This window comes from Aythya fuligula, chromosome 1 (assembly GCF_009819795.1).
Source record: "Aythya fuligula isolate bAytFul2 chromosome 1, bAytFul2.pri, whole genome shotgun sequence".
In the NCBI taxonomy this organism is placed as follows: Eukaryota; Metazoa; Chordata; class Aves; order Anseriformes; family Anatidae; genus Aythya; species Aythya fuligula.
This window is the reverse complement of record NC_045559.1, coordinates 136,935,795-137,078,837: the sequence shown is the minus strand read 5'-3', so window position 1 is coordinate 137,078,837 and position 143,043 is coordinate 136,935,795. Positions and strand designations below refer to the sequence as shown.

At 41.7% G+C, this 143,043-nt stretch overlaps 5 protein-coding genes across 9 annotated transcripts; 3 read left to right on the top strand and 2 right to left on the bottom strand.

Annotated features, from left to right (window-relative positions):
* The first annotated feature begins 17,225 nt into the window (after positions 1-17,225).
* NIPA1 (NIPA magnesium transporter 1) lies at positions 17,226-29,985 on the top strand. Its single transcript, XM_032208167.1, has 5 exons — positions 17,226-17,441; positions 19,347-19,394; positions 23,220-23,310; positions 24,675-24,835; positions 25,887-29,985. The coding sequence occupies exons 1-5, from the start codon at positions 17,279-17,281 to the stop codon at positions 26,396-26,398; spliced, it is 975 nt and encodes a 324-aa protein (XP_032064058.1). The 5' UTR covers positions 17,226-17,278; the 3' UTR covers positions 26,399-29,985.
* A 4,665-nt stretch (positions 29,986-34,650) lies between these two features.
* On the top strand, positions 34,651-45,577 carry NIPA2 (NIPA magnesium transporter 2). Of its 3 annotated transcripts, none has more exons than XM_032208047.1 (8): positions 34,651-34,839; positions 35,124-35,205; positions 40,375-40,435; positions 40,801-41,023; positions 42,255-42,311; positions 42,784-42,874; positions 43,496-43,656; positions 44,582-45,577. In XM_032208047.1, exons 4-8 carry the CDS (start codon positions 40,885-40,887, stop codon positions 45,217-45,219), a joined length of 1,086 nt encoding a protein of 361 aa, XP_032063938.1. In that variant the 5' UTR covers positions 34,651-34,839; positions 35,124-35,205; positions 40,375-40,435; positions 40,801-40,884; the 3' UTR covers positions 45,220-45,577. The 3 variants fall into 3 exon arrangements, with proteins under 3 accessions (XP_032063938.1, XP_032063937.1, XP_032063936.1); XM_032208046.1 differs by having other exon boundaries at positions 35,120-35,205; XM_032208045.1 differs by lacking the exon at positions 34,651-34,839 and having other exon boundaries at positions 35,044-35,205.
* Positions 45,578-47,262: 1,685 nt separating this feature from the next.
* Positions 47,263-110,229, bottom strand: CYFIP1 (cytoplasmic FMR1 interacting protein 1). Its single transcript, XM_032208044.1, has 31 exons — positions 110,083-110,229; positions 97,796-97,919; positions 97,527-97,616; positions 96,036-96,113; positions 95,050-95,151; positions 93,589-93,770; positions 92,189-92,285; positions 91,926-92,054; positions 90,655-90,759; positions 90,370-90,461; positions 88,968-89,085; positions 88,227-88,349; positions 86,651-86,776; positions 86,152-86,318; positions 85,453-85,600; positions 83,422-83,575; positions 82,060-82,216; positions 81,366-81,462; positions 80,949-81,025; positions 80,745-80,853; positions 80,083-80,202; positions 77,490-77,689; positions 70,871-70,958; positions 61,769-61,912; positions 60,149-60,239; positions 53,265-53,395; positions 52,531-52,603; positions 51,225-51,319; positions 49,760-49,998; positions 48,805-48,952; positions 47,263-48,334 (listed from the first exon to the last, which is right to left on the bottom strand). Exons 2-31 carry the CDS (start codon positions 97,910-97,912, stop codon positions 48,170-48,172), a joined length of 3,762 nt encoding a protein of 1,253 aa, XP_032063935.1. The 5' UTR covers positions 97,913-97,919; positions 110,083-110,229; the 3' UTR covers positions 47,263-48,169.
* LOC116502243 (fibronectin type III domain-containing protein 9-like) lies at positions 63,661-69,433 on the top strand. Of its 2 annotated transcripts, XR_004254551.1 has the most exons (3): positions 63,661-64,022; positions 65,571-66,574; positions 69,422-69,433. XR_004254551.1 is itself a non-coding variant. In XM_032208049.1 (2 exons), the coding sequence occupies exon 2, from the start codon at positions 65,690-65,692 to the stop codon at positions 66,362-66,364; it is 675 nt and encodes a 224-aa protein (XP_032063940.1). In that variant the 5' UTR covers positions 63,661-64,022; positions 65,571-65,689; the 3' UTR covers positions 66,365-67,022. The 2 variants fall into 2 exon arrangements, 1 of the variants encoding a protein (XP_032063940.1); XM_032208049.1 differs by lacking the exon at positions 69,422-69,433 and having other exon boundaries at positions 65,571-67,022.
* A 5,177-nt stretch (positions 110,230-115,406) lies between the features above and the next one.
* On the bottom strand, positions 115,407-137,034 carry TUBGCP5 (tubulin gamma complex associated protein 5). Of its 2 annotated transcripts, XM_032191003.1 has the most exons (24): positions 136,838-137,034; positions 135,678-135,731; positions 135,493-135,601; positions 134,388-134,484; positions 133,672-133,782; positions 133,037-133,116; positions 131,849-131,984; positions 130,729-130,846; positions 129,256-129,345; positions 128,601-128,694; positions 128,058-128,304; positions 127,667-127,869; positions 126,817-126,932; positions 125,610-125,878; positions 124,475-124,673; positions 122,892-123,080; positions 121,713-121,895; positions 121,344-121,428; positions 121,103-121,223; positions 119,949-120,127; positions 119,033-119,158; positions 118,357-118,445; positions 117,455-117,555; positions 115,407-116,428 (listed from the first exon to the last, which is right to left on the bottom strand). In XM_032191003.1, the coding sequence occupies exons 1-24, from the start codon at positions 137,032-137,034 to the stop codon at positions 116,382-116,384; spliced, it is 3,240 nt and encodes a 1,079-aa protein (XP_032046894.1). In that variant the 3' UTR covers positions 115,407-116,381. The 2 variants fall into 2 exon arrangements, with proteins under 2 accessions (XP_032046894.1, XP_032046902.1); XM_032191011.1 differs by lacking the exon at positions 133,672-133,782.
* Between the last annotated feature and the right edge of the window lie 6,009 nt (positions 137,035-143,043).

Here is a 143,043-nt window from a genome sequence, read left to right as displayed (position 1 = left end):
ATTTATTAGCATAATAAATAGGCAGGAAAGTGCCTTACCTACTGAATAGAGACAGGGCTAATAGATTCAGCTGCACTTGTCTTCCAGCATAGCTTAGACTTGTACTCTTAATCACAGCCAGTGAAGAATGGGTTTAATTTTTCCTTCATAATGTCAGAAGCTCTGCCCATTTCCCCTGCCCATCAGAATCCCTTACACACTCTCAGCACACCAACGCATCTATACTTCAGTCTGATTTATTTTTCAATATTTTCTTTCAGCCTCTTTAAACTACATGTCTGGACGGGTGCCAGTATCAGCTGTCCCTCTAAGGAAGCAAATTTAAGCTATATCCCATCTCGTCCTCCTGCTTTTATTTCTCCATCATGCTTTTCAGACATATGAATTTATTTGGGATTGTTTGGGGAGCTCTGCACTCTCTGATTTTAAATCTAGCTATTGTTCGTGTTTTCCTAGCCTCTTACCTGCAGCTATTCCTGCAGCAGCCTTCAGGAGTTAATCAAAAAGGAACAGCACTTTGAGATTGCAAAATTCGCACTGGATATTGTAATAATCTTTGTTAACCTCAGCCTAAAACCGTGTTTTGTAGTAGATTAAGTATTCTTAATAACACTCAAAATTATCTTGAACCTTTGATTGGGGAAATGGCTGTATTCACTTTTGGTATAACAGCCAGAAAGCTCCATCAAGATCATGCCTGCTGCTCTGACTGACTAGCACCATAACATCTCTACCCGTGGTGTACATTTGCCCCCAAACTCTCTGGAGCTGACTGACCAGCCTTTATTCCTGGAAGGGGAGGAAGGTGCCTGTTTCTCTGGCCTGTGACTGATAATTGGCTTTAGCCTCCTTCTTTTTGAAGGGGCAGAGCAGAGGCCAGCACTTGGCCTTTGTTCCCCACCAGCTGCCCCCCAGGTGCATTTCGTGCACACTTCATGCTCTGTGACTTTACAGCTGCTGCTTTAATGCGGCACATTGTCAGCAGCATCAGATGTCGTTCCAACTTCATCACACCAGAGAGATCAAGCCAAGAATTATAATTATTGATTTATAGGTAGGATACCACTGCGAGCAGGAAAACAAGTGCTGCAGTGCCTCTGCCAGCATTAGTCTCACTAAAATTGGGGGATGAGTTCATTTTTACCTCTGTGTTCTCAGAGACTACCAGCTCCTTTTCCAGTCCAGAAAAGAAGAGAAGCAAAAAGAATTCAACTTCTGTTTATACTTGGAATTTGAGGGGAAAAGGAATTATATGAACATTTTCCCTTTTTAGTTTATGCTTCAGGGCCAGCTAGGTCTCATCTTCATCTCTTCTACCTGGAATCCAGTCAGAAACTGGAGCTGGGATGGGGAGAGACTGTCTGTGAGGGGCAGGGAAAGAACTCCTGCCTGTGCTAACAGGGATTATCCTCGAGCTTTACTTTTCCCAGGGATCATGAGGAAGTCAGGGCTATTAGGGATGTACGTTTCTGACTACTCCCTGCCCACAAGAAGCAGCGAGGGCCGTAGCTGGCTGTCCTTCTGGCAGGGCGGCTGCACCACGCTGTGCTGTCAGGGGCTCACCTGCCCGTGCTGTTTTTAGCTCCTGCTATAATATAGGCTCTGCTGCTCAAACACATGTCCGATGGCCTCAGCCACATCCGCTGCTTTACTAAAAGCAAACCTCCCACAAATCTTGCTCCTCAACAGGCGAGTGCTCCAGAAAATAATTTGGCTTCTACAGTTACTGGCAGCCAAGAATCCTTGAGCAGCATAGGGATGATTAATTATCATCTAGCAACATCTGCCTGCCTTTAGCCTTCAGTCTCCTTCCTACTGCTGATGCTCCAGACTTCAAGGAAGGGCTCATAGGGAGCCTGGAGAGGGGGGATTCCCATCTGAGGCTTCCTTGCTTTAAAACTTTCTGTCAGGCTTAGGCGATAGCAGGCTGCATGTGTATTTGCACTTAGGTTAACACTATGAGGAAGTGTATGTATTTGCTTCTGTCTTCTGTCTGATGTATTAATATTTTGAACCTTAACTCTGTAACAATACAGGTCTTCTGTTAAGTTTTCTCTAAGGCAGAAAAAGCATGACAGTGATGTTGCATGTTGTTAAATTCTCATTACAGGAATCTGTTTTCAAAAATGTTTCCCCTAGACCTAACTGAGTCCCCATTGTATTGAGACCAGAATTGAAAGGCTTGAGCCAAAGTGCATCATTCCAAAGATACTAGAATGTGAAAAGTACTTACCTAGTCTGCATGTTAGCAATTGTATGAAAGATTGTGTAGTTGATTTTTTTTTCTTTTTTAGCACAGACTAGACCATGAGCATCTTGCACAGTCCGTTTGGAGGCTACACCTTTCTCCATGGCTCAGGGAACCGTGACTCAGCCAGCAGCAGCACCGGATTTTCCTCCTTCCTCCCTTTCTCCTGAAGTAAAAACATGCCAAAGGGCTTCCATGCAAACTTTGTGTGTTATAATAGAGCAAGGAAACCATAAATGAGGAAGCCTCAGATCTGCTGGGAGAGCCGTGTTCAAAAGGTTTGAAAATGTGGCCTTTGCACAGTGGTGTTGCAGACCCCCATTCCTCTGCAGTCTAGGAGCAATTCACAGTCACATTTTGTGTAAATCAAGCACAGAGGGACCCAGAGAAGACATCATGAAAACTCTTTCATGTAGCCTCTGAAATGTGGCTGTGGGCTTTCTTTCTGCAGAGACAGGTTCCCTGTTTCAACCAGAGTTTCTCCCCCCTTTGTACCCTCTTGCTGACTGCTCTCCTCCGTGCTTTGCCAGCAAGTACCTTGTGCTGGGCCTTCCTCAGGCACTGTGGTCCCTCTCCTTTCTGTAATGATAAGCATCACCAAAGCTCGGCAGCTGGGGAGAAGGCAAACAGGCAGCTCTTCTCCCTGCTGCCCACCGACATGCCTTTTTAGTAGTTCTACAAAGTTCAATATCCCCTCATGGCAAGTTAAAAATAATTCTGTCATGGGGATAAGACTTCAAACTCTTACTAGCATTCTCCACTTTTGTAGCCACATAGCACAGGATTAAAATATATCAAGACTTGTAAGACATCCAAAATCTGTCAGATACATTTCCCCTTCTTTGCCATAAAGGAGGAGTAGAAATCTACATGCTGTTGTAACCAGCCTGTCCAGGTACATTGAACAGACACACAACAGTACAGACCCAGATAGATGCTGGCATATGAAAGCCATTCTGAACGGTTTACAATGGGATTTGTTAGGATTTGGGGTCCGTTCTTAGCTCCTAAGGATTTCAAATCAGTTATCTTTCATAAAGAAATGTTCTTTATGAAGAACATAAACATCTTCTTCTAAAAGAACCGTTCCTCTCAGGTATGCACTTAGGAACCTATTTCTTGCATATCTCGCAAGAGCTGCCTGTGTCTTTGAGCTGCTGAACTTTCTGACATCTTGCCCATGAGTAATTGATAAATATTGATAAAGCTCCATTCAGTGTTGTGTAAGGAAGGGAAGGAGACCCCACAGATGAAGGGCTGCTACTAACTTGAAAGCTGGACATATTCACCTGATGATTTGCAGCTGATTGCTTACCTTAAGCATTAGATTTCCTTCACTAAGTGAAGAGAAAATCATTTAAGGCGTTAAACAAAGTCATCAAATATAGCACAGATGCTTTCCTCTTCATTAACCACCCTCCCTTCCCAAGCCATGGCCCACTGCCCAAAAGTTTAGCATAGTGCTGCTCTTCAGTGCAAGTCTGGGATTTGGCAGCCCATCCTCCCATTTCCCTGGTGAGAGAGCTCCACGTTGTGGGAGGAACGTGCACAATGAGCAACAAAACCAAGGCATGCCGAAAAGACAGAGCATTGCATCAAATTTTCTCTGCTGTTTCACCGATCATTTTCTAATGGCGGGGGTGTCCAACAAAGCTCTAACCTCTTGAAGGGCATAGACTTTTGGCAAAAACATTGTTTTACTCCACTTTTCCCAGGCATGTCAGCTCTTAGAGAAAGACATAGCACAGAAATGTGTGGAGAGTGATTCAGAGATCTCAGTTCAACCAGGTATTTAACCAGATACCCAGCTAAAATGAAGGCAAGGTTAGATATTTTGAAACAAAGGCACAGATCAGCATCAAAAACCAACTTAATCTGAAGCTAATAAATGTTTTCATCTCACTGAAGTGATGATTTATTTAGAAAGTGCTTGTACTAGGATTTTTTATGCTGTCATTTTCATATCTGTTTAGTTCCTCTGTCCATTTTAGACATTAAGATCTGAAGTGGCATATTCTAAGGGACATGTTTACCTCCCTTATTTTAAAGAAAAGGTAATAAAGGAGACGCTTTCTATTAGTTAACTGAAATACAGGATATGAGAACCAGGGTGCCATAACCTTTAAAAATGAAGTCGCTTAGCACCGTGGCATTTTGTTTGTGTGCAGTGATTGGGTGACATTTTCTTGTGCCAATTTTGTACCTGGCAAAAAAAAATAAAAAATAAAATAATTTTTTTTTTAAAAAAAAAAGCAACACTAATTTCTTCTACCCTGTTAGGGACAGTGGCCAGCCTATTCCCTGTGATAGCTGTTCTCCTGCGGCCAAATTCTGCCACCCCTGGATGGTGAGCACTTTTTAATCTCAGAATCGCCCCTTCTCATCACTCTGTGCTGACCTATGCATTTTCTCTCTGGCTTTGAGTCTCACTTCTTTTGCAGTTGCCAGTCTAGTGACCTTTTTCCTACTCACAATCCCCTTGTTCCCTTACAGTCGACAGGCCAGCCATCACCCTTTTCACTGAACTTTAATCTTCCATGCTTGTTCTCCATCAAAACCTAGCAAATGTTAAGCCTTTTCTATCTTCCTTCCCACCCTGACGCTGCAGCTTTGGCCCATCTCTTGTCATTTCACAGTGTGCTTACATGGTGAAAAACAGATGCTGAGGCAGCATCTTACAAACAAGATGAGCCTTCAGCAAAAGAAGAGGTTTGTACGAGGCAGGTTTGCATCTTAGGCTGCACAAAAGAGAAATTTTATTAAATGTTACATTTTCTCCCTAAATTCTCTAAGGCTGATACCTTTAAAACTATTCACAAACCAGACAGATGACTTTCACAGCTATTTAATCTAGTCTAGTACTCCCACCATCCATAGAAACATACAAGGAAAGGACTCTAAAGGTTATCTGTGCTCCTGCTCACAGAAGGTCTCATTAGACCAGGTCTTCTGTCTTCCCTGTATCCTCTGATCAGGTAGATGTAGAAACGAACAACTCCCCTTTAGACTTTTCTTAAGTCTTGAACAGACACAGTTCTCTCAGCCTTTCTTTGTGTGTCACATGCTCCAGTCCCAACCATTTTGGAGATGTACCACTTCTCACAACCTCTCACTCAGGGATCTTGGGGAAAATTACTGTACCACTGGAATTGCTGTTGCAGCATCAATTTTACCCCCTTCATTTGCTCTTGTCATGGTTTAACCCGGCCGGCAGCTAAACACCACACAGCCATTCGCTCACCCTCCCCCCTCCTTCTCTGGGATGGGGGAGAGAAACGGGAAAGTGAAGCCTGTGGGTTGAGATAAAGACAGTTTATTAAGACAGGAAAATAATAATAACAATAATAATAATAATAATAACAACAATAATGATGTCATTATAATAATAACAATATTATAGTACTACTAATAATAGTGTGTACAAACAAGTGATGCACAATGCAATTGCTCACCACCCGCTGACCGATGCCCAGCTTAACCCCGAGCAGTCCGGCCCCCTCCCCCGGCTAGCCACCCCTATATATTGTTTGGCATGACGTCAGATGGTATGGAATACCCCTTTGGCTAGTTTGGGTCACCTGTCCTGGGTCTGTCCCCTCCCAGCTCTTGCTGCACCCCCAGCCTGCCCGCTGGCAGGACAGAGCAAAAGGCTGAGATGTCCTTGGCTTGGTATAAGCACTGCTCTGCAACAATTAAAACATCAGGGTGTTATCAGCACTCTTCTCATCCCAAGCCAAAACACAGCATTGTACCAGCTACTAGGAAGAAAATTAACTCTGTCCTAACTGAAACCAGGACAGCTCTTTAACTTGGGGGTGGCAGGAGGAAGAGAGGTGGTGGTCTTGCACTTGGAGGAAGGCCATGAGCTCTTTCCCAAGTCTGGCGATGGACTGGGATCCCTGACCAATATTGATGCTGTCTGAAATTGAAAGAAATGCTGAAGAAAGAGTCAGACAGACCATGGGGCTGTAAGCAGTTTCCTGAGGGAAACAGAGCATCCCATCCAGGTGACTTTACACTACTAGGACAACCGTGTTCCCCTGCAAAGGGCACAGGCTGCTGTGAAATCCATGGTCCCAAACTGCCATGGCTGGTTGGGATTAGGAAGTGGCTGATGTCTTTGCAGAGGTTGTTTGGCATAAGCACGGGTATGACTTGAGTAGATATAGTCAGCTACATCTGACTGTACCATGGACCACCAATAGGTCCAGGCAATCAGGTGTTTTGTCTTCCAGTGGCCCCCATGTCCAGCTGCAGGTGCATCATGATGCTGGTGGAGGACCTGCACGCACAGTGGGTCCTATGGGATGTGGAGCTGCTCGCCACAGCATGACATTGTGCCAAGAATGGTCATTTGCAGTGGCCCGGAGAACTTCTTCAGTAAGTTCAACCTCTGCTTGAGAATGAGGTGTCTTGGTGAAAAGAGTGCAGGGCTGCATGCACAAGACATGCCTCCAAATCTGTGTTGTTCTTCCACGGCAAGCTGTCTGCCCTGAAATTCTGTTTCCTCAGACACATACGAAAGTGAAGGGGAAACATGAAATGGTGGAGGTTCAGTGGGCAAGGCAAGGAGCCATTACAGGAGCCACAATCCAGGAAAAACCTTTTATGAATTATCAATGATGTTGGCAAATCCTGAGAGACATTCCACCCTACACTCACAATGGTTTCAATATCTGTTGGGGTACCTACAAACACCACAGGACCTCCACGCCATGCTTCCACCCTGTGGAAGGAGCATCTCTTGAATTTGGCATAGTTGTTGTTGTGCAAGTGATTCAAAACCTCTCAGGAATCGTCTATGTGTGTCTTGAATTGAGGAGAATTAAAAAATACTCTCTATATATTCTACAATGCAATTATAAAATAATTCAGGATGTCTTTTACAAAACGTTGGAAGGTGGCTGGAGCATTACAGAGATCAAATGGCATCACAAGATGCTTTCTGTGGCTGGATGTAGTGCAGAGAGTGCTTTTCCTACTTGTTCCCCTGCCAGATTTGGAGCAAACCATATGCCTCTCTCAGTTCCAGTTTTGTGAACCAGCAAGTCTCCTGTGGACATTCAGAGCTTCAGGGGGAGAAACAGAGGGGACCAGTTCTGCACAGTGATGCCAATATAGACGCCTGTAATTTACACTGGGACTAAGATCCCATCCTTCTTGAGAAGAAAAGCATAGGGGTCCCAGAAAGGCAGGCAGAGAGAAATCTGGGAACCACCCCATACTGTGTCCTGTGGTGGGGTGGCAGCCCCAGGTGCTGGCTCTTGCCCTCAGACTCCAAGTGTCCCCTTCCTGAGGAGGAGCAGAAGGATCCCAGTTGGATCCCAGAAGGAAGCCAGTCAATGATAAGGTTGTGGTCCCATAACCAGGACAGCCTGAGGATGACTGGAAAGAGCACATGAGTGATGGGAAGGCGTCCAGGTGCACAGTTACTCTAAAAAGATGTCTCATTTTTGATACCCTGCCCACCTTGGGTGCTCTTCCTTTCTCCATCAATGACTGCCACTAGACAGGCTGGGGCTCTGTAGGGGGCTGGGCATTCTGGACAAACTCAGAGAGCACAAAACTACAGAAGCCCTCAGGTTCAGCAGAGCCATGGTTTGGGTACTGCACCCACCTAAGAGAGTGATGGTAAGGCATATTGGGACTCTCTACTTCGGTAGGTAATGATAGGACAAGGGAGAATGGTCCTAAAAGAGGGAACATTTAGATTAGACATTAAGAAGAAATTCTTCACTGTATGGGTAGTGAGGCCCTGGCACAGGTTGCCCAGAGAAGCTGTGGCTGCCCCATCCCTGGTGGTGTTCAAGGCCAGGCTGGATGGGGCTTTGGGCGACCTGGTCTGGTGGGAGGTGTCCCTGCCCATGGCAGGGGGTAGAACTGGGTAGTCTTTAAGGTCCCTTCCAACCCAAACCTTTCTGTGATTCTATGATTCTGTGAAAGAAAGAGGGAATAGTATAGATAATCTTGCATCCCTTTAGATGATGTGAACCCTGAGCTGTGCAACATTAAACAGGTCTCTGGACCATGAGCAGCATACCATGCAGGACCCATCCATAGAAAAGGTTACACCATTTTGTTCATATGAGCTATTAGTGAATTTTCTTATAAGAAAACAACCCTATTTGTCATTTTTACTAACAAACAGAAAGGATGCTCACATGAGAACCTGTTGCTGCACTTCTAGATCAAGGCAAGGCCACGCAGGTGTCACAATTGCCAGTACCAGGTGGGGGCTGCTGCAGGTGCCTCTGCTACATGGAGCTGGCTGAGGTTACCCTGCAGCCAGGCAGCACAGCACATTTTGTTTTATTTTTTGTAACTTTTATAGTAATCTTTTCTCGGTTCTACCTGATGCTCATGCTTCTGTTGTAGACCACACTTGTCCTTCGATGATGATGATCACAGTGCAAGGTGCAGTAATGAGAGACATGGTTTAGTGGGTGACATTGGCAGTAGGGTAGTGGTTGGACCAGATGATCTTGAAGGTCTTTTCCAACCTTAATGATTCTATGATTCTATGATTTTGGTTTGAATGGGTGCAGGGGGAGTGCTGACTGGAGAGCAACAGGGGACGTGGCATGCAGAGGGCAAAGGAGCTCCTGACAGCCAGGATGAGAATGGAAGAAGTCTGTGACTGCTGCAAGCCACAGAGCCAAAACAGTGCTCCTCAGCTAGGACACCAGAGGCAACAGGAGAAGAAGGCTTTTCCCAACAGCTCTCAAAATCCATGGGTTGCCTCAGCCACAATTCTTGGTGCTGCCTGTCTCCTAACCCAGAAGGAACCTTACAAGCACATCACAGAATCACAGAACTGTAGGAGTTGGAAGGGACCTCGCAAGATCATCAGGTCCAACCCCCTGCCAAAGCAGGTTCTCTAGAGCAGGCTGCCCAGGTAGGCGTCCAGACAGGCCTCAAATATCTCCAGAGATGGAGACTCCACAACCTCCTTGAGCAGCCTGTTCCAGTGCTCCGTCACCCTCACCATGAAGAAGTTCTTTCGCATGTTGGTGCGGAAATTCCTGTGCTCCATTTTGTGGCCATTGCCCCTTGTCCTATCCCCACAAACCACTGAAAAGAGGTTGGCCATATCCCTCAGTCTCCCACACTTAAGATACTTGTAAACATTAGTAGGATCCCATCTTCATCTCCTGGCTCCATTCCCAGGCCATCTTTTTCCCTCCCTCCCCTCCCCATCCCTCAGCAGCTCCCCAGGGACCAGCCACCTCCCTGCGCTAGCAGATGCGTTGCCCAGGTCCATAATGCAGCAATCATCATCTGTTGGAGAGCAGCTGTACTGAAATGCCACGTCCTTTCCGAAGGTCATAAGCTGTAGCCCACAGCCCAGGGCCCAGTTAATTAATTAAGATATGTGGCTTTACTGAAGAAATTTGGTTTTGAGCAGTGAGAGAGCCAGGCAAGATAAAAAAGCAAACACACACAAAAGTGAAATTGTTGACTCATATTAGTTATCAAATCAAGGCCGCGGGGGAAAACCACTAATGTGAGAGTTATAAAACTGTGGGGGAAAAAAAAATAAAAAATAAAAATAAAAAAGACGATTAGAAGGCAGGAACTCAGCAAGACAGAGGATTAGCCTGCTCCAAGCAGCAGCAAGGCCCAGTGTTTCCGAACGTGCCTGGCCACCTGTGTGGCAACACATCACCCTGCACCCAGTTGCTAGTGAACCACTGGAAAAGGAGGATCACAGCCCAGACACTCAAGTGGCATTTAGGTGTTCCCCTTCTCGCTCCACACAGTGATGTTAGTCGATCCGCACACTTAATCTTAATATGCTGAGAATTAATACTGAGAAAGGCCCAGTATGGAAACCTCAGAGACTAAATGTAACGTGTATTTCACAGTTCAGACGTGCAAGAAACACTTGCTTGCATTTGCTTTAAGCACTAATGCAGATGGCAGGCTATGTTCTTACTTGACAGCAGAAATAAAATTCATCCTCTTCATCTCAGAATCACAGCACAGTGGCCATTACCTCGAGCTACTGCATGGCTGTGGCCTGCCTACTTTCCAGCAGAAAGCAGGCCGTGGCTTTGATTCTGCTACTCATTACTTAGATCATTTGATAAGAGTTTATGTTTTTACAACACAAGTGCCCAGGTTCTACAGAGAAGAGCACTTTCACACCCCACTATACAGTCAGCAACCACTTGGCTACACTCTCACTGCAAAGACAGAAGGAATTAGGTTAGGGTTAATGAGCTAATTTTTGTTTGACCCGCATCAGGACAGCTTGTATACACAGTGCTCCTCAGCTGTTCCTATAGGAGGAAGAAATGCCATGGGTGTAGGAACCTGCAGAAAGCAAGCTCTGGGTCCAGTGCACTATTAGTGAAGCGTATTTCTGGTTCCTGAGCTGAGATTTCTGACTTTATACTACATCTGATGCATTTTATCCCACCTGTGCATGTGATCAATGCCCATCTCAAAATCCAGCTGGGTTTTTCTTTTTTGGATCCAAGCTTGCTTTTTTCTTTTTGAGGAAGGGAACTCTGACCATGGAGGTTGAAATCCTTCTCTGCTCTAACTCTGTGTTAGGCATTACACACCTCCTGTTCTCTGTGAGCTCAGAGTGGGGCAGAAGAAGTTAAAAAGGAGACAAATAAACAAACAGACAACCCAATGATTTATTTAAGGGCCAAAGGAGGGAAGCCTCCCAAATATTAATTTTTGGGGTTGGCAAAACTGAAGTCAGCCAAACAGAGTCCAAAAGAAACATTAAGGCAGGGAATGATTCTGTTTCAGATACTTGCTCACTCACGGAGAGGAAGAGGCTGAAGATGTTCTTGCTATTCTATTGCTAGACATGCTGAAGTAGCAATTATCATATCTGCCTTGCACGGTGCTATTATGCAGTCAGCATCATTTGAAAGAAAGACATCCTGAGACAAAAGATTTAAAAATACTCTTTTGTTTGCAGGTTCCTTTTTTAAAGTGTTGTTTTGTTCTGCTTCTTTTTTTAAGTCACATTTATTTGACAAAGGAACCTCATCGTTTCATTGAGTTTAAGATTAGATCATTAGACCAGAGACACTATTATTTGTTACAGTCAGCCATGACTGAGCCACAAGATCTCATTTCAGTCGTGGTTATCACTAAAATCATCATTAAAATGGTCTTTATCATTAAAACTAGAGATAGCATGATGTACATCAAAAACTGCAGTCTGCCTGCAGTCTGTACACAGGAAGACTTGCCCTGCAGGTTGACGTAATCTACAATATTTGTTGGCTATCATGTGTAGCCAGTAAATCTTTTTAGGTACTTTCAAGTCAGTGACAGCCAAACACAGGGATTCCTGTTCTCAGACCTCATTCTGACAGTGTAGTGACTCTAAAACATTGTGTGTGCAGGTCAATTGTTGTACATCTTCACATATCCACTACAAGCATAACACTGGGCCAGCTAGTAGTAGAATCACAAAAGAGACTGACCCCTTTGAATTAAGTATTTGAAGGCAGGCAACATCGAAGAAATCTGTAAGACAGGTGTATGTAAAATACAGAAGTGGAATAGCTGAAGTAAGAAGAAACTCAGTGAGTCTAATAATTGTCCTGCATCCCTGCTACCTCATCTGCTAACAACATGAAACAAGACTTCCAATTTAACATAAGTTAGCTAGCACTCCTTTCTGCTGCTTTGTGTGCATTCAGACCAAATTCATCCCAAGCATGTTAGTCATTACTAAAACTCACTTTATGTTAGGAACCATGACATACAAAAGGGGATTAATCTCAATCTATCATATAATAGGCACTTTGACTACTAAGAAAAATGACTTTTCAGTGTAGACATAAACAGGATTTATAGAAGACGAATGAATTTCCCTAGAAGGTAACAATGACTTTCTGACATTGCCTAAAATCTTAAAAGTTACACTTAGTATAAATATAGCCTTGTCTTATTAAAAGGTGCAAATCAGCAGGTGTGATGATTGTGTGATAGCACTGAACATCTGACAAATACAGTGAGACTAACTTCATGCCAACTGGTTTCCTTCCAACTTAGATAAGTAGAAACCACAACCACCTTCCATTACAACTCTCAAACCAGCTCTGTTTTAAATATTAAACAAAGTTTTAAATATCAAAGTAGCTGGCACTGCAGCTGCTCCAGTTTGGGGCAGAGTAATTTCATGGAAAGCCTTCTTGCACCGTGATGGTTTTGGTAGATTCTCCACGGAAACAGCTCCCATCAGCTATTTACCTTTTCTTCTGCTAAGACCCTGCTCAAGTCCATCAGCTGGGCACCCCAGCTTCTGGGTACTGTTCTCCCAGAGGAGATAAGGGTCTGGGGGACCTTCTCTGGTGACAATGGTGAGTGAACTCAGAGATGCAGCTTTGCTGCTTAGAAGGCAGGTATTTAGTAGATAAAATGTCTTACTAGAATGGTGGCATAAACACCTAGGTAAACACCTGGAATTAAATCCCAGGGTCCCAGATAGGTACTGCAAGCTCAGTGGCTTACAGTTTGCAAAGGCATGGTTGGTTGAAAGTCAAGCTTCAAGTGGAAAGTAGTTTAGGATACAAGCCTTACTCTCTCATTGAAATTGGTTCCCCATTGTTTAGCTGGGTAACCAAAAATTCCAGTTCTGACACGTTGCAGTGCATATGTGGCCATGCAACAACATGGCCTTGAAATCCCGTTCAAAAACGTCTACATAAAAATAAACTTAACAGTGAAATTCAGGCTTTGGAGTGCAGGATTACAAGGGAGGATGAACTCTACCTTACAAAGACTGATCTCCAAGCAGGCGGTTGACTGTTACATTCCCTGAGGTGTCTGCTAGAAAAGATGATTCTCTGAGCAGCAATGTAGTAGAAAATCCAGATGCATACTGTTGGAACTACTCACCAAATCTTATGACAGAGTTTACTTGGTTAGTGAGAGGAATGCCTCTGAGGTTCTTCACTTGTGAGAGAATTTGAATTGCCCAACTCTCCAAGGTATACCCTGAAACTTGGTCTCCACTTGCTCAATTCTGCAGCTGACCAGTTTAAAAGGAAGAGATCATCACTATAGGGAATTCAGCGATTATAACATGCTAGTTTGGTATGCAGCTGATGAAGTGGTGGTATAGGTCACCACATCAAAGCTGACAACAACATATATAAGTCTGAAGCACAGTCCAGAACTCCCAACTGTTAACTCCAATGATCAGCCAAGGTATGGGAAAGTCAGGCAGCTTCTTTGCACCCAAGACTGTGATAGAGCCTGCTTTTCTAATAATTGTGATTATCATACCTTCATTGGAAGACTTGTTCTAAAGGTTCATGCCAAAATGCTAACACATACCAGACTTTCACCATCATTCTAATACACGAAGAGCCGTATATACATATACTATATGCATTACGTTAGTGGAAAGTCAGCATCAGAGACCATGCCCCAGTCAGACTTTGCAACTAATGTAGGTGGACTATACCATCTGCTGCAAGATTAACTGGAAAATGTGTGCTTTTTTCCTGTGTTCCCCAGTCACAGGGGATCTAGAATTGATTTCTGTACAGCATGTGGGAGCAGACATGGTGTTAATTAAATTGGGTTCTCTGCAGCCTGTTAATGAACATACATCAGAACTAGCTGCCGAGCTTCTGCTGGCTGCACAACAGACAGATTTCCTCTGAAGAGACCTGTTTCCCTGCAGGAGAGCTGAAAGTGCCCGATCTATCTGCGGTACGCCTGCCGTGCTTCCTCTGTCAATAACCTGCCATCAGTCTTGCACCATCTCTCTGGGAAGGCAGCTGCCATTTAGCTGAGAATTTATTTTCCATAGGCAAAAGAGAAAGCAAAAAATTCTGTTACTCATTCAGTCCAGACTTTGTTGCACACTGATAGCAGCGCCGCAGCATGAACTTTGGACAAAGGATCAAAGGAAATATCCCGTCCTCGCTTTTCCACCTAATTTCAGACCGCAGCAGGTTGTGCTTATTTGCAGCCTGTTGTTCTGCCCTGGAAGACAGCCAGTGCTGACAGCAAGGGCTGCCTTCCTCATGGTAACCCACGGGACAGAGGGACCGTGGATGCTTGTAAGATCTCCCATATTGCAGACAGGGTATAAGGCAGCGTATCATTGCAGTTTCAGTCAGTGTCAGCCATCAGGGGTAAACTTGATTTTCTTCATTTCCAGCTCCAGGAGTCTTGTGACCACAGCCTTGTGACTTCAGGAGCCTCCTGACCACGGCCTACAGCGCAGTAGAGCTCAGAGCTACAGTTTCATTTCACAAAGACCACTATGGATGTAAAAGTCCAAACCTGGGCCCAAAGACTGCATGCTGTCTTCTCTGGAACAGTTCAGTGAAGTCCTTATTCACGGAGCAGAGAGGAGAGCAAAAGAGCTGACAGGACCCATGCCCACCGCAAGCCAAGAGCTGGATGACCACCAAGATTCAAGTCACCTCCTTTCCAAAGCAGGCCAACTCATACCAGCAATGGCCCCCCTGTACCAAATCCACTTCCAGACTCCAGCCAATCCTCACGACTCCTTAGAAAGGGCTTTTAGGTTATCTTCAGGCCGAGGTTCAGTGGACCATTGCATAACAGTCCTCAAATAACTTTGCTCACTGTGGTCTTTCGTTCTCAAGAGCCAGAAAACAGTCTTCTTCCACTGTCTTCTTGCTGTTTTCTCTGCAGTCTCAGTTCTTACTGCTCCAGTTGCTGGCAAAGTTGATCTTTTCAGTGCTTCTGCCAAGCAGAATTACTGCTGTTGCCTCAGGGTCTGATACAGCTGTTGGTAGACATCCACCCTGCTCTCCCAGCTACTTTATCAGAGGACTCAGATCACCTTCTGGGCATAGCTACTGTGTTCTCATTCTGCATCAGATACAGGATGATCTGATTTTCCTCTAGCCTGGATAAAACACTCCAATAACTGCTTTAATTTCAAAATGAAATTTATTTTATGTCCATAAAACAATCGTAACAGAGGAATCCAAACCATTACATAGGAAACAACACATTCCTTCAGATCAGGCAGATCTGAAGCACTTTTCTTTCCCCTTCAGATCAGGGAAAAACCCATCCTAACCAGAAAAGTTCCACCCTGACATCCTCCCTCTACCCAGAAAAACAATTGACCAAACAAAAAATGCAAAGGAAGCAAAACAAGAAGTGGTGGAGGTTCCACCAATTTTTCTCACCCTTTCCCAAGAGCCCTACCTCAATCATTCGGCCCTTCGTCTGGGTAGGAGCCCTGCATAAGACAACTAAATCCAGCTCATACCTATTGACAGCTCCTGAACACCTGCACTGGTGTTGTGTTGCTACTTCTACAAAACAACCTGTACAGTTATTACACCGGTTCTCACATATTGTTTGAATTAAGCAAAAAGTGGCCAAAAAGTGTGGAACTAGAAGTAATATAAGACTGGGGTTGGATAGAAGTGATGGAGGGGAGCCGAGTTTGTTAGAGGAAACGCCACATAAGTTCTGATGTTCCTACTGTGCAATTTGTGTGTTCGTGAGACTTCATAGCGCAGTGACATCAGCAGTGCTGCAGCACCACCACATACAGGCCAAACTAACCCAAAGCACATTGTTCTGCAATACTACAAACAGGATCAGACAGCTTTGTCAGAATGAATGATGCTATCACAACAAAACTCAGTCTCAGAAGAATGGATGTACCTTAGGATTTCATATGTTGGGCATATGTGATAGTTTAAGGAAGGTCATCTAGTTTCCATTAATTATAAGAGCTGCTATTTTTGAGGTACCTTCCTGTTTGGGGTCAATATGTTTGTAAACTACATAATGCAGATTTTTTGCATCAATTGATCTTAGAAGCCATTAGTGAAGTCAGGTGCTCAGGTTTTCAATATATGCACAAAGTTAATGTTTATCAACACTGTGTTTCTTATTTTAGTCGCTGACTAGTCCTTAAGAACACTACAACTACTAGCTGGCAAGGGTAATAGTAACCGAAGGAACAAGGCACGCTAACTGTATTTGGAATTACCCATCCAAACATGTACTTTAGAGAGACATTTCTATGTTTTACAATTTGGAGATTAAAATAACATGGCTAGAGAGTAATAAACTGCTTTCTTAAGATCTCTAATATCTGTTTTGTATTGTTTGTCTCTGTTTGACCACAACGCAGAGAGATTTTGAGTATAACAACTGCTCAGGTTTGAGCTTTGTTCAAAAACGCGCTTGGTAATTGGTTGTGAGGACTGTTAAATATATCTCATCTTTCCACTGTGCAAACATCAAGCATTTCCTGTAGTAAATTTCATTGTACATGCTAGCAGGCTGCAGGCAGATCAGGAACTGGTATTTATAACCAGCCTCTGTTTGTCCTCACCTCTGTCCTTGTTCTGTGCTTTGCAGGATTCAAAGGGCTGCTGTGCATAACTGCACTTCCACCCCGTATGTTCTCGTTTTGCGGATCCTGAGAGTCTCACAAGGGCAAATCCTCCCTTCCATGGTATTAAATATTTATACGGTGACCTGCTGAAGCAACGCAGGTGAAACTATAGGCGGCACAGCAGTAAGTGCTACATCTTTTTACCGCTAAACATACACGAAAGCATACTCCAGCCTTCCTGAGGCAGCTGCTCCAAGCAGAGCAGGCGAACGGAGAGGGACATGTTCGGGAGTTTCTCTGAACTTGTGTTTTGGGGGCGCACTAAAATGCATCAGTACTGAAAGCACTGATTGATAGCGTGACGGGAAAACGAGCTTTTATTTGCAGCTAGGATCTCTGTGGGGCAGATATCGCAGATACTGCCAGCTGAGGCGCCATCTCCTCAGGCAGACACTGCCACAGGGACCCCTCAGGGACCCCTCAGGGACCCGGCCGTGACGTCACACCGGGGGGGAGCTGCCATGACGTCATCGTGCTGCCGTCACAGCCCCGCTTTTCCCCATTCCCCTCCCCAAATTTCGGGGCGGGTCCCCCCCGCAGCCCGCCCCCCGCCGGGCGGTGCCGGTGCCGGTGCCGGGAGGGCCGGGCGGGCGGAGCGGCGGCGCCAGCAGCAGCAGCAGCAGCAGCCGGCGGCGGGGGCGATGCGGATGGCGGCCGAGGGGGCAGCGCAGAGCCCCGGGCCCGGTCCGGGGCCCGGCCCCGCCGCCGTGTCGCTGGGCCTGAGCGTGGCCGTGGTGTCCAGCCTGGTGAACGGCTCCACCTTCGTCCTGCAGAAGAAGGGCATCGTGCGGGCCCGCGGGAGAGGTAGGGCCGCGCTGCCGACGGCAACACCGCCACCCCCCCCCTTTCTCCCCACCCCACCGCCGGGCGGCCCCAAAATTTCCTCCGTAGGGGTAGATTTCCCTCTCGGGGGTGGCTTGTGCCGCTGCCTTGCCGCTGCCCCCAGCGCAGGCTGCAGTGGAGCGGCGCAAACTTGCAGCTGGCGGCTGGCAGCATGAGCTGGCAGCTTCCCGTGGCGTTTTGCACCCTGCGAGCGTACAGCTCGGGGTCCCGCACAGCTGCTTGGCAAGCGTGCTGCCCCTTCGAGGCGGCTGTAAGGCGGTTTTGTGGTCCGCAGAGGGGCTGTGTGTGCATGGTAAATGCCAATCTTGCTGTAAGGGAGACGATGGGAAAATGAGGGAGACAGGAGTGACTCTCCAGCCTAAAGGAACTTTCCATTTTGCTCCATAGTTGGGGCTCATCGCTTCGGTCATGCATCCCTGTGCGTGGTGCTGGTGTCTAAAACACCTGCTCTGAAGGTTTCACTCACTTTTATCTGTCTACCTTGCCAAGTGTTTCCCATTGCTGTGCTCGGCGTGGCAGGTACCCTGCGTCCCTCTCCTTTTGGTGTTCCCAAGCTGTGCAGCACTGCCTTGAGCCCAGCGGCCAGAACCAGGAGCCCAAGATGGTCGGTGTCAGATGATGGCTTTTTTTTTCCATTGCCTTCAGTGGGTGTTGTATAATTAACAAGGAGGCACTTCAGGGCTTTCCTCGGTTCTCTCCCCAGTCAATAACATGGTGTCAATGCAATTAGTAATCCTCACTCTAGTTAGAAACAGCAGTGGGTGGCAAATGTTTTGCAAAGTTATCTTCCTTGAGTCAATATTTTCTGTAATTTGTGCTCCCAACAGTGTTTTTATTTTATATGCAATAACAAAAGTCTAAAAAATGATTACACCCACTCTAAAGCTGGCCATTTTCATTAGTCATTTTCCATCTCACTTCAATTATATAGTGTGATTTCCAAGCATTTAATATTTCATAAGTCTCCAGAGTTGCAGATTACTGTATCTTTCTTTCATTTGGGATTTCAGAGTGCCCGCTGTAGGTACAATGTTGCCTATTGCTCCAGCAGGCCTTACGAGAGCATCTTCCAAAGTAAATTCAGATTTAAATCCAAATTCTGGATTGCTAGAAAGAGAAGCAGAATGTGAGAGAACAACATGATGCCAAGGTCATGTTCAGTGGGGCTAGTCTTTGGTTTAGTAGTGATTAGCCTTGATGCTCTGCAGAAGTAGAGCTGATAAAACGTGGTGTACAGGCTCCCTGGTGTGCTCCAGGTCAAGAGTCTATCGTCTGGCAATGAAAACAGCCATCCTTGAGCTGGGGAGGCACTAGGGGACAATCCAGAGTTTTTATTCTGCTCCTGGAAATGTGGCATTATGTCAGTAATTCAGAGGCTTCAGTCATAGTGTCTTCCAAACGTTCACATGCAGGAGGATCCATCCATGCTCCCGTACTGCCAAAACTGCGTGCCAGAACAGCTTCTGTGATACAACTTCATTCAGGCTGCTTGAGTGAAGTAATTTATCCAAATCACGTCTTGTTTCCATAGGTTTCCCATTCTCCTCATAGTGGTTCCAGTGCGTATGTTAAGCGGCACCTTCAGAGCTTTTCTCATGTGCTGACATTTTGGACGCTCTTCAAAGTAAAGCAGCATTACTATCACATAGGTGCTTCTAACACGTTGCCTTAAGGTCTAACTTGAACGCCTAGGCCAAATCTGGGCACCTCTGTCCTCCCTTGTTTTCTGCCCACTCAGCTGCCTTGAGAAAAGGGGTTAAGGTGAAGGTCCTAAATAGCTGAGAGTATGGAAATTATTCTGCTTTGTTGCTCCAATATTGCAGTTTCATATTTTTCTAATATATCTTTCTATACTTCCTCTCCCAGGTACTTCATACTTGACAGATATAGTATGGTGGTCTGGCACTATTGCAAGTAAGTATCTTAAATGGCTCCTTTTTTTGTGGTTAGGTAGCAAAATGAGACATCAGAAAATCTGGTTCTAATCTTGGATCTGGCACTCGCTGGTAATGAAATTCCTTTCCCTTGGGAATATCTCGCCCTTACTAAACTGTCTCTCTGGTTGTTATGTCTGATGGTGTTAGAAAAGGCAAAGAGCTGGGATAAAACCCAGTTAGACTTCTTTCCAGATATTCTGTAACATTTGATGCTTGTAGCCCTTGGCACCCACACACTGCTCTGACTGGATTCTTGCATGTTTTGTGTCCCTGGGTTGTACTGCTATGCCCGGTTTTTAAATAAAAGTCAAAGCTGAATAAGAAATTGTAGTTCTGCACAAAAGAGCTCATTGAGCATGTTATTTTTTAGATCAGAAAGCAGTTAGCCAGCCTCAATTAAAAAAAAAAATTAATTTATTTAAAAATAAACTTTTTGATTTCCAGTTGACAGTTCCAGTTTGGGTGTTGTGTTAAATCTGCAAGATTATTATGAAGCCATATACAGTGCTGATCATGAGATCTGTACAGTTTTCATCCGAGTATCTTTGTAAGCTATCCTCACACTGTGTTCAGTCTCCGATTTGAATCCAGCACGTGGAGTAACTAGCTCTTTACTTTTGTAGCTCAGCCCTAGTTTTACCACAGGAGTTTAAAATCAAACCCCACTTACAGACACTAGTCCAGCCCTTTGTGGATTATATGGAAACATTTTGATGCTGTTTCTGAAACGTATGTGAATCTAGTTTTTCCCTTGTTTTGATGCAGCAAGGTATTTTTTGTTGTTTTCATGCTGTACAAAAGGAATGGACATTGATAGATCCCTCAAAGAACAAAGCTTACAGCCAATGTAGAAGCCAACAGAGCTTCAGAGGCAAGTCCTCAGCTAATTTAAGATGAGCTTAAGCGGTTCTTTGTGGGCTTCTGACTTTGCTGTGATCACTGCTGCCTAAGCAGCAAAAGAATTTATGCTTTGGTCACTATTGTTTATTCTTGGTGCGGCTTCTGACTTGAGTCTCAGAACAGAGTTAAAACGAGCGTTTTTATTATTGGAGCTTATTTGGGTGAATCAGAAGAAAAGATTTCCTGCTCAAAAGCTGCCTGAAGGCAAAATAGCTGCAGGGAAAGGTTTCCTTTGGCTTATGTCTATCAGCTAGGTGCAGGTATTTCAGAACACAGCCACAATTATTTCACAGAGGAACCGAAGTAAGGATTCCTTAAGGACATTACAGGTTCAGTATAGCAGCACTGCCACAAACTGCAACAGCAAGGGCCAGGTAGGCAGCTATGGGATCCGGGGACAGGTGGTGTTTTGGGGGTTAGCAATATCCACAGTAAATCTGGGTGCAATTATAGTAGCTGATAGTGTTTTCTCAAGTATGGAATTTGGGGTTAGGATGACGAACAAAACCAGCATAAACTCTACCAACTTGTTCTCACAATATTTGTTCAGACAATGAACAAGCATTTCTGAGTTGGCATGCTGACTTGAAATAACACTGCCTAGCTATTTTGTGGCAATAGGATCTACTGCAAGACTTCAAATGAAAACCTACAGATTCTGCTAAGGGACTTTGGGGACTTTTTTTTTTTCTTTTTTTTTTCACTGTACTCAGAGTGATTACAGATATTCCAATTAGCATTAAACTCATTAGCTAAATAATTAGTTTCAGTGCAGGTTTTGATAGCTGCATAAATCTGACATTTGTGACTTTTTACAGTGGATGCATGTATCTTAGCATGTTATTGCAGAATAGGAATGCACTTGGGAAAGAAATCTCCCGTTTGTCTCCTCTTACTGTGCTTTAGTTCATGTTGTGGAGCAGTGTTGGAGCTTTTGAGCTGAGCTCCTTTACGAAGAAACGAGGCTGGAAGGTGCTTTCTAGGGACGTGGCTGATGCACATCAGCTGCAAACAGACTCGGTCTGTGGGAGCAGGCTAAAATAAGTCAGCACTAAAACCCCTGAGATGCATGGAGCAGATATCTGTTGCTGCTCAGATCTGCTCTTACTGGTCTCCTTGCTGATGTAGACATGTCTGTGCACCAGGCTGTGTGTTGCAATAACTTCTGGGATAACCAGCAACCCTGGTGTGCCATCCAGAGCTGAAGTCACGTCTTGATTTACAACACTGGTGTATCTGGAGACGGATTTCTATCCACTGAGGACTGAGTAGGTTGGCAGCAAAGGTCCTCCACAACAGGCAGATGGTAGCCATTACTCAGATTCTTTTTATAATTGGTCTTTGTTAATCCTGGCCTGTCACTCGCAGTGGTGAGAGACTGTTACTATTATTCCACAGCACTACTGAAAACTCTTGGTGAGTTCAGTTGGCTCACAATACGTGCAGTGTGACCAAAGCTTCAGAGTCCTAATTCATGCGTTGGTGTTGGTGCCATCTATTAGGGTTCTGTCCTCTGAAAGATAAGGCACCTGGCCTGCAAAAAAAAAGAAACAAACGGGTTATTGCCAGAATAACTTGAAAATGCAGAATCAGCAGAAACACTGAGCCAGGTGTGCCCTGCCCTCTGTGCAGGGTGTTCCTCAGGGCTGTTGGATGCCTTGAAGGTATCCGCGTGTGCCTGCTGAAGAACAGGACTGAAGCTGATAGCTGAGTTCCTCCACTCCCAGGGGTAGAAAACATTCAGAATACCACCACTGACTCCTGTGCTCTAACTCATTAACTTCTTTGGCTTGTTCTGGCATACAGAGAAAGCCTCGGTGCCTTGAATTAGTTTAATTTTGCCATGCTCTGCAGTTCCGTGAGTTTGTTTGTCTCCTTCGTGTTCCATATAGGTTACACAGGTCTTCAGCTTCGCTGAGCTAATGCAGTAAATTAATTAATGTTTGCACAGCGCTGTGCAGGTGTGAAGAGCAGGGTGATAACAATATTTGATAGTCAAGGGCAATGCCAGCCTGAGCAGAAAGACAGTTTGGCTTCTTGATACGTTTTTAAGTGCTAATAATGGCTCTTAACTTCAGCTTGAACTGCGAGCTGTGCGTAACTTGTGTTCAGTCTCAGGGCTCTCACCCGTTACCAGGCTGTCACTAGGCCAGCATCATGTTGGCCTGTTATAAACTTGCCAGCCCTTGCAAAACCATCAAGCTGTTTTTCTTTTTCTTTGCTGAAAGCTTGAACACATGAAGTGTTTATCACAGCTGTGGTGTGCAGTAGCGTGGTAAATTTAGGAGTTGGCTTTCATGGGGCAGAGGGGAGAGAATAAGACCGTGAGGCTTTTACTGTGATTTGGCACAGATCTGTTCTTCTTACAGTGGTCGGGAATTTCTTCTTGTGTTATATAGGGCTTTGAAAAGTTGATGCAGTCTACTGTGTGTCTGTCAAGGAGCTTTTATGCATGTGCTTCTCATTATTAGATTAGCTTCCTGTCCTTCCCTTCTTGGTGGAGGGCAACACTGCTGTTAGGGACTATAAGCAAGTGCATTTGTGTTATGTGTACGCATGTTCTGAAGTTGAAATTGGGGCTTAGATATGCTTTTAGCACTCCCCATATAAAAAATATTTGAGTGTAATCTGTGTGTTTCTGATTGATAGTCTTATTTGCAACTCCTCTTGGTGGAATAAGAGTAAGATTTACTGTATCCTCTTGGATCACCATCTATGGCAAATATAAATCCCATATTAATGTATAAAAATTCCACCCATTTTGTGCAAAATTAACAGAGCTGAGCAGATCTATAACATCTGTTTTCCAGTTAGATCAGTCTTTCTCAAGCAGTATTGGGTAAATTCTCATTCCTCCTTTTTACAAAGGGATTTAAAGGCTTATTTCTGTTTCTCTTGACAGTGGCTCTGGGTCAAATAGGGAATTTCTTGGCCTACACTGCAGTCCCAACCGTGTTAGTGACTCCCTTGGGAGCACTTGGCGTTCCATTTGGGTAAGAGTTTGCTTTTTTTGTTTTTCTTTGAATGCTGTTACTACTGAGCAAAGCATCAAACAGACTCCATGATCACTGGATCCACTATGAAGATAACAGGCTTATGAGCTTTAATGATGTGTTATAATGCCACCGATCGGAGCTTTGCCCAGTAAAAGGGGTGGTGGTGGTGGGAGAACAGTGAAGAGAGGGTTACTGAGTATCTTCTGTTTATCACTATGATCTGGGACAGATAAATGACATTTTTTCCTTCACTTTGATTATTCTGGACTCTTCTGTTTATTCTCTTATTTACAGTTCCCTCACTATGTAGATCTTTCTCATTGTTTCACATTCCTGCCCTACTATCCACAACCCATGTGTTTATTGATGCTGACGTTAATTTAAGTGGGTTTGGCCTAGTTTCCTGTAGTTCCCTTCATATGTATGCCCACAGCTTCTTCGGTGTGATGCTCATTTGAGGGAAGAGGGCAGAAAAAGGCATCAAGTGCTCTTGAATGGATTTTAATATACAGTAAAATATTTTTTGAATAGCTAAGCACTAGCAGTGAAACTACCACAATGGAAAAAGTACAATTATTTAAAAACAATGCTGTGCATTGCCTGAGGTTGGTTTGTTGTTTTTTTTTTTTTTCCTGTTCTCCGCTGTTGTTTGCTGAATTATCTATCTGACTGTTTTGGTCATCTACCTTAGAGTAGAAATTGCTTTGTGTAGGCTTCATGTCTGTCTTTAGTTTTATACTCTGTGAGGTACAATGGTGCTCTGCTCACCACCTGTTTAGCCTAGGCCACATAATTTTGTATATTTTGTTCAGCTACACATTTGAGCTGAGCCTTGGGATCTTTGTAACCAGAGCTGACTTTTATCTCATGATTGCATAACATATAAAAAAATGTGGGTTACTGGTATCTCAACAAACCATCAGCAGGTAGGTATCTGCCTTAGAGCTGCCAGATGCCTGTTTGTTCCTTCCTTTCTTTGTTTTTTATTTCTTCACTGTTTTTTTTTTTTGTTTGTTTGTTTGTTTTTGTGTTTTTTTTTGGGGGGGTGTTTTTTTTGTTGTTGTTGTTTTTGGAGGAGTTTGGCTATGGTTTGGGGGGTTTTCTCTTTCTGGGGGCATTTTGTTTCTTTGCGTTTCTTTGTTTGTTTGTTTTTCCTGAGATGAAACATCAACGAATGAGTAAGGCAGAGACTGGGTGAATCTTTCATAAGATAAATCAGAAGCGCATTTTGAGGGCTATTTGAAGATTCGCTAACATCTGGCAAAAATTTCTTTAAGAAGGAAATTGATGTTTAAAGTATGTGTTAGAGCATTATTAACGGGATTTATTCACACTTTTAATACTCTTCCTTTTTGTGAAAGGTCCATTTTAGCTTCTTACTTGCTGAAAGAAAAACTGAACATTCTTGGCAAGCTGGGATGTTTGCTGAGCTGCGCTGGATCTGTTGTTCTCATCATCCATTCCCCAAAGTCTGAGAGTGTAACAACTCAGGCTGAGCTTGAAGAGAAGCTAACAAATCCAGGTACTTTGTTCTTTTCTTAAGTCAGAATGATTTTGTGAGACTGAGAGCACACGTGAGGAGGGGACGTGCCATATCCATGAGACAGGAAAATTGAATTCTGAAGAAAATGTAACATAATAGAGGCAAACCAGTACAGTATTTTGTGCAGGAAAACGATGACTTGCTGAACTTAGAATTTCTCAGATTTATTGATACGTATGTGCCAAAAGGAAAACACAAATGTTTTTGAAAATGTTCTCTTTCACAATAAGATTAGAGCCTTTTGAACTTGTAATATTCTAAAATCTTGAAAAAGTGTATCTTGCTTCTTAGAGATCAAAGGTATAATTCTAGGATTTCAATTTAAGTTGCTTTGTACAAAACAAAAAATACTCATTTGCTTTAGGTGAGAGAAACTGAAACCTAACAACATCAGCTATCTAAAGTTAAGGATGAGAGGGGGAAAAAAAGTAAAGCAAAAAAAAAATTGCAAACAAAGAGAACAAAACAAATACCCTGGTCTAGATTTACAGCTTGTCTGACTGAAACGAACTGGAAATATATTTCTTTAAGACTTTAAAGCATGCAATATTTTTCACTAGTCCAACTTGTTTACAAACACTATAATATAAATGATATGGCCTCCCGGTTCTTCTAACTGCCCCTTCATCCCACTCAGCTAAATGGGATCTAACTTTATGCCTAAGCTCCTTGCTGGGTCCACCAGGTTATGAATAAGGTGTTGTCATAGCTGTCTGTCATACAGGACTTTAAGGAGGATAATCCTGATGGAAGAGAGCATTAAAAAAAAAAAAAAAAAGCCACCTTCAGTTCAAATGTGCGGCTGTGTATTTTACTACTTGATTTGCTTTACACAAAGCATGTGAGAAGTCACCAGTTACAGGTGCCCACGCCGTCACTAAGAGCACAGCAATATGGGTGTGTATTCAACAGTAAATCTGAATTGTGGTGTACGCCTTAGGTTCATTGGTAACATGATTTGCCTGCTAAAATGTCAAGAATGCCAAGAGTTCTTACCGTGCTGTTATCTTGTTTTCTTTTTGTTTTCCAGTTTTCGTGGGTTATCTCTGCATAGTACTGCTAATGCTTCTCCTGCTTATCTTCTGGATAGCTCCAGCTCATGGACCTACTAATATCATGGTTTACATCAGCATTTGCTCTCTCTTGGGCAGTTTCACTGTTCCCAGCACAAAAGGCATTGGGCTGGCTGCTCAAGATATCTTTCACAATAACCCATCGAGTCAAAGGGCTCTGTACCTCTGTCTGGTACTTCTGGCAGTATTAGGATGTAGCATTATCATTCAGTTCAGATACATCAATAAGGCACTGGAATGTTTTGACTCCTCTGTGTTTGGAGCCATCTACTACGTTGTGTTTACCACTCTAGTCCTGCTGGCTTCAGCTATCCTTTTCAGGGAATGGAGTAATGTAGGAGTGGTAGATTTCTTGGGAATGGCATGTGGATTCACCACAGTATCTATTGGAATTGTTCTTATACAAGTCTTCAAGGAGTTCAACTTCAATATCGGAGATTTAAATAAACCTAACATGAAGACAGATTAAAATATTTTTTTGAGGGGAAACTGGATGGCTCAGGGAATGACGCAGAGCCTTTCATTTCTAGGTCACTGATTCAAATGTGATTCAGGTTGGTAGTTGCCCTCTGACAATTTGGTGGCCTACGTGAAATGAATTGGAGGCCTCCATCCAGTTTCAAAGGAGCAGTTGTCCATGTACCCCAGTCAACACAATAAATGACCTTAATTGGGACCGTTGATTGAGTCAGCATAGGGACCGATGTATTTCCTTACTGTAAAGGGTGATCCATCAGAAAAGATTCATGGCTATCCTGACAGACCTGTGTGTGAATGCTTGTGTTATGGTGCCTGCTGTGGGTAGAGAACATCAGTTCCTAATGCACTCAATCTGATACCTTTCATGGGTGATGTATACCTTAAAAATAAGGGGGGAGGGGGAGGTGAGTAGAGCAATTTGTTAATACTGCAATGTGTTCACCGTCAAGGCTGTGAATTCTGAGACAAACGTTGGCTGAACTGTGGACTGCAGACTTGACCTTTTTAGTGACTGTCTTAGCAACTTGGTCTGCCATGTGGTGAAGACACTGGGGAGTCTTAAACTGAATTCTTTACACAGAGCAGTGGACCCTTAAAATCCTCCACTATTTCCTTATCAGCTGATGGTAGTGTCCAGGTATGCGTTTTTCTTTGTAACATGTGCATTAAGACATACTGCATTCACCTGAGAGTTTTTAATTGGGAGCAGACAGACAGACTGTGGAAACAATCACAGACTCATTGCCTATATGGTGGCTTATTTGTAAGCAGCTCAGAACTATCTCAGTGCCTTTGTAATCCAAAAATACTGCATAAATGTGAATGTATTTGTTTCAGATGGCCTACATTGGTTTAATAATTCAGTTTCACTGTCTATAATACTGTATTCAAATTCTAAGCATGTGAAGCATTCAGAAGGAGCCATGTATTTTTGGCAGAATTGAATTGAAACTCTTAAGATGCCTTGACAGCTTCTTAAAACAAAAACAAAAACAAAAAAAAACAACGTAGTCATAATGGGAAGAGGTAACCTACAAGAGGGCCATTCAAAGATGACCAACATACCTTGATTCTAGTTCAGTGACTAGATAGGAAACCATTTTATGAAGTAGTTAATAAGCAGCAAAAAAAAAACCAAAATAAACGTGTAGAAGACAAAAGAGAATGAGATTTCTCAGAGCTCAGAAGAAGAAAAGATGGCCTCATCCTCTTATAACGTGGGAAAAGGAGGTCGAAGGCTGAAAAAGCATAGGCATTCAGAGAGCTGGGTTTCAGAAAAACAACAGGAACATAGAATCAGAGCTGCTGACTTACAGACCTGTGTGAATAGTTCAGCAATAATATTTTGACAGGTAGTATAAAATAGGTTAAGCTGTGATTGGAAAGATTCTGAACTGTTTAGTTTAAACCTTTTAAAGAATATTGGTATTTCAAAAAATAGCTAACTTCCATGTTTTGTTTATATTTGTTAGTTAAAACAAAGTCAAAAAATTGTAAGGTGAGCCTGAAAAGTAACGAGTGTTACCATTTTAAGAGCAAAAATGGAAAGCGTACAGTTGAAGTCAACACCTCTATGTCAGGACAGGATGTCTCTTGAACAAGCAAACAAACACACAAAGTGATTATGAGACTGTTTGAGAAAGTTCATGACACCTTATCAAGAAATCACGAACCTAGCTTTGTGGCTGGCTGAGCGTAATGCAGATGTTGATTAATGGGGAGTGATAGCATCTACTTTCATGATGTGGTTTTTTGACCTGAATTAATGCTACTTTAAAACTCAGCCTCTGTTTTAATTTCAGAGAAATGTTAAAAGCCCTTCTGATGGCAGCAATAAACATGAGGACTTACTCTCAAAGACTTACTATTCTGAAGGGAATATTGTGAGGGAATAAGAGCCCCAGGACGTTATTTGGAAGCCAGTTTTACAACCCCAAACTGTGTGGGAGTGATTCTGAATTGACTCTGAGTCTGAACTAGCAGAAACATATGTTACTATAGACTGGCACAGAAGCCAGGTGTCTTGGTGGAGTAAAATAGCGCTAGTAGAGAAGGGGCCATCCCTGTGGATTTGCAGATACTATGTATGATTTCTAGACGGTTTCAGGATTGTAAATGAGGGGAATTGGGCTATGAAAGATAGTTAATACTAAACCCTGCCCTTTATTGGTTGGAAGATGGTATATTGGTTATCAGCAGACAGGTATGTTTTGTCATACTAGTTCCTTTTTTTTTATTGAAGCCTGAATTGTACATAAGTTATGAGACCTGTAGTGACCTACATTTTTAAAACCATGTTAGCTGTTTTCTGAAGCAGTCAAATTGTCTTTTCAAAATCCACATTCAGAGTTCATGAGTTGCATGTTGGTTTTATACCTAGCATTTGGTCTCTGAACAGTTCTGTGAAAATCTCTCTTTAGGTTAAAGTGAAAACATTTGTGTTCTCAGACCTCTGGCCATATTTGTGTGTTTTGTTTTAAAGTTTACTCCTATTTATTTAGAAAGTGCCTATCCTAGAATGTTAGGTGCATATGCAAATCATTAGGAAATATTATATCAAAAAAACTTGACTGCCCTGTCTAAACCTTGCCATTTTCTGCACCACACAAACAAGTTTACTTGATGAACACCCTCTATGCAGAGTAAGAATTAAGTAGCAGCCGTGTTCTGTGGTCCTCTGGCCATTCTTATAGCTGATAAAGGTCTGCATAGGTGTCTTCTCCCCAGCTGCTCCTCATCTGTGATGAGCTTTCTAGAAATGTCTAGTTAACCTTCTTTAAAACAGATGTCAAAAGCCAGCACATAAGGTGAAAGAGATTCTTGTGGCCTTGCACATCTTTATATCTGCAGCCTTTCACATCATGAATGCTAAATAACGGAAGCCTTTATTTTTTGCTACTTTGTTCAGTATCTAACAGCGTTCTTCTGAGTTCTGCTGTACCTGGATCTGGTTCAATTCTCACTGAGAAGTGCATTAGCATTTTATTTTGTCACTGTTGGTATGGTTCTTCTTCCTTCTATCCCACGCCCTCCTCATTTTAAGTGTCCTACCTCTTTTAGTCTTTTCCCGTTGCTTTTCTGACTCAAGAGGAGGCACTGCTGAAGCTGAATTTTAGCTGTTCCCTCTTTTCCACCCCTTTACGAGTGACTTTGAATAAGATATCTGAGTTCTGTCATCTCAGGGAGCAAATGTGCATAGTTGTCTCCTGAGCTTTGGTATCCCTCATGGGTCTGCCCTTCCCGTCTCCTTGCATTACGTGTGCTGATAGCTACAAGCCAGATGATTTGTGTGCTGATGCCGATGTAGAAGTGACGGAGGCTGCACATACCATAAAGCAGACTGATGACAGGGGTGGGGTGCATTTTGAATTCAATTCAAATCCATATGAAAGACGTTTCACTCCGTATGTCTGGCTTCTATCGTGCTTACCAAACAGTTATATGAAGACAGCTCTTTGACCATTATCCCTTCAGTGTATGGAGGATTTACACGTGTCGCTCCTGATCTTTATTAGGTGTCAAACACAAAAATCCCTCAAATGTTCAGTAGGAGAATAGAAACCTTTTTGATACAACCAAAAAAAAATTTGCTACCTTACGTACTTATGTAAAAAAAAAAAAAAAAAAAAAAAAAGAAAAAATCTTTAAACAAAGTTATCTGCTGTATTGACTTTCCAGGACACTGTATGTGTAAATAGAGCCTATTTATTAGTGAGCTGAAACTAACACGAGCGAGAACCTGTCATATAGAACCTGTCATATCACACAGTTTGACAAGTGAGGCTTCCTACTAATAACCTTGGTTTATATTTAACATAGGTATTTTTCTGAAGTAACTGGCACTGGAAAATGAAAACACTGGATTTTGTTTGTTGAAATACTAGAATCTGTGAGGTTTAGCTTTGCTTTTTATTTAAAAAAAGATAGAGGGTTTGTATTTGAAGAAGGATCTCGGGTTATTAAGTATGGGGTGCTTAAAATGGGGCTTTGCACATTATACCCATCTTACCTTAAATACAAAACATTAAGGACTCTACAGATCTTCCTCAGTTGTCTTGTGATGATGTAACAGCTGTGAAGTTTTACTGTTAAATCAAATATTATCAATAATTTATCTATTACCTGATATCTTTTCTTTACAGAGATTAATCTTTGTAATAATTCTTTGGTGCTGCTGAATATGGGCTTAAGTGATGCGGGGTTTTAGTGTAATATGTTAGGCAGCAATGAAGTCAAAAGTTATTACTAGTGCCCAAGTGTTTCAGACAGCAATGTTGAAATGATTACAAAGTTACAGATTAAGAAATCTTTTTTAAAAGCTGCAAATAAGTTTTCTGTGTTTATTTTTGTTGCTTTTATTTTCCCAGATGGTTGCTCTAGAGAGTAGAAAATGTTCCACAAAGGGGGTATTTTTTTTAAGTTAATTCTTTTTTAACTGTGGATTTTTTTATTTTTTTTTACCACTTTCTCTTTTCTTGGAATGTAAAAAATTGTTCTGATGGGATGTGGGGGCAAAGGTGGATGGCAGCAAATACACAGTGTCAGGTTGGGTTGCTTCGATGCTATTGCAATATAGTCACTACAGATTACATAAAAATGGTTTATTTTACTAGCTTCTGAACAATGTATATATATCTTTGTTAATGGCTTACAAGTCAAGCTTACTTCTTTGCTTTTTAAAAAATAGTTATAGGCATGTTGTATTTGCCTTGTGTAAATTATTAAAGGCTATTTATTAAGTTTTCTGAAAACTAATCTATTTATTAACCTGTAATGTTTTAAAATAAATGATTTATTTCTAGCTCAACACTTGTTTTGTGACTCCTGCTCTTTATTACACAGGGGGAAAAAAATATTTTCCTACGCATCTAGCTGCTGTGCAGCCTAATCCCAATTCATACACCCAAACTATTTTCCTTTACCTTTTTCTACAATACTGGTCTTGCTTTTACTGGTGGTAGAAGCATCTTTCCTGTGTACAGATCAATTACCACATGAAGGGCTCAGTCACCATATGGAGACATCTACCAAAAAAAACCTGCAGTCTTAAGGCCTTAATTACACTGAAGTTTGCTCATGAGATAAATAAAGGCTTCTCTGGCAGAAATGCTTGTTGGGACCTGAGTCATTTCAAACTGTGTTGGAATTACATGATCTTTATGGTCCCTTCCAACCCAAAGTGTTCTGAAATTCTGTGTCTTAAGGAAGCCTGGGTCACCAGTCTCATTTACTGTTAACAAGAGCTTTCTACAGAAGGAAAGGAAAATTGTGGAGCCCAACCATCTAACCCTTCATCCGAGATTCATAGCTCCTCAGGTACTGGCACGTAAGCACAATTTTCAGGCATGCAGTTTTTCTTCAAATGGCAGGATTTTGATTAAGAGCTCTTTCAGTCTTTGTGCTGTGTTTTAAGGGGTGCATTGTTGCTGGTCAAATTTCAATGTTAATTTAAAACAAGCAAAGTAGCTCCTTTCCAATATAAAACATTGTGCGCAGTAGAAAACATTGTCGTGGATTCTGTACAAAATATGTGTTGGAAATTTTATTTTTGAAGGCGTTGATGATGTTAATGTGCTGTATACCAAGATAGGAAGACCAGAAAACTAGAGAATCTTTCTTTTCTATATGCAGCATCTCTGGTTTTATTTTTTCTTTTCAGTTTTTTAAATAGACAAGGAGTATGTATTTTGGGATTTATTTTTTTTTGTCCCAATAAAATTCAGCTCTGTTGTTCTCTTATTGTATATCTCTGCAGTTAGAGCTTTCAAGGCATCATTCTGGTAAAAGCCACCTATACCACTGTTAACTACTGAAGTCTGTGACATAACCAGTCCTGAGCATACATATCTCACCCCCACAGCTCATGTGGGAAGTGCCTTTTTTTTCTTCTTTTTTAACCAAAAAGTGGGGAGAAAAAGTGCTGTTGATTTGTTTTTCTGAGCTTTCTTTTGAGATCTTATTTCTTAAGCAAAGTCCCTGAAGTTGCATCTGGCAGTGCAACTGTTGTATGAATACACTCGCAGGCACGGATCCTTTGTTCTGCTCAGCTGTCTTTGTTAAATGCAGCAGGGACACGGCCACGAGAGACCACGCTCCAGCTGCCTGATTTCCTAATCAATTCTCTGCCATGTACAGACATCACTGAATTTAGCACCCTGGTGGGATGCTTTAAAACCTCTGCCAGCTGGTGGTATTCTGCCAAGGGACTGTGTACCAGATAGCAGCTTTGGGTAGATAGCTTTTATCATGATCCTTTCACAGTATGTATGGAGTTGGAGATCATTGCACAAGAGTCAAGAAGTATGCAACACAAAGCAGAATAACTGCTAACCTGTTAATGTTTCCCAAGGGTGGCAGGTTTGCTCTTTGTCCCTCTTAAACCTTGAGGAATGTTTTTATAGGCAGTAGATGCTGAGCCCTGAAAAGTTGTGTCCATAGTCTTGCAGAATTACCTAGACTAACAGACCTCTCCTCTGAAATTCACTGAGCACCAAGCTGGATTGTGCTTAATTTACCATTGTTCTTCTTTTCAGAGTTCTTACCAGATCCTCTGAAAACATGCCTGGTACATCATGCTCTTGTAACTTATTCAGAGATGCTGTGATTATTTTCTGTTACCGAGTACAACCCCTGGCTGCGAAATAAGGATGTAATGGTTTGTGATGAACTGAGAGCGCTTAAACATGTTGTATTTTGTGTGAACAGGTAACAGTATGTTGATCTGAAAGCATGGGGAAGAGATTAATCAGCTGTTGACCTTTCTCAAAGACTTCACAGTTTGTCTCTTGTAAAACACAGAAAAGCCAGCCTCCTACTGTGTGTTACTTAGCTGACATCTGTGTATTGCTTAGCGTATGTGTATTATATATATGTACACATTCATAAAAACTGCTTGACGTGTGCAAAGTTATTGTAGTGATTACTAGGCTAGCTTCAAACTGGAGAATGTTGCCTTAGGGAATGAAGTAGGCCTGAAATTGATTAATTCACTTCAGTGGCTTGAAAACTGCAAGGATTTACTGTGACAGAGTGAGGGGCCATTTTGATTTAGCTGAGGAGTAAGAATACAACCAGCAGTGTGAAGAGGAATAGTTTTGTTATGGGTTTCCTGTGAGGGAAAGCCAAGATTGCTTCTCTGCCTTTGTTACTTCCTTTTCACAAAATGTAAGAAGCAGCTTGTGTGGTTTCTGATAAGGTAAACACAAATCCTGAGAAAGAAGAGATAAAAGTAGAAACTGTAGTCAGTAGGGGATGCGATAAAACAGGTTAGCCCTATTTGAAAAGGTGAAGTTGCATCTCCCACGTGGAGCTACCACATTTTGGAGTTGTCTGGAATAATGTTCAGTTTTGGAAAGTGTATTTGGATATTGTTGAAGGAGCTGAAGGGCCCTTTGTTACAACTGTTCCAGTCTTCACTACAGGCTGAGAAATGCTCACGTAGATACATGCGTCAGTTATATGGCATTAAAGTGTATTTGGTTGTAAACAGTGCGTTAGGAGTGTGCGACCTGAATTAAAAGGATTAATAAATTGTACTGTTTAACAAAGTCTGTACAATGTCGTTTTTTTATTACTGTGAATGGGTTGTAAGACTTTATTTGTTTATTTTATTTAAGGCGCGGGTAACACGTATGTTTAGGAGTGCTTGGGGTAAGAAACTGATGAACGACGCGTGGCCGTGCTGCAATTTCACAGAATTTCACAGAATTTCTAGGTTGGAAGAGACCTCAAGATCACCGAGTCCAACCTCTGACCTAACGCTAACAGTCCCCACTAAACCATTTCCCTAAGCTCTACATCTAAACGTCTTTTGAAGACTTCCAGGGATGGTGACTCCACCACTTCCCTGGGCAGCCTGTTCCAATGCCTAAATGCATCAGAGAAAATACAATTTTCAGATGAAGCTGACCCTAGTATAAGGCAAAACCGGGTTAAAGCACTCATTTCACTAGGAACTCCTACCCATCCCCGCGCCAGGCGGCAGCCGCCATTCCCCTGAGGGGACGGGCAGGGAGGGCGGGGCCGTTAACGGCCGCCGGCGGTGACGTCAGAGGGAGGGTCGCTCCCCGCCCGCCCTGAGGGGCGGGGGGGGTCACGTGACGAGTGGCGGGGGCCCAGAGCGAGGCGGCCGCGCCCCTTCCGGCGGGCGCTGCCGGGACCAGCGGGGAGGGGGCGGCCGGGGCCGGGGCCGGGGCCGGCGCCCGCCATCACCTCACGGCCCGACCCGACCCGTCCCGTCCCGCCCCGCCTCGCCGCCGGTTCCCCGCTCCCCTCCCCTCATGGCGGAGCAGCGCGCGGCCGCTGGCCCCTCCCTCCGCCCGCTCCGGCCTCCCCCTCCGCCTCCTCCTCCTCCTCCTCCTCCTTCTCGGCGTCCGCGAGCGGCGGCGGCCGCAGGGCCCCTCCCGGCGGGGGTGTGAGGGGCGGCGGCAGGTAACGGAGGGGGGGAGGGGTAACGGGGGGGAGCGGTGAGGCGAGGGGGCGGGGCCTCGCGGGGGTGCTGTGAGGGGGGCGGGGCTTGTGATCGGCCACGCCCACTCCCCATCAGGCCCCGCCCCCACGGGCAGGGGGCAGCGCCCAGGTGGGGCGCGGGGAGCGGGGCCGGGGCTGGGGCTGCCCGCGGCGCTGTGCTCTGGGGCCTGGACATATGTATACTTATTTATTTATTTATTTATTTTTATTTATATATGTTACACGTTTTCTTCCTGGAAAGGTAGCAGGTTCGCTGGTAGGAAGCTGTCGCGCAAGTTCCCGTCAGCCCGGGTTCTGCTCTCGTCAAAGCTCGTCGGTCTTCGCAAGGTAAAATCCTGGCAGGTGGAAAGGAGGTTGCGTGCTCCTTGGGCACGCCAAGGGAAAAGGGGTGCCTGAAGAACAGATCTGGCATGGACTTGCTGTTTCTTTCTCTATTTGAAACTGCCCGTCTCAAATGCTAGAGGTGGGACCTCAGTGAGCTTCTGCTGGTTACTTGTCCTACAGAGAATGGGAGCAGTGCAATGGGTACAGCCAGGGTGAGGCAAGTCATATCAGTGACTCCTAATTTTAAGTCTGTTTTGATGGGCTTCTGGGAAACGCAGTCAGTACAGAGAGTATTGGCAACAAAGCACCCTCTGTAGTTACATTCAGTGAATGAATGAACTGTTTTAGTGAACATACTTTTCAAATTTTAGGTTAAAATCTTCTAATTTATGATCATTCTTTTTATAGAAGGGAGTAAGTACAAATACAAAGAGTAAGATGTGCAGGAAGTTTAGGTGTGGAATCTTTTGTTGTTTTTTCCCAGTACCTTAAAATCGAATGCTCGCTGGTTTTCCTTTATTAATAGAAATCTGGTGTGAAGGAGTAAGTCGCCCTGCTGTTTAAAATCTTTAAAAACGTGTGACTTTGAACCTGTTAATGTCTTTTGCTTGGAGTACTTGCCCTGGTGCCTCTAACATTATGCTGTATATATACATGTGTATCACATTTAGTAAACACCAAATATTATGACACAACGTACTGCCTGGTCTATGTGATACATAAGCAACGTGCATCAGATTGAACGCTCATTTATCTTTGTTGACAAAGCTGGAAAACTTTACTGGGGTTAGACTTGCCATGCAAGTCCTAAATAACTGCTGGAGCATCTCTGGGTTCTGGATGTGTAGGTGCATCTTGGCCTTTTAAAGATGTACGTGGCTAACATTTCAACCAGCAGCTGTTTTGTCTTAATGGGATGTTATGCTTGTCCTTCCTGTGTTCTCTCGCCCTGTGTGTCAGGGAGATGTTCATGAGTGAACAGAACATCACTGCGAAAAGACTTGAATTAAAGAGTTAGCTGTATTTTGTGGACTTAAGTAATGTTGCTAAGAATACCTGTTTTCGTACTTCTTTCCACCGTAGGAGTTCTGTATATGAACATCCTATCAAAAACTTAATATACCAAAGCCAGTAATTAAAATTTCATATCACTTTTTTGTAATAAAGGTGCTTTAGCACCTAACTTACTGAACTGAAAGGACTAGGATAGTATTTCAGCTCAAATTCAGCATGTTGCTTTCAAAGGAATATCTTAGATTGCAAGTTAATTTCTTTGATTAGCGAAATGAAAAGCAAAGGGATGGAATAACTGAGGCGTCCGATCAGACATATGTAGGGAAGATAACATTTAAAAATCATACTACTCTGTTATTCAAGTTTTTTAAACAGCGATTCTGCCTTTTTAAAGCATAGGTGAGACAACGTCCGCTCTTGTGTGTCATGAGTGAAAATGAGATGAGCGTGAAACTGTGGACATAATTTTTTTAGCTGAATTCTTAAAATGCCAGTTAATACTCTTTTGAACTTACATTTTAGGAACCTAAATTTTGAAATATTTAAAAAGCAAATGCGTCTGGATTTTGGGACAAAATTGGTACGTGTAACGAGCCTTTGGAAGGCTCATTGTTGAACATTTATGTCGTTAGGGAGTGTTTCTGTTTCCTGTGGATTTATGTCTCTGGAAAGGAAGGAGGAAACACGTAATAGTCAATGTGTATTTGTTAAGAGCTTTTTGTGATTGAACCAACTTCTCTTCCGTGGAAAGACTCACAGATGTAGGTGCATTATTTCAATACTAGAAACACAAAACTTCTCATGCAGCTCTTACAGATCAGTGAAATTGAAAATAAAATACCGCAGAACAGTTCAGAAGGCTCAGGGTGGCTGGAGCTGGCGTAACCATTGCCGATGTCTTGTCAAAACAGACCTTTGTTTTAAAATGCTTCCGTGTGAGTCATACCTGAATCTTGTGCTGGTTGGTGGTAGTGATCTGCCCAAACGACAGAGTAATTAATGGCACGGGGCAGGGAAGGGCTGGCGGTGACACGAGCCCATGCACTGTTAAAATTACTCAGCTTTTAGAGAGTAAACCCAGAGTTCTTGCAATTAGGTATTTTGTCTTACGTTTAGATTGTTTCCTCAACTCCTGAGGGCTGGTGGCCAAGTAGGCAAAGTTTCTGAAATCCACCCTGTTCACTTTTGCTGACAGTAATTACTGCTTTCATACAATGTACAGCTATTAGAGGTGATAATTAATTGTCTTTGGCTGATAATTCCCCCATAGCTTGAGCGTATCTGCTTTTAAATGGAAAATACTATTTCATCTCGCAGTGTTACTGTTAGTGTTTCTGAACATTTAGAGAATTGATTTGTTACAGTAAATATTTAACATCTTCTGAGCACTGTGTGCGTGTGTGTGCTACTTTGGGGAGCAAAGGACTTTTGAGCGAAGAGGAATTAAAATATTTGTGTGTTTTAGACCAGGGACTCTGTGTCTTGTCAGCAGCTTTATTTGCCATTTACAATACTCCCCAGTTACATCAGAAATTAAGCAAATGGACTTTGTGGTTAATCTGGAGCTACTTACGTCCCACCAGTTTTTCGGAAAGCCTTTTCTCCTTGCCCACTAACCCTCAAACTCGGTAGGCTCCTCGTGCTGTTTGTCATTGTACTGTTGTGCTCTGAGAGGTAGGGCTCTTGATGTTAGATGATCCACAGGCAGATGCTCCTTTCTTTCACTTTATTTCATTCTGTTCGTATTTCCAAAGATAATAGAGAGCTTTGCTAGATGATGTTCATGAACATCAGGTCCTCTTAGGTCCCCTTAGGTCCCCTTAGGTCCTCTTCTTCTCCTGAGACTCAGGGTTAGGATTCAGCTACAGGCTGCCTGAAACGAGAGCTCTCCTGCGCCTGCTGTCGCTTTGACTGTGCCCTGCTACACACGAACCCATCTCTTCAGAGGCAAGCCGGGCTCACCACGGCTGTAGACATCCCCATAAGCTGCAAAGGGAAGCATGGCTGTCCTGTCCGACCAGGGATCAGGCTGGCCACGTCTGTGAGGACAGCTCAGCCTAGAAAGAAAAGCTAGCACTAACCTATGTAAAGAAGTAGTCAAGATCAGAATCATTTAGGAGGCTAACAGAGCAGTTGATGGGGAATCAAAGATGCTTTTAATGTATTTAGAACTTGAGGATTCATGGTTTTGGCACATAGCATCCTTAGGGCATTTTTAAGTCTAAATTCAGAAAACTACCACGAGTTTTTCTCAATTGTCAGCAATCATATTTTTCTACTCCAAAGAAAAACAGCATGTGCCTCTTCCTGGGCTCTGAGACACAGTGGGTGGCAGGATGGGACTGACTAATGCTCTTCACCTCTGTCAGAAAAGTTTTTGTGTAGGTTACGCTGCAAGCTGGAAGAAGAATTAAAAAAAAAAAAAGGTGGTTTTGCCAGTTTGAGTCCAGTTTTAATAACAAGCTCCCCTAGTAAAAGTGCTCTCGTTACTGACACAGCTGGAGCAGTGTCTGTTGGAAACACTGGCAGAGAGGAAAGCTCTGCAGGAGAGGTGCCTGCCCACAAGCTGGTGCTGCACCAGCACCACGCAGCGCATCAGCTGCTGCTGAAGAGCTTGGTGACCGGCTGCGTGACTTGGGACCGCCAGAAGGGCCGGTAGGATGGTCACAAACATCTCCAGGTGCCTCTTCCTTGCATTAAAGGTGCCTTTGTTCTTCAGGGGACTGGAAGTCTGGCTTTGAATTAAAAACCAGAGAAGTACTTGATGCAGTTAGGAGGTGACTTCTTCCGCTCTGTCTCACGCTAGTCACTTGTCCCCTGTGGTTTTGTTTGGTGGCTGGCTTTGTATCATGCAAGAATCCACTTCAGTTGTTTTTTTTTTAAAGTCATTTTTAAGTCATTAGAAGCTGAAAACAGACCTTCACTGCTTTTTTTTTTTTTTTTTTTTTTTAAATAAGATACTACTTTACAAACTAAGATACTTACATAAGGATAATCAAAGAGGGCTTGAGAGTTTTGAACAGCAGATCTTACAGTGTTTTGAATTAGTGCCACGTTGAGCTCTTATGAAATGGGACTGCTTTCCTGCGCTTCTTTGCAGCCTAACGGGATGCAAATCAGAGGATCTGTGTTCAGGGTTAATGTGAACCTACCTGTGGCTCTCTGCTGGGCTTCCCTAGGGGTGCAGTGCATTAATCCAAGTTGGCAGCAGGAACATAGAGGGAAAGGCAGCATTGGAAGAAAGGTTTGTGAAGAAACAAGCACAGGAATGGGAGCTGTGAGCTTGAGTGGCAGGCTGGAATATGCCTTTATCGAGTGCTAGGCTTGCCCTGGTATGTCCTGGTGCTGCAGCGTGTTAACAGTGGCGGTGTGCTCCTCCCCTGGAGTTGCTTTCCTGCCTCCTGTTCTTTGCCCCCTTTGCCTTCGAAATCAAAAGCTTGGTGATACGGCTTGCATCACGCACCGTGCTTCTGAATAGCTGGAAAATGGTTGCTTAGGGAAATAAATGCTCTTCCGAGCACATCTGTGGTAGGTGCTCCCAGGAAATAAAACTCTTATCTCTGGGTGTTTTCTTCATTCAGACTAGTTCTCTGTACAGTCATAATTAGCTGTTATCTTAAAATCAAAGCCTAAAGATAATTTCCATTTGCCTCAGTAGTATAGAGAGGTTAATCACCTTGAAAGTACTTTGTTTGTTTGTTTTGTTTTCAGTTTTAAAATGATTTATAGAGATATTTGAAATCTTATATATTATATGGAGGCCAGGATATCCCCACTACATCTTATCTCTTGTTATGTACTGCACTGAAATAAAGCTTTATTTTTAGGTAGAGGTTGAGTAAAATCTTGATCTCTAGTCTGAAAGTTAGTGTCTCCTGCCAAGCTGTACTTGGAGGTCTTGCATGACTAAATTTTGAGCATGGGGAGCTGGGTGAATGCTTTTCAACAGTAAACTCATACTTGGTACCATAGGTGAGCTGGAAAAATATTTCATACGCGTGTGGGAAACTCTTTGTATAGTGCATCAACAAATGGCTGCCTTCTCTTCTTCCAGATTGCCTGTTTGTTAGAGGATCAGTGCGTGTGCGTTCATTCAAGTTTGTTCGTGTTAGACAAGTTACGGTCCAATTAAGCAGTTCTGTTCTTTCACTTTTCTAGGGAGTTTCTGTGGAAGAGATGCTGTGGCTGTTCTCGAACTCTCTTACAAACTGATTTTGATGTAAGTAATTATTTGAGCAGTATCATCAGTTAGGTGGTGTGCTGGACATGATCTGTGTACTTAAGGAAAAGAAAAATAAATTGCACATCTTACAGTTTACCTTAATTATTTTTTTCAGAGAATTTTCTTGTTTGGGATTTCAGTTTTCGTGTTCTTGGTCCAATGCCCTCATATGCATTCAGACTTTTTAGTCACTCATCTGTGATGTAAGCTTACGCATGCTTCAGGGGTTGCCTTTTTCTTCCTTTTATTTTCCTTCTTTAATTTTTTTTCCCATAGACCATTCACAGGACGAGCCAGCTGTTGAGGATTTTTCTGCGCATTTATATTTCTCCCAATTTAATCAATGTGTTTGTTCTGCTCAGGTTTCAGTGTTGCATCATCTCGTGTTGAGTAACAGGAGTTGTGCTGTTCCTTGATCAATGTGACAGTCACTCGTAGTTTACGAGATGAGCCAAACCCGTGGGAAATATGACTTCTGTATTGGTCTGGCGTTGGCTATGAGCTCCAGCATCTTCATTGGAGGAAGCTTCATCCTGAAAAAGAAAGGGCTGCTCCGATTAGCTAGGAAAGGCTCCATGAGAGCAGGTAAATACGTTTCAGAAACTTGACTTTTAAGTTTTACTGCTCCAAAGAAGATTACTAAACTTAAGATTTTGTTCTGACTCAGATACAGGAAACCTAAAACATGTATCTGGTGTTTTGTTTTTCTCCCTCCGGTGTCAGATACACCTAACTCAGTGTGTGATGCATACTACGCAGTTTGCATATAGCGATTGCCCTGTGGGGATGCTTACTGAACTACCCTTTGCATCTCAGAGTCACATATGGTGATGCCCTGTGCTGTAGTCTGTTATTTAGAGCTGCTGAAAGTGTTTGGCTTTTCAGCCAAGAAGATTCTGAACAGTGTTCAGTTTTAATTATGGATTAATATATAGTACCAGTGCACAAAATGCCAATTTAGTGGACTGTTGTATGTATTTCCGGCTTTATTTGGTTGAACTGCATTTAATAATATTAAATAGCTTTCAGTATAGCTGTTACTATTTTGGGAACTGATTTTTTTCATCCTTTGGCCAGTGTACTTGATTGGAACAGTAAAATGCTGATTTGCACTAACTAGATTTTTATTTTTTTTTTATAGCTGACTGGTAAATGAGGTTCATATTTGAAATATCAAGTAGCAATTCTGTCTACGACAGGGAGGAGCCCAACTTAATGTTTTCAAGCTCTTAAAAGCCTCTTGCTCTAGCTCTGTATTTATCCTCCAAAGGCAATGAGTGATTGTTTTGCTAGGTCAGAGCTGTAAGAGAATACTGGCTTGGGTGTGCAATGAGCATGTGAATGAATGATCCAAGGGTGCTGCAACCAGAAGATTGAATCTGAGTAGTTTTAATTCAGCACTTGTCATGTCTGCTTGTAAAAGATGGTTGATCTCGAGTGAGATATATGATTCATGCTTTCTGGGTTGGAAAGGGGAAGTGTGACTGCACTTCACATACTTGTACGTGTAATCAACTACCTAAGCCAGGCATGTCTCTTAAGAGATATGTAATTTGGTCTTTCATGTCATTGCAATGAGTTGAAAGAACTGTTTTTTAGTGTAAAGCCAAAATGGTCATCCACGCCATTTTTAATAGGAAGGAAATCAAATAAGTAGTTTTCAAAGTGGGCTGCAGGAGGAATCTGCGCATCAGAGCCTGAAGATAACTTTTAGCTATAAAGACTAAGTAGCATGAGTTATGGAAACTATTTTGGCAATGATACTGTTTGCTGAAGTATGGTTTTCATGGAATAGCATGCATTCTTTCAATTTCAGGACAAGGTGGTCATGCATACCTTAAGGAGTGGCTGTGGTGGGCTGGACTTCTTTCAAGTAAGTACATTTTGAGATGGTGTGTGTCTTCGGAGCTTTTCATTGCTTAAACTTTGGACTTCCTGGCTGTAAACATGAAACTGGCTTAATTTATATTGTACCCTGTAACATGTTTGCTTTGTAGCCTGGTATTGCAGAGGTCTCCATGCAAAAGTTCATGACTCAAGTTAGCAGGTTGGGGAGCCACAACACAGCCACTCCAAAACAAAACACATCTTCTAAGTTGGCTGAATCAATTTTAGTATCTGTTGTAGTCCTCCAGTCTGTTCTGCTCTATAAAATAGTAATGCAAGTTTTTTTTCTGTTAGCTGAGAACCAGAATTAGACTTTTCCTTTATTCCTGTACTGAATGTTCATGTCTGAAAGAACACTTGCACTGATTCACAGGTTTATTGCATAAGACACCCTAACTTGTGTTGTTTTTTGTTTTGTTTTGTTTTTTTTCTTTCTTCTTATTATTACTACTCTGCAGTGGGAGCTGGCGAAGTAGCTAACTTTGCTGCCTACGCTTTTGCACCAGCTACATTAGTGACTCCTCTAGGAGCTCTCAGTGTTCTTGTAAGGTAAGAAACACTAACAGAAAGCAGTGTGATTTCAGAGGTAGAAGTTAAATATTTATTTAGAAATAAGTCACTGAGATAAGCAGTAATAATTGTGGTTTGTTCTTAACTGTGAACGAAAGGTGGTTATAAACATTGGGAGTAACTCCTAAGTTTCTCCAAATGTAAAAGGACTGTTCTAAAATGATTCTAGAGATCTGCACCTCAGTCTGCAAAAAGCTATCACCTCCATTTGAAAAATATGCTATATGCAACAGAGTAGTATTTTTATTCACAATTGAAGATATTTATCTTTTTAAAATCATTGTTACATGTGCCTAGATACAGAGTTTTTGGGAGGCAGCATAAAAAATGGGTTCTGAAGGAGCTGCAAAATACTGACAGGTACTTCTGCCGGTAGCAAGTATCTTGGTAGAAAATGAACCACATAGCTATTATGGTAATTTTTCTAATTATGCCTTTACTTAAAAGTGGTTTATGGACGTTAATAGTGTTCCTGCTCACCAAAAGCTGCGTGCTGTGTATGTGAGGGACCTGTACAGTCAAGGCAACCTGTATGTTGATGAACATATTAATGTAATATCACTAATTCCATGTTTGCTGGTGTGTATTTTTTCTTCTTAGTGCCATTCTATCATCCTTCTTTTTAAATGAAAAACTTAATCTCCATGGAAAAATAGGGTGTTTGCTAAGTATACTTGGATCAACTGTGATGGTCATTCATGCTCCACAAGAGGAGGAAGTAGAAACTTTACATGAAATGTCCAACAAATTAGGTGATCCAGGTAAGACAAACGCTGGCTTGATCTCCAAGTAGCTAATGCAGAAAGATGTGTGTGCTTGCTCTTCTCTAAGCAGCCCATCGTTCCTTTGTTACAGTTTTATTACTGCTTTTTTTTCAAGTTCCAGGAAGACAGCCTGTCTGCTTCATTTTGTCAAAACAGAGATTTGAGTTCTGTGATGGAATTCCATAGGGTGCTTTGCGTGATGCCAGTGAACTTCTTTGGCCTTGAACAAAGCGTTTTGATATGAACCACTGAGATAACAGTTTAAAGAAATGCAGCAGCACAGCTGGATAAATACAACTTTTATAAATTTTAACTCAAGTGTGTCAGTCTCTGTAAGCCCAATTTTGATCCCTCCTTAAACAAAGAAGGTTTGGTGGTAGATGTCTGCTGAGAAGTGTAATCCTCCAGGCTGCCTTGTATGCTTACATGGAAGACAGGGCACACACAAATACACTTCTGCAAAATACTGTACTTACAGAGCCAATTCCCATTTTAAACATGAGGAAGTGTCCAGCACAGAGACTAAAAAGATGATTTTAAGGAATGCCCTGATTGTTGGAAATCTGCTGAATGCAGCAGCCTGCCAACACATACTTCCTTAAAAGCAGTCAGCCACAAGCCTGGATCCAGTAGCTTTGTGCCTCTGTGAGGCTGTGTGTAAGGCAGTACAGCAATCTAATCCTGTAGTCATCATGCTGATAACAGTAAAGGTAATGTAATATGCCCAAATTTCATTATTTCAGCAAGGTCACTCTAAAAGTGTTTAACTTTGCTGTTGAAGGAGCAGTGAGTGAGAAGCAGCCTGATCTTTTCTGTGTAAGCTGAGCCCATCACCTTGTTAACATGTATTCTTGGTACCTCTAAGATGCTTTTGGTCATATACATCAATAACAAGAATTGTTTCTTTTCCCCCCAAACACAGGTTTTGTGGTCTTTGCAACACTTGTTGTCATTGTGTCTTTAATTCTAATATTTGTGGTGGGACCTCGCCATGGACAGACCAACATTCTCGTGTACATAACAATTTGCTCTGTGATTGGAGCGTTATCAGTTTCCTGTGTAAAAGGTTTGGGCATCGTTATCAAGGAACTTTTTGCGGGGAAACCAGTGCTGAAACATCCCTTGTCTTGGATTCTGCTGCTAAGCCTTATTGTCTGTGTGAGCACGCAGATCAACTATCTGAACAGGGCTCTGGATATATTCAACACGTCGATAGTGACTCCGATCTATTATGTAATCTTTACGACATCCGTTTTAACTTGCTCCGCCATCCTTTTCAAGGAATGGCAGCACATGGCGGCTGATGATATTATTGGCACCTTCAGTGGCTTCCTTACTATCATTGTGGGGATCTTTTTATTGCATGCCTTCAAAGATGTTAATTTCACCCTGGCGAATTTGCCCGTCTCCTTGCGGAAGGATGAGAGAGCAGCAAATGGTTCTTTGCTCAGCACGTACGACTGCTTGAATCATGACGAAGAAAGTTCTACCTGTGTAGGTGAAATGCAATCCACTGAGAGTCTCTCAGCCAGGAGAAATGGAAGTCTGTCAGCCTTCTGAAAATATCTACGTGGTAAATAAGAAAAGAACAATTCTGTAACTCTGGATTATTTTTTTTCTGCTGTGAAATGTCTGAGCTTGTCTGGAACCTCATGTTCTTCTTAACGGTACGTGTAGACAATCTGTATTTTTTTTTTAAGTTTGATTAGTTTGGATCAAAATCACTGAAGGGGTTTTAATTTGCCTTATTTTTACTTTAAAAAATACTAAAATGACCTCAGACCACAGTTGGGTTTGTTGCTTAAGTTATGTGTAAATACTTTCATTTCACTCTTCTGTTTTCAGATGTATTGCACTAATGACAATTTTATCAAAAATAAATGGCTTTATTTCTGCATTGGTGGTAAACAGATTGCAGTGAAACTGAATCCTTTGTACTCACGCCCTGAGTGAATGCTGAGTGGCTGTAAGCGCACTAAAACTGGAGCTGTTCCAGCTTTAAAGCAGGAAATGGAAAACTACAACCAAGCAAGAGTAAATCCTTTGAAAATACTGCTGAACTAAAGCTTTATGTTAAACTTGCAGGCTTTACATCAACCACAGCAGCCTTACCCCATCAGCGTAACTGGGTGGCAGCAGCAGGAAGGCAGGAGCTTCTGCTTTGCTTGGCTAGGTAAGGCACTAGCACCAGCTGTCATGCCACCTCCTGCAGGAGGAAAAATTAGAGTAGTTAGTAGCACCCGAAACAGCCTTTTCTGTGAAAGGTGCCATCGAGGCTGTTTGGTTTTAGTACTTACTGATAAGGAGTATGGTTTATTACCAGGAGCAAAAACAATCCAGCTCCCACCTGTGAAAACAACTTTGCTACTGTCCTTTGGTTTACTGGAGGAGGTGCTGAGGCCCAAAGTGTCAAGTAAGAAAACAAGGTTACTGAAATTCTGGGTGCACAGCAGGGTTTGAGCTTTTAACGAGTTAAAAGGAACACGACATCAGCGCTGTTCAGCTACAGGCCACAGCCCTCTGAAGGTTGTGCAACGAAGCCTGTAACAGCTGGGAGTGGCAGGAAAGGGATGAGATGGTGGAGTCACAGAGCACCTGGTTGTCCCTTCTAGTAGCAAAGCACCACCAAAGAGCAGGTGAAAAATCTCACACTGCAGCACCTGTTGCTTTATGCCTCAAGACACTTAGGACTCCACACCCCTTATGTCTGATGACTGATTATTTAAAATGAGAAAGTTACACAATTTTTATACACTTTGTTTTTAGTGCAGTTTTTTTTCCCCACTCTCTTACCATCTTAATCTGGTTGACAAAAATAGTAAGCCACCTCTGAAAGCATGGAACAAACATCTCATAGGACTAATGTCTGAAGGTCCCTTGACTAAAGGGAAAAAGGTTATGTTAGTATCTGTATTAATGCCCGTACATTTAAGATGTTAGAGATCAAGTCTCTTACTGCTGCCAATTAACCAGGAAGAATTACAATGTGCTTTAATTATACCACAGTTAAGTTATTTTTAAGTAGTTCTTAAGCCAAAAACTAGACTTTATTACTTGAACATTTATGTACCACACAGCCAAGCTGACGCCTCAGATACATGTGACTTTGTTATTCCTACACCAATTATGACCTAGCCCCTAGTTTGCTGAGGAATTTCATCCCATTTCTTCTTCAAAAATAGTTACCCACTCCTGTACCTACACATCCCTTATTTTCTGCCTGCATCCTGTCAGGCACTTATTTCTACCCATTACTGGACAGTGTTGTTACTGCAAAACACTTGAAATAGCAGGAGAAAAGGAGCTGTTGTTGCTTACCTTGACTTAATAAGAGGGATGGGAGAAAAAGAAGTTCTTAAAGGGATGCCTTCTTGGTTTCACAGTAGGGGTTAGAAACACTGATGAAAGAACATCTCTGGGTAAAACCTGTACTTACTCCTTGCTGTCTGTTCCAACCATCTTAACTAACTCCCACTTAGCTTGATTCTGACAGCTAACTGGCTGTGAGACACCACCGAGCAGTTCTGGTAAGATCCCCCAGTAAGGAAGCAGGACTTCCTACTTCCAGGTGAACTGGATGCTTTAAAAGTCAAGTCTTAAGAGTTGCAAAGTTTTACAAACAATTTTACTGATGCAGTGTTTGCATAATACAGTTAAGTGTAATAAAACATTTTCTGCAAGTAAATCATGATTAATAATCATTAGAGCTTATGTACTGAGATAGATTACATCTGATCAATCTATTCACGATTCTTGTAAGAACCCCTTACCACTTGTAAACATGTATTTTGCTAGACAGGTATCCATCTCCAGCCAAAATACAAGCTGTGTTAGAAGCTCTCATTAGGAAAAAAGTAAACGGATCCCATTGTAATCAATTAAAGTACTGCAATTAAAAATAACAGAACACTATCTGTCACCTCCATGTTAAATAACCACCACCTTAATTAGCCTTCATTTCCATTATTGCTGATCACAGAAAACAGTTTTATGAAGAGGAAAAACACTCGACTGACTAGAAAAATTACTCACAAAGCACCAGAGTTTGTTGTTCTGTGTTCTTTTTTGTTGTTTGTTTTTTTTTTTTTTAATAAAGGCTAATTAAGCAATTATGCTCTAATACAATTAAGAATTGATTTATAAAAAAAATTCTACAGAACCCAGTTTCTTCCCCTCCACAGCCATTATATTGACAGCATAGGGGGAAGTTATGCCAAATCCAGTCTAACATAGCCACCTCAGTACAGGAATGCAAAGAGATTTCAAAAATGAACCTTTACACTTGCAGGCTTTTAATCAAAGTATACAAAATTTTAGTCTAGAAAAATAAGTATGGACTGTATACAGTTACTGTGCTTGGAGACTGAAGAGGACAGTGCACCACTCAAATGGTACAGGCATATTGAAAAACACAAGTAAGAGACCCTTTAAAATTGTTGGTGTGTTTTTTTTTCTCCTTTCTCATACTTTTAGCGTAAATCGGTGCAAAAAGTACTGTTAGGTGAGAAGTCTAGTTGCTGGCAAGGGACTGATGAATAGGAGGCTGGAAGCAGCGCACGTGTTCCACGGGTGTGCTCTCTCCATCCCCAGACTTCAAATACTTGTCCAAAATAGCAATTATTTCATCATTCAGAATCTGGAACTTGCGAATTCTTTCAACCATTTTCTTCAAAGGCTGAAAACATCAAAAAAAAGTAAAATAAAAATCCACAGCATACAAACAGGAATTAGCTCTGGAGATTAAAAAAAAGACAAAAAAAGCACAAAATGCTGACTTCACCACTCACAGCACTGTTATGAATGTTATGAATGAGTTTCCGTTCCACTGCTAACCCTGTAAAAAATTCTAGTTTTCCGGGCAGTGCTGCTTTTTGTACAAGAAAAGTAACTTACAACAGCCTGGTCATAATCTTCATGCATGTGTATGAGATGAGCAGTGTAAAGAAAACCCCATATAGCCAGGAAATTAGAGTTTTGACTGATCAGTCTTCGAACTCCAGTATTAGTCACAGCTTTTGTTCCTAAAACCCTTGTTTTCAACATTTCATTCTCAAAAGTGAGTGTTGCATCTACACGTGAATACAACCAGCTCTGATTGTTTTTGTTGCTGTTACAGCGAATAAAGACCAGCTGTTTTCAACGTACCACATTCTTTATAACTTCGTCTTTGCCATCGTGCTTTTGGACTTTCAGCAGGTGGTAGCAGAAATCCAACACATCGAAGCGCCGCTGCTGCCCCAAGAGCACAATGATCATACAGCCAGCCCAGTGCAAGCCGTCTCCAAAGCACTGCCTGAAACAGAAAACACGACGTTAAAACCACGCTTCACCTAAAGTGTTCAGAAACACATCTACAGGAAAAGTTTAGGAATCAGACATATCAAAATGCATATCACTCCAGAATATTTTGGACAGTAAGCTAAAAAAATACGGTAAAACCTCTAGTAAGTCAAGTTCTCTTTTCAAAGATACCACAGGGGATGTAAATGGATGCTTAAATTTTCTACAATGTACATTTTCTACAATGTACATGAACTCCCCCTTAGGCTCCAGCAGCGTTGCATTTCATTTTCAAAGAAAACAAAGGGGGAATTCAACACCACTATGCTCCTTTGGACTGCAGACACGAAAGGAAGGAAACGTTTTACATCGTTGCCTCCATAACTGGTCAGTCAAAAGCACTTGACAGCAGTTTTTCAAGATAAGGATACACCAAAACCAGCAAAAACAAGAATTCAGTCCTGTTAACTTTCACATGCTCAGCCTTGCCCTTGATTGAGATGAGCAAACACTTGCTAGGACTGTGTGCATGCATCCAGCTATTGTATTCATGTTCAGCTTCAGCAATGGTATGACTGCTGCTGGAAGCCACGCGCTGGGGCCTGTTTGGCGTGGGCTCATTCATCAGATGCTGCCAAGACAGAGGGTTATTTTCTGTAAAGATACAGGAGGATCTGTGTGCGGGCACCAAGAGCCCCGCTTCTGCACTGCGCTACCGCAGACCCCCGAACAAGCCCCCCTGTTGTAACGCCCGCGTCCCCTCGCGCTGCAGGGAGAACAAAGCAGGGGCTGTGGGGCGCTGGCAGCCCCCGACACGTACTCCACAGTGAACTCGTGCGTTCCCACGGGGATGCAGTAGACGAACTGCATGGCGCTCCACAGGCGGTGGAACTCCACGCACTCGTCCACGTGCATCACCCCGTTGCTGGGCAGGGGCCCGCGCCAGATGGGGTCGTCCAGGAAGGAGCGGATCCGCGTCAGGATGACCTCGAACATGGACAGGCCGCAGCAGAGGCGTTCTTTGGTCAGCAAGTCCCCTTCCCTTGCGATTGCTATTTGCTAAGATGGAGAGAAATGAAGCGCAAAATCCTGGTTATACAACGCTTTCTGTTCACAGACCTCTTCAAGGTCAATTAAAAAAGTACCCTGTGAGCTAACAGCACGGCACGGTTTACCTAAATGCTCCAGTTCCCATGCTGCACTCTATTTTGAAGCACACTGATCAGAAAATATGCAGTAGGTGCTCAAAAAAAAATAAAAATAGAACCTATTTCTGTTTCACTTGGCTTGTTCTAGACATTTCTCCCAACTTTAAGTGAAGTCAGACTTCAGTTCAGTGGAAAAAAAAAAAGCAGAAAATTGTAAACGCTTTTTCAAGTAGGCCACAGCCATGCTAAGTAACACTAACTGCAGTGACGCTAATTCTGCACCAAGAGTTTAAGAGGTTTTTGCCTGCATGGAGCCTGAAAGCAAAAAGAAGGTGTTCAGGGGTCTGCTGCCAGTATGGGCAGTATCTTTGCCTGCACTCTAATTCATCTCTTGACCCTGCTGCCATTAGAGACAGGAAATCTTCAAAGACAGCAGAATGAGCCTCGCAGAAAGCCAGTAATTGGCAGTACGGGTTCGTGCTGTCCCAGCTGGCACCATGGCACTGACAGCTCTCCTCTGCAACGCCGCAGTGCCTCCCGCTATGCATTACGATAAAAGCAGTCCCAAGGCTTTGCCTCAGAGCACCCTGCTCTTCATTTCTACTGCTCACGTCTCATAAACTGCTACAGTTTGCAGGGAATTAACGTAGCCCTCACGCTGACAGGGAAATATTTCTCCATTGCATTTGCAGCTTCAGCACTAAGGTTCTCCTTGGTCATTAAGTTTCCAGGAAAACGCAAATGAGAACTCATTTTCAGTGACTCTCTAATTTACTGGCTATGAGGGGAATAATTTGTTTTAGGAAGATTACACGCACAGTAACACTGATTGCATTTGGTGGAATTTGCACTTGGAATGCACAATCTGGCCCTTACACCAAGAGGCTATCACACAGCAACATACATAAAAGTTGCAATTTTCCTCCAAACCTGTCACCCCCACCACAGTTTCAAATATTTTAAACTTGTGAGCTTTAACAGCTTTACCAAATCCATGGCCTAATACAATTCTTGTTATGTGAACGAGCTGGATGTGCAGGCTGAATTTCTGACACAGCTATCAGCACTGTGTGAAAGACGGGGCTTTTTAGCGCCCAGAAGCTTCTTGAATTGCCTCCGACACAAATGAGAGATTACCTGTGGTGTTCCCAGTCTTTCAATGAGAGGGACTAAATGTAGTGGAGCGTATTTCGATTCTAGTCTCTTCATTTTAGCATCAAGCCTTTCACCCTCTGAAAGAAAAAAGAAAAGAGCACTGATTCATCTGAATCATTTAATGGATGTCCGACCATCTTTATTGTTACTCAATCTTTATTTTTACGCAATCTTTATTCAGTGCACTAAAAAGCTGGAAAAGTTTTTATTTTAGTAGGTAATTTCGGTTCTAGATAGGTGGTTCAATGTGCTGTTAGAAAAATGCATTTTTAAATGTTGCTTTAAATGTTGCTTGGTATGTTCAAACAAAAAGAAACCAAGGATTTATAGTGGAATACACTTAATTAATTACTAGATTCAAGACGGAATATAAAGCTGTATTGTGCTGCTGCTACTAACATATTTGACTCCCACTTGTACTAAGCCAACTAAATTGCCCTTATCATAGTTTAAATGCCTGCCTCTGGAAGGTGGGTTATAACGAGGGTGGCATTTATGTATAGCAAGGCTTAAAAAAGCAGCTGGCACCCACTCATCACTGGCAAGTAGGAAGTGTTCTCTGGCAAGTGGGAAAAGGCTATTTACAGTGGTCTAACAAATGGTTAGTTTTATGTACGGAAATGCAAATAGCTACAGAGAGGCTGAAAATAATCTCAAAGATTTTTAGCTGATGGGATTTCTCCAAGCAGAACGAATCAGCTGCTCTGGCAGTGAGAAGTGGGGAAGAGAGGAGACAGAGGAGCAGCAGAGGAAGAAGCAGAAGAGGGAGGGGACAAAAGCTCACTTCCTAACGAAGGATAAGAAAAGCAGATACTGAAGGAAGAAATCCTGCATTCACAGCATGCCAATTTAGTAAAAAATAATAATAATAATAAAATAAATAAATAAAAATAAAAAAAGCACACAAAAAGTCTACAGGGACCACTTGCATTTAATTCATCTGCTCGTGGGCTTTGTATACCTTGTGCAATCAAGCCTACCCCATTTAACTGACGAGGATATCAGCTAAACAAGAGTTTCTGAAAAGCCTCTCACCACATCCAAATTAAGGTGTTAATACTGCCCCGAATACCCCACCTGTTTCTGGCAGAGTACTCCTCAGCTTCCTCTGGTAATTAGCACTGAGCCTGGCTGAGGAGCACAGATGTTTCAGGCTTGAATCACTTAGCTCAGGTCACAAAATTAACAGCAGTGTCAAGGGTGACTGGAAATGGTTACCAAAACCAAAGCAGCAAGCAAGCGAAGTGGAAAGCGTTGCCTGAGGAAGTTATTTCCATTTAGCCCGTACCTTTGACGTGAACCCTGGGCAGGATGTTTTGGAATGGTGCTGCATGCAACAGGTCACACACCTCCTCTAGGGACTAGGACAAGAAGGAAACAAGAGGCACTTAGTAACAAGGAATCCTCAAACCAGGCCAGATCACAAATCCAGGCTTCCAGAAGCGTGCTGATGCTGGAGCAGAAACAAACAGCAGAGGGCAGCCAGCCTCTGCCGTAGCTGCCTGCTGGGCGCCCTGCCCACAGCAGTAAACCCACCGACAGTTGGATTTCACCAGGTTACCTCGGATTCACAAATAAACTCCAGCAGCTCTCCTCCCACCCCGAGCTGGCAGTTGTTAAAGGCCAGGATATTTATTAAAAAGCCTAATTCGGGATGAGCAGTTTCGGTGTGAAAGTGGCAGACGGCTCCTGTGCAGCCAAACAGGACGGTGAAGGATGACTCACGGCCCGGTTATTTTTGCCAGCACTATTCCCACAACCCATTATCGTGTCAGGCGCATCTCCCAGCCAGGCAGGCTGAGACACGACAGCACCTCTCAGGAGCTATTTTATACCCTTAATCCTTAGAGATTAGGAAAGGAAAGGAAGGTAGGGAAGGCAAACAGATTATCTCCTGGTCCTTGGCTTCTGTACATTGGAAAAACTTGCCAATTTCACCCTTGTTTTTTGTGACATTACCACAAACGTCAGGGCCCGCTCTGAGACACGGCGGGGCCGTAAAGCAGCACAGCAGGCACCTACCAGGCTCTGCTCAATGAGCAGGCAGAACAGGACAGCGTTCCCCACTTCCCGCAGATTCTGAAAGCAGACAGTCTTCAACTCTGCGTATTCAACGATGTCCTTCAGCTGATGGTGGAAAAACTCCAAGATACCTGAAATCAAAAGAGAAGCAAAAAAAAAAAAAGAGAGAGAAAAAAAAAAAAACATCTCAGAAGATAGAAAGAAATTGTGTCATCATCACCCAGGTGCTCCTATTGTGAAAGCAGACAAAAGGCTCTGGTCGTGTGGGTAAGAGTCATACCTATCAGGACTATTTTTTCTCCCCACCACAAAAGCTTGCTGATTTTCTCACCTATTTGCCTATTCAAGGCTTTCTGAATGTGCCCTAGTGTGCTGTATCACAGCACAACAAAGCGGGGCTGCAGGTTCGGAGTTTTTTCCTCCATCTATCATCTCGAGATGTTTTTATTTACAGATGTGCTGCCTAGAGGGAGCTGAAAGGAGCAGCATTTAAATCATCACCCATCAGAGGTTGTTAAGTTGTAAGGCAGCGGTGTGCCGACCCGCTCAGCTGGCTAGATCATGCACGAGGGAGCACCTCGCTTCTCTGCTGGAAAAGCAGCTAGCGTAGGAGGTAAGAACACCATTTCCAGAAGCAGGAAGACAGAACAGGGCTCTCGTCTGCTATTAGGCCTGTTCCAGCCTCTTGTTCTCGGTTCTATTTCTGTCCCCCAACCTGCTGCACCACCCGACGCGCTCCGTTCCCAGCTGTTGTTTTCCAGGATTACAGAAGCAGCAGGGAGCAGAGAGAGATACTGAAGAGAAGGGGAAGGCGGCTGGTGGCAGGCGAGGGCTCCGAGAGCACCGCGGATGTCCAGCAGCAAGCTGCAACCTCACCAAACAATTAAACACAAAAATCAGAGTCAAGTTCTGCTGGCGAGGATGTGTCAGGTCCTGCTGACAAGCACGCTCAGAACCTTGTTTCTGTCAGCGTTGCCAAAAGCTGTTAATAAAAACAATTACAATTTTCAAAGCCATGTAATGTACCTGAACATCTTTTCTGCCAAAGCTCTCCCAAAGGTGAGGCTTCATGCACTGGTGGACTTCCACCTGCTTCCCCCACCCCAAAGAAAGGTTGCACGGTCCCTTGGTTTGGTTTACAGACAAACCCAGGGAGCCCCGGGTTCAGGTAGTTATTGAGGTTAAAGCAATGTGCAGGGCAGGTGAGAAAGAGCACTTTCAGGCTCTTTGTAACTTATTTTCATCGGCATTTTTCCATCTGTTCACATAAGCCTGGCCTTTTAAAAATGAAACCAAAAGCCTCAACACCAGTAGCAGAAGAAAATATGCAAAGCTTTCAAGTTGTATGCTACATAGAGCGCCTTCCACTACGCTCAATTAACAATTCCTGTAGGTAAATCTATACACACAAAGAAATGGAGGGGAGGCAAGGAAAGAGACCTGACAGCCCCCAGCACCTCCCCATGCACTCCTTGGATGTGGCTGACGAACCCCTCCTGCACAGGAGATGCGCCGTCAATATTTACCCAACAAGGCAGCAGCTTGGGGGGAGCACACAAACATGAAATACACGCTGGAGAGCAGCTCTGCCAAGGAAATCCCTCGGATTCAAGCAGAGGAACTTGAGAATTTACAGCAGAGGAAGGAACAGTACAAGTAACCCACACACTTCTCTAGAAAGCCTCACGTCATTAAATTTAGTAACGAAACATCAGCAGAGTGCATGGTAAGGGGATCCAGAGCTGGCTTCGTTACAGCTCCAAGAGCTGTTTGTCAACAGAAAGTCTGCAGTAAACAGTGCTCCCACGTGCATTTAGTGGAGGGAGATTTCAGACCCAGCTCCAGCAGGTGAGCAACTAAACAGAAAAACAACTGAAAAGCTGATGGAGGTTGCTCAGTCGTAATGAATGCTGCGCTCGATTTATTCAAAGGAAAACACACTGAGATATACCTAAAGGCAATCGAGTCAGACCAGCACACACCAACTCCCCCTCAGGCTAAAAACAAAAGATTGATACAGCAGAAAAATGCTCACAAAACCTTTTTGACACTAGAGAAAAAAAAACAAGGCACAGTGAAGGAATTAAAGGCAGCCCTACAAGTCTCTAGCGCACCTCAGTTACATGACTTAGTGTTTCTGTGGCTTTCTCTGGCAGGGAAAGGGCTTCTAAGGATCAACAGCTACAAGTCAAATACTTTCCTCATACCAAGACTGGATGCTGTTCTGGGAGGGAAAGTCCATCATGAATTTAAGTCTGGGTCATCGTCTGCTTGTAATACCCACGGCATGTATTCAGAAATGGATGGTGAACTGCCAAAAGGGCTGGGAGACTCCCCAAAACACAGCCAGTAACTACCTGCAGACTTCTCCACATAGTCCCCAAGTAGGATATTGGCTACACGAACAGGCATGGGGGTGTTTTTCCCCTTTAGCCTGTCTGACGAGTGGGGAGCAGTTTGGTGAGAAATGGAAGCTGAGGAGAGAGGGAAGGATGATTCTGCTGCTGCAATGGAAACAACCAGTGGTCACGAAGGGAATGGAAAAGAGTAGGATCTTCAGATGCCTTCAATCCCCTGCCCAGCCCGTGGATTTCCTGGAAACAGAACAAGTGTCTTTGGAAAGTTTCATTCAACTGCACGCAACCTTTCCTCCTCCTCCTCAGTCTATTTTGTTGGTGCAATTTGTGAGTTACTGAACTAGTTACCTACACACCACATTCTTCAATGTTTGCTCCTTCTTTCCAAGAAGTCAATTTTAATTAAACCCGTCTATTCCTGCAGATGGAATGACGCTAGGCGTAATGGTAATTGGTCATATAATCCCAATTCCTCATTTACACAGATCCCAACAGAAGCAAGGCTGCTGATGTAAAAGGGATCCGGTAAAGTACAGAAGATTAGTCCTCCATCGCTGAGTCCAAAACCTCATCTCGACAGCACTCAAACAGCAGATGTGAAGTTTCAGCTGTGCAGCCCGTACACTAATTAATTTAGGAAGTCAGACCAAATCAACACACGCACTGCAAAGCTGGCTGCATTTCTTCACTTCGGCCATCTTTGCTGTGAAACAAGCTCAGTTCACACCTAGAGACTCAAACCAAACACGTTCCAGAGCTTGCACCAATGCTGGTACCTGCGAGACTGGGTGAGAATTGGCTGTTAATTGCAGGCCTCAAGTGTGAGCTAACAACAAAACTTGATCTTGAAAATAATTGCTGGTCTAGCCGCATTATGGTTCATTTTCTGCAGAGCGCTGACTTGAAGTGAGATCTGCTCATCTGCAGCAGCAGAACTGTTCCCAAGAAACTGGTGCTACACTGACCTTTACTTTATGTTCGCTTTCCTCCACGTCTTCAAATGCTGTCTATGATTATTCCTTTGGCACGCAAGAGACATCATTAACTTTGCATTAACTTTCAACAGAAGTGTTCATGGAATTTCTAGCAGATACACAGATAGCTGGGAGTTATGATCAAACAGCCCGTGCACTGTTTATTTTGCTAGAAATAACTATCCCGTGGGTCTTCATGTCCACTGCGTTGCTCACTGCTCCTTCAAGACCATCTAGGTCTTCATGGTATGAAAACACCATTTAAACTTCTGCATTTTTTTTTGACAGTGAACTGGGATTACCTCCATTTCCATCAAGCGTAGACATTTGAAGGGCACCTCCAACACCACTGCCTTTTAAATGATTTCAGTGGCATTCCTCAGCTTTCTGTTTGCAACCGAATGGCAAGTTGCAAATCCAAAAGCAGACGGAAGCGAACATTGCATGGGAAGTTTGAGAAAGTTTGTCTTTGCTGAGTAAGCTGATACCAGAGCTCAGAAAGTAGCCTGCCCTTTGTTTTTCTGCAAGTCCCTCAACACTCCTCCTGGCTTTTCCTGCTTTTTATCTCCCCTTGTACCCAAATTCTTTTGAAAATCTATCTCCAATGGACGGATTCCAGAAAAACCTATGAATAAATTTCCTTCCTGTTCTTCCCCAAAAGGATTCAAGCCACGGTGTTCCACCAAGAAATTAGCTTTTATTTTATGTATTATTTTTTTTAAATAAGAAACGTGTAAATGCTGTACTTAGGTAAAAAGCCTGCACTTAGGCTACCTTCTTGGCTAGTTCATACCTTGCTGAGCTCATGGATTTTCTTTCAAAACTTTTCCCTGCAGGGGTGATGTGGCAGTGACACAAATCTAAGCCTCATCTCACAGCAGAGCTGACAAACTCCTTTCCTCACCATGTCTAAAGACATTTCAGAGTGGCAGGAGATGAAATGCTTGTTTATGAAAAGCAGGAAGGTTATATTCAAATATGAGAAAAATACCAGAAAATGTTATTTCCAAGATCAAAGCTCAAGTTTAAACTTTTTAAAGTCAATATTCCTCTAGGCTGAGAGACTCTAAAAGGTCCCTTTAAAAATTCCTTATGCTTAATGTATTTTTAGACAAATATTTTTATGACTACAGGAGAAGCAAGCTCCCCTCTGCTTTAAGATTGTTTCTATGGAAACAAACCCATTGGCGAGCAGCAGTCCTGAACAACTAAAGCCACTGTCTGTAGCGAGAATAAATCCCTGGTCAGAAACCCACGGGTCTGGAGGGCTGAGTACGCAGAGCTCACAGGATGCAGCCAGTGGAGTCCAAACAAAGCTCTCGCAATCAAGGTTGGAAGCGCATGAGACAGCCAGAGCACTGCTGAGCACACTTGCATTGCTTTGCATGGGGAGAGCAGACTCGGGGAATTAATTCTGAATTGATGAATGCATGTTACGTTGAGACAGAGGAGAATCTACATATTTAATCTAGATGAGAATCACAGATTTGGCCTTTATGTGTAGGTAGTGGCAATTACAAAGAAGCGATCGGATGTTTTGGCAGCAAAGAAAAGCAGCAGCATCCAAGGACGCTCCAGAACACGCAGGCTTACTGCTCCAACCACTAAGCACTACTTCTGCAGGAGGCTTTGGGAGGCAGAGGAAGGAAGAGACAACAGCTGGCATGTACTCGCTTGGATTTTCAGTGCGAACCCAGTAAACAAGGCGTGGCACAGACAGCTGCAGAGAATTTAACAGAGGAAGGAGATGAATGGGATTCAAATCAAGCATGGGTTGAGCCTCCCCCTTGTGCACTCTGGCAGTTCCTCTCAGCGTGCCAGACCAAGGCTAAAATCTACAGCACGTTCCCATCACAGACAATGGTTTCTCTGATCAGACAGATCTGCTCTGAGGGCAGACAGCTCCCTGATGGAAAGGCTCCGGAGACAGCAACACAATCCTTCGGTGATGCTGCAGTCAGATGAAAACGCCCTGAGCTTCCCCACACGTTTTCTGTTTAGTATCTTCTGAAGAGTACAGAGAGAAGCTGTGACAGCGCCACAAAGGCTGGTCTGCCACTTCTTGGAAGAGACTCTCTGGGAAGTCATTAAGTGTTCTTTGCCTGAAGTATTTCAGAACAGGAAAAATACACTTGCCAAGACAAAACCTGCCTGCGTGCCAGCCACAGGGGTGCTGAAGGAGCACACAATCAAGTGTTTTTTCCAGACCCATTCCAATTCTAGTTGCTAACTATCCTATATTGTAACATGAAGAATTACTCTGACCTCTCCCTACGGCAGGCGTCTAAACACATGGGGTATTTTTCCAAATACAAGGTCAAAATTGCTCATGATCTGTACAAAACAAGAAAGTTATGAAGGATTTTAAAGTGTTTAGGTCCTGTAGCAAGTGTAGATCGACTGTGTGAAGGCTACCATTACACAAGTCAAGTTTTTCCTTTCTTATGGGACAGGTTGCCTTTTATTCTTAGAAGAAAGTTTCTGCTTAGGTCCCAGGGCATCTCCCACCAAATACTCGCACAGGTGAGGATCTCCAGCAAGAGAATATAATCTTCCTAAACTCACCTGTAGCACTTCAGACCCTGGTGATGCATAACCTGTATTTGAGAATACATGCTGCTTTTGTGGTCAGGCCTTAATGAGTGGCTAAAAACCTCAGACAGGTTATTTTTATACTTCTAACTACCATGATTCATCCATTTCTACACTCCAGGGAGAAAAACAGGAAGGAAACACTCAGTAAGTCCTCGATTTCGTTCAACATTGGTAATGAGTGTCGAGCAAGCTGTGGGAAGCAGAAGAAACAACCCCACTCCACTTGGAGTGGCATTTAATAAACTTAAGCAACTCTGGAAAAATAGACATACTCAGGAGGTGGGTGGCACATGGAAAGATTAATTTGTGTTAATTAGGCATTGTGGAGGAGGAATATTTTGAAGGGGGGAAGCAGTTTCAGAATTTCAGCGAACAATGTGATAAAATACTAATTAGCCAATTATTTCCCCATAGTGGCAAGCAACTTTCCAAGGCATTTCTTCTGCAACTGTCATCTCTCCTGTTAGGTGGCTAAGCTGCTCCCCGCACGTCCTGACATAACTATTCTGGCAGGACCAGTTTGCCTCTCAGGAGCATCATTCCTTTATCTTTCATAAAGGTAAAGGCAAGAGAGAATGAAAGCTTTCCCAGAGAGTCAGTGTGAGCTAAAGAGGCTAACTTGCAAAGGAAAAGCTCGCCATGCTTATGAGAAAGCCTAGAATTAGGAACTATTCTGAACATCCCAGCTCAAGTTCAATTATGTCACAAGGCTGCCTCTCTATCAACAGATTGCCACCCTTTTATTGCCCTAAGGACCTAGGTTTTAAAACACCATACAGTCCTTTATTAAGCACTTTCTGATTGCCCAGCTTTTAATGGCTCTTGCTAGGAAAAAAAGACTAAGTGCTAATTAATGGGACAAAGAAGAGGGAGGGACAGAGAGGTAGGCATGATCCAGAAGACAGTAATTAGTATAATCTCATTAAGGCTGCTATGGTAACATCAAACATGAACTAACCTGGAGAACCATACTCGTGTCTTGGCAACCTGCAGATCTTAGGCATGACTTCCATTAGGGTCTTGACATACTGAAGAATCGTCCCTTGTAACTAAGAGAAAAGAAGTGCTTGTTAACATGTCAGCGTTATTAACTGAGAAACTTCACAACAATCATGTTCAAAAAGCATGTAGATTGAACAAGGCCCAAAAATGATGCATTTAACTCTGTCAGTCATCTTCGAAAAAGCAACTTCCCCAGATGAATACAGTTGCACTGTAACGCAGTTCCTTCATAAGGCATTAGCCACTGGTTTGCCATGGGAGAAGTGGCAGAGCAGCTGAAGCCAGGAAGGAAAAAAAATAAGTACAGGAAATCGCCATCTTTTCTTACAGGCCATCTCTATTGTCTGACCAACCTTTTGATTTTTGGTGGAAAAAAAATAAAGTTCATCTGAATGTTTTCAATTCTTAGTACCAGGTATGCCTGTAACAGCTTAACTTGGCATTCCAGACATACACACATACGTACATCTCCCTATATCTCAGCATTTGCCTCAAGCATCAGCAGGATACCTCCCCCCAGTCCTTTCAGCCTCCTTTATAAATGCCTAATCACTCCATGCTACCTTCAGTGAACTGAGATGATTTGCAAATAATAATTATAATCCCCCCCAAAAACAAACCAATACCCAGAGCATGAAAATTATGACAGTTTTCATAGAATCATAGAGTGGTTTGGGTTGGAAGGGACCTTAAAGACCATTTAATTCCAACCCCAGGTTGCTCAAAGCCCATCTTTCCCTGAAGACGGTACCACGGCATCCCTTCAAGCAGGGTCCATCCTTTCTAGAATTTCAAAAGCGTAGGTGGAACATGGTGGGGATCACGATAGACAAGCTACCAAGTATGTCAAGTATGTGAGGGGAGATTATGAATATTACAGCTTTCCACCTCTTACAACTGGATTATTTTGGCAGCGTGCTCCTTATAGGCAGCTAGGGCAGGGAACAAAGGACCATTTCTGTACCTTAAACTTAAATGCATTATGGCTGTATGCAGATATTAACAATGCTGTGAACAAACAGCCCCTCAGTCTCCTTCTAGTTACAGATAAGGCCATTTCCAATACTAGATACAACGGCTGTGTGGAGAACTTCTTCAACATCTGGTCTGAGCACTCTTCTAAATAGGCTTGATGCTATCCTCTGCTAGATCAAGCGTGGAGATTAAACCTCCCTTGTTATTAAGCGTCATCTGTCAATGCTGTTATTAATGAAAGCCCTGAGGTTAGGGAAGGCAGAAAGCACACTCCAGCTCCAGATATTCTGAGAAAGTAAATCAGTTCATTTGAAACATCTGTACTTTTCCTGAGTTCACCCAGGTCCTACCAGTGTGAGTCTCCCCAAACCCGAATCCAAGGTTTTCAAAACGCTGCTCAGATTGCCAAGGCACATCTATTACTTTCACAAGGCACTGGGTACTCTCAAATAGAGTTTATATTGAACCTCAGTAGTTGTAACACTTCAGTTTTACTCGAGATCTTACTTTCCTTAGGAATCTTACTTTCAATTTGCTTTTCTAAAAGTATTTCCTATCAGAAGCCATTTGGAATAGCAACACTGACAGAAAATTGGCATACCAAGCTCTTGACGACTTTCAGCAACTCCTCCATCACCACAGCAATCCCCTGGTACCCAAGAAGCCTGCAGATGACTTTAAAGTGAGGGGGGCCCACAAAATTCCTGTAGTTGCTGTAGATACTGGAATATGCCAGATTCAGCGCCTAAAATGAGAAAAGTAGATTTGATTAATGAAAATTTCAGCTGACTGCATCTTAGTAATAAACTCACTTAGACAGCATTTTTAAGCATATTAAAAAATAATACTAAACAACAACTTTGTGTCTCACTCTCTATCCAGGAAGTTAAAACATAAATCTTCTCTTCTGTAAGACAAGTTTTTCTTGCTCAGCAAGGGAGTTCCTCTAAACAATATTTGTTAGCCAGGTATCCTCACTTGCCATTTATAGAGCCACGAAATTTTCCACTTTCATATTTTTCTGCTTCCACAGGTAGAAAAGGCTGAGTAGTACATGAACTCAGAGCACAGCTTCTATTCCTACACAGCCCATTTTATGCACAAAACATCTTGAAAGAAGTGACTTCAATTTTCAGTTCATAGTGAGTGTTTTAAACCTCTGAGGACTCAATTAAAAAAAAAAAAAAAACAGCCTTTTGCAGTGAGTGGACTCTGCAGCTAATTAGTAAGGATCTCTCTTTTTCAAACATCTTAGCTGTACACAGCATGAAAGCAAATCCAAGCCTGGGGCGTAACCTCATGGAAATTCTCCTGGAATTGTATAAAAAGGGTCAGGTGCTTGGCCATATTAACGTGTATTTCTTCAAAGTGAGCAGAAGTATACAGACCGGTGCCATGCAGGGATTTAGAAACTGTTTGCTGGAGCATCCATCCTACAAGGACAGATTGTTCTGTCCTTCAGTCAGAACAATCCATTTTAACATCAGAAAAAAACTTTACTACTGTTACAGTGGTCAAAGGGTGAGGCTGTGGAGTCTCTGTGTCCTTGGAGATGTCGAAAATCTGATTGGGGATGGCCCTGAGCAAGCTCCTGGAGGTGCCCCTGCTCCAGATGATGCCCGAGGTGCCTTCTGTCAGCCTGTGGAGTCTGTTCTGAGGACAGCATCCTCGTGTTGGTTTTGTGGAGGAGAGCTGGTTTTGAATTCCCAGCCATCTTTTCCGTGCATGTAACCCAAAATAGATGCTGGGCTAATTATTAGCCTCCATATGCAACGCTCACACTCCTGCTGGATCCGAGCTGACAAAAAGGCTCGATTCCAAACAGCCACTGCTGGCCAGAAGCCTGAAGCCACAGTCCCTCACATACCACGTACCTATTTGCGTAGCTCTCCACTTACAGAAAGGAAATCTGGGGCACTGAATGGAATGGACACCAGTAAAACACTACAAAAACACTTGCAGATAAACATCCCAACAGATTGAAGCATTTTACACACAGTTATCTGCCAAAAGGCAGGATTTCATCCTTCTCTCTGATGTTTTCGGTCAGGTAGGTCTGCACGTTAAACGTATCCAAACTCTTTCAGCTACAGCACCAAGAGTGGTTCCAGCATGAATAACTCACCGATACATAACAATAAGAAGTCAGCACACCTAAAAATACATCTCTCTTTAATGTAACCTTCGTGGAGCAGCGCCTAACGTGGTCCACCTGTGAACACCGGGTTAGCAGAGCTTTGTGAACTGTGACGAGGGATTTGGAGAACACCAGCACACACCTCCGGGATGCTCAAAACCAAAGCATTTAGGGAAAATGCCAGTAACAAGGCTGCGGGTGGAAGGAGAGGAGGGAAGAGGGAGGGAGCTCAATGTTTTTTCAGCTATGCTTGCTCCCTCCCCTACTTAAATGTAACAAAAAAAAAAAAGAGATGCTAGTTGCTGATGTCATCCAAGTGCTAGCATTAATCACTCACAGCATCACTGGTACAGGCACAGGAGCATATAACAGGGATGTGCAGGCAGTACCCTGTCCAAGAAGAAGGAAGCAATACAGGAGGAAAAAGACATTATTGTCCTCCTCTCTGCTCTTTGAAAACCAAGGCAAACGGCATCTTTAGACAAGATGTGCTTGTGCATGAATTTCAGTAGAAGAGACGAAGAAGCCATGCCACAACCAGCACCAGGGAAAAAACCTGAAAGGAGCAAGCAGTGAGGATTCAATCCAGGGGGAAGAAAAAGCAGAGATCATGAAGCAAATAACTCCTGTGGGAAATGATACAGAACATCTAGTGGTTATGTTATTTTTGCATCAGCACCTGAAAATCCTGTTCTGAAAGCTGTGTCGGGAAGTGATGGTAAGTACTGACTTTTTAAAACACCAAATGTGGTTTCCAAACATTAACTTGCCAGTAATTATGTATCTAACAGCTAATGTTCTATAAAAAAATCAGAACCTATTCCTACTGTTACTAATTAAACTACTATTACTAATAAAACCCCACACACTCTACTTACAAAATGCTGTGATGAAGAAGCTATGGTTTCTAGACATTATTAAGGAAGTATTCTATTAAAAAAATATATATAATTTTAAGTAATTGGAAGCTAACAACTACAAAAAGGAAGCAAAAGAGTAAGTAGAAATGCTGATTGTACTAATGTGCCTGATTTTAATATTTGCAGGTGTTGGTTAGATGTCAAAATGTCTGTCTAGTAAGTTTATGTGATAGCAAACTCAGTTTCTTTATCCTGTTGCTTTATCAAGAGTGCACTCCTAAATAGACCATGATTAGAAAGATCAGTCCTAAGGTTTTGTATTGTAATGAAAATAAACATACTGGGAAGCAGGGAGAAGAGCTAAGTACAATCCAAAAGCCTTGAGCAACAATTTTCCTACTTAATGGGAATTATTAATGCAACACAACTATCAAGGTCCCAATAAAATAATATATATTTTGCCAGCCTCCCACCTAGTGTAAAATGCAATTAAAGTATTACAGAATAATCTCAGAACGCATTACAAGCAAATTTTATGAGCTTTCTTCATCAGGAAATTGTTATTTAGCCAGGAGACTTAACATCTTAATACTGATCATCACAAAACACAATTCATTTTTATACTGAAGTCATAAACAATGAAACACAGTGCTACTGCTGGCATTTACGTACCCAAAAAAGCAAGGAACTTTCACAGTGGAAAAAAACTTTCAGATGACTGCCACTGGAAACCGAGTATTAAACCAAAAGACGATCAGACTGAATTGCTCAGGGAGGCTCTTCTCAAGAAGTTACCTCCATAGCAAAGCAAAAACCAAACCTCCCAACCAAACGAAAACACCCACTGGCTGTTATTAGTATTTGTTTTGTTATAAAGGAACAATTTTAATTAAAAGTCTACCAAGGCAGAAGCCAACTTTTTTGTCCCAAAAGGAAGCTATTCCTTAAAAGGAGCACTTAGGAAACTGCACAGAAACTGCGATGTTTCTATGCACTGTTTTGTTTTGCAGTTCCACCTAAATGCAAATTCCTCTTGAGAAAAATACCCGGTGCTTTATTCTGGGGGCTGCAGCACTTGTGCATGCAGCACGTATGCTGAAAATGACAGAGGCAAACTTTGAACGAGGTGCTGAGGGCCAACATCCTCTGATTCCCCACTGTATGGGCAGAGCAATCTGAAAATGCCTTGGTAAGGAAGCGGCTCCCCAAATCCCAATCCTGCAAAATACACCACCTCTCGAGGAGGCGGGATACAACTGAGATGAGATACAACTGATCATCTGGGCAGGCAGCAGCTCTGGCTGAATTTCTCTACGTGTGTTTTTAGCCTTGGCAAAGAAATAGACGGTTTCAAGCTAAGAGAGCTGTTTCCTAATGAACTCAATTACTTTTTTTTTTAATTACAGAGCACCACGATCCACGAGGTACCCCCAGCAGCACAACCTCTCAGTTATCTCCCTGGGAAACACTAAGCTCCCCTTTCTGAAGATCCCTGCTGGGGAAGGACCCCCCGAGCAGCTCAGCAATGGGCATTACCGTCCAGAACATCACCGGGAACACGGCGGTGGTGATCTGGCCCCAGCTGGCCAGCTGCGCTGACAGCTTTTACAGCGTCATGTACCACCCCAACTGGAGGAGCACGCCGGCCAGCTACTCGAGGAAGAGCTTCCAGAAGGAGGAGAGGGTGCCCGCCAGCCGCTCCTCCTTCGTGGTGGAGAACCTGACCCCGCTGACCACCTACATCCTCTGCGTCACCTGCCAGTCCGCCAACCCCTCCAGCGACCAGTGCCGGGTCTTCAACACGCTGCAACGCGACCCGGCGTCCTCCGGCACCGCCAAGAAGGAGCTGGCGCTGGGCATCTGGCTGGCCAGCAGCCTCCTGCTCCTCGTCATCGCCGCCGTCCTCCTCTACGGCTGCCTGCACCTGCTGTGCCGCAGGAGGCGCGAGGGCCCGCGGGGCCGAGCCGGCTCCGCCGAATGGGACCCGGGGAAGACGTGGACCAAAAGCGCAGCGGGAGCCTCCGAGGAGCTCGGCGTGCAGGGCCGAGGGAGGAGGGACAGCCAGGAGGAGCAGCAGGAGGGTGGCATCCAGCTGGCCACCATCATAGCCAACCCGTCAGCCTGCCAGCAGCCCTGCCGGCCCACGGCCGAGAGCCGGGAGCAAGCGCCAAGGGCCGGGCCGTACTCTGCCATCAATTAGAAGCCTTTCGGCAGGGAGGAGAGCTCCTGCCGCTTGGGACATCCCCATCCTTCAACCCCATCGTGTGCTTTGTCACCACTCGTGACAAGGGCTGCTCGTCTGTGCCTGCTGCCCTCACGGCCCCGTCCAATGCCCTCGCGCTGCCCCAATACTCAGAGGCAAAGGTTTGGGCTGCCCATAACTCTCTGCTGCACTTTGCTGCTTCAAAATGTGGCGAAAAACTCTGGGATGTCTTACTTGGAGCTCTTCAGCACCCACCAGAAGCTCCTTTCCACACCGCAGTGACTCCCTGTAGAGGCAGCAGGGCTCAGAGAAGCAGCTCCCGGTCCTTCCTCCTCCCCCCCCCTTCAGTTTAGATAATAAAACTCATCCATCAGCTGCAAGTTTCTGTCCAACCATACCGTAAGTTTTGTAGGACCAAGGGGGCAAGGAAGTAAAAACACGCCAACAGGCATTTTATTTTGGTACCAATCCGATCTGCTAGTCATCTAACTGCGCCTGTGGACGTCACGGCAAGAAAAAGCCCTTCAGACAGAAATCTGTTCACCCTGGCAAAATGATGCATCTTGTCTGGCTTGTGTGTGTAAGTCACTCTGTCTGAAATCCCTGAAGTGAATTTATGTTCCGTAAAAACGTAATAAATCTCACTAACGCTGCACGATGTGGTATTTCTAAAAACCAAGAGGCACGGTGACTGCGGGCCTTGTGGAGTGCTATCAGCAGGAACCTACACATAAAGCCAGCTCTCGCTGACCCAGCTCCTTCAGCACAGGCTGAACATTTCACAGCAGGCAATGGGGCTTTGCAGCTACCGTGTTTGGGCAACACTTACCACAACTGGAGAGAGACCTCAGCCCTCATCCTGCTAGAAATGCAGGAGCTGACCTCAGTCTGATGTGTCTTTTTTCCCCCCAGGATAGGTAAAACACGCAAAAAATGTGTGCCAAATGAAGGGTAAGCGTTAATTTTAGGAAAAAAACTTCCAAAGGGATCTTTGTTAAGGCAGCAGTAACACCTTCTCCACCCCCTGCACAGCATTTCCTCCAGCTGCCAAGCATTTCTCTTTGTCTTACAAACTAATCTCAAATAAACTGCGAAGATGACAGCGCTGCGCTGCTGTGATTCATAAAACAGGTGATTGATGAAACGCCCTGAAAAACTCTCTTCAGAACATGAAGGCAATATGACAGGTTGCCTTTCCAAAAGGGGTAGCTGGGGAGGAGGGGGCAGAAAAAATGCTTTCAAATGGTCTTGTAATTAAATTAGTAACACTCCTCTGACCAGGAGTTTGTAAGAGAGCGAAAATATTGTTTTAATGTTAAAGGTACAGAGTCAGGAGACATAAATTCTCATCTCTACCAACATCTTGGGCCATTGGAAAAGACTTTATTTTTCTGCATCTCTGTTTCTTGCTGTGGATTTTGAGGCAATCCTATCCATATATTTACACAGTATTTGTGTATTATTTATACATGTGTGTATCCCATACTGAGAACACAAGGGGCAGCTCAGTCTTAAAGCAGCTTTGAGGAGATTTAACTCCTGAATGTACTGTTTAAGCACAAAACGTGTTCATGTGTGTGTGTTTGCGTGCACATCATCTTGAGAAGGTAAGGAGCTAAACATGGAAGTGTTCCCAGGAATGGGATTTCCGTCATCTAAATATAAACCCATTCCACTCTGGGAGTTTACTATGCACTGCTTAGATAAATACATCATTTCGCAAGCAAGGGGTTGTCTTGCTCCCACCAGAAAAGAGGAATGCACACAGAGTGTCATTTAAGGACTTCTGCACTGGTTTTCAAGATCATTACACACACACAGAGCTACGGGATTCTTCAACTCTTGCTCAAACATTTTATTACAGATCTGTTCGGGCTCCTTCTGGCAATCCTGTGTGTTGGTAGTTCACTGTCCAGTTTTAACACTCAAATAATAAAGGGCAAACATTTGAAGTGACTGCTAAGCTGATACCAAGATGCAACATGGTGCCAAATGCGGCTTATTTGTGCACCAGCAGCAGATAAACATAACGCAGAAGACATACAAACGTGAAAATGTTTGGAAGGTGTTTTTTCAAATCCCTAGAAGAGGCTCTTTGTTACATATCCCCTATTATTTTATGCCTCCAGCCCGCATTTCCGAATTTCAGTCTGCTGACATTCATTTCATTTCGCTAATCCTACACACATTTCAACAGAGTAAAGGGATTTCAGCGACCACACTCAGTGAGCTTTCAAGGTACGCCAGCTCCCTTAGATGGCTGACGAGCTTCTGCAGGCAAGCTCCTTCCTACCTGACAGCTCTGCTCCCATGCCAGCCAGGAGAGGTAAATCGTGTCTGTGGGCTTTTGTTTTGCTTATCAGATGGAAATCACCCTCAGAAAATTAGAGGCAATAGAGAATGCGGACTCAACTGTCTACGATAAACAGGAACACACATTAACACAGATCACATGCTTTGAACCACGTAGAAATATCTGACATGTGAACCCCTTGAGACCAACACTAAAAAAAGATCTTTAATTATTCCTAAGCAAGCATTTTGCTTGTGCAAAAATTCTGCACAGCGAATGTTTAAGCTTTACAATCTAGTAGATGCATGTATGAGTGTGTGCCTGCACGGGAAGCCACCAAGCCATTGTCTTGACCAAAATAAACACCACAGATTGCTCAAAACCAACCCGCCAAGGTTCAATACGAAAAGAAATCATTCCTTGGCGATCTGGCCAATACAAAGTGCTTACCTGGATATTTTGAACAGTTCAAGAAATACAAAAAAGAATCACAGAATCACAGAATTGTCTAGGTTGGAAGAGACCTCAAGATCATCGAGTCCAACCTCTGACCTAACGCTAACAGTCCCCACTAAGCCATATCCCTAAGCTCTACATCTAAATGTCTTTTAAAGACTTCCAGGGATGGTGACTCCACCACTTCCCTGGGCAGCCAGTTCTAATGCCTAACAAAAGAAGACAATAAAACCAAAAATACATGGCTACTTAACGTTCCCCTATTATCCATACATCAAGGCAACTGAACAGTGTAACAGTTTAAGGACTGAAATAACACAGAGACTAGATGCACTCTGTGACAAGCCATCTATATAGTGCAGAGAATAATGTCTCTTAATGATATCACACTGGAATTTGTAGCACCCATCATGTAAGAAATACTATCAGTTGCTTGCTACATAAAGCAGAAACGTCCTCTTCAAATTCCATTCAGATATCCTCAACTCTAAAACACACCAGATTCAAGAAACACTTAGAGCCACAGGGTCAGAAATATTTGCTACCAAAGGCATATTTAGTTACTGAATTTGCTCCAGAAATGCACCTTAGAACCCCTTTGATTGCTCCCGCTCATAGCAATATGGAAAAATAATCAGATTTCTAAAAATGTTTAGCTCTCAGAGTAAAGGTTGCTAAACTCATTTTAATAATGTAACCTGACTGATGAGAAAAAAAAAAAAAAAAAAAAAAAAGGTTCTCCAGTAAATCCTCTCTCCCTCAGCCCACTGTATCATCACTTAGATAAATTAAGTCAGCAATCTGTACTAAATTCAGTGGGCTTTTTGCTCTTTACACAGCATCTGGTGAATTCCCAAAATAGTAAAGAACACAGTAACTCTAATGTAAGAGAATCCTGTTTGCCTATATTTTACTGTTCCCAGCTGGAGAACAGTTATATAAAAAACCATTCACAGGACCAGACGATCGGGTGTTATCGTTCCATACTACAGAAATGTGAATCCTTTTCCAACTCTTCTGCACTTTAAAGCATTAAGTTTTACAAGAGCAGCAGATTCATTAGGACTAAAATTTGTAGCTTCACAAAGCACACGACTGCAAATCACATGCGCTTCTACTGGAAACTTGCATAAACCTTCTAGGTGCTCCTAATTTCCAAAGCAAAGACGAAGCTGATACAGGATCAGGAGATGAGATGGCCAGAAGGCCAAGTTCATCAAAAAAGACTGACATCCTCAGGTTGAAGACTCCAAAGAAATGCTACATTTTCTTTAAAATAATTTAAGCACTTAACATCAGATAGTTTAGGACAGTCGGTCGAAATTGCACAATTTAAGTCAGGTAATAACTAAAGCAGCTTTTCCTATCTGCTCCCTTTTCTCCTGCTCTCACAATCTCCAGCACTGTAGCAAGGGAGCAGCTGCACCCAAGATGGGCTCTCATTCTCACTCCCCCAGCTGACTGCTCTTTTTTTCCAAGTCTGCTCTGACACTACGAGCAACTGCAATGCAAGGTGGTTGGGGAAGGAATTATTTTTAGCTGTGTCAAATAAGACTAACCATCAGACCGATCGCTTACACTCTGGCTAAAACATATGGTGATCTTCACAGTAAAATCTGAAAAAAGTGCATGTTGAACTGAAAATAGTCACAAACTGCATGCAAGTCCCTTTTTAAAAGCTTTCACATTCCATAATTTCTATAATTAAAGTGATGCCTTTAAATATTGGCAAACCAAAGGGAATGAAATCCAACCTTTGATCCGTACAGATACTGGGGCTGTGCGTTGGGCTGCTTATCCCTCTGAAACTCCTGGGAGAACGGCAGCACGGTCCGAACAAACCTATGAAAGCAGAAGAAAGAAATAATTATTTACACTTTGGTTATTAGGCGTGTGCCTAATGTAGCTTATTAGCCTGTATATTGCTGTTTCTGTCTACAGACAAAATGAAAGCCAGAGACCGGTTGCCTTTCAGACCAACCTTGGGAACAGGGAAGCGCACAGCCTGCGTTGCCCAAACGCCTGGGCACAACTCAGCATGTGATTCTCCATCGCTTACAGGGACCCCCTTCTTCCCAGTGCTGCACAGGGTCCATTTCCCAACAGTGCTCTAACCCAGCAAAAAGAGAAGCACCCAACAAAGCACCAACAGCCTCTCACAGAGTAAGCGAGTTCCTCAGGCTTCTGAAATGAAGCACTTAGGAATAACGACAGCTTCAGATAGCATTCCTACTAAATGGCTGGTTTGTGCTCCTCTCCTCCTCCCCTAGAAACTCACAAGAGGAGAAATACTTCAGGTTAATACCTTAAAAAAAAAAAAAAAAAGGCACGAATGGTACAATCCTTGTAGCAAAACAAGCGTTTCAAACATTTCATCCTACTTTACTGATGTTCTAATCCGTGTGTAGCAATACACAGCACCTTTAATGAAGAGCATTACCTCTGTATATCGTAAGGGGAAGAGAACTACAAAGAGGAGGAGTTCTGCAAAAGATGTGATCAAACTGTCCCCTTGTATCTGAGAAGCTGCATATCTGGGTCCTCTCCTGAACAACTGAGCTCTGACAGTGTCGGAGAACCACACAATTCACATTTTACAACAGTACAGTTTTGGTGGAGAAAGAAGTTAATCAACTTCTACAATTCTCATTCTGCTTTCACTTTGCTCAACCAAGCAAAATAACTGTGTGTGTGGGGAGAGGTGCCTGTGGGTGGCTTATTTATTTTTTCTTTTTTTAAACCTGGCAAAAAGGATCTCTTGGTAAATGTTGCAAAGCTGCAGAGGCACAAGGAAGTGGGAAAACAGTCATTTAGGAACTGTACGCCAAATATTTGTATCAGGTCAAGCTGTTGCAACTGATAGCTGTCTAAACAAATTGCATTTAGGAGGAGGTTTCAGGAAAGGAAATTTGTAGTACAGTAAGACATCATAAGATACACTTGTATCCTAATCTGGTTTTGTTTTAAATGTTTGAATTGAATTAACACACAAAATAAATGACTCACTGAGCATTCTTCCTAGAAAGTACTCTTTCTGCTTTTAAATCAGAAATTCTGCTTTTAAATCAGAAATTTTCAAGCTGAAAACTGGCACAGCCACGCTAAACAAAAATGGTTTCACCCAAACATGTATAAATTGCACCATGCTGTTTAAAGTTATTTCCATTACTTTTCTTCCCCTAAGTAATCTGAATCATTCTTCTGAGAATCTACAACTTCGGGGCAAGGTTTTCTTGGTTTTTTAATCCACTCAAAACCAGGCATGCCAACTGTTTCACAGCTGCTTGTTTATACGTATCTTAGCCTTGTCTTTCCAAAAGTACTTACACTTTTGTCCAGAAAGTGCTTGCATCTAGAGCTTTTGAAGATGAACATCTATGTGTATTGGTTTTGATACTATAAATATTAAATTTTTTAGTTAAACCTCCTTACATTTAGATTTCCTCAACTTACAAGTTCCCCTCCTCTCTCCCCTTCTCTCCCAAGGAAAAGAACATTTCAGACTATAAACTGGGGTGCATCCCATGACTTTGGGAGCTGCAACTATTTTTCTTTCATTTTTCAAAAAGGTATTATGAACATATTTGGATTACTATGCCATTAGTGTCTGAAGACAAAGTCCCCTTAAGGGACAAAATAACCTTATTTGTAGACAAAATAACCTTAAAAGTTTCTTAAAGATTTGAAGTAAACACAAACTTTATACCTTCTTGGGGGTGTGAGGGAAAGATGCCCCAAGGAAGGAAGAGGTTATGAAAAGGAAGTAGGAGCAAGAGACAGCAAGACACTTCTTTGGTATCTTACAGAGGAGCTATGACTAAGTACAGAAGAACCAACAGGGAAAATAGGCTGCATCGTTCTAGGAGGTGTGTGACTAATGCCAATATATCACTCAGATATTAGACATTCCTTCCCACTACACTAAAAGCTTCAGAGAAACTTTTACAGTTCAGCATCATCTGCTCCTCTTCAAACTTTTTCAGTGTGCAGGTATGTTTTCTTTTTGGCATCCTGCAGGCTGGCTTCCTCCTGCTCCTCCTCAAGAAACAGAAATATCTCTTTCAGGGATTGAAGAATTAAGCTCTTGGAATACCAACAATAAAACTAGGCAAAATTTGTACTTTCCCTCCAATATTGCTGGCTGCAGGTTTTGGCATGTTACAAGATAATCATTTTTAATCATTGCTGATGATCTCATAGTAACTTATTTTAATCAACATGGGTTGTAAGCAGCCAAAGCAGATTAAGCGATGAAAAGCCTGCTGGCTTACCAGAGCTTTGCAATGATTGCTAAAGGGAAACATGAGCCCCAAAGTAAACATTGTAGGGATGAAATAATTTCATATCAGTGTTTCTGGGGTGCCTACCAGGAAGGAGTTCATAGTGAGCACTTCACAAGCTGACTGCCAATATCTATTTAAGAAAATAAGGAGAAATCTGAGAGGTGCTGCTTTGGTCAATGAGACCACTTCCTTGCTACTGCAGGCACAAGAACAGGCAGCCTCAAACTTTCTGAACTTCATCTCACAGTGATCATCCACATCCTCTGCTATTTTACAACCAAGCCTTTTCTAAACAGCTGGGAAGACTGTTGTAAAGCGGGTGCTTGTGGGGGGGAGTAGAGGGTGATGTGAGGGAGGGTGAGAAGATGGACAGAATTAGCACTGGTTAACACTCAAGGAAGGTGCTACTGGAGAAAAAGCAAACAAAATGAGGTGTATATTTAGCTAGAAAAGAAAGCTTTGGACTTTGGGTAGTTGCAAAGACGCTTTGCCTTAATCTTTTTAAACAGCAAATGTCAGATTATCATTCATGAAGGAAACACAAACATTCTTGCAATATTCAGGGGAAAGAGAGAGAGAGAGAGAGAGAGAGAGAGAGAGAACAGGCGGCTAAAAACTGAAGCACAAGGAAACAACAAGATGAAAGAGTACGAAAGAATAATGGCTACCTAAAACTCTATCCCTATCCCCATTCTTTCTGGCCTTCCCTCCTGGCAGAAAGATTTTTTTGTTTCTTAAAGCAAGAGAAGATAACATGCTTGTCAAATATGATGGGCTGTTTGACTACAACCACCCTACTTTACGTCAGCCTACACAACAGCACCATTTGGCTCTTTGTAGCAGAAACTGGTCGTTTCCAAAGCCAGTGCGGCTTTTCAGACTTGCTCCAGCAGTGTCTGAGAGGGCTGGAAACTCTTCTGAGCAGTGACAATCACACGGTATGTACAAGACAAGACAACAGCTGTTCTCTTGTGAAAACTAGTCTCAAAAGAAGTATGAGAGAGAGAGAGAGAGCTTGTGAAAGGAAGGGGGAAGAAAGGCTGGAGGTGGGGTAGAAAGGAAAAATTGATCTTTTTGTTCATTTGGTAGTAACTTTGTATCCTCACAAAAAACATGACATCTTGCATTTAAAAGAGTGCTATACCCATGATTTTTTAGCAGAGAATACAGATTTGTAGTTTGTAACATTATAATGTGTTGAGAGGAGTTGAGATGAGTGAAGCCTGACTACTGTCTTGGGAAGCTTGTATTAGTGCTTCAAGGAAATCCAGAAAACCCTCAATCCGAACAAACACCCAGGTTGTCTCACGCTCATCTCACTCTGTTAGCCCTGAGCACAAAACATGCTATCATGGAAGGAAAAGATCAGCTCAGGATTAGTAAAGAAAGAAAACATGACAGAAAAGGGAAACGTGACTAGAAACACTGGAAAAGGAATGAAGAAAAGTCTGGGAGCTGTCCTCAGGCCTTTTGACTCCTCTGGACAGTCCCAGTCCTCCTAACTCCGCAAAGATACAGGGGAATGAAAAAAGTACAGATCTGGGCATAAGCGTGAAAAAGACTCATGGTGCAGAAAGACCTTTGGCTTGGAAAAACGTACAACTGAGGGAAACACGAGGAAAGATCCTGAAAAAAGAGTCCCAAGCAGCACAGAAAAGACAAGTGGGAAACACTCGACATCCACGTGGCTGCTGCCAGGATCAGGATGCATGAGCAGAGAGTCCTGCGGCCTCAGCCACTACTGCAGCTCTCGTGCTCATGCTGTTAACCACAATCCTGTCCCCTCTCATTCCTGCCTGACAGCAAACAGATTAAAAACACCCTTGGGCTTCACTGCTGTTGCCCACCTGCAGAGGTCCTCCTGCTCATCTCCCAGCTCCTCCTCCACACAGCGCCTCACCAGCAGCTGAGCAGCCAGCCAGGAGACTAAAATTCAGAAACTGGTAACTCCAATTATTAAATTGCTAAGTGTTTTAATAACAGCCTCACTCTTTACTCTCAGTACAATATCAGATATAATTCCTAAATCTCAAGTAATTAAAGATGCAACATGTTTCAGTACTTCTGTGTGAACAACCTTAGCCTTTGTATGAAACCTGCGGCCTTGTAAAAATTTGAACTCTTGATGAATATTTGAAATTATCAAGTTCAAGTATTCTCATGGGAAGAGCTTTGAAAGGTACGGGGCACAAGTTAATCTGGCCCAAAACACTAGCTTTAAAAGAACAATCCTGACATGCAAGCTGTACTTGAATTAACAAAAGGCAAGGCACAGATACTACACCTTTCCTGGGACCTCCACCTCCAGTGCCCAACTCCAAGCAACGTCTCTGCTTTTCATTATACACACTCCTCTTTCTTCCAGCCTTTTATTGTTCCTTTTCTTCCCTCGCTCACACGTGCTTCATGCAAGCCATTACCTATCAAGTGTCAAGAATTGAGCTGACGGCTCATACAGAGCCTGTCACTGGGTACTCACGTACATGCACGCAATACCCTGCACTAAGTTAAATACAGAGAGAATTTAAAGTTCATACTAACTGCCTGGGATCTGGCTCCCTTTAGCATCTCTGAAATTAATTTTCCTGATATAATTACCTGACAAGCTCGAGGATCAGCCTAACTCGATTTGTGCATACAGCTTTTAAGTAGACAAGCAGCAGCCCTTGGCCACCTACACGTGCTTCCTGAGCACTGCGCTCTGCACTACTGCAATCTTTCCAGGTGGGATAGACAGATGCTAAGCTGTTCTAGGAGCTACTGAACATCACTCATTGTGGCTGCCACATGAAACATCGCCACATCAAAACTTTCTTTTAATATTATGCTTATGTGATTGTTAACACAGCACACCCAATATCCCAATACTGATTTCCAGACACACCAACACGCACAGGGTAGCTTCCCCAGAAGTACATTCAACACTGCTACGAAGACAGATTCATGTAACAGAAGCTTCTTGCCTAAACCTTAAACACAAAACCCACTCTTTTTTGTTTTTTTGCCTCCTGACAGAACCTTGGATCTAAACCACAGCATAACCAGCAAGAACATGTCAGACAGAGGAAGCGCTCCGTGGAGAGAGTGAGAGATGAGAATGGGCTTTCTCCTCTTCCTACAGCTCAGTGTTCAATACCACTTTGCTGGCACTTCACAGGGCTTTCAGCAAAATCCAATTAAAAGCCAAAAGCAATACAAATCCTAAAAACAGCACACAAGCAGGAAGTCCAACTACTGAGCCTGCCACTCGTTCAAATTGTGGATCCCACCTTTTGCTTCCTTTTTCCATTTCTCACTCTCCTTAACAGCTGCAACAGCAGGAATGAAGGACACCAGGAACAAAACCCTAACACTACAGATACCCTGGAGTCTTCTGCTAACATCAGGTGAATGAAAAAAAAAGCTTTCAGTTAGAAAAGCCAAACTTTTAAATACAGCACAAACCACCTGAGACCAAAAAAAATGACACGAAATGCAATGTACAGCTTCTCTGAATGATATCGTATGAGTGTCCTCTGCTCCAAAAAGGACTCGCACTTCGGAGTAAGACTGCAAGACTTCCCTGGCTTATGAAGGCTCAGTAACACACAACTGGTGGGAATAAAATAGCCAGAAGTTCCAGAGACATGGAAAAGAGCAGCAATACAGATAAAACCATATCCAGCAAACCATGAGCTCTTCCCTTCCAGCAGGCAATCCTTTTTCTTCACATTAATGCAGAAACAAACAATATAGTTTTAATTTCATCATCTCACAGCTGAGGATCCCATTTACCAAAGCGTCTTCCCGATATACACGCTGCAGTGCTTTTTGGACACACTTCATTTTCAGCATATCATAGCAGAGTCATTAAAATGTCATAGAATTTGGATGCCGAGGTTGATTTTTCATTTCTACCGTGGACTAATAAGTGTCTTTCATACATTTGACAGCACTTAGTAAAATGACTCATTCCCCTTCATTTCTCACAGAGCATTAGGAGTGGAAAATACACTGAAAGAAGAGTGATGGACTTTGTCAGCATTTGCTGGGAGAGAGGTTGCAGGAGAGTCAAAGAACTTTTTAATCAACAAAAGGCTGCTGTGCCAACCTGTTAGTGGATCCATTGTAGCAGTAGTTTGGAAGGAAATCGTAATTCAGTTCCCAAAAGACATGAAGAGTGATTCGTCCGTAAGGGGCTGACACGTTGTGATTGGCTTCCCTGAACATGGCATCGAAGCTATCCAAGGTCATGTATCTGCTCAGAAGCTTGTGAGTCATTTTGTTTATTTCTATCAAGCCATCCAGCTCCTACAAAAAACAAGCAAGAGGAAAGAAAATGAGCAGCATGTTTCATAAAGTGGAGAACCTCAAACGAAGTACATAAAAAAACCTTGACGAATAGACTAGAAGTCCAAATGAACTACTGCCTGCTCTCCCATCTCTCACTTTAATGATAAAGCTGGAAGGAATCTGTGCTCTCAGTAGTGTTTTATATCTGTGTCCCACCAAACCCTCTGAGACACTGAGGGCATTCAGTAACATCCCTCCACACCGCCTGCAGCTGTCTCAAGCACAGATCTGGGCCATCTCTTCTTTCACTGAGCGAAAGTAAAAACTCCAACATTTAAATGGGATCAGACAAAGGCCAAGAGACAGCTTCTGCATTTCCTACCTCACAACCTATCACAAAGTCATTTCTGCTGGGTAGGGGGAACTGGTGATCTCTCTCTTGTAGTAGCGCTACTAAGGATAACATCAGATTTACCATAAATCCTTCTCTCAGTTTACTCAGGTAAAGACTGCACTAAGATGCAAAGAACTTTTAACCTGTAGGTGCCGAATAAATAAATAAATAAATAAAAACCACACGGCCACACACACAAAACAGCCCATGAATCAAAAAGAGAACACCACTTCTTGTTCCAAAAAATACCAACGAGCACTGCTTATTTGGCAGTGACATATTCGTGCCGTCACACATGAAGCAATGCCCAATGGAAACTGGGCTTTATTTGGCTGTGCAAACTCCAAATAAAAAAAACTCCTGGTCATCTTCCCATACAGGGTCTGATTTTATAGCTCCACTTCTCAAAGGGTTTTCAAACCTGTGACAGTTACTTTTAGAAAGCAAACCAAAAGAACCACTATGATGGTTATGACAGTGCTGAGTCCAATCTGAGGGCTTAGATAGCTCAGTCTTTCAACTGACTTCACTTATTTAGCTTGTAGAACAGCAGAAGATATTTATTAGTTAAGCTATTAGTATCAGCTTCTTACTGAAGAAACTAAGTCATTTTCAGCAAAAATGATTTTTGCAGAAAAACAAAGAGGGGAAAAAAAAAAGGAGGGCAAGTGGGATGGACAACAACTTAGCTCTGCCAATTTCTAACTCTGTGAGTAAGAATCTATGACCTAAGAAACACATCAATGGTTTCTGTTCACTTAGCCAGTAAGAAAGTAATTTGAAGGTTATAACACAGAGCACCAAAGAGGTGTGAAAAGCCAGACTCCTGCCCCTCTTTATGGTCAGTATTTAATTCATCTCCAGTAAAGAATGACACAGAATCAAGGGAGCTAACTGCATGACAAAATTTCACTGGTGAAAAACCATTACATCAAGATTGATGGTAAACTTCCTTGCACAACTTTTAATTTTTTCATTTCAGCAGAACAGAATGTAGCGGATATTCTTCTTGTTGACTGCATATTTACTTGTCAAATTCATGCTGTCTGGAAATAAAATTTGTTCGTTAACATTTTCATTGGGGAGCTAATTCAGAACGACACCTCAATATTGCACAGATGCTCTCCTTCCATAGGCACAAGTCAGATCTTATTCTTCCACAAAAAATTTGCCTTGATGTTGTCAAGCTACAAAACCAAGCTGCCTGGTTAAACAAACTCCTTTTGGTTCTACCAGCCACAGTGCTGTTTTGTTTTGGTCTGCAGTTAATGTGCAAGTGCAGACAGAAGTGTGTGCTTCCCAAAAGCTTACATCGTGACACTGCTCATCCTCCTCGTTTCCTCACATCTCCTAGCATGCTTTCTCTACTGGTGCTGTTTACAATTTACAACTCTCAATTAAAAACATAGCCCATCAGAATCAAAAAGGTCTACAAAAAAAAGGTCTACAGTTGCAACAGAGGATGTGCACGTATACTTTATGACGTAGCTGCACATCCTAACTACACCACAAAAGAATGCCTTTTGCAAGGATAAACTGCTTCTCTAGTGGGGGTGGTTGTCAATCTAGATTTAGTAAACAAGACAAACATCAACCGTAGCACCATATGATTTCACACATACAGAAAAATGAAAACAAAACATCAGAGTGAACAGTTTTGTTATTTTTCTTATAAGGCTGCTTAAATTCTTTCCCACGCATACGTTTAACTAAGGTTTGGGATAAAACAAGTTTGCCTCTTAATAATTCAGCCTCTTCATCCTACAGGAGTGACTGTGCATCCATCCACTGAGCGAACATCTAGAGGACTTCCAGCAAAACCTCAGAAAACAGTTTTGGATTCTACCATTAACAAACACACACATTTATAATAAAGGGGAAAAAAAGGGGGGGGAAGGCTAGATGTCTATCATTCTCAATGCAAATAAAACCTATTGCTCAGATAAAAAAATACGTAGCATTCTAGGCACCCAGCTGCACTGCTGATGCTCTGACCAAACTGCAGCACAACACTCACCACAATGGAAGTCAAATCCTCGCTTTCGAATCGCCCAATCGCCAGCTCCATTGACCTGTACATAGCTGCTGAAATGCGCTGAGTGATCAGTCGGTTCAGGTCTATCGACCTACCGAGAAGCTAAAGAAAAAAAAAATGCTCTTAAGCTTTGAATAGAATATTAAATGACAAGACAAGCTGCACAGGAACTATGAGACCCCAGAGTAACAGCCTTTTAAATGGAGATCTTGCATTCCAAACAAAAAGAAATAAAGTAGATGGATCTACGTTACATCTCAGTTCTCACAAAAACAAGTAAAATCACCTGCTGCATTTACATCTAGGTATTTGTATCAGCGTCCTATTGCCTCCATGACACTGTGCCAACAACGCATTCAAAACTGGTGAAAGACATTATTAGGAAGACAATGCTACCACACAAGACATTTCTATTGGGCTTGTGTTTGCTTAACTGCAACAGACATTCACCTTAAAACATGACCTGTTAAGATTTGTGTTAATTCACTCCTTCATACAACAGAAAAAAATGATCTCAAAAGGTCAGTTCTGCCACTTAGATGGCGGAATGTAAAGCACAGAAGTAGTTTTACATACCTACATAAATCAGTATCACTGGAAAATCGCCAGGGAAAGCAAATACAACAGAAAATGAGCTAACTCACTTGGACGTGTCTTTGTTTCAGCAGTGTCTCATAGCGGTTGGATTGGTGCAACTGAATGCTTGCTCCCTGATTCTTGCATTCTGAACGTAACCGTTTATCCAAAAGCAGGCTATTAAAAAAAAAAGAAGAAAGTGCTTAAGCACAGTAGATGACAAACCTGAGCAGAAATGCACGAATAAAAGCTGTTGCTGCTGGAATACCTACCTGCCAGCCATTGCCTTGTAGTATGCAAATATCTGGTCTGCCAGCTTGTAGACAAATTGGTCAAAACACAGGTTTACCTTTGGGGGGAAAAAATACGAGCATTTATGGCTACTTAAAATTAGAAGAGGGGAACTTAATCCAAGACTTCCCACTGCTTAGCAATCATTAAGAGAGTAAACATTTCTAAATTTCCTAACACAAGAGATGACATCAGCTTTGAGTATTAATGCAAGTGGTTTTCCACAGATCAACATGTTTCCTCGCAACTTATTGCCAGCCCAGTTACCCATCCTCTGTCTTCTCAGCCTGTTCCTTATCCCCATTTGTTCTGTATCTCTTACAACAGGTCTTAGCCTTTAACATAGTTTTGACAGTAAGGTACAGACTTCTTTTCTCCAGTAGGTAAGGTTGCTTTACCTCTGCCTCAATCTCATCATAGAGGAACTGCTTCTTAAATTTAGTAAGTGCATAATGAGCACTGTCATTATAAAGGTCCAAAGAATAGAGAACATACCTGAATGAAAAAGAACAAAGAAAACAAGTTACATGTCTGCAGAGATTATGCTTCTTCAAGACGGTAAAATCAACATACTGTAATCCAGCCAACAGTGATCTACACGTCATAAAAACAAGGGTTTTTTTATATAAACTCAAAATAAACACTTGCTCCTTTAAAAAAGCCTTTTCTAGGGCTTTTCTTTCTTTTCTAAAAAAGAATTTGTATAGATTTGTTTACAGTTTGAAACTTGTTTCACAGATATAGTTTTAATTAAATGGAACCATGCCCTTACTAGTGTGGGTTACACTGAGTAAGTAATCAATGATGTTGATTACAATTAAGGAGGCATACTACAAAGTAAGCCAGAAGAAGAGCTCATCCAGAGAGCAGCATCTGGTGCAGTGATACTTGTATGACAGATTTAAGATTTCAATTATTCCCTTGGAAAAGAAAACAGAAAAATCTGGAAGTCAGCAAATGCAGGAAGAAAACTTTATGAAGGTTTAGAGTACCTTCTCAGTTACTGCTTGTCAAAACCAATTAAAGCATTATAACACAGAGTGGCAGTCATTATGAAAAATTGTTTGGTGAAAGAGCACAATTAGGTCTTACTCCATCATCGATGCCTCTTTTGTCTCCAAAATATGGTCCGTCAGAATCCAAGGCATGGACATCTCAATGGGAAACTGGATTCTTCTGCCCATGGTCAGTTCTAAGAAGAATTCCCTGAACCACAGCTGGGACAAATCACAGCACTGCTGCAGGGTTTCTTACAGGATAAATAAGGCAGAATTAAACTTCTTACAGAAGCACTTCAAGAACAACTCAATTATGATTCTGATGATGCAATGTGAAACAAAAAAGCAAGCGTGAGTTATTCACAGGCCAGATGTGTAAACTCAAAACGTAAAGCCCGTGACTTTTTCAAATAGCTCTGAACTCCGTGTTGGTCCCCAAAGAGGTGCCTTATTACAGACAACACCATGGATGAGACTACCAGTTAAATGGAAAAACTACGTTCACCATTACAGGGGAGTTTCTAGCTTAATCTCTCATTTAGGGGCTGCTCTCAGCTGTGCGCAGAGCTTGGGAAGCAGAAGGCAAAGGAGACAACGTTGTACGGGAACCACCAGGACCACCTATCCCCTGGAGGACTGAGTCACTCCACACATCCCTGTTGATTTCATGGGCAGGAAATGATATACAGACACGTGAAGACGGGATTAAAATAAAAAGTTTCTAAGGCCACTGTCAGGGACACAGATATGCTGTTTCCCACCTCTCCAGTAAACGCTCAGCACAAGCCTTCTTTTGCAGAAGGCTTGAGACCCAAAACAGAAATGAACTTTTACATTAAAAACTTCCAAAGACCAAAGTGCTCTATACCAGGAGCATTGCAATAGAAATAAAACAGGCTCCCCCTTCTTGGAGGGTAAAGGAGTCCAGCAACAAAACAAAAATGAAAGACAACACAGCATGGTGATGACAAGGACTCAATACATTCAATGTCAGTAGGTGAATTCTTTAGGACAGCATGTTTCCGATTACAATTAACTGAATAGTAAGAGTAGTGAAATGACATCGAATTTACCACAACAGAGAACTCATTTCCTCTGTATTAAAATAAAAAAAAAAATCAATACCCTGAAGCAAAACACAAAAGCTACTTCCTTTTTTACAATTTCATTGCATATAGGCTTATCTGTCCCTTGTTTATATGAATGCATACATAAAAAATATAAAAGGGAGGCAACAGTATGAAATTTGACCCATTATAACTGAAACGTATAACAAGTCAAAATAAAAATCCCACCACAATATTGTATATCACGTCTCAGAAAAAGTTTGGCCAGACCGAGGTTTTTGGTAAGTAAACCCAAGGTAAGTTGGCTTAGGCAATCGGAAACATTTTCCAGGTCGTGTTAGAGGTGTTAGGACATGCTAAGCTGGACACTGATCATCTACATATCTTACCACTGAAATTTATCAAATGAGTGTAGAAGAAAGACTCGCGGTGGAATTTTTCTATGTCCAATATGGTGGGTCCCTCAAGGCTACTTCTCAAGGTTTTCTTGGAACCACTTTTGTCAGCAATGAGGGACTCTAACATAGTTCTCACCATGTAAAGCTGTATCATTAAAGGAAACAATTGTGGTGGAAGGGGGGGGGGGGGAAAAAGGAAAATACACATGGCACATTAGTTGAGCAACACTGAGAATTACTACTATCAGTAAGCGACCGCTCCACTTCAAATGGAAAACTTTGTGGCACCGTGGGGGTAAAAAGCCCTGCAGGCAGGAGGAGGAGACGCGGCGCTAGCCCAGGCACCAGCACAAATGCCTGCCCGTGCCAAGGGGCCTCCGCTGGCATCGGGCAGCAGAGCGTCTGCCGTGGAACAGTTCACATCACCACAAAAGGAGAAGAAGTAATAAGTAATGTCTTACCACCAAAGTTTAAAAGAGGCGGATAGGTGTAGGACTGCCTCAGAAACTTGTGTGTCACATGCAATAGCTTTTCCAGTCCCAGAGCCTTGAGCTGCTTCAACAGCTCGGCAGAGTTTAAGGACTCTGTCATAGTGCGAACCATGTAGAGCTAAAAACCAACAGACAGGGGCAGGCAGGGGAGAGAGAATCCGTTAATAAAAACACACGGGTAAATAAGGAAGGGGGAAACAGAAGCAGAGGAAACGTGTTAGTTTGTTAAAAATGAAAAGCAGCGCAGTAAGCATGCAAAGGGAGGCAGCACGCTCTAAAACTGAGAGGTTTCCTCATTCAGAAGGATCAGAGCCACCCGGTGCTCCCAAAGGAAAATGGAAAAGTTCCCATTCCTCCCAGAAAATGCAGAGCCAGGCCCTCAGCCATTAGCTTCTCAAGTCATTTCACAAAGATTTCCAAGCATTACCAATGCACATATTCATAAACAGCAATTTTAGAGCTGTGAGACTGAGGAAGAAGTTTCTACAATGGATATATTTGACCTGCCCTCCTCACATCAGCCGAGACAAACACGTGTGCCAGCCTAGGAGCAGAGAAAGACGACAAATGGGTACTCCAAAGGGCTTGGTCCAGCCACTGAAACGAAGCCCTTGAACACACCAACCACTGGAGAAGCACACTAGTGGTGATATTTAAAAAAAAAAAAGGTTGTGTTTGTTTGTTTAGAAAATTAGAATTCAACCCAAAATCTTCATTAAACCCACCTCAGCAAAAATTTAAGCAACTCATTATTACCCAAGATTATTATCCAGGTGTGTTCTCTTCCCCACAGGTTTTAGGTATAAAAATATTCTAGTTACATATCATAGTTGCCTTTGGTTTTGCACCCAAAGTGCTCGGTACCTCATTTGCTCAGTTGAATTACGAATACGAGACCATATGCTCTCCAAATTCATAAATCAAATAAAAAGGAGGGATTACGTGGAGGTAACAGAACCAACATCTAAGCATGGGATTTTGATGACTACCATGGAAAACACACTTGTACTACCTGTTGTTTTAGGAGCAGCACAATATTAAACAGATTCTAAGGAGCAGTTTCATTATTCATCACTGAACAAGATCAGAGATCTTGTCATCATTTAAATATGTGAGAGTATTTGGATTTTAAATATCATTTTGAACTAATTTAAAACAATAATTTATGGGATTTGATTGAAAAAAATACACCAGCCATGCCAAAGAGTCTAAAAAGCCATCAGTCAAGAAATAATCAAATCTTTATAAATCAAATATTATATTAAACATTAGGAGCTCAATGAGAAAATATTTCTAAGTGAGTCACATTACGGAGATGGAACACTTGGAAAATCACACATCAGAATAAAAAATGACAGCATCCCAGAAAGACGATGTTAAGTATACATCATTTTTGCAAATACAAATCTAATCGAAGTAGATTTTGAACATTCCAAAAGAAATTTGCATTTTTTAAGTAGTTGAGGCCAGAGAGAAAACATGGCATGCAATAATCATTGATGGATAGCACAACCATTAGACGGGAAAATACCTGAGTACTGGAGGGTCCCACTGCACGCCTTGGGACTTTAATATCAAAACCACTTTTGGGGTCTTTTTCTCCCCTTAGAGCTGGGTCATTGAAAGGTTCATGACCTGCTTCCCAGTCACAGACAGTCTTCCTGATGGCCTGCAAAACACTGGACACAATTCACACTACTTCAGACCCACATGCATCCAAGTGCATTGATGGAAACATTTTTCTCTTTAGGATTCTGGAGCTCAGCATAACTTCAAGGAACCAGAAATGATTTTGCTAACAATTACAAGAAAGCCTGATCCACATAATAATTATTCTACACTTTTTCCTCAAAACAAATAGTTCAGAGTCCTCTTCCTTTACGTCAGAGAATCATGAGACACAAGGAAACACTGGAATTGTAAGAAAGATGGACAGTAACACCATTCTTCAAAATAAAATTAGTCTTTCTTTAAAATAAAAATAAACTACAGGCAATAGAATAAATCCTGAGGTAGCACTGACAAGCTCAAGACGGCCAAGATTTGCACCTTAGCCATACTGACAGCCATTCATTTACGAGTCATATTCATTTACGATACATATTCAACCAAGCTAACTACAAAGAAGAACACACAAAAGAGGCAAAATCCATCAGCTGGACAATCTGCACTAAATTTAATAAAACCTGGGGGAAAAGGATGCAGGAGGAGACGAAAACAAGAATGTTACCTCTGAATGACATTTTTCTTCTTTTTAATGGCTTGTCTTAATGGCTCTCTAAGCGTGACCTGGGCAAAGTCCTGAAGAGCTGCATAAATGGTATGGCGAATGGCATGATTGAAAACACTTTCCATCCTTCCCATCAGCACCTGAAGACCTTTGATCATAGCAATCACCTGAAAAAAAAACAAAAAAAAAAACAAAAAAAAACACTTTTTTAAAAATTTTGTCTGTAATGTGTTTAAGAGTCTTTCTTTTTTTTTAAATACAGAAGAGGAGAAAAGGGAAATTAGTAAGTTCAAAAAGATAAATGAGAAAGTCACTCTGAAGAGGTTAGTTTTCCTGCACCCTTTCTAGGTATCAAATGGAGAAAAGCATGCTCTTTCAGAGTCAACACAGGGCATGCTGGTTTTTTTTTCCCCACTCAGTACAGAAAATGCTACAGAGACTATTCTCCTTTGTATAGAATTAATCTTTGGAAAATCCCAGTAAAAAAGATTTATCTTACCTCAACCAACGCAAACTTTTCCTCACTAGTGTAATTGTATCTCGTTGCTCTTTCATACTCCTCTGCATTGTCAGGACAGTCTTTATTAGAATATTTGTCAGTTGGGTGTACTAGCTTCCACGAATACTGCAGTTCACATGGCAGAATAGGGAGAAAAAAAGATGGGAAAAAAGGTCTGAGAAACACAAAACATATCTGAACACAAATAATGCACTTATAAATACCCCAGTGTTTTCAAGAACATCTGAAAAATATTTGGTATTATACTCAAAACCTGCATAAACATCCATCAGGGTACAGCTGGTGAAAAATTCTAGTTACATTCAAATACATTTTTTCTCACAACAAATTCTAGGTTCTGGTTGATATCTTTGCACAAGTGCTAGATTACACAGCAATACAAATTTGTCTCCTACAGCAGATGAATAATTTCATAAATTTCCCTATGGCAAAGAAAAGCATCACACCCTGCAATCTGAGCGCTCCAAGATGACACTGGAAAAATTATTAAACGAAGTAATTTGGGGTCATTAAGTTTACAGCGTTAAGTTGGATAATAATCATTTGATGAAATTTTTTATCTGGACATGATGTATATTGAGTGAATCCATGTCAGAATAGATGGGCAGAGGAGGACAGGGAGAAGATGAACTTACATAGGAAGTACTTAAGGGAATCCATATATAACAGAAAGACAAAGAAAAGCATGAAGCTAATAGGGTGAAAAACCCTGATGTGGTCATCAGGGAAAATTTGTTTCAGAACTGGGAAGATAAAAACAGAGGTAAGAAAGAGAAATTTTCTACAAAGTTATAATAAAATAGGAACATTGTCCTGTGAAGAGAAAGTCTGAATACAGTAATTGTGGTGACAGAAATAAAGGGAATGGATCTGGGAGTTGCAGAGGCCAAAAACAGATGACAGGAACATCTCTTAAGAAGGACAAAGGGAAAACTAGGTTTTCACCATAAAATACACTGGTGATCTAAGTAAGAACAGGATAAATTAGGAAAAAGTACAACTCATCTACTGGTTTTCAAAAGAGGCAGTTAAAAATAATGAACAAAGAAAATTGGGTCTCTGGATATGTCCACTGGATTCATGCAGTGCTTGACAGTCCCTCAGACATCAGAAATAAACAGGAGAAAGTCTGGCTCCTCTCATACATGTCATCTGTTTCAACCATTTCTAGGCTATGCTTTGGTGCAGGTTTTGGAAAAATGAATGAAGTCAGTCTACAAAACGTATGTCAAAAGCAACAAAAAAGCATCTGGCCAAAGCTCACAGGTGATCACCTGTCCATTAAATATAAGAAGTTATATGCAGCATATGAAATTGTACAGGCTATTAGATATTCAAAGCTGCAACATTACTCCTAGCCTTTGAGAACTTATTTGCTGCCTTTCTCTGAGAACACGGTTTGGAGCAGAAGGAGAAAAGAAGTGAAGGAAGAGCAAAGAGAGGAAGTAAGGGAAAAAAAACACAACATGTATTTTTTGTTCTGTTAAAGCAAAACCTGTCCAAGATCTCCAAACAGGCTATTTTTTAATCTGCTTTTACTCCCCAGAAAACATACCACTTCCATGACGTGTGCACTCCATTGAGAGAGAAGCTGCAAGCCTTGGAGAGAGAGATCAAAGAGCTTCCGATACTCTGCATCTGTTTTCTGAGCTTCCTGTCGACCAGAACCAGTCACCACCTAGAACAATGTTAAACAAACAAAAAGCTTTAGAACATGCTGTGTCCAGCTTCCGTAGTCAATATTCTAACCAGATTTCTTTTAAGCATTAAAACAGTGTCACGTATCAACACCTGCATACAGGATATTAATATCACCTTTTTCTTCTAGAGAATTACCTTGCCAAATTTCACATATTCTGGTCAGGATATAGAAGCCGCTTGTACTCCCAATCACATTGTTGCGAATTAATTCATGACAGCAAACAGATCAGTTCTATTTATATATATAAATATATGAACCTTATACAGTGTATTTTAAATATGCACGTGTGTATATATATGTTCACTTCATTTTGCTTTTTATCTAATTGCTTAACTTATAATTTTATTCAATGCATTATGAGTACACATTTGGAGTAAGAGCTTGACAACCTATTCCAAAAGAGACATGCAAAACATTTCTGGGATATACATATATATATATAGGCAGAAGAACATTGCAGTTTGTATCAGAGGATAGCATTTTAAATTTTAGTGCAAGTATCATACAAAGGTTACTAGCCTTGTCTTCAGACATTTAACAATAGCTGCTAATTAGTCACGTAAAGTCTGCACAAATAGCTCTAATCCCACCCACCTCACTGTTGCTGTAACGAGCCAGTTCTGATATGAAACGCATATGGTCTTCTCTGATTTGGATCATCTGCTCACATATATTGTACTGGGGACTGCTGCTGGAAGACGTGCATGTCCATCTGTTCCAGAAGACAAAAAAAAAAACATACCTGAATCAGTTTAGGCAATAAAAAGTACAACTGATACTAAAAAGAAACAATGAAAACATGTAATTTCTTATTTTTTTAATCCTCCTTCTCCTCCATTTGAGGCCTTTCCTCTCCTCTCACCTCTACCTCCGACCCTGCACATGGCAAATTAGTGATGGATTGCCTTTCTGAGTTCAAAGCACTTCTTCCAAGCTTGTTTGTTGTGGTGTTTTTGTTTGTTTTGTTGTTCTTGTGTGTGATTTGGTGGTGGTGTTTTTTTTGTTTGTTTGATTTTGAAGGCTGCTACTGTGAAATACAAACCACCAGTTCTCTTCAAGAGCATACACTTATGAACAGGACCGAAAAGGACTGAAAGGCAGGGCAGAGGGACAAGTAAAGGCCATGAGATACATTTAGAATGTATCAGAATATTTTTCTTTATTCATGTTTAATGAAGAAGAGCCTATAGTATGCTCCCAAGCAAAAAAAAAAATAAATGTATTATTAAATACTAATAACATGTTATCAAGAGGGACACAAAAGACATGCTACCAAGAGTGTCACGTTAAGTAGCCTCACACTTTTAGTAGCTCAGTAGGCTCGCTACTCTTGATTTTCTCTTAGCAATTACATGCAGGTTACATGTTTTTTCTGCAGGAATTAAAATGCAAAGCACTACATTCTAAATTTACACAACTGCATAGAGGGAAGGTCTCAGAGGATCACAGAAACGTCCACTAAAAACAAAGCAGTAACTATAAACCATGGAACCATTTCTATAAAAACTGGCTGCATTCCCCGGCTGTTTTGCTGTGTTGCACTCCTAGCAAAAAAAAAAAAAAAAAAAAAAAAAAGGACACAAGCTAAGTTGCTGCTCCATATACAATACATGCCTATTTTCCCATGCACTACTGCTCACCTTGCTTAGTATAATCCTTCATTTCTTTTAAAGAAAGTTTCATATTTAAAGGAAAAAAATAAAAATTATATTAGTGTAAGATAAAATTTCCTCCAAGCCAGGTGATAAGCAACGTCACAGATGCAAGAATGAGTTCACCAGCATAGACAGGTCATTAAATAACCTGTCCTTTCAATTGCATTTACTATGTGAAGTACATTAATTGTGAAATATCCAAAACAAAAAGTAAACAAAGGTGAAAATCCTATTAGAGGAATGACCACAGACTACCAGGTGATTATAAAAATATACCCTACTGGGATCTTCCTATCCCCAGCCCCCAGATACTCCCATCTTTGTTTCCCTCTCCCCCTTACCTGGATTTATTTTCCTCATAATGGGCACTGGTCTTAATGTATCTTGCAAGTTCAATCTGCATGTCACCAAAGAGTGGGACAACCTGCAATTGCTGTATGCAGGGAATAGAAAAAATCAGATTGAATAAACGATTAAACACAAATCTTAGTGAAAGGAAACTGTTATTTACCCACATGAAAGTGCAAAGTGATTTTTTTTTTTAATTATATAAAACTGTGTGCACATCTAAAATGCAAGACAGTTACCTTTAAAATTACACGTTATGAAATGCTCTCTTAACCAACCTTAAAGAACTTGTCTATCTTGGCTAAATTTATCCTTTTCTTTGCATCCAGCTTATAGATGTTACTGACACTTCCATCCATCAGATACAATCCAAAGCCCATAACCTGGGAAAAAAAAAAAAAAAAAAGATAAATTCTCTGCAAAAGGACCTCAGGGGTAAAAACCTGCTGCAGTAAGATTGTTCTTCTTTTATGGTATTAATAGTTTCAACTTTATTATTAGCCTGATTCGTTATCCTTAAATGATGTTTCTTTTTTGTAACAGGCTTAGCAAAAAAAAAAAACAACAATGAAAAAAAATCAAACTAGAGCCCAGCTATTTTAACATACCATTTTTTCCACTTCCATTTTATTAAAATTCTGTATGTGCAAACAGATATCTAATAGAAGTTTAGGACTAACATATCCGAGCTGTTCCTTTTTTTATGGCCGTCAGCATCTCTCTGAATTATACGCACAAGAACTCAGAAGCATCCAAAAAAAAAACAACTATTTGTATTTTGTCCAAATTACTCATTAATGTAAACCTGTAATTGAGTATTTACAAGAGTCAAGCGCTAGAAACTTAGCCTGTTCAACGCATACATTTACTGAACAAAAGGCCTAAATATGAAAGATGCCAAATATTTCTACAGACACAATGCAAACGTTCTACTTGTGTGCTTCAGTTTGGTCACAATAAATTGAGTTTTTTAGAAGTTAAACACCAAAGTGATTCAAAATATTTGTCATTAAACAAATTCTCAATTTTTAATCTATACCTTTTCTTTTACTGTCAGTACATGTTGCTGGTAATACTGACCTCGCTACATATTGCCCAGCACTCTCCTATTACACGTGCACATTCCATCTAACTAAATTTGTCTCCTTACTAACCTTAATTTTAAGCTGCCTGTTCCCTGAAAGCTTTGATATACGGTGTCACTTCCAAAAACCTTTTATACAAATTTGCCACATATCTAAAAATAAAATGTAGTAGTTCCTTTCTGTTGTTGTTATGAAGCGTTAACACCATTCAATAGAATTAGTTTCCTAGCAAAGCTACCATTTAGTTGGGTTAACTTCAATTTATGAAGAACAAAAATGGATTAGAAACTTTCTAAATAGATAAGCATGTAATATTAAAAAAAAAAAGACATCAGAATTGAAAAACAGGAATCATTTGAGTAACTCATTTCATCTGGTTCTGGCAAAAGGAAGCAAAAACAACAGGAATTCAATTTATGTCCTGCTTCAACCTTTCTTTAAGCTTGTACTGAAAAGAAACCTACTTTCAAAAGCATATGTTTCTCGCTGGGTGTTAGATACATTTTGTTTTCATAGTAGTCCACACACAAATTCACAATATCTGCAAGCAGTTCTTCGTAGCCAACAATCACTTCCAACTGCTGCTGTAAAGACTGGAAAAAAAAAGAAAAAAGCATTAGTCAAAGAGTTGCACTACCAGAGGAACAATGGTTACTACCAAACTAAAAGGATTGTAATGGTTCTGTAAAGCATTCAGTATTTTGCAAAAAAGACAATTTGAACTTACTTGTGTTATCTTGTTGTGGTTAGCAAGGAACATGGAGAGATTCTGGGATTCTTGGATGGACTGAGGATCTGCCATTTTCCGTAGGAACTGAGCAGCTCTTTGTAAACAAACGAAAAACAAGAACAGCATTTCCCTTCAGTGGCACTGCTTGTAAGCAAATTTATCCCATCTTAATTGAAACCCAATTACCCTCATATCTACCAGACAGTCAGTGGAACTGTAAGTTGTCAACAAACCTGTAACTGTCAGTGTAATGGCAATACCATCAGTGCATCTCCCACCTCAAAACTCCTGAATCAAGCCAAAAGAGAACCTGAGAGACATGGCCATTATAAAAATGCATTAACCAAACACTGGCTATGGATGCTACAAAGCTGTGCCAAGAGCCTATTCTACAAAACAGGGAAGGCTTTTTAAGAAAACAGCTGAAAAGAAAGGTGAAAGTTCCCTATGAGAGATATACAGATGCAACATACCCTGAATTAACTGTTTTTCAATCCCAAATGCCCCACTGCATCCTAGTTAAAAGACCCAACTCAACCCAAACTGAAAACTATTTGGTGAATTTCTCAACTGATGCAGGTGGCAATAACTCTACAGATCCAAGCCATAAAACAAACCAGGAAAATGGGAAAACGCAGCCTTCCAAAAACTAGAATTCATCCTCCAACAGCATGCCTCCAAAGAAAAACAAGCAAACCAAATAAGTTTAAGAGGTCTCCAGACACAACTACTACAAATGGCACTTACTGGTAGAGGCAAACAAATAAATAAATCTCACATAAGTGGATCAGTACAGATAAAATTGACTAGTTGTCTGAACGCTTTTCTGTACGAAAGACCACAGATGCTAGAGCTGGCATAAAGATAGCCTATCTTCCCCTGCTGCCCTGACCACTGCGTCTAACAAAAGCTACCTGCTATCATCTGGCTGCCCCAGCAGAACTCTCAGCGGCTGATCCTCTGCCCTCCTCCCCTTCCTGCTACACCCGCAGCCACAACCTCTTAACAGCAATGCCGAGACGCCTTAAGAACAACTCTCAGCTAACAAATATCAAAACCAGATGCCAAAAATAGCACAAGTAACCAGAAAGTCAGTTTTCTCCGAAACTTGAAAAGAAAAGCTGCACTGAGCAATGCATATTCAATACATTCAGTGTTCACCAAGACAGAAGCATTTCATAGTTTTACATTAAAAGACAGAAGAACCGTCTGTTGCCGGAGATTTACTCAACTGCTTAACTGCAGTCACTGTACCTCTACTTTCAAGGTTATCTGTTTTACCTGTGAAAGGACTACGTTTGAAGAGATTCTGCCCAAAAAAAGGAGCAACTGCTGCCATCTCGTGGGAGGTCTGCCTCCCAGCAGCAGAAACCCTGGCCCTGCTCATTTCAGCTTACCGCTTGTAGGCCGAATGGTCGTTCTTCACGCTGCACTTCATGTTTTTAAGCTCATCTAAAACTGCAAACATGTTGATAAATTTGCCCAGTGTGATCAGATAGGCTTCAGAGACAAAGTCTTTTCTCCTTTCTGCGTGGCACAAGCGTCTCACCTCCCCGCAAAACCGTTCAATTGCATTTCGCTAACGGGAAAAAAAAAGAGGAGTCAGGGAGTAAAAGCCATGATGTTTCCAGGAAAACAAAGTTTTATCACACAACTGGAGATCTGACAGCTGTCTGTCTTCCCGTCTATGCAGGCTCTTCCACTGTCACAACAGACCACTTTTGGTACATCTACAGGGTCCAGTGAAAAGCACCACTGAAGTAGAAAACTGTTTAAAGCATGCAAAGCCAACAAGGCAACAGCATAAGCTTTCCAGTTCCACCTGTGTGCACAAGTGTCATGAGTGATTTTAGCCACAGGATATACCTGGCACAATGGGAAATACTCTTTGCAAACTGAAGTCACGCAATTTTTAAATGCCTTTGAAGCAAGTGATTTCATATTCTTTAGTGAGGAAATATATATGCATTAGAAGGCAGATTGTAGGCACATTCTCTTAAAACAAACCATCAGTGATTAGCAGTACTACATGCCAATTTGCACAAACACCCTTGCACATGGTTGAGGGCTTATTTCCAAGTGCACATTAGGGCTGTTTGAGATGGAGCTTGAAAGTACGAAGAGACAAAAGCTTCAAATGTAAAGGGGAATCTGTTCTTAGTTTAGGACAACAATCTTGAATGAAATGAGACTGTTTGTAGTCAGTAAGATCCACCAGTTCAGGAAGATGACAGGAAATGTCACATTGCATTCATTCTCCTCTTCCTACACGCTCTGGGGCTTGCAGGCTCTAACTGCTCTGGCTGCCTCAGAACACTGCCTGGAAACAGCCTCAGTCCATTGAACAAAATGGCATGCTGCCAGCATGGGAGGAGAAAGAAAGACAGATGCCTATTCTCCAGTCCATGTTGAGTTTGCGTAGCTGGCAGGTCAGAAAAACTGGGTTAGCTTGCCTCTGCTACAGAAATTTGTAGTAAAGCTGTACCAGGTGCTAAGATGTCCAAATTTGTGGATGCCTCGCTCCCCAACAAACGATTCCTGTGCTGCAACACTCTTATGGACGCATGTGAAATGTATTATATTTCTATTTCCTTTCCTCCTAAAGTGCCAGAGCTGTTCCCATGTGCTGGGCAGGGACCACAAACAATTACCTTCTATTTTATGCTGAAGGTCTTATGCTTTCAGGATTGCCTAAAGTTTTTAAGACAGGCATTAGACACACTATCCTTCTATGAGACTTTTTTTCCCTAAAAAAGTATAATGATTAGGTTGAGTATCTGAGCACATACTATTAACCATACCAAACAGGAATATAAACATAGAAGCTTACTAATTAACTTTGTTTCCATTCCTTTTACCTGAAAATACATAAAATTCATCAGTTTTGTGACTTCTGGTTCCAGAACTTCCACAGTTTTCTCATAAATTTCTACTCTGTTAGGCTGTTCGTTGCACTTGACCTGAAGACAATTAAAGAGATTGTCACATTTACAGCTTTCCCTGACAAAGCCTCACAAACTAAGAGTCCATACAACAACTTGAGAAAATATATTATCATTCTGAAGATACAAATTTAAGGCATAAAGTGTTTGGTAATTTTATGATTGTTCTGTAAGATTCAGTGCATGTTTAAATAAAAAAAAAAAAAAAAGATTTTTCTAATACCTCACAGCAAATAATTTTTCAGACAGTTTTCAAACACTTCTGTATGGTAAGAACAATATTCTTTCCACATTATTATGCCATTTGTTCAGTCATGCACTAAAATAGGGCCAGAACTAGAAGATAAAACAGATTACCTGATTTCCACTCTAAATATTTAAACTATGGAATAAACCTTGCATTTCAGTGCAAAAATAATTGCATTACACATTCCTTAAAAAGCATGCTGTTGTCAACTGCATGGTTATAATTTTGTTCAGTCTTCTGATGTATCTTAACCTTCTTCCCACTCCATGCTTGCACAACCATTCCCAGATACCTGAGGCTGCTTATAGACTTGTCATCTATTCACAGGGGTTTGTTTTCGTATACAGATCAAGAAAACACTGCATAGTTCTGACATTTAGAAAAAGACTACCTAGGATATCTACAAACCTAAATGCATAACCTAAATGTTAATTATTACTTGCTATATCACATGTTAAACCTGTTCTGAATTTAAATATTTGGAAAAAAAAAACAAAAAGGCCAACTGTTTCCCAAGTGATAAAAGACACTATTCTATGGCATGGCCAGCTTGCTAATTCAGGAGCACACTAAGTTCCAGAGCTTGTTAAAAAATTGTATTCAAAACAAGACAGAAGTTTGCATCCTGCAGGACAGTTCAGTTTTGATCCTTTACCTGTGGAATGGCTCTTGAGCAGCTTCTCCATGTGTATAACATGACAGCATATTCCTGACCCTCTTCTAGCATTTCATTCTGTAAGAAAGACATTCAGTAATAATTAAGCATTGTAAAACAGAAGGATTAAATCCACTTGTCTGCCAGCCATCGTTCCAAACAAACTTATTTCTCTTATCGGGATGTATACGTACAAACACATGCATATTACAAACAGAATGATACGTCATGCTACATGTATATAAAATAGCATGGCCATAATAAATAGGTGCAGCCGGCACATTACATGCATCAGAGCTGTCTATACCACTGAAATAAAGATATTTGAATTAATCAGTTATGGAAACCCAGCTTGCCTATAAACCAACAGATAAAAAAAAAATCCATCTATTCTCAGTCACATTTTAGCATCCAACCTAATTCTGAGAAAATCTTCATACCACTTAAACCAGCAAACACCTATGAGATCACTAGTTGACAACTGCAGCAATTACACCTACTTACTGATAAGAATCACACCAAATCAAATTATCTTTGGCTTTGTTCTTCCCAAAACTAAAGACACTATAATCTATACATAAAAGCTGGGGACTGCAGGTAGAATGTTCAAGGATGGAAGAATCAGCACATGCAAAGCAGTATCTTAATTTACATGTCCAGGAAGAGGACTGACAACATACAAACACAATCAAAAGATGGGTAAGGAGTCACCAGATAATTTTAAAGGCAGACTAGTGTAAATTTACATAACTTTCAGTAGCATGTAATCAGGTGTTTAACGTATCCATTCCACAGTTTGTGAACTGGCTTCTAGACTTACAAGACATATTTTTCCTCATTTTTCAAAAGTGCATGAAACAACTGAAAGTTCAGTACAGACGAGTGTTTGCAACCTATAAGTTCTTTTGTATCCCACAATAGCAATACCGTCAGCAGAGATGGTGCTGCTCGTATTAAGTCTTATCTTCTATTGTGGAAATGTTAAAAACCACAGAAGAACTTATCCAAAAGCACGCCAATAAACCACTAACATACACACTCACCACAGAACACCTTATCCAAAAGGATGCCAATAAACCACTAACGCATACACTCTAGAGCGAAGAAGCCAACAAAGCCCTTCAACACCGCTAACCCGACGGAGAAGCAGAAGAAATTTGGGAGGATGGAAATTTTTAATTTTTAATTTAAGTTACAACAGAAAGCTGTAAACACAACTAACTCACCTCAGAACACTGGGAAAATGCACAGAGAAAGCATCAAACTTTTGAGCAACACTGGTTGATCAAGAAAAAAGCAAATTCTAAAATTATCGAGAAGTACATGTACACAAAGAAATGCCACATGCTTTTTCATCTTATTGCCTCCTCAAAGCGTTGTAGGTAACCTGGATTCCTGTTTTCTGTGACCACAATAATGAAACGCAAGAGGAATGTTCTTCTTTTTTTATTCCAGGTAAAAGAAAAAGTACGTATCTGAACAACTACTTACCATGCTAGAGTGGACTGTAGCCTGCTCAATGTATCTTGCAATACCAGTGACAAATGCATTTCTGTCCTCAAAGTTAGTGTTGAAGTTTGGCTGCAGAGAAAACAGATAGAATCAAATCCTTGGTGGGGAAAAGGACTTATATATATTGTAAATATGAACATGTTTGGTTTTTTTTGGTTGCTGTTGTTTTGTTCATTTGTTTGCTTTTTAAGAGCGCACACTTGTGCAAAAGATCCGCAAAACTATTTTTTCCTGAAATGACAACAGACCTGGTAAAGCAGAGATGATGGTGGGGGTTCAATACATGGTTGCTGATCTGGCAGTGGTAATTCTTCCAAGAGATCCACATTGGACAAGGCATCCTCCAGTGTTACTTGGGCAGTCATTTTGCACCTGTGGTTTAAAAGAAAACAAATATATTTATATATACACATGTGTATACTTGCACGTACACGTAGCAAAGAGCAGGGAACTCCTGCTGTTGAGGGAAATATGCAGTTTCCCATCAATAAAGACATGTTCTAGACACCATAATGGAAGGGAAATAGTAAAACCAAAACTCAGTTGGTTTTAGTATTCAAGTTTAAAAAAGACTTTTAGGACTGACAACCTCCTCCTTTTACGATCTGAGAAACGTTTCTCCTTCCCCACTGCTGCACACCAGAAATGCCGCAAAAACAGAGGAAAAAATGGCCTCCAATGCACAGAAAAGAAGTACTGCCCTCAAATCTAACCATAAGGACGCCAATCTGAAGTTGTTAATAAACAAACAGACCACCACCACCAAAAAAAAAAAAGCAAAAACAGAAACCAAAGCAAAAGGAAGGAAACGCTCAGAACAGATAAGCTACCTGCCCTCAGAGACCAACCGGTATCCAAAGCTGTAGCTGCAAAACCAACAAACCACATACGGAGAGAGCTTGCCAACACATTCAAACAGCTACGCTAGAAAGATCTGCAGGCCTTTTGCTTCTTGAAACCATGGCTCCAGCTTTGCTTCAAGCCCGAGCACGTGAGGTTTCATTAAAATAAATAAATAAGCAGCATCCGTATCACACAGTCGGCAATCCCTGCTGAAAAATGATGAAGGACTGGACTGACAAGAGTGCTTGCTGGCAGAGCTGCCCTGGGACGCTTGCCCAACACCATCCCACGCCCAGCTTGAGCTCCTCCACAGCCACCATGGTTATTCCCAATGAGGGGCAGGCAAAAAAACACAGCATCTTCCCTCTGATAAATAAGCAAATGTCAAAAAAAGCTTTATGTATGGGCACAGGTCCAGTGAGGAGGCTGAACTCTTAACAGTTTCAGCCTGAAGGAAATGGATGAGAGTTGCTAAGAAGTCAGAGCACCGCAAATAAACGTTATTTTAATATTTTTGTTGTGAGTATCTATAGATCAAGCTTTAGCTAAAATAAAAGCCAATGCACTTTACCTGCAATAGCTTAACTGAGAGGCTCCTTCATACATGAAACTTCTCCCCACAGACTCACTACCAGAGCAGAAATCCCCACTTGCCCAGCTCCCTCCGGTGCTGTGGCATGAGACAGGTGAACAGCCACAAACCGCTATGAAAACCTCCTCCACCCATACTCAAAACCCAGAGAGAAATAAGGGTTCCCCATTTCAAGCTAAAAGCTACTCCACTTAACCACATAAAGGGGAGTTGGCGCTTCACGGAAGAAAAAATGACAAAGCACCCTTCCCCAGCCCAAACATCCTCCCCAGCACTAGTAAGGATGCTTGGAGCACTGTGTCCAGTTCCAGGTCCCCCAGTACAAGAGGGACATGGACATACTGGAAAGAGTCCAGCACTGGGACACCAAGATGAGCAAGGGACTGGAGCCCTTCTCCTATGAGCAGGCTGAGAGAGCTGGGGAAGAGGAGGTTCAGGGGATCTCATCAGTGTCCACAAACACCTGAAAGGAGGGTGCAAAGAAGATGGAGCCAGGCTCTTCTCAGTGGTGCCCAGATCCAGGAGCAGAGGCCCTGGGCAAAACCAGGCCCCCAGGAGGCTCCCCCTGAGCCCCAGGAGCACTGCTGTGCTGTGCGGGTGAGGAGCCCTGGCACAGGCTGCCCAGAGAGGCTGTGGGGTCTCCTCCTTGGGGATCTCCAAAGCCGCCTGGAGATGGGCCTGGGCAGCCTGCGCTGGGTGGCCCTGCTGGGGCAGGGCTGGGGCCTGGTGGCCTCCAGAGGGCCCCCACAGCCTCAGCCACTCTGTGCTCCTCCTCCTCAAACACACCCCAGTTCCCCAGCACAGAAGAGAGCCAAGGATATACACACAAGCAAAACCCCACTCCCTTCTCACTCACAGTGCCACCACCCATTTCACAGCACACACCCACTGAACCCGTCAGCAGGAGGGAGGCGTGAGGCAGGGAAACATGGCTTCCTGCTGCCCCTGGCCTGTGAGAAGAAATACAGGACGGCACGTTTTTTCCAAGCCCTTTGGCATGATTTCACAAAGATAAATCAGCATTTCTGGACCCAGGAGAACATAACTAATTGTGTGCAGACTGTTACAAAAGCCCTGTTTTAAGGTCGCTCACGGCCTCATTTGGTAACTTTGATCCGCATGCCTGGTGCTTGGTTGGCCAAGCCATTTCAGCATGCCAGTTCCCTGCTTTTTAATTCAATTATCTAACAAGACGTGAAAGAGGAAGAAGCCCCTTCCTGCCCAGCTCTGACACATCTGCAGACGTGGCCAGGGCCCGGCTCTGCTCGCCCTCTGCCCCTGGGACCAAGCAGCAGAGGCCTGAGAGCAGCGAGAAGAGCAGGAGCAAAAGCTCCTGATGTACGAGCCCTGCCACCTGGGCAGCAAAGATTTTCTTCAAGGTTGCTTTCCCCCCCTTCCTTTTTTGCTGCTGATGTTAATAAAACCAGCTCCAAAAGACAAAAGTTATTTCTGATGTACAAACACAAACGGCTGGCAAAAAGAGATTTTGTTTCCCCCCCCCCTGCCTCAAGTATCAGGAAAATTAAATTAAGGAAACTGAAATTCCCAAGACACGAAACTGGATGGTTTTGCTTCCTTGAGACTCATTCAGTCCGAGTGAAGTTACAGGTGAAATTACTGGGCAGCAGCACCAGCATTTTAGCAGACTCCCTTCTGGCAGAGAACATGATAAACTGCAAAAGACCTCCTTAAAAAATCATAAGCCAGTCTGATTAGGAGTTTACCTAAGTAAGAACAAATTAAAACACCGTAGTTACTCTGATAATTATAGTTATACGAGTCAATTTACCCAGGCTGTGAGGTTTATTTCCTACTACTTTCCTGTGATGCTGTGTTTTCAGCTTTACACCTACCTGAGGTTTTCACCTACCTGAGAAGACAATGTGTGAATTACTTTTCATTTTTTTTCCCCCATTTTATTATCTTTGCATCACAACCAGCATTACAGCACTAAAGACAAAGCATTCCAGGAACATGTTTTCCTCGAAGTACACAACTTATTAAAAACAAACACTCATTACCTTTCATCCTCCCTCCAGGAGAGGGACTCCCACACCCCTACGTGCTGGTTAGCTAAATGCTGGTGTTTGATGAGCACACTCAGCTTTCTAACTGAGACAGCAGTGTCTGGGCCGATTCCCAGCCTCTTTTTCTGGATTTCAAAGCCAGCACACAAAAATCCCTGTCTCCTGTACAGGCAAGCTTCAGTCTTACAGTGTGAAGTCCCATCATGTCCAAGGGTCAGAGGTATCATTCACAGGTGGTTTTTTTTAGGGAAAATTTGTGTATGCTAGTGCAAGGTCACTGACTAGCTTGAATTTTCTTCTTTTTCGTTTCTGGAGGAGACGAGCACCAGCTTGACCTGCCCAGAAAAGCTTATGCTGCAGAGCTTACCATGCTGTCTCCGTGACATTTGGTCCACAAGAAAAACAAAACAAGGAAAGGCACCAGACCTTGAAGCTCCTCCAGTGTTACTTACATTTTGATCTGACTTAGGAACTTGCTTATCATTCAGACAGAAGGTTTGCTGATCTATTTAAGTGTCAGCATTCCGTACATTGCTCACAGTCATGCAATGGCATTGCACGCAGTGCCCTGCTCAGCATCACTCTCTGGTTTTTAAAGATGAGGGTCAATCCTAACAGCAATCAATAAAGCTTTTCCACATCTCCATCCCTACAGAATAACGTAATAGCAAAAGATTAATTCCAAGCATATCAGAAAATGCCCAGCACGCATCTTTCAGCTTGCTCTTTAGGCCCTTCTGAGGTTTCAAACTATTTGGAATAAAAAAAGATACATATATAATTTTCCCATAATTTCCTCCTGCTTATGTCTTTTGAACAGCAACAACCAATTAGAAGTTACCAGAAGAAAATAACAAAAAATAGAAAGTATAGAAAGTAAGGACTGAGAAATTAGGGCGGAGAGAAAAGTGCATTAACTCCAGAACCACTATGAAAAAAACGAGGACTGCTGTAATACAATTCCACTCTCAAGCTCAAAGTTTAAAAAAAAAAAAAATCCTAAGGAATTAAGGAGGCAGGAGAAAAAGAAAAAAAAAAAAAAGACACACACACACAAAAACACCACTGTTGAATTTTTAAGATTTCTGCCAGTGACAGAGTTATGCGAGTCAAATTATTTATCAAGCAGAAGATCAAGAGACAATTCACAAATAGTCTATAAATACCTAAAACAGGAGTATGTTGGCAGATGGTAGGAGATAGCTCTTAAACACGTCAGCAACAGCACCCCAGATGCAGAAGATGTAACTTGTAGCTGGCAACTAAGTCTTAAAAAAGGGTAAAGCAAATGAACTTAAGTAACTGTAGGCTTCTTGAGACCTCCTTGCAAGTGCAGAAATGACCAAGCAGTTCCTTTAAAGCTTCTGCCACAAACACTTGGGCAAGACTTCCCCCAGAAACAGCCTCTAATGGCCTTCAGGATCAATCCATCTGAACTTCGGAGGGACACTGATTGTCAACACAAAAAATTGGACCTCAGAACTGGGCTTACAGATGAAAAATAAAGCCCTTCTCCACTAAAAGTACTTGATAAAAATCTTTGTTCAGTAAGATCAGAGTGTGCAGCACAGGACGTGTGACGAGCAGGGGGTCAGCACCACCTCCACGCCTGGTCAAAACTTACGGGCTGCCTGCACACACTCACCAAGCTGCAGCTTCACGTGGCATCTGGGGGACGGCTGTGCTAGAGAGCTGCAGAAGATGCACTCTATCTTTTTCACTTCTGCCTGAGGTTTTTCCTCCCGGTTTAACAAGGTTGCCAGAGCGCCCAGAGGTCGATGTGCTTCTCTCTTCTCTCTGTGCACTTTCTGGCACCTGGTTTCTACTGAAACCACGAGCTCCAGGAATTGTTGCAGATGCAGTAACGTGCCTGGATCTCTGCTTGCATGGCTTTACACACGATGCAAGTCAGACCACAAGGACTCATCTGTATCTACGCCAGTATCTTAAAGACTGACCTCAAAAAAAAAAAAAAAAAAGTATGTATTTTCGTTTAACCACAAGTTCTGAGCACACATGAACTCTTAAAACAAGCATGAATCCATCAAAAATAGTTATACTTCAGCCTGACAGCTGTGAAATCTACAAATGCATTTAAAAAAGGAAGTGATATAAATAAAAACTTCCTTAAAACCCCAAAAAACTATTTCTTATCCAAAAAAAAAAAAAAAAAAAAAAAACTGAAGAAGAATCATGCCCAAGCCTGAGATAATTAAGGGTGGCTATAAATGACTTATCAAAAAACTGCTGGATAACAGAAGCTCTAGAAATTTTTATGACTTCACAGACGAGAACAGTGCTGTATTTGACTGCAGGCAGGTGCTGGGAGGGGATTCCCTGTGCCTTTCTGCAGCCCACTGGACACATTTTTTCACTTTGTTTTTGAACAGATGCACTGCAGCTCCAAGTGCTTGTGCATGTTCCCAGGCTCAAAATACGACAAAGAGGAAGTCTGTCTGCACTTTAAACAGCACTTCCTTTGACACTGGCTCTTTTCTTTCCTAAGTCTCCAAAAGCATCTTTGAATTTCAAATTAAACCAGGAGTCTTAAACTAAGCCTAGCATGGATACTGAAAATTATGATTGTGGTGCAATCTGTGAATTGAAATGCCTTTGCACAAGTTGTTCTGATTTTTAAAAATAGGCTTAAAGAAGTAAATAAACCAAAGCTTAATCTATTTCACAGGGCAGGATATGATGATAAAATTCAGATAATTCTAAGTGCAGCAGCTAAGGAAGGGGAAAAGAAGCATATCCTTCAAAAAAAAGGCACAAAGGTATTCAAGCAGACCATCCACAGTAGGAGAGGAATTAAAATAGGGATAAACTTAAAAAGATAAGCGAATGATCTAATGAACTGGGACCTCAGCGATCTCCATAGGAATCGGCGACAGCATTCCCGCAGGAGCAGGCTGGCTCTGCACAGCAGACGTTCAGCTCTATCCCTATAGCAACGCAACATTTTTCTCATTTCTTCTGTTCCCTTGTGCCATTCTTCCACGTTATTGGCTCGCAGAAAATCGATTGGGTCATTTTTCTATGAAGATGAATTGATTCAATATTCCTCGTAGTGTTCCAGCTCAAGATAAACCATGAGACCGAACACAACGGGCCCTTATGAAGGCAAGAGGTAACGAAAGGAACTGATCTTCCTTCCCAGGAACAATACAGCAACAACTGTGATGCTCACTTTTCTTTCCAACTTCCAAGACCTCTTTCAAAATTTCACTTTTAGTTTTGTTTGGTCTTAAATAAGCTTCAAAACCAGCAGCGGCTCAGCTGCAGATCTATCGGCTCAGGCTGAGCAGAAGCGATTTTAACAAGCTGATAACTAAACTGCTTCAGAGAACAGCAGTACGCTGGACCTGTCCCGTCTGAATGCTCTTTTTCAGTGCTCTGATGGCTGGATCTGCCTTTTTGCGAAGGGGATTCATGCGGGGTGGGTTTGGGTGCTTTTTTTTTCCAGGATTGGAGCTCCTCTTCGTTCCTAAGCAACAGATTTGCATAAGCTGAGGGAGCAAAGAAAAAGTCCTTTCACATCATTTCCTGACCCACCTTATTAAAGTAAGGGACAGAAGGAAGCAAACAGCGGCTGACCGTCCTTTCTGCAACAGATCTGACGGGCAGCTAAGCTTTCACGAAGCCTGCATTTGGAGTAAAAAAGGCTCAGGAAGTGTAAAAAGGAAAATAAAAAATAAATAAATTAAAAAAGACTGAATTATCCTACCCCGGCAGCACAGCAAACCCTAGAAGAACGGAACATAAGAGTAATGCTGAACTCGGTGCAGTGCCGGATGCTCGGGGAAGCAGCCGCAGCGCCGTGCGTGGAACCCAAAAGCCACACTGCCGTGACTCAGGGCCGACCCTCCCTGCCCACAGCACCACCAAGGGCAGCAGGACGCTGCTGCCAGCACCGTGGTCCCCGAGACACAGCGGCTGGCTGACACACGGAGCAGCAGGCAGCTGAGAATCAGTCACGCTCGTGGAGGAATTGCAGGCGCCCCCCCTCCTCCAGGGCTACCAGCCTCCTACCACGGTCGTACAGCCCAGCAACGTCCCGACGATCAAACCTAGGGTCGAGTGATAGCCCCACACAGTGCAACTCACACACTCCAAAAACAGGAGCCTGATTCTGCTCACTGCCACCCGTTTTGTTTGTAAATCCACGGTGGCACGGCAGGGGCCCAGCCCCGCAGTTCCTCGCTCGGAAGGAATCCCACGCACGCGGTCGAGGAGGGAGGGTCTGTCTGCTCTGCAACGGCACTCGCACTGCAGGAATTCACGGGCCTTCTCCGTGGGTTGGTTTATCTGTGTAACTAAGCCTCGAGCCCAGAATACAAGCCCCTTGGTTTCAAAATAACAATAATAAAAAATATACGTACCCATTACTGGTGGGGCTAGGTGGCTTGTATTGATTTGCTCGCTAGTTCTTACCAAGCTGAATTTATATTCTGCGTGAATACCACATTAAAAAACACGTGAATTTTAAAACTTCCACACATATGAAAAACCCTGCTGCAGTACTTGGCCTCTCCTCAGGACAGAAGGAAGCTGAAGCTCTGTCTATCCCCTCACTCTAGCTTGGGTTCTGCTGCGCCCATTTCCCTCGCCCTTTTGACACTCTCTGATGCTCCGTCTTTGAATTGCAGCGAGCACAGCTTAGGTTTTGCTGTCCTTTGACTTCCAGTTCTTCGTTTTGATTGCTTCTTGGCTAACTCCCCTTCCCTTTTTCATGTGCTTTTCCCCTCACGCAGTTCACTCCTCCCCCGTTGGTTTGATCTTCTCCTCGTGTTTTGCTGCGTTGGGCATTTTGCTGCTCTCCTGCAGCCACCCTCAGCGTGCACGTTTCCCATCCTGGTGTTTCAGATTCCTCCTGCTGCTGCGGGAGCTCTGTAAACCAGCCCCTGCTCTGCCACACAGATGTATTAGGAGCCAACGCTGCTCGGCGTTGCTTTGGGAATGCCTCAAACCCAGCACAGCAGCGAAGCACTGAAGCACTCAACTTAGGGCATGCTCAGCAGCTGTGAAAAGCCCTCTCGTTTCTTAGCAAGGAGAAGATTCCCAATGCAAGGATTCTGCAAGGAGCAAGGAAGAAAACAGCAAGAACCACTGTGATCCCAGAAAGAAGAGGAGGAAGCGGGTGTGCATTCCTCAGACAGCACCACAAACGCGTCCTGTGGAAAGGCTGCTGGCACACGTTGCTTATGCACTGCCTCTTCCACACGGGCTTGGTGGGTTATCCTTTTTAGAGGGAAGACAACACAGTGCTGTTATTTAATCACGAGAGGGCCCACCTGCACACACACACTGAAAGCAGCAGGTATGCTGGTGGGTAGAGCACCAGGCTGCCATGCTACAGGTGAGGGAAATGACCCACAGGGACCAAGCCTGGAGTCTTTCTGTTTCGGTCCACGCAATAACACAACCCCTCTTGTTAAACAAACTGCTTCTTTCAGCATGTAAGGTCTTGAACCATGCTTTGGTTTCACAACATCAGGGGCCAGGGTGGGGAAGAAAACATTGCTTTCCTCCAGGGAGAAGGGGGTGCACTCTTTTCAAGTCATTTTCCAGACATGGCTTCTGGAATCACTACCTCGCACATCAACCCTTAAGACCCATGTCAGAGAACCACAGAAAGGTTTGGGTTGGAAGGGGCCTTACAGACCACCCAGTTCCACCCTCCTGCCATGGGCAGGGACACCTCCCACCAGCCCAGGCTGCCCAAAGCCCCATCCAGCCTGGCCTTGAGCACCTCCAGGGATGGGGCAGCCACAGCTTCTCTGGGCAGCCCGTGCCAGGGCCTCACCACCCTCTGGGTGAAGAACTTCTTCTTTATGTCTAATCTAAATCTCCTCTTAGTTCAAAGCCATTCCCCCTTGTCCTATCACTCCACTCCCTGACAGAGTCCCTCCCCAGCCTTCTTGCAGGCCCCCTTTAGGTACTGGAAGGCCACAGTGAGGTCTCCCAAGAGCCTTCTCTATGTCCTAACATAGTGCTAGCTTTGAAAAACAGGTGTTTAGTTTTTGTTTTTTTTTTTTCTAAAACATCCAGCACTGTTTATTTTTCTTATGCTTTATACTGTATGCATTCATAAGAGCATTACAGAGACTCACCCCTGCTGACGGTTTGTAGAAACAGTCATCTAAAAAGCGTAAGTCTGCACCTTCTCTAAAATATTAAGATGCCTTTGGGTGGAGGAAGGGGAGGGGAAAAGGCATTTTATGCTCCCATTGAGTCATTCTTGGCTTTAAAAAATTGTTTGGTCATTCTATCACCTCCTGACCAACACTCCCGAAAAGAAGACCTGCAGAAACGACCTGCCCAGCTGGAGGACCATCACGTCCACCTTTCCTCCTCTCACACCCCTCCTGAGAAGAGAGTCTACCAGAGGCCACTTGTAGCAAGTTTTATGTTCTGGATATCAGGAGTTTCCAAGCCTGTTCTGTTTACTTCTCGCTCTCAGATTACCAAGTGATCTAATCGAGAGCACATCCAAGGGGAGCTCAGAAGCAGTTCCATGAATCACATTCCCACGTGCACACACGGATCCATCCGAACCACTTCGCCGGCCGTTTGTGCTCAGTTTGTGTCAAGCTCCTGCAAAACCCCTACAGAAACAAGCCCTTATTGCAGGTCTTAAATAATTACTTCCTGAGCTGGGCTTGCCATAGTAGCTACAGCTGTTTAAAAATATATAGACAATAAAAATTCAGAAACTCTCCCTGTCGCTCTTTCAAGAGAAGCCAAGTCAGTCACATCTTGACTTCTGATTCACTACGGTACAGCACACTGCCCAACATTAAAGTTTACTTTTACTTGTTGGTACAGTGAAGGAACCACATTAAGAATTTGCCCCGAGAACACGGAGCAATGACTGTAAAATGGGATCGTCTTGACTCATACATAAATGCATGTGGAAATTATCCTAAAATTAATTTTCTCTTCTGTAACACTGCAAGCTATTCTAGCAGCTTTCTGGCCGACCGATGAATAAAACTGAATCCACGAAAAGGAGCTTTGTAAGGGATTTTTGTTCCGTCTTATGTAACTTTGTAGATCCAGTACAACTGCTCTGAAGTCTCCACTCTTTAAACAAGCCTTGATCTGAATGTTTCTGAAGAAGTCTTTCAAGAAAAGGCAAAGAACAAAATAAAGTCTGCTGATTCTGAGAAACAAGTTATGAAAAGATCATGGCACCTGCTCTCAGGGACTAGTCACCTTCCAAGATACCTCTCTCCCAGAGAGAATAAAGAAAGCATTAAACAAAATTAAGCCACATATGAGTCCAACGTCTAATATAATCATGCAGCTGGAGCAGCTATCTATTAATTATACTTTAAGGTCTGTGTAGTTGGTCAAGAGAGATTGTGGGTTCAAGCCTAGGGGCAGATTTCTACCTAAAGCAAACTGAAAAAACGAGGATTTTGTTAACAAATGCTTTAGATAGTGTACATTGTACACTAAAGAATTACAATTTTTTGTGTCAAGCAGTCATTCAGGAGTTACGAAATGAAGAGTATGGATTGTTTATGGAACATTCCCTTTCTCATAATGTGGATTTTTTAGAACAATTTTCACAATTCAAATCCCCTTAATAGATAACACAATATCCAGACCTCAGTTAGCAGAGGTCTGAACACATCTCACACGCTGCTCCACTCTCCTCCTCAGCACCCTGAACGGGAGCTGACCAAACCCCAGGTCTGCAAACAATGCAGTCTTACCCAGCAACATTATCCTTTAAAGGAAAAAGAAAATGAACTGCACATTTCCTTGAGCAAGCTTTGATGCTGCTGCACCCCGATCTTGTGCAGGCTGTTTCCGAATATCTCCTCCTCCTCCTCCTTCTGGGCAGCCACAGAAATGCCGGCTGCCTGCACCAGCCAGGCTTCACGGGCCAGTTGTTTGGGAATGCTGAGAAGTCTGTTATGTTAGGTCAGGAGGAAAGAAACAAAAAGAGTTTTTGAAAGGGCAGAAAGCAGGAGTTGGATAAAACTACGAAGCAAGAACCTTTGTGAGCACAGAGCGTGCAGACTCAGCCTGTGCGTAAGGCAGTTTGTATACATGCAACTGATACCAGCATAAGCCGGAAAACAAAAAGTTTTCTGAGGGTATTATTAGAAGCCCCACTCTGAAAAAATTGCCGAGCAGGGACACCACACAGGGAAGTTTTCGGTAAGTTAATACAGTTGTGACAAAGGAGGGGATCCCAATAAGGACGCTGCTCATTGCAGAGCCTAACCTACGCTTTGCCTCTCCCCTGGCTTACAGCAGCAGGGCCATGTAATTAGGGAGAAACCCTTCCAGGCAGCTTTCCTCCACTCGGGGCAGACTCCCAGACGACTTCCCGGTAGCATAAATAACAATCTACATGTCTAAATGCCACTCGGACCTACCGTGGGGTGGCACGGGAATGAGCCAGCAAGGCAGCGCGGGCTCACTGAGGGGCAGACGCTTCACTGAGGAGCTAGAGGGATACCTCAGGGGCTGAAGGAAAGACTCCAAGGGATGAAATGTTTCGGCCCTTATCTGTCGGAAACACATCCCAGCCACGTACGAGATGTCTGTGAATTCATCCACCACCCTCCTACCCCCTCACACCACGGGTTTCGCTGAAACATCACTCATTTAACTGGATAAAGCTCGACTTCCCCAAAAGCCCTGCTCAATGCCTGCAGACCCACGGGACCGCCACCTTGATGCAGGCTGAACTTATACACGATTTTTGTTTGTTTTTGTCCCCAACCCGCTGGGGGACAGCGCTGGAAGCAAAGCCCAAGCAAGCCCTGCGGTACCAGCCGACGGGTCGCGGTTGCTGAGGCGAGCATTGGGACTTTTGACGCCAACCGAGAGACAGGCCGGCTTGCAGCCACCCGAGCTACGAGAAACGACCCCAAAACGAGACAAAATAAACCAAAAAGCCCCCAGACGAGGTCACCGCCCGCCGCCCCTACGCCGGGCAGGGGGCGAGGCCGCGCCTGAGGCGGCGCCGCCGGGGCCCGCAGCCGGGGCCGGGCCCCCCCCGCTCCGAGCCCCGCAGCCCGGGCGGGCTCCGCCGCCCCCCGGCTCTCACCCGCTGGGCGCTGCCGGCTCCGGGGGTCCCGGCCCGGCTCCGGGGGGCTCCGGAGGGGACTCGGGGAGGGTGGCTCCGCTCCTGGGCCGCGCCGGGCTGGGAGTTTCCTGCCTGAGTCACCGGGAGCTGGAGCGGCGCAGGGAAACACCCTTCCTGCCGCTCCAGCTCCTCCTCCTCCTCCTCGTCCCGCCGCCACCGAGCTTTTTCCCTCCCCGGCCCTCCGGTTCGGCCTCCCCCTGACGAGAGGAGGGCGGGGGTTGGGGTTTTTGTTGGGTTTAACACGCCAAAAGGCAGCGCCCGCCTCGGGACTGCAAGCCAAGGGAGAGCCAGGGGTAGCCCCAGCCCTCCCAGTGCCACCCCCCCGTGTGGAAAATTAACGCCTGTGTTTATTTATTTTCCTTCACTTTGGCAGTAAGGGTCAAGGATCTAAGCTGAAAGACAGAGGGGAGGCACCAGGAAACCCCCTGAACATATTTCCTATGGGTGGTGCCCACATACAGCCCTCGTCCCGGCCGAGGCGCCACGCCTGCTGTATTTTTCTGTAAAACGCACCATGGAGTTGCTCATTTTTAAGGCTGCTTACATCTTTTTCCGCTTCACCTTCTCCCATTTCAAGCTCTGGTTCTTCAAGATTCATCCCATGAACGCATATGCTCTACCACGACATGAAACTGCTTCGTTAAAGCTTGTCAAAATTGCTCTAATTTATGGCAGGCACAATCCACCGGAGTACATACATACAGGTTACTGACAACGTAGAGCTTGGAAACTTCCAAACAAGTTAGAGTTTTCCTCAAAATTATTCCTTTACTTGATTTTTTTTTTTTCCAAACGAGTTACCCCTGTACTAAGTTTCCTTAAACAGCCTTTTTTTTTTTTTTTTTTTTGCAGTATCATCTACAAGACAAACTTCAAAAAGTGGGAATAAGTTGCTAAATCCCGTAATTATCATTCCTTCAAGTACCATCTTATCACGTTATTCCACATCATCATGAATTCCAACAGCTCGTGGAGAAATGACGCATCATTTCAAAACGTTATTGTTTCCATTTCACCGTGTTACTGCCATATCTCCAGAGTCTTATTTTTTCCAGTGCTGCATTCAGTGCTTGTCTGTTAATTTGTGCAAGTTTCTTTTCTAGGATGGGGCTGCTGCTGCTTCTCTGTCTGGATGTTTCCCTGATGTACTCTGAGTGCATACATTGAATGAATGAATTTCACCTGTCACAGCTCCTGATCAGCCTAGCTCCTAAATCCTGTTCAGTGAAAACTATAGAAGACGACGAGAGCGAGATGCTTGTTTCTGGCTGATACTGCACCCTCTTCTACAAACTACTCTTGGGGCAATGTTGTTAAAATAGAAGTTAAAGTTGTTAAAGAACAACTCACCTTTATAATGCAGGATTGATTTAGTTTCCGTGTCCTGGGTGAGTGCAAATTGACAACAGATTTGTCTTAATGCAGCCACTTGGTCTGCATCAGCATTGAGACCCCAGTTCCCAAGCCACTAGAGAGCAGCAAGGGAGACTTGAAGTGCAATGTTTCTAGACGTGGAACTTGCTCCAAAGCTATAAGGTCTCAGCGAGCTCCGATCAACTGTGGCTTGCCCCCAAAATGGGTGCCACTCAGTGCTCCTGTGCAAGACTGCCGCTGCAGCTCCCAGAAGTGTTACTTACCAAAGTCACCTGTTGCCAGGAGTGGCTGCTTTGCATGAAAGCAAGACACTGCCAGGAGGCAACTCACCCTAAGGATCGGCTGAGCCCCGGGTCTTCCTATGCTCCTTCTCGAGTCACTGATGCCAGCGGCCAGAACTGAGATCTCAAACAGCCCTAACTTGGCTGGAATTTATCTAAACCTGGTATTTAACCCCTACTTGCTAGCTATCTTTGCTGAGATCGATAACACCAATGCATTATGTTCCTGACAACTTGCATACCTTACACCTACATCAGATGAACAACAGATATTAGTTAGTAACAGGCTTAATCCAATTCTCTGTACATTAGCAGAAGCCTTCGTTCAAAGCACTATGCTAGCCACAGACACCCACAAGTCTATTTCCTGAATTCTAGCTGGTTTTGTTTTGTTTTGAATTCCTGTCTTTGGGCTTTACAGTATTTATGCAAGGTCTGTGAAAGAAAATCTTCTGTGGGAGCCCACAGGAATCTACAGAAGGCTTCAGTTCCATGTGAATGAAGAGGTCTGACAGGAGCCCTGGGGTCCTGCCTACATATGTTTAAAATGCTTACATATTCTCCAGTTCTGCACCTTTCCACTTGGATATTCTAGCAATTAAGCTCAACAGCATATCCATCCATCCATCCATTCAGTTTTCACCAGCTGAGCCCACAGAGATCTCTTCCTCCTTGGAAAGGAAGACAGACAGCACAGGAAACCATCATGATTCAACACAGAAAGGTTTTTGGGAAGCCAAGGTAGGCAATGGCCACAATGACCCCAAGATAGGACATCATGCAAAACTACAAAGTTGTCTGAAAATCAATGAAATAAATCCACACACCTGGCAAATCATCAGCCACTTGTCCATACTCAAGAGAAATGGAGATTTTGGGCACAAGAGGTCGGTACAGACTTCATTTTGTGTCAGACAAGGCCAACAGTTTGAAGCAGAGCAAGACTACGAACACACTCCATGTTCCCACACCAAGTAACGCAAGCCTGTAGCTTCAGCTCTCAGGAGGAGACAGGCACAGTGCTTGGGGAGTTCAAGCAGAAGAGACCAAGCTGAAAGCGACAACTGTCTCAAAAGACATCAGTGAGCAGAGAGCTCAGAAAGCAGGAACCTGCCCTAAGACTAGGGCACATTTGCTATGCAATTCATCTTTCAAAACGTACCAGAAGATTTCAATAATCTCTGTAAAAGCATTAAATTTTTGTTTTAACAAACTACTACCAAGGCACGAAGCACTCTGTTACGGATTGAGCATTACACGGTAACAGGTTGCCTTCCCCAGATCAACAGTTGTGTTCTTCCAGCTACGTACCGTGTCAGGAAATAACATGAATAGTAGCACTACATCCAACTTTGTCACCCTTATTAGCTTTAACACACACAAATATTCTGTTTGCTGTTTCGGGGTCACATGCTGTATCATGCAAGCCACTGCCCCGAATCCCCTACTTGGCCTCTTTGGATTCACAACTGCTTGCTAACTTTCTTGATATCAGTAATGTGACACAAGCAAAGGTCCTCAAGGACCTAGTGGGTAATTAGAAGGTTATTAAAACTGAACAACTAAGAAAGCGTTAAGAGAATTTACAAAATCTGTGCTAAAATGAGACCTAGATATGACAGAAGGTCACGAGAAATAAAAGGAGAAGGAAGAAAAGTATTGTGACAGATAAGGGCCTCTTTGCTGTAACTTCTCACAGAGTGCACCCAGAAGATAAAGAGGAAAAAAGAAATGTCGAAATAAAGCACAGATTCAACTGTGACAGGACCCGATAACAGTGTGCTTTATTCCAGACACTTTCGATATCGGATTTAACACCATACCTTGAATATTATAATCTTTCCTAATCCCATTTAGCCAAATCCTCATTTTTAAAGACCCAAATCCATGCTTGCTATTCCACCTACATCCGTGCTGCTTTACAAAACTGTTCCCTTCTCCCTTGTACATCACTTGAGTGCTTATTTTCATTTTTCAAAAACCCAAGCAGGCCTTCTTGTGCCTTCATGTTTAGGTCAAGGAACATAGCTTTTCTTATTTAAACACAGTCCTTTGATGTTACGAAAGCAACAACCGTCAGCTCAAAAAGAGAACTTACTAAAAGCAATCCCTTGAAATTTTGAAGTCTGCCACCTAGTGGGCTTTTAAAATATAATTTCAAATTAGAAGATACCCCTTAGAAGCGTAGAAATTTCAGTTTTCAGATGCTTTGCCTTTTTTTTTTTTTAATGCTTTCCTTAGTTAGACTTAATCATTTACAAAACAAAAGACTACGTCAGAACCCCCTCAAATCTAAACAGAAGTGCAACGAATCAGGCCTAGTTTTTCTCACATTTCTGCAATTGCGTACTCGAAATCCTAAAAGTGCGAGTAAGGCATACTGGAACGCTGTGCCTCCTCATTGAAGAGGAGGATCTAAAGTTTAAGATTCAAATCAATTCACAGGTGACAGACAGTAAGCAGGAATTTGGAAACATGGTTTAAAATGTCCAGAACTAATGGACATGGGATGTGATCCAAGTAACAGCACTGCTGTGAGAATCAGAAACCAGAAAACGTTACTCAGAAATTTGAGCAAACTGGTAAAATGCCCCCAAACTGTGCTTTTACGATGACAGAAGAGCAGGTCACCATTGGAAGCTGGCTGAGCAATAAGGAGCAGGTATCACCCACCTCCAAAGCACACAGAGATCTCTCCACAGAATGCACCGTTAATTTCCTAGCAGGAAATTGGTTGAAACAGCAATTTCACTATATTTCACTAGCATTTTTACTTACAAAGTAAGTAAGAGCTGTAAAGGAATTTATAATGGATCACTGCTTCATCAACATGAAGGGCTGAAGGATTTTTTTTTCCCCACATCTCCTTAGTATTAGTCAAGGCAAGTCTATGAAAAGCAGGAATTTCACTGAAGGTAAAGGTAATCACTGTACAGAAAGGAGGAATAAAGCAACTGCTTCTTAGATTTTTAAAAGCATAGAGTACATAACATACATATACTCAAAAAATAATGAGCCAGTGCATGCAAATGCTGAACTTCCCAGTCCAAGTATACAATTAAAAACTACCAGTGTGCTATTCAGTTTTACCCTGAATGAGCAAGAAGCCTTTAGTGGAGCATATATGCTGCCTCTGCATGCGATACGTTGCGTGGAATTTCAAACGAAAACCAGTCCCGATAAACTAGAAGCACAAATTACTTGTGTTAGGAGCTGTCCTCCTATCATACAAAATATTCTCTTGGAAAACTATTACGCAGTTGCAGAAGACAATACAAGATGTAATACAAGATAAAGCAAAACCTCCACTCAGTCAAACAAAAAAGAACATGCTACAGGATAGTAGGAAGTTTCCTAGTGCTATATAGCAAAAAAAAAATAAAAAAAAAAAAAAAAAAAAATGGTTGTAGCTTTGAAGAACCTTTTGAGACCTCCTGTTCACACAAGACTCACAACATTCCTCTTCATGTGAAGTAACACAGCAACTCACAGCTGCAAAGAATTGTTTCGTAACACAAGCCACAGTCTCATGGCTGGTAGTAAGTACTCTACTTCCATAGCAGGAACATCTCTCAAGCTTTAATAAATTACCAATTAGGTTCCAGCAGAAATACATGCACAACGGTAGAATTCCAATTACTAAATCTTTTATTTATTCAAATAAATAAAAAGGTAAACAGCTGTGACTGATATTCTCTTTTAACATAGAGGTGTATCGATGCCAGAATTACAGAGAAAATTCCATGGGAGAAGACAGGGCAAGTCATCTTGTGCAGAACAAGCCCCACGTTTACTTCTCTAAAAATGTACCCTTCTGTATTATGATCTACCTCTTTACAAGAAGTTAGTTATTAGATAAAAGGTTTGTTTGCAAACGGCTTTGAAGTAGGGTCAAGTCATATCTGACCACCTCAAACACCTCAGCAATCCAGTAGTTAAAATTAATATATCACGCACTGTGATCTTGATCATGCTTAAACTGACAAGAGTTTATTGCTAAAATTAGTAAAGTATTGATCATTTAAATTCAAAATACTGGTATTTTATGGTCTGCAATAATATCCTTTAATTAAATTGATGTTGTATTTTGTTATACCAGTTTATTGTAACAGTCTTAATTGTTCCCTAAGAACATTAAGCAAATATGATTCCTTTTCTCAAAGGAAGAAGAGGCTAAAATGAACTCAACAAAACTTCTGAATAATAAGAATTGCCATACCACTCCACATTGCCATGTGACCTATTCAGAGCTGCAAAATTAATGAAAAACAGTAAATCAACAATTATTTATAATAGAAAAAAAAATCCTTTATACAGCATGAAGTACAGTTTATATATTTTCAAGTGAGACTGTTTACAAAGGATGCATTTTACACTGCACGTTTTTTCATGTTAAAGCATATACATACAGAGAAAAGTACAGCCACAACCAACGCACTTAAATACCTGTACAGTATTTACATTTTAACATACTTTACACAACTCCAAACCATCAGTATTATTTAGCTAGACACATTTCAAAATGGGGTGTAAAATGCTCACAGTTAACAATGGAAATTCAGTGTAAATGCTGCTTTCAGTTGCTTAGTAGTTCAGGTGCAAGTGTTAACTTTGTTCCATGCCAGCCATCAGTGACAAAGCTAAGGATTCCACTGTGAAGCAAACCATAAAAAAGTTAGTATTTGCAGTCTGCAAACATTCACTGCAATATTCAGCGTTGTAGTTTAAAAAGAAAGATACCAGTTTATTTTTAAAATTTTAACATTTCAGGATTTAAGATGGTAAGACATTTAAAACTTTACGAATCTCTGACATTTCAGGCAACATTGCCATTTTTGTTACCACCTCAAATAACTAATGGAAAACTGGTAAGAACTGTCAAGAAATGAGCTAACTGCCAAGAAATACTGATGTCTGTAAATAAAAAAAATGAATAAAAGTTGGGGGGAGTTATGTGCAGTAAGCCATCCTCACAGACAGTTCTTACATACAAGGTCTTGTAGGCTAAACAGCGCTGATATAAGATATAAACCTCTTTCAGAAGCCCATCCTGCTTCCTTTTGGACAGTACTGCTCTCAAAGAAGCAGCAAGGTGAATGTGCATGTACATCCCAGCTAACCCCATTCAGAAGTTGCCTCCTTAACTCAAACTGGCATCAATTGGCAATTTAAGCTAATATCAAGTGGAAGCAAGTGGAAGCACAGCCACATCCTCCTCTGCTGTTTCTGCTACTGATGAAGCAGCCTCCTACATGGATGGGCAGAGCCAAGAGCTCTGAGCAGCTGCACCTAAGTCATCATAATACTAAAACTTTATTTGTTTAAGATGTATCACAACTGTCTGTCACCCAGCAACATCAGAAAGAATGCTTTTATATGCTCTCCAGGTCTTGGTTTCATTTATTCATGTAGAAGACTGCCTGTTGCTCTCTTGGCTACATCAGTCATTTTTTCCTCAAGCAAAGAGGTAAACTGAAGGTAGTTGTCATAAAAAATAAAGTATGGTACACATACTCCAAGAATAAATGATTAAATTTATTAAAAAGTAAAGGTTTCACGCTTCCCTGAATACCTTTCACAAACTATTTTAAGATGTATGGACAAACAGATTAAAATATATTCGTAATAAAGCTTGTGTCCCAAGAAGTGTAGGTTTAGGAAAAGCCTCATGTACTTACAGTGAGGAAAAGAGCCTCGACAGACAGCTTTGTTGAGGACAGTTACAAGAAACATGTGACAGTTTTTAAAATCAGATTCCATCTTCTCTATGGATTCCATCCTACAAAACAGTTTAACAGAGGTACACTTAACAGCTGAACAACTGTTATCTGCAAAATATAACCACAGCTTCCCAGTAAATGACCAGAGCGCTCTTTGCACAGCAATCTGCCTTGAACTCACCATAGTTCAGTTACGTCTGTGTATAACACTTCGAGAAAACTCAGGCAATTTAGACAGGAGTGCCTGAGTGCTATCGCAATGGCATTAGGAATGATTTCTTTATCCCCCTAGAGATTTTTACATTTACTAGGAGGAACTGTGTGGTTCCAACTGACAAGAACTACTATTCCTATGATTCACTGGAATTTCAGCACAGCCATCCCTGGTCCCTATTGTCGGAGCAATATTCCCACTTCTCAAAAACCATTTAATGAAGTCAGCATCTGGCTGCCTACAACTTTACATCACAGCTAGGAAACTCCATCATAAACCAAACCCTTGAGCCTCTCATTTTACCATTATGAGCAAACATGATTGAAAAGAAAACCCTTTGTTGCTATGCTCTACAATCTTTTCAAGACTTTACATTTAAAAGTTACGTATGAAGCACACTTTTAATTAGTAAATACTGAATATATACACTGACATCGGTGCAGGAAACTTGCTATGTTCTATTTATTTTTCTATCTAAAATAAATTTCACTTTTTAAAAATAAACAGCAATTAGCCTCTGGTATCTGTTAAACTGTGGTGTTAAACACTGAGCAAAGTCTTGTTATTTCATGGGCAAAAAAACCTCAAAAGCACATTCTGAGCTGTGAAATCACGACCATGTAGAATTTTAGGTATATATACTCACTTCCAAGCCCCCAAACCAGCCTGCCAACGATCTGCAAACATCAGTACCAAATTTAACACTTTCATTATAGCTTCTTTCACAAAGCTAACCTAAAGTAACAATCAAACAAAAGGAACAGCAGTCAGAAATTCATAGTTAAGCATCATTTTCATTATTACAGATACAAAGGTATCCCACGCCATTTAATCTAATCTACAAAACACAGTCTCCTAGGTACACGGCAAGTCTTCACATTTAAGATGTGTTTTGTATTTGCTCTCTCATTCATTTCTGTGATTATTTCGATGAGGACTAGTACAGACAGCATGTGGAATAGAAGGCTACAGCCTTGAATCTCCATTTCCTACCATACCAATATATACAATCCTCGTTACATTTCCAAGTCTTGGTTTGTTCAAATCCCAACATCTCTTCTCTCAAAACCAAGTAAATTAAGTGAAACCCAGTGTAAAGAATTTCATTTTATCTTCTCTTCTCTCCTTCATAGAATTGGAGCTGAGACTTGCAAGAGAAACTGAATCACAGTGTTAACTCTGGATGTGCTACCATTTCCTTTAGGGGACCCATATACTGCTACCTATGTATGAACCGCAAAATAGGCATCATAGTTAGTACTAAACCATTTTCTTGTCCTGCTAACCTCAATGCACTAAATATTCCATTTTTTTTTACACACCTTTTCTCTCAGCAGGCAGCGATCATGGATTGTAGATAGGTATCTGTAATGAATCTTTATCAACTGATCTAAATCTTTGGCTTCTTCTACCTGGTGCTGAAACTCCAAGCCCGTACTGTGAAGAATCTTAAGGAGAAGATCACAGTTATTAAATTCAGTGTTCCACACAAGTGCTTACGACTCTCTTTCAAGACTTTTTCAAGAGGGGGAGAGAGAGCCTATAATTGCTCCATTCATTTGCTCTGCCCTTTCCAATTGCATCTTTCAGGCTCAACCTCCCTGCTACCATCAACACAGTAAAAACTTCAAGTTCTTCTCACAACTCAGTGACATTCTTCACTTAAATAAGAACATTGCCACTGCAGAAAGGCAGGCATACTATCCCCAGAAGAGTTGATTTAGAGAATATTGATTTCATAAAAGATCAAAAAAGGCAATAGTAAAGCAGATATGAATCTAGAGGCATTACCTTCGTTTTTGAGAGGTTATACATACACATTTGGATCAGTACACTAGATATTTTTGAGAAGGATCAATTTAAATAAAAATGTCTTTCGGAATACTTTTGAAAGTATAATATCTCTTAAGAGATTCAACAGCTTAAACAAACATATTTTGACATGACTGAACACTAGGAACATTATACTGGGAGAAACAACCAAAAAGAAAAGAACTAATTATATCAAAAGATTCATCCACATGATGAACTTCCAAAGTATTTTTAGAATTACTGATTTTAAATGGCCAAATAAATACTGATATATTTTAAGCTCAAATCACTTTGTAGAACGGACATTAGAATATGATCTTGCTTTTTATTTGCATGTATTTGGTCTCGGTAGACATAAAGAAAAAATAATACTGCATCTTCAGTTACAAGTTCTTAGTATAAATGAAATTATGATATAAGACAAACCCTTGTCATGATGTAGTTGTGCAGACTGTTAACAAAATGCATAAGTTTCACTCTTAAGAGGAACATGCGATGTATTTGTTGTTTTATACTTTCTGTTTGCAGTCCAAATAGAGGAAGTGTTCCGTGTTCTAATAAAGTTCCTTCCTTAACCTGTGAGTTTTCTGCAGCACTGACTAGTTCTAAAAAGAAAATGCAAAAGTATTTAAATGAAGCATTTATGAAGACAAACTGTGGCTAAAATGTAACTTGAAACTAATTTTTATTTCTTATTATTCTGTGAGACACACAATTTTTTTCTTGCAATTCAGGTGTTCTATTAAAATATAGCAGCAATATATTGAAATAGTTTGAAAATACATGTACCATGCAATTTGATAAATACTAGAATAGGAAGTGCTATTTAAAAGCTATTTATGTGAAAGGAAAAACACACAACTATATTAAAAATAAACGTGTATACTATCTCCACAATGGGGAAAATACTAGAACAAAAATATGTACGTAAAGTTTAAGTTTAAACAACAGAAAACTTTCAGGAAAAGAATTAGTTAACTGATATACAAAACATAAATGAAGCATCAACTTTCTAATTTGTTTTTCTAGACAAGAATTTTCTAGGACAAGAACTTATATGAGAAAGGAAAAGCATAATCCAGTGAAGGAAGACACCAAAATATCTCTTTTTACAACCCCCAAATATTTAACATATAGCTTTAAGTATCTATTCCTGTCTAGCTTACTGTTTCAATCTCAGAGTATTTTTTTTCATTTTGTTTCCTTAATTTGTTTGCAAGATATTACTGATAAAACTTGGGCTATAAATAAAGCAAAACACTAGGGTGCAGCAGACACACCTTTCAACAGCAAAGTCTGAAGAATGAAGCAAGTTTCAATATAAACTAACCAGACCTGAACCACAGAGACAACAGGAATGCATGGATAAACAGTGTCATCCCTAAGGCTGAAACAATGTGAAAAGTATGCCCTGCTAAATAGATCTAATTTCTGAAATTAATACGTATTAGTATTCTATAGAATGAATCAAACTTCTAACTGGTTAATACTAGTTAAAACTGAAGAAAGCAGTAGACTATTTATACCCTTAGGCCACAGAACAAGTTGTTAGAGTATCTTTCACTGAAACAGTTTCTTACCATCAAATCGTAAAACATCTAGGCTATACTTCGCCCACTTTATTTGCAGCAAGAGCAGAAATACTTGATTGTAAATTTTTTGGCACTCTAAGCTTATAACTATATCCACAGGCCAAGGAACCTAAGAAGAGCAGAGGATAAGACAGAAAGACAAGGCAAGAAAAGGTAAGTCACTTTAACGCAACACTTTAAATCTGTTCTAGAATTAAAACCACGGCAATATTAATTTACTACACTTTACCTTATAACTTAATGTCAGGCCATCTAAGGTGTGGACAGGAAGTTTCTTTTTAGCTGTGTCAACACTTTCAAATGATATAGACAACCTATGCAAAGAAAGAAGTGCTTTTATTGATGGTGATCTGTTTTAAATCACTGGCTACCTCCATCAGATATTTTCAATTTCTTATCATTAAATATCAATTGTCTAATTTAATTAGGTAGAGGTGTGTAGAAAGAAGCTTTAATGAAGCTCAAAGCTTCATTAAAACAGATGTTTGTAATGAATACGCAATAATTAGCATTGACCTATGCAAGTGAAGTATTTTACTATGGGCAGATGTGATAGAAACGGTAACTAAAGTGTATTTGACAGGATTTTGCATTTTACCTTGAACTGTCCTCTGGATAACGTTGCCCTACTGCTTCTTGAAGTTGAACATTTAAGAAAGCAACATTCTGCCACGTTTCTTTTTCTCGTATTTTGTCAAAAATGGATGTATAGAAATCGTACATAGTATCACCAGCTTCGAGCAAGAAAAAGTTTCTCATTGCTTGCAAGTATTCTACAAGCCTAAACAGGGCAAGATACAACATTTTTGAAGGCTTAATCATACAAGCAAAATCAAATAGTTGTTACAGAACAAAACATTAAGAACTCTTACTTACAAAAATTCAGTATTGAAAAGAAATTCAGTGAAATCCACACAAAATCCTATGCTTACCCCTCAGGCAGCCTTCAAGTACATTCAAATAAAACAAAATAACCAACCCATTATTTCTTGTAAGTTTGAACAACACGCTACCTTCAACAGAAGTGCTCATGGAGTTCAGCCTTCTTACAGGCTAGGCTATTCTCAAAGACAGCTTTAGCAATACCATCCCTCCTTCTAAACAGAACTTAGGAAAGGAGATGCAATTTCAGGGAGAGTTCTGTGTAGTAAGGGACTTCAATATGGAGCTCCAGAAAGTGATCAAAGTGATTTTAATTACTTTTTCAGAAACAAAGACTATAAAAATACATTAAGTACTATAGACAGATTAAAAGCACAGTGACTTCATTAAGTACTTTAGAGAGATTAAAAATCAGTGACTTATGACCATATAAAATATAAAAGGAATAGTCATTTTCACTTTATGTAGTAAAAAACAAACAAAAAAAAAAACAAAAAAAAACAACACTAATATTGTTTCGTATAATACAAATTTTACATTACTGCAATTGAACCTCATATTAAATAAATCTATTCTGGCCTCCTAAAATTTGCCTTCCAGTTTCAAACAGCAACACTATTAAAAATACGATCTGAAACAACTTCCCTATTAAACAACCACTCAAGACAAACGACTGTTTTGTTGTTGATTCAAGTCAGACCAAAGCTTCACTCACGACAATGTTAAATCCCCCTTCCTTTGCTAATGATTTTTTTAGTGATTAACAAATTGCAGAAGAAATAAAACACACTTTGAGGCTTTTCAATCAAAATCTTTAAAATAAAAATTATGTTTTTAGTATGTAGCATATCACTGGTAAATAAAAATGTTGAGGAAAACTGATTTACTTTCTTACCTATAATCCTTCTTTAGAGTTTGCATCAGATTACCACAGCATTCCAGGTACTGCTTGTCTATGTGAGGATAAAGGCAAGACCTCAAAGTCAACTCAAAAGTCTGGCAGGTGACCGATTCTGAGGATCTATCCACACAAACGTCCCCACCAGTAAACTTCTCGTGAAAGTCGCTCTGTTCCAAATATAATCTTCAAAATAAACACACTACTTAGGGAAGAAGGCACATAATTCCTACAATATATAAAAATGTCATACCTTTGAAAATCGTACTCGAAATTGGAGCTTCTACTCTAAAAAAAATACTGCAGAATAAAAGCTGGTTTGTAACTGTTAATTGCAACTGTTACATTAAAAGAGTTACAGTTATATAGCTATATAATTATATAATGTTACAGTTATATGAGATAGTGATATTATAACTGGCCATTCTTGTTAGTTTCAACACATAATGATCAAGCATAAGAGCATGAAAAAGAACAGCGCACTGTAATCCCAAAGGAATAAATAATAATCAAACACTGAAATAACAACATCAGGTTCAAACAGATTAATAAACCCTTTATCATTATCAACTTTTTAAACTATGTTACGCATATGGAGTAGCCAGATGAACTGCCAGGTAAAGAAAAAAAGGCACAAATCCAGATTTTGCATGAGACACCTTAAATATGGGATACTTGTATAATCTGTAATATTATTCCATGGGAAGAGCGTGTCTGTGGGCAGCCTACATCCAGTAAGTAGAGTTATTTTGTCACAGAAAAAAAAATTATAACAATTTTTGAAAATCTGCTCAGTAGCTGAATCAACTGTAAGAGGAAGCCTGCTTCATTGCAGATACCAATGACTGGATGAGTCAGAAATTGAAATAAACTTACTGTCAGCTTTAACAACCAGATCAGTCGCAATGAACAAGAGAAGTAATAGAGTCTTATCTACTCTTAATTATGATTTCTTTAAAACAAACTCCTTCTAAGACTGAACTGAAAGCACACGATTGATAGCTGGTATTTAGCAAATACATAAATAGCTATTTCTTATTTGCAATGACAAAAAGGAAAGATGTTTAGAGTTAGCCTTTCCTGCTAATTCTCAAGACATTTATAATCTGTGTGACTTCCCTCTTTATGAAGAATAACAATGTTTATGCAGTAAACAAGAATTTTCCAAGGCTTTTAAATTCTCTAACACCACCACAAACAAAGCTGCATTTTCCAAAGAATACGCACCAAGTATACAGAACACAAACTTCAAGCAAGCACATTGAAGTTTAGATTTTACAGCTATATTCACTACTAAAACACCTATCTGTGTGCTAAAAAGGTTATGAGAAAGATTACTCCCTCTCTATGCTAACAGATGTCAATAGGAGATTCCTCACTGATTTTAATTGTTTTTCTTTAACTAAGCACACGTGTAATGTTTATTTAGATTCTGCCACTGATTATCAGCACTCTTTACTGTGTTTGCTTTTTTACTGCAGCAGCAATAAAAATTTGGGTTTACCAAATATCACTCAGTAGAACACTGCTCTCAACAACACCGCAGGAAGATCCTTCTTAGCAAGTGGTTGTTTACTTACCTAGCAAAATTAATAGCCAGCAGTGGGTCATGGACATCATCCAGTTCCAAGTGTCTTTCTGCTATAGATTGCATCTTTATCAGGCTCTGCTTTGTGGCCTGCTGTTCTGTAATAATATCTGGAACAGACTCTTCCCCATGCCGCAGGCGAGACTGCACTGATTCCAAGAACAGCGTATACAAACTCTTTCTTTCAGCATCTAAATTGGGCAACACATTTCATGGTGAGACTTTTTTCTAGAAGATAACATCACCACCACTCAAGAAGAACTGTGGAATCTCGTATTTTCTTGATATATTTTAGCAAACTACGTTTTGGCCGCTATTCAAGAAAGTACTCAAGTACATAGTTAGAACTAAGTATTGCCAAATCAGGAGGTCTAATGCTTAAAGTCAGGTATAAGTTCAAATGCGTTGCTGATCAGAGACTGTCAGAGAACTTCTTCCTCCAAGCGCAAAGGCAATTAATTCTTAGCACCTAACCAGCCCTGCAGCCTTCACTAGAAAAAATCACATTCTCACATCAAAGGGGGGAAACGAGCCTAGATATTCCAAAACAATTCAATTATCTCTATTAAACATACAGAAACTGAGTAAGCAAAAAATGTATTTTGACTCTTCTGAAAAAGCAACATTGGTTATACTGCTGTGTTCTTTTACAATCATTCAAAAAATTCCTAAATATAAAAACCTATAAAAATGTCAATATATCTTTCTTCTAATTATTAGTATGCTGCTTTTTTAAAGAAGTTGTGTGTGCTACCTCAGAATTATTCAATCACTTAGTAATGAAAAGCAACTACTTATTAAACCAAAACAGTTTTACTGTTAGAACACAAACACTGTTCTTGTCTGTCTCATAACAAATTAAATGTGCTTTGAAAGCATATGAAAACAAGTTTAAGAAAGCAATATTGGAAGCCATAAAAAGGGAAGGGAATGCTCCATCTTTGTTTGCTTTGTTCTTGTCACTTGTTTGCCCTGGAAGATGGTTTTCACGTGAAGTTACAAACCATGACACTGACACATAACAAGGACAGTTACATTATTCTAAAGCTGCAGAAAAACAATTACATAGAATACATCCATGCTATTAGATAGCCTACAGCATGGCATTTGACAAACTGACACCTCACCCCTCGATGCAGCCTGCTGCGGAGAGCCATCTTTGCATTGAAGATTCTTCAACAGCTGCATGGATTTTCCAGCCATGATGATTTGCTTCAGGACAGGTTTCAGAAAAGAGACCATAGTGTGTTGCTTGCTTGAAGGGGCTTGGTCACTGCCAGAACTGGCACTGGCATTATCACTCATCTTCTCTTCATTCTCTGTCTTTTCTGACACACTATATAATGTGTACGTAGCATACCAAAAATCCCTGTGATTAACTGGAACATTTTTGTTTCTGCAAAGAAATAAAAAGCTGTTGAATATTTCCTTTTAAAAAAGATGAATATACATCTTATAGTAAGTTTCATCTTCCCTCTATACTTTGCCCTTCTTTTGGGGTAGTCAAGAAGCACATCCATAGCATACAAAATAAGTTCGTATCATAAACTATCCAGACACCTCTAGAAAGGATGATAGCTTTAACAGAATAAAGAATCAATTCACAGCGGGTTAAAAAAAAACAAAAAAAAAACCACAAAAAACACAACACACCTAACTAACCAAATCCCCCAAACAAGACAGATAATTATAATTAAATTTGTGTGGGAAATTAATTATTCACAGTGCTATGCGTAACAATTATTAGTGACTGACAGGCAGATTTATTTAGGACATTAAATCCACAGAGAAGCAAGTATTACTAGGAATGCTGAAATATTCCAGAGTAGGTGAAACTCGATTCTTAGTCCACTTTGCTCTTTTGTGCTGTTTATATTTACATCACATGCACAGTTCAGTCTTTGAAGTTACTTGGAAAGTAACCTAAATCATGTAATTAAAAGCAAAGCTCAAATATAAGTAGGATTTTAAATCACCCATTATTAGTTATGAAAACACAACTGTAGAATGACAGAAAGAAAAGTCAAGTAGGATGCAATAAGGTTTTTTGAGTTCTCAACTACTACGGATTTCTTCATAATAATGAATTATTGAAAAATTAAAATAATTTATATTCCAGAACAATAGCTGGTATGGATCAAAATCTAAGGTAATTTCCCTAATGGGAAATCTGAAGCAATCCATAATAGAACGATTAAGAAACAAATTCTACTCAAGTGAAATAATAAACATGAAACCCTGCTTTTGTTGTCACCATTTACTTCCTAGGCTCTACAGCAGGTTTTGTATTCATACTTGCACAGCATTAGGTGGGTCCAATATCAGTATGCCTACCTCTGAATGATAAATTCCTTCGCAGGATCAAACAAATTACCATGGACTATCCATTCATCCACTGTCTGTAAGTAGGGCCTCACAGTCTCAACCCAGAGAGAGAACAGAAGGGACACCTGAATTTAAAGGAAAAAGAAGAAAGTAGATGAATTTATTATTTTTTTTTTTTTTTTTAGCATTACAAGCAATAAGGCAAAGTCTGACCTGTTAGTTGTGCTGTCCTAAGTTTGTAAGAAATACGTAACTATCCTTAAAGATTTTTAAAGATAAAATATTGAACTAAAAATTACAGCTTTAGCACTCTTAATGGCAGCACTGATTGTGCAAGGTTCCCCATATGCCTTTTGTCATTGGGATTAGGCCTGAACAGCAACTTTCATTATTTTCACTCTTACATCCCTTATGCTGTAACTGATAGTCACAAAACATGCTGTGGTTTTGTAACGCAGAAAACAGGAAAATGAAAGTACACAATGGTATCTACTACATTTTCACTAGTGTAATCAGCAAGTTAATGTAAAACCCAAACTCTACATTTCAACACTAACTGACTTATGCACCTGTAGAAATAACACAAGGGGAAAGCTACTCCAAAGCTCCTTCTTTTGTAACAGCTCTCTGGCCTCTGATTCCCCACAGTTGCTCCCCTCAGTCCCCAAAATGCACTGCTGCTCATCTCCTCATAAATCTTACTCTGTCCAGGTTGATTGAACTCTTCTCAGAAAACAGTAATTTATTTTGACTACCAAATCTGCCCCCTACCCCCAGTAGCTGTAAGCTAGCAAACTCACACCCCAGAAAGAAATTTAAGATATCAAATATTCTAGCATGAGAAAATGATTTCCCCTACCGTCTGCTCAGATGCTTCTCCAACACTGTCATATTCCAGAATAGCTTTGTAGAGAGTATTAAGCAGATGGGATGCTCGTACAACATTTCTAGTGTCAGGTGGAACTTCTGCTACTCCTGTGCTAAAAACTTTGTGAAGTACCTTTAGTTGTGCCAGCCGGGGAGACAGCTTATCTATCACTATTGAAAGTGTGACTGTTTTGTCTGAGGGGAGGAAGAAAAGAAAATGTATAAAGGCACATCCAGCAGAAAATCATATTCTGGCAATGCTATTCATGAGCTTTTAAAATGCAGCATAGCATCTTCCACAGTTTCAAAACATATTTGCATAATGTTTTGTGCGCTTCCCTCTCATAAAATGTACTTGTGTGCCTATTTCCTATGCACTGTACCTTTGTTGATGATGCATTTTTCAATTTCAGTAAGTTCTTCTTTAAAGCTAATGAAATATTTATATAATGCCCACATAAAAGCTTGATAGGTTCTGAATGGGGCTTCAGTAGTTTTCTTTGGAGTGGAAACAGTTCCATGCATTACATTTTCCGGGCTGTGTCCCATCACTTCATCAATAAACTTCTGTAGTCTGAACACAACTTGACCATATGCTGCTATCTGCTCCAGTACAGACCTTAGGCAATTCTAGAAAAAAAATGTATTTTTTAGAATCATCTAATAATAAATTGTATCTTCTAAAGATAACAATCACAAGATATTTCTATGAATTAAAATATAATAAAATTTTGCTATCTCTATCAATTCATCACATTTTCACATACTGGAACAGCTCATACCATTTTATTAAGTCAGGCATGTTTTGACTAAATTAAGAACAATTACAGAAACATCATTTTTCCACAAGCAGTTTAGTTTCCTATTCCCAAAAAATTGCATCTTCCTAATGACAGATATTCAGCTTAGATTCAGGAACAACTTACATGGGTTAAATGAGTTACAATAATATCGTTGCGCACAGCCACTTTGCCATCATTCAACTGAAATATGAAAAGCTTTTTCACTCCTGAAAGTAGCCTTGAAAAGAAATGAAAAAGAAATGAAAAGAGTAATGCTTTTTCACCCCTTAATGGACTCAATTATATAATTAATAACAGGATTAGCTCTCCCTTACCGTTTCCTTTTTTCAAATGAAAGGGGACCACAGATCAACTACAATGCTACTGGTGCTCTAAGTTGTTGCTACAAGAACAATAAAACACTGATACCAGGCAAGTATAACCTAAAGGTCCTTTCCAGTTGAGGTATTTTTCAATAATGGGATGAGTCAAACCTACTTTGTAAAAAATGGACACAGTACTAAAATCCCTACGGGCAGGATAAGAACAAGTTGGTTCTTCTTAACAGTTAGACTTGAGGAACCAGAAGATACAAGAAGCAGTAAGCTATTTTCTTCTTTGTGAACCTGAATGGCTAGATAAATGCTAGCAGAATTTTTTCTTGTCAGCAACACTGGAAGCTAAACACTCAGTAATAATTCTTTGATCAGGTAAAACTTCAAAGATTAATCTGTTATTTCCTTGAATGAGGATACTAAAGCACTAGAAGTTAAAACGCAGGTTTTGATGCTGCTCTTACCAAAGAGTTTCCCGTATAACCTGAGTTTCAGTGACTAGTGTTCTCTCTTCTGGCACATACAAAGGATTACTGGCGTACAAGTGGTGGTCCCTTGTAAAATATGAAAATGATTTAAGGGTGAGATTACAGATCAACAATCTGAAAGTAAGGATGAAGCAATAATCTTAGGGCTCAGTCCTGCTGTAATTATATCCAGGTATACACAACGCTCATGCAGACATTTTAAGTATACAAACAAGAAAAACTTTTTTTTCATACCATTTAGCAAAATACTACGGAAAGCACTCAAATACTACCCAGTTGTATATAAAAGACAAACAATTAAGCAAATACCCAAATTACTGAATGAGTGTTTTTTTTTGTTTTGTTTTATTATTGACCTGTGACTACTTACTATTTCATTCTCAATGCCATGAAAAGTTATGGAGTTAACTCTTGCTGTTCAAAGTACTAAGCTAAAAAGTAAAATACCAATTTCTCTAACCCACATCACAAAATTCATACTTTTTCGGAAAAGTTTGCTTAAGGACTGGAAGCTTTCACAAGCAACTAAGAACTCTTCCCTCTGATCCTGTGTTGCACAATTCTTCCAAAGTATTTTTCACATTTTAGTAAAGTATTCAATAATTATTTGCATCTGTAGTATTTGGAGTCATTAATATTATCAATGGCAATATTTATGTAATCATGATAAAAATTCAAAAATCCAGATTAATACTGTTTATTTATCACACATCTGCTAACAGAACTTCATAAGAGAAGTAGTATTGCTTTATTTATGTTGCTGATTTCCTAATATTGACTGTAAACTTTGGTTCATAACTGGCAATATAACTGACACTAAAATAAATTTAACTTCTTGATTATGAAATTCATTAAATTAAGGAACCAAAGACAAACCTAATGGTCTGTATTCATGCAGTACTGATCCTTCAGAATTTGAAGGAAAGATGATCAGGCATTGGTTTTTGTTTTTGTTTGTTTAATTAAACAACCTTCTCATTTTCTTTCCAACACCACAGAGGATGTTGGAATGTTTTTTTCCCCCATAAAATCATTGTTTAAGATTAACCTTTTAAGCAAGATACCAAAAATAAATCAAAAGTTAAATTTTAGGGAATTCGTAATTTCCAGGACCACTTACAACCCACTTACATTAGTTCCACAGAGACCGTCAGAAGGGTCCACCCAAACAAAATCCCAACAGTAACATCTGCTTCTTTGAAAAAGGAAAACTCGCTTTCTTATAATGACAAAAGTAATAAAAACTACATACAAGGAAAATAAATTATTTAAAAAAAAAAAGCTCGTTTGTTTATCTTATTAATTTGTACCCTTTTAACTAATTTCTGTTTTTCCCTAAATCAGTAGAAATTACACTACCTTTTTATTTTAAGAGTAAAGATGCTTCATAAAGTCATTATTTAAAATTATATGCCAGTAAGGAATATGTAGGTGGTATTGTTTTCTTACCAGACCGCAGCCAGGTTGGAATGCAAGTGCAAACTATGTGAAAAACGAGGAGCTCTTCCGGTCCAGTACTGAGGAACTACATGCTGCTCCAGCCAGCTGCGGGCATCAGGTTCACCGACTGTGAAAACATTGGATAGTGAGTGTGATATTTTTATTTGTTTGAGAAATGCTTATAAAAACACATGAGAAGTTATTAATAAGCTTATGCACTCAGCTGCAGAAGCACAGATCTTTTGAAATAAATCACAAATTACAGCTACTTCTCTGTGTTCACTTGCATGATACCATCATGCACAAGTTATGTGACACAGAGACACAGACGTATCTTATCTCCTGAAAGTTAAGGAAAAGTCCTAGAAAATAAACTCAGACATTTATAGTTTTCAATTCTTTGTCAGAGAATGTGCTTCAGGCAATTGTTAAACAATATATACAAAACTTAAGCTGACTTGAAAAAATAAAGTGCCAAATATTTTTAGCTTTTTCTCTTTGTTCCTTTTTACTATTCATTCAGTACATTACCTAAAAATGTTTTTCTCTTAAATGTGATTAACAAGAAAACTATACCTAACCCTAATTAGATAGCTACTGATTATAAGCCTTATGAATATTACAGTCTATTTATACAAGGTATTTTGTGTCCTATATTATTCTACACAAAAATATACAGCTAGTTAATATTGCCTGAAGCTATTCAAGAGTAAGCCAACTGGTGTTTGAATGACAGAGCTGATTTTTCAAAAATGTTTCACATCTACAACTGAGTCAACCGTCTGTTGTCAATCACATTATTTAGTATTCTGATACTTTAAAATAAAAAATTACATTATATCCGTAAAACTGCATGTTACATTTACTGTATAAGTTCTCATTTCTATCTTAGAATATTTGTGCATATTTCCACACAAATAAGCAGAAGCCTTCTCCATTAGTATCAACAGAAATCAAATCAAGCCTTCCATGTTGTTACTTTACTGTTAAAAATTAAACAAGTGGCAATGCCAGTACGGTGCATCTTTAAATTACAATTCTAGGTCTACCAGTAGCTCAACTAAATAATAAAGAAGTAGCATTAGCTTGTTAAATTTGAGCACATATAAGAACTACAGTTTAATCTAACCTTTCCAGGAAACATTAGGTACTGTTTTCTTGTTTGGATCTTGGTCTTCTAAAGGTGTCCTGTCCACTTGAATACCCGAGTCCTCCCTGCTCAAAGGCTGAGTATCTTCCTCCTCTTCACTTTCTCCAGACCAATCCTAGCAAGTGTAACAAAACCCAGTATAACAGGCAGATCTATATTCAGTTTCTATTGATCTGTGAAGCTGAACATAACCTATTAGTTGTTTTCACTATAAAGTCAATTCACAATACTAAAACTAACATAACTGTCTCCCAGAGTTTAAGTGGTTTAAGTTATATTAACATTAAGGTTGCACGTCTAAGGTGGAAAAAGCATTCGTTTTTATCTGCAAGGAAATCAAACACGATTGGTCTTACGTATAGCATAAAGCACATGCTACTGAATTTGTGCAACATATTCCACGTGCCCACAATCACACGAGAGAAGGCTCCAACAACACTACTGTGCTGTTCAAAGTTATCAGGAGAACATCTCCTGAGACTCAAAAATGTGATATGAACTCCTGAACTTCCTCTACTCCCTACTTAGTGCCATACTGGTTACTTCTCACAATATTGGTAAGCTTCTAAATTCCAGAAGCCTTTGTTACGATGATCAGGGAAATCCACATATATTCTATTAATTTCAGCTAGTACTGTGAAATTATTACTTGAGAATCTGCTGTTGTACTTATCTCCTCTTGTCATAATATATCCTATGTTGGTGCTAAAACATTGTCATACCCCTCCATACCAGGGACAGCATCTGGTTAAGCCTTGCAATTGCCTGTTAATTAGGAGAGAGGTCAGAAGAGTACACTGGCTGCCAAAAGAAAGCTTTTTTTTTTTTTTTCCAAAAAACCTTTCATTCAGGGGAATTGGAGCTTGGGAGTGGAAGCGCGTTTAACTGTAGAACTACAGGATGCTCTGATGAGGAGCAGGCAGAAGGGTCAGCAGAAAGGGCCAGCTTAGTTGCTGAACTAAGTCAGAACAGGGTCAAGAACAAAAGTACTTGCATTATTGATACTCTGCTTGGGTCTGTGTGTATTTCACGGTATTAAGTTAGAAGCAGCACAGTAGGGAATCCTGTGAGAACTGATCTAACATAGCACAGAAGCCAGGGCAACTCAACCAAATACATTAAAATAGTTTATACACTTACTTTTTTTTACCTTAAGAAATTACTTACCGGTGAATCCGCACCTGGGCCAAGGTAAATTTCTTCTCCTTCCAACAAATACTTTCCCCAGTCAAATTCTTCTTCCTTTTCTAGAAGTATAAATAAGAAAAATATTAAGTATCACATAACTCTGTCTTCTTTAAAAACATTTCCAAAGTTATAATTACCTTTTTACTCTAAATCTAAAACAAAAGGCATTCCCATCCATTTCAGGTTACACCACCACTCCTTTAACAAGGTTACACACTTTCAACGCAACACACAAATTGTGGTAATGACCACGTATATTCTTTATTTATTCATTCTCAATTCTTTTGTTTGTACACTCAAAATATGCAGCAAAGCGTGCCGCCAGCATATTTATCTCTACTACATACGCTACCCTACACTTCATTCCTGGAAAAACATGCAAGGATGCAACGTATTACTTATTGTAACTCATCTCGTTTAGCTTGGCAGAGACATTCTGAATTTGTAATTTGCCAATGCACAAGCATACTGGACTGTAACCAACAATAAAGCAAGGGTCATCTTACTCTCCGAAAAAAAAAAGACACCACTTATCAATGACGTGATGTGTAATACTTTAAAAAATAACAAGTCACACTTACAATATATTATCTGAAACATGAAGCTTACTCAACTGTAATTAGTGCTGTTTGAGATAACCTCTTCATATTCACATTCCTGGAAGGGGCTGAAAGTGCATTCAAAACACCGCCGAGGGAATGTGCAGAGATCATTCAAAAAGGAATCTTAAGATGCAAGATTTTCTTTAGGTTAGTCTGAAATATTCTTCTTTCGGTCTATGATACAACACTGTAAACAAATGGGGGATGGTATCCACTCACACTTAAGCACAAGCCTCATTTTTAGGCACTGAGTGAAACAGTCCTACTCTGGAATGCAGGCAACTGGGATCTCCCTCTGGAAACCTTCCAAGGCATTTAGCTTTCCTTGACTACATTGGGAACATAGGAATTTATATTACCAGAGCTGGTTCAACAGACCTCCTATTAAGGTGCAAGACAGAGACTGAGGACAGAAACCAGTTGTCTGCCTTTGAGTGTGTAAGCTGCTGAACAGGTAGAGAACATTAGTAAGTGACAGCAGTACAAGGCAGAAACAGTTCCCAAGGTGCTTTCCTGACTGGAAAGCTTAATTATGCAATGTAACATAAATGGGGTAGGAAAGGCTATTTGCAGGCTATATAAAATGTATAAATCATAAAAAAGACAATCAATAATACATCTCGATGTGAAGGAGATAATAAAATGGAGAGGAAAAATGGCCTTTTTATCAGATTGCATTAATTGAGCATATCTTTAACTAGCAACACAAAAAAAAGCTTTAAACTTACCTGTCTCTTTTTGTCTTGGTTTTTCCACATAGGTGGTGTTGGATGGAGAATCAGACAAACACAACAGAAGAGACAGTATGGAATAGTGTGTATCTGTCTTTAAAACACATTAAAAAAACAAGTCAATAAGAGGACTAAATGATTTTGGTTAGGAACAAATACAGCCTATTATCCGTAGGAATGCTCCGCATTAATTCCTGCAGAGACTGGCGTTATGGTCTATTTCCTGATACCTGCTTAGAGCACAACCACTGCTATCAGAAGTGAGTTTTTTTTTCTTTGGCCTTATTCTGACTTTCCACAGCTCTTCAGCAGACCATTTGAAATGGTCAACAGCCAGATGGATTTCTGCTAACTACATTCTTTAAGAAAAAAACTTTTTCAAGTCTTAGAATACTTGGGACATTCAAGTATAAAGTGCTTGTGTGGGCTTTAATCTTATTTAACTCTCAGAACAAGAACAACTAAAGGTACTTACTCAAAAATCTAGAGTACATACAGTACAATAAGTCAAGATACGTGTACGTTATTGAGGGCTCAAGAGCTGAAGAAACTTCCAGTTTTCAAAAGGCCAAATTCATTATTAAACTATCACACTAGAAAATGTCCAAGTGAGACAACTTTCACCATTTCCATCCAGACCGCATCCTAAACAGATTTGATGCGAAGTGTACCACAAGCAAAACACACACATGGTCTCAACAAAGAAGCTATGGGACAGGAACACTCCATTTGGGAGTACTAAAACCAAAAATTGCAGACTTGTTTCTTAAGTGCAAGAACTTCTGTTCAGCTACTGTTTTAGAACAGACAGGAATTCAGCTGCAACACCTGTATAACGTTGACTGCAAAATGTCTGCTCTGCAGCAAAAAGATTACCTTTAAGTCATCCAACTGTGCATGCTGAAACCCTGAAAAAAACGATAAACCTATTTCTAAAACAAACGGGAAAGCTACAACCCTGCAAATCCATGACTTGAACAGCAACTGCAAACCTCACTGTTAAGTCACCAAAAATTTCCAACTCAACAGTACAACAGAAGCCCGCTTCATGAGTGTAAACGCAAGGGTGGTGGAAAAAAGAAGGAAATTGAGACATACATACTTTTGTTTCTTCAACATTTGGGAGTGGTGAGTTCAGAAACTTTTCTGTTAGTCTCTTCCAGCTTGCAGCTTTTCCAAGGTCAGAATGAACTATCAATTTTTCATGTATTCTAACGAAAAAAAAGTTTCAATAACACTTCAAGAAAGTTAACTCCTCGATTATTAGTCCATAAACATGAAACTCACCCTTCTATTGTCCTCTCTACTTTATGACTGTTCACATCCAGAAAACGGTGAAATCTGTGTAAGAAATCTGTATCAGAATAAGTTTGAAAAGGCAACTTATGAAAGGAAGAAAATAAAGCTGATTTACATACATGATGACAACTTCATTATCTTAATATATTTTCCTTTTAATAAAGCATGTTTAGTTCTGCAACATCATTAAACATCAACAGAATTTAATCTCCGTGCCTCTGATCTCAGCAAGGATTAACTACACTTGACCTTAAAGATGGAAAAATTGAATGCAGATTGTGTTTAAGCAGCAATTTCAACTGAATGGAAAAATACTGCTGTAACAGCAAAGCAAGCAATTAAAATGTGTCGTCAGTTAAGTCAAGCAGAACAAGGAGATGAAGAACACTATTGTCAAAGGCATCTGTGTCAAACACACAAAAATCATCTGGGACTTGCACCACCAGCACATGCAGCACATCCACAAGGGAAGGCCTGTAAAACCCAAAAGAAGCTCCCTTAAAAATGGCAAAGGAGGGTGCCTAAAAGAAAAGAGAGCCTAATCAATACACAGGAAGGTAAAACAAAGGTACGTGAATTAAAAAAATAAAAAACTTGTAAAAGGCACAATAGACTTTGAAGGAGAAATTAAAATAGGAGTAAGTTTCTTTGTGTATATATATATATATATATATATCAGTTATATAGACAGAGAAACCATGAAGTGGGATATGACAGCAGTGAGCACAAGGTACCCAATACACAGGCCCTATTTTGCCTCAGTTTCCATTAACAACTGGAACAAAAACAAGGAGAGAACTCGTATGACGGCAGAGAGGAATGAAAACTAACTGCATCTGAGTGAGGGGGGTGAAAGTCAAGTTCAACAGCCTGAATTTCAACAGACAACCTAGAATCACCTCCAAGCGTCACAGCAACGAGCTAGAACATGAAGCTGCAGGCCTGGCAGCGAGGATTTCAGCAAGCATGCGATGCTTCTGCAGCAAGGAAGCACTGCCTGTGATGTTGGGATACGTTACAGAAAATATTTGTGGTGAATAAGGAGAAGCTGTGGCAGACGGCAGGGACAGCACCAGCCCTGCCCCCTGCCCTCCCCCTCCCCTCCCCTCCCCTCCCCTCCTGTCCCTCCCCAGCGGCTCGGGGCGGACCTGAAGTTGGACCATGCGAAATCCAGCGCCGTCTGGAACCGCTCCAGCTCCGGCTCCGGCTCCTGCTCGGTCCCCGTCTCCCGCGGCGGCTCCCTGGCGCCGTGCAGCCCGGTGATGCTGCGCACCAGGGCGCGGACAGCCCGCTCCTGCTCCTGCTCGAAGCGGCTGCGGCGGCCGGGCGAGGCGGGGGCCGCCATGGCGGCGGCTGAGGGGATGGGGGGGGGGGGGGAAAGCGCCTGCGGGAGGCGCCACAGAGCCGCCCGCAGCGCCTCTCGCGAGATTTCGCGGCGACTTCTCGCGAGAGCTCTCCCTGTCCCTCAGGGTGGAGCGGGAGGGGAAAGGTGCCCTCAGAGGGACGCGGGTTCGCGGCCCCTGTCCGCCGTTATGGCGGCGGGGTGCTCGTTGGGGATTTGTGTCTCCTTCCTCTTTCGTGGTGAAGAAAAAGAGCCTTGCTCTTCACCACGGAAGCATTTAAAACGGCACAACCAAAGGGGCCGCCAAGCGATCAGATGAGCAGCACAAAAATGTCCTTTTTAAAATAAATGGTGTTGCACTTGTTAAATTCTGTTGCTATGCTTTGTGTATTTTTTAAAGGGTGTTTCTTTCTGAGGCCTTTTTTTCTGTAAAGACACAATAGTCTGTATAATTTCACATTCCCAACAACAGTAAAATTGTAAAAAAGGTTGGAAAAGCCCTCCAAGATCATCTGGTCCAACCAAACCCCCTCCCACCACTGTCACGCACTAAACCATGTCCCTGAGCACCACGTCCAACCTTGCCTTGAACACCCTCAGGGGCGGTGCCTCCACCACCCGTCTGGGCAACCCGTCCCAGTGCCTGACTGCTCTTTCTGAGAAGAAATGTCCCCTCGTTTCCAACGTGAACCTCCCCTGGGGCAACTTGAGGCCATTACAGAATCACAGAACTGTAGGGGTTGGAAGGGACCTCGAAAGGTCAGCAGGTCCAACCCCCCTGCCAAAGCAGGTTCCTCAGAGCAGGCTGCCCAGGTAGGCGTCCAGACGGGCCTTGAATATCTCCAGAGGAGGAAACTCCACAACCTCCCTGGGCAGCCTGTCCCAGTGCTCTGTCACCCTCACCACGAAGAAGTTCTTTTGCATGTCAATGTGGAACTTCCTGTGCTCTAACTTGCAGCCATTGCCCCTTGTCCTGTCCCCACAAGCCACTGAAAAGAGGTTGGCCAAATCTCTCTGTCTCCCACACCTCAGGGATTTATAACAATTGATAAGATCCCCTCTCAGTCTTCTCTTCTCCAGGCTGAACAGACCCAGGTCTCTCAGCCTTTCCTCATAGAGAAGATGCTCCAGGCCCCGTATCGTTTTTGTGGCCCTCTGCTGGACTCTTTCCAGTAGATCCCTGTTTTTCTTGTACCGGGGAGCCCAGAACTGGACACAGTACTCCAGGTGAGACCTGACCAGGGCAGAGTAAAGGGGGAGGATCACCTCCCTTGACCTGCTGGCCACGCTCCTTTTAATGCACGCCAGGATCCCATTAGCCCTCTTGGCCACGAGGGCACACTGCTGGCTCATGGTCAACCTGTCGTCCACCAGGACCCCCAGGTCCTTCTCCTCAGAGCTCCTCTCCAGCAGGTCGTCCCCCAGCCTGTACTGATACATCCGATTATTCCTTTCCAGGTGCAGGACTCTACACTTACTGTTATTAAATCTCATTTGGTTTCTCCCTGCCCATCTCTCCAGCCGGTCCAGGTCTCGCTGAATGGCAGCACAGCCTTCTGGCGTGTCAGCCACCCCTCCCAGCTTTGTGTCATTGGCATACTTGCTGAGGGCAGACACTATTCCCTCATCAAGGTCATTGATGAAGATGTTGAACAAGACCGGACCCAGCACCGATCCCTGGGGAACACCGCTAGTCACAGGCCTCCAGCCAGACTCTGCTCCGCCAATCACCACCCTCTGAGCTCGGCCAGTCAGCCAGTTCTCTTCCCTCTGGTCCTGTTGTGGTGCATTCAGGAGCACTGGCACACTTTTACCAAGGCAGGCTAAATCTTGAGCTTCAGATATAGAAGCTCGGAGGCGTGCTGCTTCAGTGCCTTACGTACAAAAACTGAATTTTCAAAACACTAGTAGAAAAAGTGTATACATTGTTGGTGTTCCTACATCTCCTCTGATGTTCTCTCTCTGTTTCCTACTTTAGAAGCAATTTCTTTGCCTTTAAGTTGAGCGGTACTTAGCCAAGCAGTGTTTTGACCCATAATTTGTTGTCCTAGGCATTAAGTAAGGTCTACGGAGTCAGTAGGCACCAGTGGTATACACCATAGTAATTAATGCTTGGAATATCACGAGTAGCATTTTAAAAAATATATTAGACGTTGAGGCTTCAACTGTTCCTTTTACAGAGTTGCTGTGTTTTTTAGCCTATCACTTAATCCTGTGTATTTAAGTATATCTGTGCCACCGCTTTGATTGTTGTTCAGAAGGGAAGTTACAGGCTTTGCAGCGACTGTAGCACGTGTGTCATCTGCACCCTTTGTGGTGTGACAAGCTTGGCATCCATCCACTTCAGCACCCCACCAAAATAAAAGGGATTGTCGCATGGAGGATTCCGGATCTGGATGGCTAATGGGACAAGCTGAGTCCCACAAAACACAGATTTAATGATTTCCTGCTTCCCAGCTGCCCTGTACAAGTCATTTTCCTCTCACACCACACCCTCAATTGTGCTGTGTGTGGAGCGACACAGTGAGCTGCATCGGGGAATCGATCCTGGTGAGAAATAATCTCAGCTCTGTTTTGCAATGAATTTTAACACGGATCAATTCGCTGATCCATTCTGTTGGAGGTGTCAAGAAGTGAGGGAAGAGCCACGCACCCTGAAGCCTCCAGGCAACAAAAGTACACCCTCAGTGGCTGGTGAATGAGAAATCTGTATCTCTGGTTTTCAAAACAGGATACAAGGGCTGGGACAAAAGTATAACATCTGCGCTCCTTCTGTCATAAAAGACGCTAACACTACTTTTTTCTTTCCTTTTTCTTTTTTTTTTTTTTCTCATAATAAGCCTCATTTCTATTATTGTTTTGCCAGTTTATAGTAGCAAGGCTTGGTGCTTGTTTTCAACTGTGGGAGGGAGCGCTGGGCAAGGAGAGGGCACAAAGGCCCTCTCTAAAGTAGGTGTAAACACTTTTTTTAAATTTTTTTTATTTTTTATGTTTGGAAGATGTAATGCTAGGAAGCTTAATAACTGTCCTTCCAGGCCACATTGCTATGAACTAGACAGATGTATTTCAACCAAGATCTTCCACAGTCACAGGATTAGGTCATATTTGGGAGATATGTCCCTCCACATAATGGCATATAAACATCTGTGTCCAGTTACATATTAGAGGAGGAATTACAATGCAAGTCATTTGCTGAGCTGTGTCTTTTAGTGAGATTGCTGTGAGCTTTACCCTGCTTCTCAACCTGAATTGGCGAACCAATTTGTCAAGCAGGATTCAAAAGTAGGACAAGGTCTGCAGGAGATGAAATGTGACTGCAATGGTTCATTCATCAGATGAGCTACGTGAGGTTCTCAGTTCACGCACAAGATTATCACAGAATCATACTCTGGGTTGGAAGGGATCTTAAAGAACATCTAATTCCAACCACCCTGCCACAAGCGTGGACACCTCCCACTAGAACAGATGGCCCAAAACCCCATCCAAGCTGTCAGCACTTCCAGGGATGGGGCATCCACAGCTTCTCTGGGCAACCTGTTCTCTCAAACCCTCACAGTGAAGAATTTCTTCCTTTTACCTAATCTAAACCTACCCTCTTTTAGTTTTAAACCATTATTCTTTGTCCTGTCACTCCACCCCCTGACAAATAGTCCCTCCCTGACTTTCCTGTAGACCCCCTTTAGGTACTGGAAGGCAGCTGTAAGGTCTCCCTGGAGCCTTCTGTTCTCCAGGCTCAACAACCCCAACTCCCTCAGTCTGTCTTCATAGCAGAGGTGCTCCAGCCCCTTGATCATCCTTGTGGACTCCTCCAGGACTTGTAGACTCCTCCTCTGGACTTGTTCTAATACATCCATGTCTTTCTGTGCTGGGGGCCCCAGAGCTGGATGCAGCACTCCAGGTGGGGGCTCATGAGAGCAGAGGGAAAGAATCGCCTCCCTCGCCCTGCTGGTCACACTTCTTTTCTGCAGCCCTGGATACGGTTGGATTTCTGGGCTGTAAATGCACATTGCTGGCTCGTGTTCAGGTATCCTTCACTTCCGTCCATCACCTCTTACCAGCAAAGCATTGGATAAATTCCACAGGACTGAGAAGAATATGCTTAACATACTGTGTTTAGAGAAGTATTTAAGTTTTTAAGTTTGGGGTGGGTTTTTTTTGGTTGTTGTTGTTTTTGTTTGTTTGTTTGTTTTTAATCGTGAGTATATCTATAGAAATAATTCTTTAATAATTAGTTGGAGGGTGTCACAGAAAACTGATATTTATTATAAATAAGTTGTGGTTATACTTCCCTTTAGTACTAAATATAGGATGCATGAGGCTAATCTGAGTGCTGAGTTATCATGTGTTTATGGTCTTGCAAAAATCAGTCTGGGCAACTGAATACCAGAGGAGGCTCTAAGCTCTTCAAATTTACCTAATGATTTGCACCAGAAGTTGCACAAAAAAATATCTCAGAAAAGCAACAGGAAGATGATGTACCTGATCGTTATCCGTAACAGGAAGGAGGTCATCTGATAACTTTCTACTACAATAGTTTTTGAAGCACACCATAACTTCTTGCTCTCAATTCTTTATCTGGTGGAGCTTCACAACTTAATATAAAGTAGGACAGATTTAAAAAAAAAAAAACACTGCTGAAACTGACTTTAAGTCTGTGATTTATATTTTTTTGTTGCATGCATGTATAAAATGGACATTTCAGGATATTAGTTAACCTATCATTAACTGCAGATCCCACGGACTTTTGTGCTAGACTTGTAAAGATTTGACGTAGTCCTGAAGGAAAAAAAAAAATAGTTTTCTAATTTTTAGAAGTCATAAAAACATAGAGTATGGATAAAAAAAATTGTAAGGGTGCCAAATTGACTGAGTGTCAAAAAGGACAGGGGGGCTAATTTGATGAATTTTGCATTGTACTAACGTTCTGCTGGTTTTAAAGATCAGTATTTAATAGGCAAGTTCAAGCTCAAGCGTGTTACCTGTGTATTGAAACTGAATGCATACCACCAATCGTCTAATTACACCATTACCATCAGCTTCAACAAGGATCATTGTTCAGTTCCTGTGCATCTAAAACTTTATTATAACTAGAGTAGAATAAAAGATAAAATCTTTACTTTATGTAAATTTTTCATCCAGACCTTGCAGGACAGGGTGGGTGAACAGTCACCTTACAGGTATGCGTATTGTTGAAACCAAATCAGGCTCATAAAGGTTTCCTTTATAAATTAACAAAAAGCACACAAACGTGTATGACACAGTGAGAAGAGAAAGAGAGAGAAGGAAGATAGTGGACTTAAAACTGGTTCCATTGAAAGTCTCTTTGCTGAAATAATAGCTTTTTACTCCAGATTTTTATTTAGATATAATGCATTTTACTTCAGTAATATAATTCTAAAAGATCGCCGGGGTTGCCATGGTCCCCATGTTTTCTCACCTGGGGAAATTTCTCACCTGTGAATTTGATTGAGGAACCTTTCTTTAATCCTCAGTGGCAACTGCACCCGACCTTCACAAATGTTAGCAAGTATTCCAGTTTGCAGAGCTTGTCACAGGCATTTATATTTTGGGTCTGCTTTCTTCACTTTTCCCACCCATTAAAGCCATCAAGCTCTCTTAGACAATTTTACCATATGCTGTTTTTGCTTAAAAAAAGTATATAGATGCTTTCTTCTTTTATTGTACCCCTTCCAACACAAAAATATTTTGGTCTTCTAAAACTGTCTTGATTTTTCTTTTCATTGTAAATGCACTGACGTCAGACGTCCACTCTTGTCAGATCCTTCTGGAAGCATGTTGTTATTCTGTTCCTATGCACAGTGATGTTACAACTTATACCTACCCGTATGGTTTACTGATCAACGAGTCAGAAATTAAATGGAACTGTCTACATTTAAGAAGAATCCAATGACAAATGAAGAAAAATGATACAACGGTTTGATACAATGATTTGGTATTATGGTAGTAGTGAGGACTCACTGTTGTATTTGAAGCACTTGAGCTGCATTGGTC

What these genes read in the sequence shown, in the direction of transcription:
- NIPA1 (XM_032208167.1), top strand. Translation starts at nt 17,279, where the DNA reads ATGCGGATGGCGGCCGAGGGGGCAGCGCAGAGCCCCGGGCCCGGTCCG. An exon ending in CGTGCGGGCCCGCGGGAGAG is followed by an intron (nt 17,442 to 19,346) that starts GTAGGGCCGCGC and finishes TTCCTCTCCCAG; the next exon opens with GTACTTCATACTTGACAGAT. An exon ending in AGAGAAGCTAACAAATCCAG is followed by an intron (nt 24,836 to 25,886) that starts GTACTTTGTTCT and finishes TTTGTTTTCCAG; the next exon opens with TTTTCGTGGGTTATCTCTGC.
- NIPA2 (XM_032208047.1), top strand. Translation starts at nt 40,885, where the DNA reads ATGAGCCAAACCCGTGGGAAATATGACTTCTGTATTGGTCTGGCGTTG. An exon ending in GTGGGCTGGACTTCTTTCAA is followed by an intron (nt 42,312 to 42,783) that starts GTAAGTACATTT and finishes ACTACTCTGCAG; the next exon opens with TGGGAGCTGGCGAAGTAGCT. An exon ending in CAACAAATTAGGTGATCCAG is followed by an intron (nt 43,657 to 44,581) that starts GTAAGACAAACG and finishes CCCCAAACACAG; the next exon opens with GTTTTGTGGTCTTTGCAACA.
- LOC116502243 (XM_032208049.1), top strand. Translation starts at nt 65,690, where the DNA reads ATGGGCATTACCGTCCAGAACATCACCGGGAACACGGCGGTGGTGATC.
- CYFIP1 (XM_032208044.1), bottom strand. Translation starts at nt 97,912, where the DNA reads ATGACTGCCCAAGTAACACTGGAGGATGCCTTGTCCAATGTGGATCTC. An exon ending in ACCACAACAAGATAACACAA is followed by an intron (nt 92,055 to 92,188) that starts GTAAGTTCAAAT and finishes TTTTTTTTCCAG; the next exon opens with TCTTTACAGCAGCAGTTGGA. An exon ending in AAAGACTGGGAACACCACAG is followed by an intron (nt 49,999 to 51,224) that starts GTAATCTCTCAT and finishes TCTCCATCTTAG; the next exon opens with CAAATAGCAATCGCAAGGGA.
- TUBGCP5 (XM_032191003.1), bottom strand. Translation starts at nt 137,034, where the DNA reads ATGGCGGCCCCCGCCTCGCCCGGCCGCCGCAGCCGCTTCGAGCAGGAG. An exon ending in AAGGAATTTATCATTCAGAG is followed by an intron (nt 125,879 to 126,816) that starts GTAGGCATACTG and finishes ATTTCTTTGCAG; the next exon opens with AAACAAAAATGTTCCAGTTA. An exon ending in TCGAGGCTCTTTTCCTCACT is followed by an intron (nt 116,429 to 117,454) that starts GTAAGTACATGA and finishes TTTGCTTCACAG; the next exon opens with TGGAATCCTTAGCTTTGTCA.